Here is a 119,611-nt window from a genome sequence, read left to right as displayed (position 1 = left end):
AGTAACCCCTGAGCATTGCCGGGTGTGACTGAACAAAACAAAACAAAACAATTAAAAAAAAAAAGATTGCAAAAAGCAATACAGGAAAGCCCGCCCAGAGTTTGGTTCCAGCCTCAGCTCAGCTCATGATAAGCAGGTTTTTCCCCACGCGCAGGACGTGTGGGTAGATTTTCTAAGGTGATGAGGCCACGGAGTGATACTTAACTGCGATGGGCTCGAGGGATACTACTAGCATCGTAGGTTTCAAGTCCTTACGCGGAGCATCCCTTTGGCAAGAAAACGGAAAACAAAACACTCCGCACGGTTCCAAAATGCCCAGTAGGGGGCAGCACTTCCCCGCTGAGAAAGACAACTAGCGCGCTCCACCTGCGTTAAGGTTATCGCTGCTTCACAGGTGAGAGTAGGGTGTTGTCATTCAAAGTGCAAAAACAGGCGCGTCAGCTCCATTTAAAAACGAGGAGAGAAGTGCAAAATCAAATTTAATGCAAAATATTTTAAATACCAGAGTTGAAAACTTATTTGTATAAATGAGAATGGGCATTATGTTCTGTTGAATTAAATGATTGATTTTTTTTTTACATAGGTTGGAATCACACAGCAATCATTCATTAGAAATTGACTTGTATTGATTTTCTGATAATTCCATTTGCCATTCCTTTAAGTTCTGTTGGAGCGAGTAATATAAAGTAAATTTGTAATTTACTGCTAAAGGGTCAGGTTGGGGTGCGGAAAATGGACATTGGTGGGAGGAAAGCCGGAACAACTGCATTTTTAGCAACTTTGTAAATCACGATGTTTTATTAAATGCTTTAAATAAAAATGATCCATATAAATTTTTTTAAATGAGGAGTCTGGAGAGATGCCCCAGGCGTTTAGGCTTTCTCTAATGGGAGGCAGACCCTGTGAGACCCGCTAGTCTGTATGTGGTCTTCAGAGCATAGCCAGGGTGTGGCCACTTGACATGCCTGATTTTGCCTCCAATCCCCAAAACAAGACAGAAACAAACAGACAAAAGCTAGGAAAGTGAGCTTTAGTGAGGTGAGGTGGTTTTCCCAAGAGCACACTACAACTATAAACTGTAAACGAACCATAGTTTGTCATGATTTCATTGGGGAACCACCAGGAAACTCTACGCTGCTGTAGCTGTGGCTTGTGACCCGTCCACTTGTCTTGACAAGTGTTATGTTTTGTATTATGGTTTGTTTGGGGGCAACACAGGCTGTGCTTGGGGACCCTTGTGGTCCAAAACATGTGCTCCAGTCCCTTGAGGTATGTCCTCAGCCCCTTGTCTTGACAAATGTAAAAGGAAAATCTTTGCAAAATAAATATGTGTATGTTTTAGAGACCAGTGTTTAAATCTGTGATAAAATGTCCATCACTCTTAATTGCAGGAGCTTTCCAGCCTTGGAGAACATGGACAAATACGATGTGATTAAGGCCATTGGCGAAGGTGCCTTTGGGAAAGCTTACTTGGCCAAACAGAAAGCAGAGAGCGTGCTCTGCGTTATAAAAGAGATCAATTTTGCAAAGGTACAGTGAACGTGTCCCAATATTCCTATTCCTCTTCAGTGGCATCTCACCTGTTAACCCAGTATGAAAACACGTTTGTTTGTTTCTCACCAATCTGATCTCAAAGTCTCGGTTGTCTCTCACTTACTCAAACCTCTAAATCCATTGTCCAGGCAAAGAGAGGAAGGGGAGGGATGGGGGGGAAGTGCAGAGCACACGTGGAGATGCAGGTTCAGCACCCAGCTCCTCAGCCATGCTCACGGGTTCCTCCCAGCAACCCTGAGGGGGTCTCAGGGGACCAGGTGGTGCTGATGGCGTGACCCTAGCATAGCCACCAAGTGTGTGGCACCTGGAGTGTTGCATGAAAACTAGCACACAGAACTCCAGGTGCTTGGGATGTTCATCTCACTAAGGTTAGGTTTGCTTCCGTTGTTGGCTGTCGTCCCCGATCTCTCTCTCCAATGATCAGGGTCACATGCCCTGTCCCCCACTGTCTGTCTCCTTTCCAGTGAACCATGTCACAATCCCAGGCCCTCCCTATCTGCGGGCTATTGCTCCAGAGTCCATGCGTGGATGCCAGGCTGCCTCTCAATGCCCATTGCCCTGTGACCCTTTGCCCCTTTTGTCTTCCCTGATTCTCAGGCCTGATATGTGAGAACCATTGCTTTCCTGCTGCCTCACACCGGGCTGGGCTCAGTGAGGGGCTGCCCTGTGGTTTATTTGGGACGGGGGGAGTTGTTCGGAGGCCACACCCAACTCAGAATTTACTCCTGGCTCTGCACTTAGGAATTACTTATTCCTGGTGGTGCTCAGGCGGTCACATGGGGCGCTGGGAATTGAACCTGCTTAGGCGGAATGCAAGGTAAATGCCCTCCTTCCTGCTGTACCATGGCTCTGGCCCCAGCCCTGAGACTTCTTTCTTTCAAGAAAATGATTTTCTGTCCATCTGCAAGTCTCAACATCTCCCCTCGATCAAGGCTGACCTTTGGGAGAGCTTCCCTCTCTCAGGAATTCTACATCTCTGGTGGAGGGAAGCATTAAACTGGGAAGAAGAGGTGGTGCTGAAAAGTGGTCAAGTGAAACCCTATCAGAAGCGGGACTGTAAACCCCAGTGCAATATCTATCTGTCTGTCTGTCTCTCTGTCTGTCTATCATTTGAGCCTCTCATTAAGCAGACTGGTGGTAGGCAAATGGGGTAAATGCATTGGTGGAGGAAGTGGACACTGGTGAAGGGACCAGTGTTGTAAAATTGTATGTCTGAAACATAATCCTGAGTGGCTTTGTAATTTCATGATGAAATTTCAAAAAAATTATTAAACAAAACAAACAAACTCCCATAGCCTAGGAGAAGCTAAAAAGGTTCTCCTGAGAATATGAAGGGACCATCAAGAATCCAAGGTTTTTCATGGATTGACTTTTGTGTATGCAGAGAAAGAACTCCAGGCTGGGACAGTTTGGAGAAATTGGATATAACCTTCTCCCCAAAGCCATTATTTACTCCCTCCCCCTGCACACACACACACACACACACACACACACACTCACACACACACACACATACACACTCTGGAGAAGCCCAGTTCTCTCTTGAACATGTATGTCTCTCTTTCTCTCCCCTCACACTTCTCCAAGTAATTTTTTTCCAATAACGTTATTTTCCTTCGCAAACACACAAACAAATTAAATTTCCATAGCCTTTTAGAAAATTGTAGTTGAGAGAACATGGAATATTCGTGTTTTGGGTTTACAGTTAATTGTGATATTTGTGTTTTGAGTTTACAGTTAATTGCTCCTCCACTACCAACAAAGTACCCAAAACTTTTCACCATAGTCCTGGCGTCCCAATTCCCACCAGACCTATAGCTTTCATTTTTTAAAAAATTTTACTGAATCACCGTGAGATACAGTTATAAGCTTTCATGTTTGAGTTACAATCACACAATGATCAAACACGCATCCCTCCTCCAGTGCACATTCCCCACCACCAATATCCCCAGTATACCTCCCCCCTTTCCCATCCTCCCACTGCCTCCATGGCTGACAATATCTCCCATACTCTCTCTCTACTTTTGGGCATTATGGTTTGTAATACAGATACTGAGATGCTATCATGTTTGGTCCTTTATCTACTTTCAGCACACATCTCCCATCCCAGATGATCCCTCCAACCATCACTGACTTAGTGATCCCTTCTGTATCCCAGCTGCCTTCCCTGCCCCTCCCACCCAGGCAGGCTTCCAACTATGGAGCAATCTTCCTGGCCCTTGTGTCTACTGTCCTTGGGTGTCAGTCTCATGTTGTTATTTTATAGTTCACAAATGAGTGCAGTCCTTCTATATCTGTCCCTCTCCCTCTGACTCATTTCACTTAGCATGATATTCTCCATGACTGTCCACTTATAAGCAAATTTCATGACTTCATCTTTCCTAACAGCTGCATAATATTCCATTGTGTAGATGTACCAAAGTTTCCTTAACCAGTCATCTGTTCTCGAGCACTTGGGTTGTTTCCAGATTCTGGCTATTGTGAACAGTACTGTAATGAACATATAGGTGCAGATGTCATTTCTACTGTGCTTTTTTGCACCCTTGGGATATATTCCCAGAAGTGGTATTGTAGGATCATATGGAAGCTCAATTTCTAGTTTTTGAGTGAATGTCCTTATTGTTTCCCAGAAAGGCTGGACCAGTGGGCATTCCTATCAACGATGAAAGAGCATCCCTTTTCCGCCACATCGACGCCAGCACTGGTTGCTTTTTTCTTTTGAATGTGTGCCGGTCTCTACCCATAGCTTTTATGGGCAGAGCTACTCTGGGGACTGATTGCTTTTAACATTGCTTTAGCTGGTGTGTGCGTGCATGCGTGTGTGTGTGTGTGTGTGTGTGTGTGTGTGTGTGTGTGTCTTCTGCCCCCTTATTAAATTTGTATGTTCTGTGCAAGAAGAATTTCTGTCTCATTTTATCTTGGTCAGTTCCATGTAACATCTAATAATCCCTTTGACCAGTAGTTATTCAACAAATTCTTCTTGGGCAAGTGATTCAATAGATATGTACTTTCAAACCTTCTAATTGGTTCAGTGGATATAGACTTTCAAACTCTATTGTTAACTGCTACACCTTAGGAATCATAAAATCATTTTAATTCAATGTATAGGGAAAACACTTGAAGGTTGACTCCTTTATAGAAATTTATTAAAAGGGAAAACACTTGAAGGTTGACTCCTTTATAGAAATTTATTAAAACATCATTGCACCTTTTCTATTTTTAATATAAATAATGAAAAATTGCCTTTTTCTATGGAAGCACTGATTTCTATTCCTCTTTTCACTCCTGAGTTACCTGAGTAACATACTGTACCAGGCCTCATTGTTTGCTTTCCTGTGCTTATCTTTCTCTGGGGGAGCATATTTTCAGAGTGACCACTGCATCTCAGTATCAATATTGATTATTTCTCTCTTCCTTTTGATGCTAATGCACTTTTTTATTACTTCTTTTTTATTTTTTATTTTTATTAGTGAAACACCATGAGGTACAGTTGTAGACTTACAAATTTTTGTGCTTGGGTTTCAGTTATACAATGATCAAGTACCCATCCCTCCACTATGGCCATTTTCCACCACCACGGGTCCCAGTATCCCTCCCAGCCCCCGTCCTCCCCATCCCACCCTGCCTCTCTGGCAGGCCATTCCCTTTTGTTCTCTCTCCTTTTGGGTGTTGTGGTTTGCAAAAGAGGCATTGAGTGGCAATCATGTTTGGTCTATAGTTTACTTTCACCATGCTTCTCCCATCCTGGGAGGATCATCTCTCTACTGTCCCTCTGATTGGTAAACTCTGCATTGCAGAACTTAAACTGCTTGTTTTCCAACAGGTGTGAGACGAAGAGTATTTCCTCTCATCATCTTACTACATCATCTTACTACATCTTACTACTATATGCTTTTATTTAGGGGTTGGGAAGTTCAGGGCCCCACTGGGGCCTGCGGTTTAATGCAAGGGTCCGAAGCTGAGGTGCCGCTTGGGCCCTGTAGGGTCACTCTAGTGGTGCTTGGGGGATGCCAGGCTGCACATGGTAGTGTTTGGGGGTGGGCATGTGGTGTCAGGGACTGAACCAGGGACATCTGCATCAGAGTCTGCACCTTAACAGCCCTCAAATAAAATCCTTGGTCAGTGTAGTTATATAGCTCAGTGGTAGAGTACTCCTCTCGATTTGATCCCAGCACCACAATAATATTAAAATGGAAAAAAAATGATCTGGGGTCAAAGTATGGCTTATGTGGTAGAGCTCATGTCTAGCATGTATAAGGCCCTGAATTCAATCCTTGACCCCCTCATGGCCCCTGTAGAATAGAAATAAAAATTAAAGTGTTCACTGTAGAAATGTTGACAATAACCAAAGGAGAAAACAAGACTGTTGAAAAGAAAATAAAATTGCTTATAAGCCCTCTCTAAATTCCATTAACATTTAAAAAAATTTCTCTCCAGGGTATTATTTATTCCATTTTGGGGGTGAGTAGTGCTGGAGTGTTGGCCCAATGTGTTCAGGGGTCCCACCAGTGGTGCCCGTCTGAGGGCACACACAGTGCCCAGGGTCACTCCAGGCTCCAGCAGGCAGACGTGCACTCCAGTCCTGTGCAGTCATCCCGGTCCACTGTTTTCTTTTTTGCATAGTGCTGAGAATCAAGCCACGGTCTCCATAAATGTGTGACAAGTGCCCTACAGTTAGCTGAGCTATGTCCCAGCCAAAAATATTCATCTTCTTGATTGTGACTGCCACTGACAAACCATTGATTAGATGTAGGACTCTGCTAATTCTAGAAGTCATTTCTTGCTTTTAAGAGATCAGTCTCAGAAGTGACTCTAAAAATCAGTGAACTTCTGGAGGATTTCAGATGAGAGGGAAAATGCAGATTTTCTGAGGTCATCTTTACAGATATTCTGTCTTTTAATGTAATCTAGATGCCCATCCAAGAAAAAGAAGCTTCAAAGAAAGAAGTGATTCTCCTGGCAAAGATGAAACATCCAAACATTGTAACCTTCTTCAGTTCCTTTCAAGGTTTGACTTTCAAGTATTTTTAAATCTTCTTAATAGTGTCAAGGCATGTAGATTTCTGTACAAGAAATGTTTCTGAGAACTATGTTCATTAAATTTTGTAAGTGGACTCATTTTCCAACTTTCTTAAATTTTAATTTTGGACATTGTATTTATTTCTCTCATGAGGGCTTTTTTTGGGTGGGGGGGTTCATAGCTGGCAGTGCCCAGGAGTTACTCTTTGCTCAAGAATCACTTCTGGCAGGTGTGGGAGACCATATGGGATGCTGGGGGTCAAATCTGGGTGGGCCGTGTACAAGGCAAATGACATACTCGCTGTATCATCACTCCAGAGCCCTCTAATGAGTTTAGTTATAGACAGCTTTTCTAGTTCTTAAAAATTTCCCCATCTGTTCTTAATGTTGTTTTGGAGGGGACGGGGTGGGGTACACACAGCACTGCTCAGGGCTTACTCCTGGCTCTGCACTCAGGGATCGCTCCTGGCAGTGCTTGGGGAACTCTGCAGAGCACTGGGGATCGAACTCAAGTTGACCTCACCCACTATGCTATCTCTTTGGTCTCAACATCTCTTTGATTCTCACTGCCTTAAATAACGAACCATGGGCATATTGGCTTTGCTGTAGGGGCAACCCCCAACCTTCAGAGGTCTGCAGTGGGGCGCCTCTCTGCTTCACCTTTCATGTCGGCTGGGCTGTTGAGAGATCAGTCTCAGAAGTGACACTGATAACTAAAGTTTGGGGTCCAGGCTGAAGGAACAGTCCCAGTCCGGTGTGCACTATTCCCATGGGTGAGAGAGAAGAGCAAGACACTTGCTCAGAGCCCTGCTAGGATGGGGGAAGGTTCTCATGTTCCCCCCAGTACTTAACTCTTGCAGCCAGCGTGGACTTGTGGCGGACTCTGATGGTGGTGTGGTGTGGCAGGAGTCAGGCCACAGGGCCTGGAACAGGTGGTCTTCTCTTCCAGAGAGGTAGCAGGCATCCTGGCCCCAAGGTCATGTGTCCTTGGGCAAATGTATCTTCTGCCTCCATCTCTGGGAAGAGAAGCATGCAAGTAGCACTCTAGTCAGAGATGGCTCATTCACTTCACAAATATTTATTGCATGCTGATGATATGCCAGGCATTGACCTAGGTGCCAGGAATAGAGCAGTGAGAAAATAGATCCCCCTGCTCCCCCCCGCCACCGCCCAAATCCCTTATTCTCTGGCTCTTCCATTCATGAGGAAGAGACAGACTCTATAGACTATCTCTCCTACTTTAGGTTTTCTGTGTCATTCAGTATGATTTGGTAGTTTTTTGTTTTGTTTTGATTTGGGGGGACCACACTGGGCAGTGCTCAGGGCTTACTCCTGACTCTGTGCTCAGGCATCAGTCCTGGAGAACCTTACTCGGTGCTGGGGATTGAACCCAGGTCAGCTGTGTGCAAGGGAAGTGCTTTTCCTGCTGGACTATCTCTGGTCCAGGTAGGTTATTTTGGAAAATATCCTAGGGAAGAGGCAACTTCATGAGAGGGAAGCTTTGGGCTTGGGGGCCACATCTGGCAGTGCTCACGCCACTCCCAGTTTGTTGGCCCAGGAGCTATGTGGTGCTGGGACTAGTCTGGCCTTCCACATACAGAAATGTCACCAACCCTTGTATTAATTCCTCGACCCACACTGAAATTTTTTCCTCTGTAAATTCACGATGATTTCTTCTTCACTTGGACAATTTGGCCTTAAGAAGAATCCTAATAGGATCATTAGTCTCACAGACTGTATGTGCTGACAGTTTTCCACGGGCATTTCCCATGCCTGTGCCTGGTACCGTGGGTGCTTGAATTCACAGGCACGGATGGTTAAGGAGCTGGTTAAGGAGATGGTTAAGTGTAACCAGCTTTCCTTAAACACCACGGGGATAAAATCAGTAACTTAATAAAGTGGTGTGTGTGTGTGTGTGTGTGTGTGTGTGTTTGTGTGTTTGTGTGTGTGTGTAACTTCCAAATGGTGTGGGACAGTTTCTCAGTAATCAGAACCTGTGAACTCAGTTACTCTTGGTGCATGGCCCTTTAAGGCCTGGGTGCTAGAGACCCTCAGGGATCCTCTAAGACTGCAGTGGGGCTGAGCAGCTCACCTGGGCAGGCAATCTGTGGGACTGCCTGTAAAAGGCGGCCACCGAATTAGCTGTTACATTCCTGTTCATTGATTCTAACACCACCACTGGGGGATTATCTTTCTTCTGCTCCTCAGTTTATCACTTATGATGGTGGTTATCAGACTCTATCTGGCTAACTCAGGCTGAGGGCTTCTCTGAGCTCAAACTCAGGTTATAGCTGCTGGGCTCGAAGAGGGCTCAAAGGGCTAGAGCAGAGGCTTTGTATGCAGGACGTCTGGGTTTGCTCCCCCAAGACACATGGACCCCCAGTACCAATCAGGGAGTAGCCCCAGCATTGCCTGTTGGGTGTGAAAATAAGCTAACTGAACCAAACAGTCAGATTATGACTGTCTTGACTGATCTTGAATAGTGCTTTTTTTTTTGGCAGGGTGGGGAGAGGTTTGGTTTGGGGGTCACACCATTGGTATTCAGGGCTCACTCTTAGCTTTCTGCTCAGGGATGACTCCATGGTGCAGGGATTAAACAAGGAGCCAGTTGCGTGCAAGGCAAGTGCTTCAATACCTGTACATCTCTCAGCACGGTACTTTTTTTAAAATTTCTTTTTTTTTTTTTGCTTTTTGGGTCACACCCAGCGATGCCCAGGGGTTACTCCTGGCTCAGCACTCAGGAATCACCCATGGCGGTGCTCAGGGGACCATATGGGATGCTGGGAATCGAACCTGGGTCGGCCGCGTGCATGGCAAACGCCCTACCCGCTGTGCTATTGCTCCAGCCCCGGCACGGTACTTTTATATTGGTATGTGTGTCTATGTAATAGGCAAGTATGAATTAGTTCAGTAGTCTCCTATTTATTTTATTCGTTCATTTCTTTGGTTCTAGAGATACAATGGTGGTGTTGGGTGGTGGTGTTGGTCCTGCTAGCTCTGTGCTTGGCAGCTGCTCTTTTCAGTGCTGTGGGGACCGTGCAGTGCAGGGATCATGGTGGGGTCAGTTGCATGGAAGTATATTCCTTAACCCCTGTGCTGTCTCTCCAGCCCTGCCTCCCCTTTAGGTAGTGCATTTAATGACTTCTTTTGTTCACCTCTTGATCGTCAACGTTTCGCACATACTAGGTACTGAATATATTTTTGCTGAATAAATACATGAATTAGACAACTTTTAAAAGACTGGTATGTGTTCTGGTTTTCTTGCTTTGGGAACCATTCCCAGCAGTGCTCAAAGGCTAACTCCTGGCTCTGCACTCAGGAATCACTCCTGGTGGACCAAGGAACTTAGGATAGAACCTGGGTGGGCTATGTGCAAGGCAAGCTCCCTACCCACTGTACTGTCTCTCCATCCCTGGAGTGTGCTCTTATTCCATGAAAAATGGATAGTCTTTGGATAGCTCATGTGGATACTCTTTAAAAAATTAGAGAGAGAGAGAGCCCCACCCCTCCACCCCATCCCCAAGGGGGGGTGCATGCTTTGCATGCAGGAGGTTCAGTGTTGATCCCTAACTGGGAGTGACTCTAGAGCACCAAGCTGGTGTGGCCCCCAAACAGAACAACAAAATCAGAGGTCACTTTGACATCATAAGTAACCACCCTAAGTTTGTTTATATTGTAAGCTTAATTTTCCTTATGACAGTTTTTTTTTTTTTAAGTAGAGGATCTTTGTTTAGGAAAACCAGTTCATCGTGATGTCTTTGTTTGTTTGGCAGATTGTTGGCACTTGACAAGTTAAGCTTATAAAAGCCTGCACCACCTGGCTGCTGAGAGGGTCGATAAAGCCGTTGTTTGCACTCAAACAGCTTCTCTCTGAACCTTGGCTCTAGCTCAGGGAACGCGTCTGCAGGAAGCAAGATGTGTTATCAGTTTGACCCAACCTGTGACAAATACGAAGATGGAGTGAGCCCTTCCTACGACTCCAACCATTCCCTCCAATTTCTTACAGTCAGATTTCTCAAGTGCCTACTGATCCAAGCAGGTTTCAACCCAGCCCAGTGACTGGTACAGGCACATGTCCCTACCCTGCCCAGATTTGTTTTCTGTGACTGCATAACAGATGACCTCAAAGTGAGGTGCTGCAATGAACATTGATTTGCCACTTATCAATTTCTCTAGGTCAGAAGTCTTGGCTTGATTTAACTAGATTTTCTCCTCTGAATCTCACTAGACATGTCTAAATAGATTCATCTTTATGTACTCAGGAAGGCTTCAGCCTGCAGAGTCAAAGCAACGGTGCCACCGGCTTTTGAGAGTTTTACTGCAGGGGAAATGAATACCAAAAGGGGAGGCTAGCTTCAAATTCTTTCCCAGATCTTGGGGGCCAAGGATTATTGGGGGTGGGGTGGGGAGTGCAAGGGGTAGGAGAGAAGGCAGATAAGGGAAGAGGTTGGTTTGGATCAAGATGATTAGTGGGTTCTGCGTTTAGTCCGTATAAGGTAAATTTGTTTTCCCTCTCTTGCAGAATCTCTCTTTACAGGATATGCTTTGGATGGTGCATCCGCAAACGGATGCATTTTGATTCACCTGGTGCCCAGTCATTTGCAGGCCAGGTTTCAGCCTCTTGCACACACCTGGGTTCTGAGTCTGAAAAACAGCTTAATCTACTGTTAGCTGAAGTGCTGGCTGCGGGAAGTCAGAAGCCCAGCAGGTCCCCTTCCTCGGTCTTGTTTGTTGGGTTCCAGTAGTTCTCTTCCTTGGCTTTTCAGGTCCTTGGCAGAGCCTTAGGATGGTGAGAGGGAGGTTTCTAATTTCTTTTCTCTTTTTTTGCCATTTTTTAATTTAATTTTTAAAAAAATTTTTATTAGTGAGACACCATGAGGTACAGTTGTAGACTTACACATTTTGTGCTTGGGTTTCAATTTGGAATGGGGAGTATGGGGGGTGGGAGGGATACTGGGATCCGTGGTGGTGGGAAATGGGCACTGGTGGAGGGATGGGTTTCTGATTTCTTGCTGGCTTCCACAAAGCAACCCTCTTCTCTGCCCATAGCCTCTGCCCAGACGCTCAAGCGGGGCCTCTCTCACTTCCTCATCCCAGATTAAATGCTCCTGTGATGAAGTCAGGCCCATTTCAATCTCCTGCTCTATGAACTCAAAAACAGCTGATTAGCAACTTCATTTTTGTCTGCAGAATTCCCTTAGCTATGGAAGTGATTCAGTTCTACTTCAGGCTCTGTTCTTCAAGGGGAGGGGATGGGGGGGTCCTGGGTGCACTCAGGCCAACTTCAGACTTTGTTTATGCAACAGTGAAGTGCGAATTTCAGGGGCCGAGGATGGGAGAGGCAGGTACAGATACAGGTCTGATCAATTCGTCCACGATCTTGTCCATGGAAGGTGAAGGGGCAGTGGGGAAAATAAGGCCGGCTGTTCTACAGAGTGGCATATCTCGGTAGCTTGCCGGGCTCTTCGAGAGGGGCAGTGGAATCAAACCTGGGTCGGCCGCGTGCAAGGCAAACACCCTACCTGCTCCTGGCTGGAGCCATAGCACAGCAGGTAGGGCATTTGCCTTGCATGTGGCCAACACGGCCGACCCAAGTTCGATTCCTCCACCCCTCTCAGAGAGCCTGGCAAGCTACTGAGAGTATCTCGCCCACACGGCAAAGCCTGGAAAGTTCCCCGTGACGTATTCGATATGCCAAACACAGTAACAACAAGTCTCACCATTGAGACGGTACTGGGCCCGCTTGAGCAAATCGATGAACAATGGGAGGACAGTGACAGTTGTTACAACGTGGTTGGGCCGGGCTTCAGTGTGAATGAGCACAGACTTGGAGGGTTTTGTTACTATTTGGGTTGAGAAAACACTGTAAAAGGAGGAGGCAGGAACAGGCACGAAGTGGTGAAGGGCTGGCGAGGAGGCAGACAGGGCAGCGTGCCAAGCATCCTGCACTTTCTTGTTGGAAGGACCAAGGCCAGAATCGCACACTCCCTTCTAGCCGGGTGATTTCTCTGCTCTCCATGGGTAGCTGCCACTTCGAACATGTGCCATGTTGCCCCACTGACAGGGAACAGACCTGTTTTCTGCTGAGGATCAAACAGAGCCCCTCTGGGCAGCTGCAGGCAGGGGCTCTCTCCTGTAAGGCTCACCTCAACAAGGCTCCATGGCCACAGAAATGCAGGCAGGCACACGAGTTCTGCTCACTGCTGTGGCCAGGAGGAATCCAGGCCTTTCTGCTTAGCCCAGTAGGCCCAGCCATGTGACCAACTTCTATGAGATAGCCACTGGTCTGGCAGTGGGGTCAGAGCTGAGACTTGCTGCCAAACTCTGATAGAATTCAGTGTGGGAGATACAGTGAGCATGGGGAGAGTAGTATCACTGTCACTGTCATTGTCCTCCCGTTATTCATCAATTTGCTCGAGGGGGCCCAGTAACGTCTCCATTGTGACACTTGTTACTGTGTTTGGCATATCGAATATGTCAGGGGGAGCTTGCCAGGCTTTGTGCGGGCTGTATACCCTTGGTAGCTTGCTGGGCTCTCCCAGAAGGGTGGAGGAATTGACCTGGGTCAGCTGCGTGCAAGGCAAATGCCCTACCACTGTGCTATCACTCCAGTCTAATATATATATATATGTATATATATATATATATATATATATATATATATATATTGCTGACACTGTAGCACTGTCCTCCTGTTGTTCATCGATTTGCTCAATCGGGCCCAGTAATGTCTCCATTGTGAGGCTTGTTGTTACTGTGTTTGGCATATCGAATACATCACGGGGAGCTTGCCAGGCTTTGCTGAACGAGCTGGATATTCGGATATTCTCGGTAGCTTGCCAGGCTCTCTGAGAGGGGTGGAGGAATTGAACTTGGGTTGGCCAGTACATCTGCATGCAAGGCATATGCCCTATCCACTGTGCTATCACTCCACTCTACAGACTGTATATCTCAATTCTATTTCTAGCACTAAAATTCTTTTATTTTATGGAGTAATGATGGTAGTGAATGAACCCTCATTTCTTCAGTTCTAGATGCTACAGGTTGCAAAGTGCACCATGATGTGCTAATTGGGGGTCAGGGAGCTCCGCAGTGATGCTGAGGGCTGGACCCAGCAATGCTCGGGAGGCCATGTGGGGCCAGAGACCAAACCTGGGGGCCTGTCCATGTCAGCCTCTCAGTCTGCAATGAGACAAGCAAGTGCAGATGGTGTCAGCTCACTGACAATCCACTTTACAGTTGGTGTAACTGTCTGAGCGGAAGGAGCAGGTGACAGACACCGGATAGGAGACTCTGGCTCTTAGTGTAGATGCAGAAACACAGGGGAAGAGAACAGAAGGATCACCTCTTGCTTGTCTGTGTGATTGTTTTGTGTTCCGTAGGGCTTTTTCTTTCTTTCTTTCTTTCTTTCTTTTTTTTATTTTTGTGAAACCACTCAGCGAACTTTTGTTAAGCCACTTCCATGATGCAGTGCCAGGTGCAGGGAACACAGAAGAGCAAGTTTGGGCAGTGTTATGTGGACAGGGAATCTACAGACTGGTGATAAAGACAAATCCATTAGTAGACCCTTCCCTTTCCTCTCCTTCCTTCCCTCCCCTCCCCTTTCCTCCCCTCATTCCCTTCCCTTCCCTTCCTTCCCCTTTCCTCCCATTTCCACCCCCCTCCCTTCCCTCTGCATTCTTACCTGTACTCTCTCTTGGGCCCTCAAGCTGCTTTTCCTTTATCTGGCAGTTAGTCACTGTTACTGTCACTGTCCTCCCGTTGTTCATCGATTTGCTGCAGCGGGCCCAGTAACGTCTCCATTGTGAGACTTGTTGTTATTGTGTTTGGCATATTGAATACGACACAGGGAGGTTGTCAGGCTTTGCCATGTGGGTGAGATACTCTCAGTTGCTCGCCGGGCTCTCCGAGAGGGGTGGAGGAATCGAACCCAGGTCGGCGGGGTCAGTCGTGTGCAAGGCAGATGCCCTACGTGCTGTGCTATTGCTCCAGAGCACCAGTTAGTCAGATAAAGGAAAAACCTGGTGAAACAGGATATAATACACGTATATTTGAATTTATAATGCACAATCACTTGCCGAGCTTTTGAGATATACGCAAGGTCTCATCTTTGATTTTGAGTCTTCTGATTGACCTTCTAAATATCCTTTCTTACATAGACTTTGCCTCTCATTTATAATTTTATTTCTTTGGAATGGAATAGAAATTTACAGATACTCTCTGTTACAATTCTTTCAAATATTTTCCATTTGTCCTATTCAACATCTAGAACAATTTCAGATATATATATATGTATATATATCACGACCACCCTGTTGTTCTTCTATTGCCTCGAGCAGGTTCCAGTAACATCTTCTTCATCCTAGCCCTGAGATTTTTTTTTTAAAAGTGCCATATTCAAGGCTTTTTCAGGGTTAGGAGAATGAGACCCATCATTGTTACTGGCATTTGGCATATTGGGTATACCACGGGGAGTTTGCCAGACTCTGCCGTGTGGGCAGGTTACATTCGGTAGCCTGCCAGTTTGTCCAAAGTAGGAATGAGATGATAAGATGTCGCGCGGCCGCTTCCGGGACCTGAGTGTGATAATCTCTGGATCCTAGCCGTTGTTGGAGTTACACGGCAGTTGGTGGGTGTAACTGTCTAGTTACTGGCAGGTCCAGTCCCAAACCGTGCAGGCTTGGAGATCTCAGCCCCGGGTCCCACACACCTGGGTTCCTCTGCCAGTTCTTTTATGTGTGAGGCTCATCCAAGTGTGTGGAGAGTGGTCCCAGCATGGCCTTGGCTGGGCCCCGGAGGTCTTCAGCTGTTGGGCCCTGGTGGAGACAGTCAGGCACAGGGTAGGAGACTTTATATACATATTTTAAAAAGCTACATAATATAAATCATTCAATGCAGTTTTTTTCTTTTTGGTAGAACTAACTCTATTTTGAGGTGGGGGGGAGGTCACACCCGGTGATGCTCAGGGGTTACTCCTGGTTTTGCACAGGAATTACTCCTGGCGGTGCTCAGGGGACCATATGGGATGCTGGGGATCGAACCCGGGTTGGCCTCATGCAAGGCAAACGCCCTACCCACTGTGCAATCTCTCCAGCCTCGAACTAACTCTATTTTTAAAAAATATCTTATCAATGTATATAGTTGGTTAAATAACAGGTATAATTAGCATAAACTATTTGGTACTTTTGTTTTGTGTTTGGGCCATGCCTGGCAGTGCTCAGGAACTACTCCAAGCCTGGTGAGTTACTCCTGATGGTGCCCAAGGGACCATTAGTTTCCAGGGATGCTGGTGCCCAAGGGACCATTAGTTTTCAGGGATGGAACCCAGGTCCGCTGTGCAGCCCTTTGAGCGATCTCCCCAGCTCTGGCATGAATTTATTTGGGAATGAACACCATGATCTTGATTTGACTCAGTGAGAGCAGGCAGGAGCTGAAAGCCCCACTGAGCATATGCCAGTTAGGAGAATGTGGGGGTTGGAGGGACTTTAGAGCAGCTAAGGTGCTTGCTGTGCACGCTACCAACCTGGGTTCAGTTCCCGATACCACATATGGTTTTCTGAGCACCACCAGGAGTGATCCCTGAGGACAGAGCCCTAGCACTGCCGGGTATGGCCCACAAAGAAAGAAGTGTGTCAGCTGTATTCAACAATATTGTTGACTAAATACCTGATTTAAAAAAAAACAAGTTTAGGACTAGAGCGATAGCGCAGTGGATAGGGTGTTTGCCTTGCCCGCGGCCGACCCGGGTTTGAATCCCAGCATCCCATATGGTCCCCTGAGCACTACCAGGAGTAATTCCTGAGCTCAGAGCCAGGAGTAACCCCTGTGCATTGCCGGGTGTGACCCAAAAAGCAAAAAAGAAAAAATTAAAAAATATAATAAAAAAAACAAGCTTATATATAAATTTAAGAGGGCTCTAAAAATTCTCCCAGAAGTTTTGGTGAAGACAAAGCTGTTAATTTACAGCAGATTTCTCATCTTTTTTTTTCAGGAATATTAAGATAATAATAAATTCTTATTGTGTACAAACATTATTCTAAGCATCTGACTTGAGCCAACTCATTTAACTTTTATATTTTGGGGGTTGGGAGGATGTCATCTCCTCGAGCTGTGCTCAGGGGGACCAGGGACCTCTCTGGCCATACTTGACCAGCCTGGACCTGAGGAAGTTGGGAACCACAATGGCCACCCCAGGAGTGGCCATGGGTCTTCAGAGCTATATTCAGGGATACTTGGGTTGGGGCTGTGGGGGGATTCAATGCCAGGGATTGAACCAGGGTCAAGTGCAGACATGGTATGAGCCTTAACCCCTGGGTTATCTCCCTGTCCCTAATCCTTAGAGCAGTCCTAAGAGGGCTTTCAATATTACTATCTACAGATGAGGTAATGTAACAGAGAGAAACAAAAATATTTTACCCAGAGTCACAGAGCACGGAAGAGTATGTACTGCAATAATAAAATCCCAGTCCCACTCAATTCTACAGCCAGAGTTTTTGCTGCTTTATACTGCTATTCTGTTATATTCTTTCCCCCCTAGAAGCTGAAATGTAGGTGTGTAGGCACTCTCTAAAATCCTTGTCAGCCCTGAGTGGTGCACTTTTTCTTACAGAGAACAACAGTCTGTTCATTGTGATGGAGTACTGTGATGGAGGAGATCTCATGAAGAGGATCAGTAAGCAACGAGGAGTGTTATTCAGTGAAGACCAGGTAAAAACACTTTTCATTTGCCTTTTCATTCACACCAGGCAGGTAAGGTTAAAACGCCATGAACAGTGAACCATGTTTCTATGAGATCTGATTTCTAGTAAAGAAACTCAAACTGTAAAAGAATTGATCAATGTTCTTGATAGATTTAGTTTGTGATACAACTTAAATTGAATCTGTTTTTAAGCAAGACATTTTCCTGAGATAAGATAGTATCTCAGATACTATCACAGCAGAGCCTGGCAAGCTACCCATGGCTTATTTGATATGCCAAAAGCAGTAACGGTAACAGGTCTCATTCCCCTGACCCTGAAAGACCCTCTAATATGGCAGTGTTGGGAAGGACAAGTAAGGAGAGACTGCTAAAATCTCAGGGCTCTGATGGATGGAGACGTTACTGACACCCACTCGAGTAAATCGATGAACAATGTGATGACAGTGAACAGTGAAGATTGTATCTTGTTTTAGACAATTTTGTGTAGAATGTCTGTTAGGTAAATCTTCATGACTTAAAAAAATTAAAATGTAAGGGACTGGAGAGGTAGTAGGTAAGAGGTTTTGCCCTCAATACACCTGGCACCCGATCTGTCTCCCGAGCTCTGCCAGTAGTGACCCCTGCGGAGCCAGGACTAAGTCCTGAGCACTAACAGGTGTGGCCATCAAACAAAAAACAAATTTGAAAAATCTGAATATAGGTGCTGGATCGATAGCACAGCTGGTAGGGCATTTGCCTTGCACGCAGCCGACCTGGGTTCGATTCCCAGCATCCCATATGGTCCCTTGAGCACCGCCAAGACTAATTCCTCAGTGCAGAGCCAGGAGTAACCCCTGTGCATCTCCGGGTGTGACCCAAAAAGCAAAAAAAAAAAAAAACCCTGAATATAGATGTTCCTGAATCTTTTAAAATATGGTCTCTTTATTGCTTTACTCTTCCTTTCACCATCTCATTTTTTGCTGTTAATCAGTCCTGCACTTGTTGAGGGAGAATGGAGAATCTTCTTAGCAATAGCTATTCAGTTTCATTGGCTATTAAGAGAGAGGCGAGAAAACGTGAAGGATAATGACCCCTATTCCCATTTTCTCTTGGCAAAAAAACATTTTTCTTCTGTGCACCGAGCTTCCTTAGCTCCTTCCTCCTGGGAGCAGTGCTCACAGACAAGACAGGTGTGAGTGGAGAGGAGTGGAATCGGGCATCTGACTGATGAGGCCTCAAACATGCCACGGAAACGTTCCCACCTTCCTGTAGGCCATTGTTCCTTCAGCCTGTTTTTCATTAAAATGCATCATGCCTATGCAACGTCCTTCTAAAAAAAATGGAGCATTTAAAAATATGTACCTCATGGTGTTTCACTAATAAAAAAAGGAAAAAAAAACAAAAAACAAAAACAAAAATAAAAATAAAAATATATAACTATATAGCACAGCGGGTAGGGCATTCGCCTTGCATGCAGCCGACACGACCGACCCAAGTTTGATTCCTCTGGTCTCTTGGAGAGCCTGGCAAGCTACCGAGAGTATCCTGCCCGCACAGCAGAGCCTAGCAAGCTCACCGTGGCATATTTGATATGCCAAAAACAGTAGTAACAAGTCTCACAATGGAGACATTGCTGGTGCCCGCTCGAGCAAATCGATGAACAACAGGAGGACAGTGCTACAGTGTGAATGCACAAATGACCAAGGAAGCAATATTCTTAACCTCTCTAAACTTAATCAAATATTTTTATATGTTAATTTATATTATATATTCAATTCTATATTTATAGAATTACTCCTTTCTTCCTTGATAGTCCTAAATTTGCTGCATTTAATGAAAAAAATCTTATCTTTACAAAACGTTGAATTATATTTCCTTTTGTTTGGAAAGAACTAAAACTATAACTAGATTTTAGTATCTGGATTATCTCTTTTTCCCTATTTTTTTCTTCTTTTTGCATAATGCAGTGGGTAAAAAGAATCCATGACACTCTAGAAGAGTTTAAATAAATTTCATAGAACACATTTAACAAAAAGGCAGATGACCAGCTAAAAGAAAATAAAATAATGATTTAAAAAATTAAGCTTTAAAAAGTTTTAAGAATTTATAGGCAAGCTTCATGACTTCATTTTTCCTAATAGCGGCATAGTATTTAATTGTGTAGATATACCATATTTTCTTTATCTAGTCATCTGTTCTTGGGTACTCAGGTTGTTTCCAGATTCTGGCTGTTGTGAATAGTGCTGTAATGAATATAAAAGTGCAGTTGGTGTTTCTGTTGTGTGTTTTTGGGCCCCCCTGACTGGAGAGAGGGAGAGGGAGGAAAGTGTGTGTGTGTGTGTGTGTGTGTGTGTGTGAGAGAGAGAGAGAGAGAGAGAGAGAGAGAGAGAGAGAGAGAGAGAGAGAGAGAGAGAGAGAAGTGGAGAGGAATGCCTGCTAAAGAGGCAGTCTAGGAGGAGGGTGGAAGGAAGTTTTGGGGTGGTAGGAGAGAAACTGGGGACATTGGTGCTGGGAAACTTACATTGGTAGAGAGATGGAGCACTGTATGAACAGCTTACATTGGAGCACTGTATGAACAGCTTTGAATAGCTTTGTAATGGTCTATCTCATGGTGTGGGCTAGAGAGATAGCACAGCGGTAGGGCGTTTGCCTTGCACGCAGCCAGTCTGGCCGAGCCAGGTTCAATTCCTCTGCCCCTCTCAGAGAGCTCAGCAAACTACTGAGAGTATCTCGCCCACACAGCAAAACCTGGCAAGCAACCCATGACATATTCAATATGCCAAACACAGTAACGACAAATATCATGATGGAGACGTTACTGGGCTCGCTTGAGCAAATCTATGAACAACGAAAGGACCATGACCGTGATCTCATGGTGATTAAATTAAAATTTTTTTAAGTTTTAAGAATTTCTGTTATCTGGTGGAGGGATGGGTATTGGAACATTGTATGCCCGAAACCCAATCATAAATAACTTTGTGAGGTCTATTTCACAGTGATTCAATTTTCAAAAAAGAATGTATATATAATGGATGATTATTACAAATTTTAATACCCTCAAAGATTCTCTTTTTTATGTAGGAGTATTGTTATTTATTTAGCCATTGATTAGGTTGATTGAATTGGGCATGAACTCTAACTCTACCTTACTTCCCCCCCCCCTTTTTTATGATTTTATTTGTTGAATCACCATGAGAGCAGTGACAAAGCTTTCGGGTTTAACTCTCGGTCATACAATGAAACACCCGTCCCTTCACCAGTGCCTATTTTCCACCACCAAAAACCCCAATATACTCCCCCCCCAATCTTATACCTTCCCCCTACCTATGGGGCAGATGATTTCCACATTATTCTCTCTCTACTTTGATTACATTCAATATTTTGACACCAGACCCACCATTATTATTTGGGATTTTACCCCCATACTGGGGCTGGAGCGATAGCACAGTGGTAGGGCATTTAACACAGCCAACCTGGCCGATCCGAGTTCCATTCCTCTGCCCCTCTCGGAGAGCCCGGCAAGCTACCGAGAGTATCTCGCCCTCACGGCAGAGCCTGGCAAGCTACCCATGATGTATTCAATATGCCAAACACAGTAACAACAAGTCTCACAATGGAGATGTTACTGGGCCCGCTCGAGCAAATCGATGAACAATGGGAGGACAGTGACAGTTACCCCATACTCAGATCTGCCAAAAAGGCAACAGTAGACAATTTGTTTTCTATTGCTGGTTATGAACAACATATGATGTCACGCAAACAACTTTACCCCAAGTTGTTGGGGTCTGGCCAAAGGCACAGCAGAAATTTTGGGGTATCTGGAAGTCTGAAGGCACCATCAGGCTGCTGATGCACTCACCTCACAGGTACAGATTGACCTTCTGGCGGTACTATGCCTCCAAAGATTCTCAACTTTTTCCTCTCTCTCTTTCTCTGACCTTGCCACTCTTTACATTAAAAAGGAAAAAAGCTAGAGGGTCTGGAGAGATAATGCAGTGGGTAAGGTGCTTGCCTTTCATGTGGCCAACCCCGGTGGTATCACTGGCATCCCATATTGTCCCCCAAAAGCACCAGGAGTGATCACTGATCGCAGAACCAGGAGTACGTCCTGAGCACAGCTGGATGTGGTTCCCAAAATAAAAGGAACAAAAACCTATAATTAGACACCAGTATTGTCTAATATTTTGATACAGTTAGCAACCTAGTGCTAAAAAGATAAAAAAAAAAATAGGGGCTGGAGTGATAGCACAGCGGGTAGGGCGTTTGCCTTGCATGCAGCCGACCCGAGTTCGATTCCCAGCATCTCATATGGTCCCCCAAGCACGGCCAGGAGTAACCCCTGTGCATCCCTGGGTGTGACCCAAAAAAGCAAAAAAAAAAAAGATAAACAAATATAATTAACTATCTTCCTTTTGGTTTCTTCTGTTCATCTTTTTCTGGTATGTTATAGGGGACTTTCTTTTGATACCAATACAACCGGCACCTTTCTGTATCTTTATTTTTCTGGTTGTAAAATGAAAATAATATGATAAGATGATACATTTACTTGCTTCATTCATAAGCATATATGCACACAAATATAGTATAATTGGTCTCTTTTTTGTATGTTATCGTCAAGACATTTCATGGCTAAATTGCTGACTTAGTTTCTTTTTACGTCCCCTCTTCAGATTCTGAATTGGTTTGTTCAGATTTCTCTAGGACTAAAACATATTCATGACAGGAAGATTTTACACAGGGACATCAAAGCACAGGTAACAGCTCGGGGAGAAGACTAGATAGAACTTATCTCTGTTTTCTTAAAAATTAGCTATTGATGTACCATTCTTTCCATTTATAGAACATATTTCTTAGCAAGAGTGGAAGTGTTGCAAAGCTTGGGGACTTTGGTATAGCAAAAGTCTTAAACAAGTAAGTACTTATAATCATTTTTCAGGGGCTGGAGCGATAGCACAGTGGGTAGGGTGTTTGCCTTGCATGTGGCCGACGCGGATTCAATTCCCGGCATCCCATATGGTCCCCTGAGCACCACCAGGGATAATTCCTGAGTGCAGAGCCAGGAGTAACCCCTGTGCATCGCCAGGTGTGACCCAAAAAGAAAAAAAAACAAAAAATCATTTTTCATTCTGTTATAACAGCCCAAATATGTATTTTTAGGTTTAATGAATTATGGCATTTTTAACATGGCTTTCAAATGACTGAAGATAACTATTCATATAAGCCTTGGCAGATTAGGGCAATGGTGGTAATATGTGGTATGATATACTTGATTGAATGAGATGTGACTTTAACATGCTTGAAACTAGTGAGTGTTTAGTGCAACAGACAAGTTCACCATTACTGTTAGGAAATATATTGGTGGAAATGTTTTCATAGACAATTTGGTAGTAATAAATATCAAGCAATTTAACATATTTTATTTCTGGGAATTTGTTCCAAGAGAGTAATTTGAGAAGTAGAATAATTGAAATTATTACTAGCACATGCAAGATGGTGAAATTTAATAAAAACTTGGGCAGTGGGGCCAGAAACACAGTTCAACAGGTAAGGAGTTTGTCTGGCACATAGTTGACCTGGGCTCAGTCCCTGGCACCTTTACAGCCTCCCAAAACCCAGCCAGGAGTAAGCCCTGAGCACCTCTGGGTGTCACCCTCAACCAAATAAACAAACAGAAAATCATTTGGCACAGTCATGAAGTAGAATATTAACATTCACAAACTTGAAGAGTTTTTGATATTGTGAGAAAATTGTTGTTAAATCAAAGTGAAAGTGGAATTCTGAATTTTAAATTCACTGTAATTATAGCAATGTGAAAAATATGCATCTAAAAAGTACAAGATGGGGCTGGAACAATTGTACAGAGGATAAGGTGTTTGCTTTGCACACAGCTGACCTGGGTTTGATCCGGTCCTCTGAGCACCACCAGGAGTAATTATTGAGCACAGAGCCAGGAGTAAGCCCTGAGCACTGCTGGGTGTGCCACCTCCCTCAAATAAAAAAAAGAAAAAGAACAATAAGGAACTATATCAGAAATTTAATAATAGGTGTTTAAGGGCTAGTAAAATTATGGGTACTTTTTTTCCTTTTCATATTTTCCACATTTTTAAATAATAAGATTCTGTTCCTATGATAGTTGAAAGAGAAAAACTTTTCTAATGGAGCTTTGTAATATAACAATGATACTTCTTTGTTTTTGTTTTTTGAGTTAGCAAGGATTAAACTCAAGGCCTCACACATGTGAATATGGTGTTCTAGATCTAAGACACAGCCCCCAGCCATTGTGGGGTCTTTAATTTATAACGTTTTTAAAAGGTTTATAAGACAATGTAGTTTTACAGTTGTTTGATTGAAAAAAAGCAGCTGGTTTTATTATTCTAGTATAAATATACAATGTTTTGCTTTATTTTAATGCCCACATTTTGTGATGTTTATTTACGCCTGTTCTTGGATGTCCATGTCTTAATGACCTCTTCTTACTCCAGTTATAAACTGTGCTATTTTATTATTTGTTTAATATCCCAGTTCCATGGAGCTTGCTAGAACATGTGTTGGAACACCTTACTACCTGTCCCCAGAGATATGTCAGAATAAACCCTACAACAACAAAACGTGAGTGATTAACTATCCATTTGAAAGTCTTAGTAAAATCAGATGTGCTATCTCTTGTACTGCCTTTGTTTTGTTTTCTTCATCTGTGAAATTGGGATTTTAACAGGGGTCTTCTATACTATTTCCCTATGCCCTGAAGCTTTTGAACTTTTGGAAGAAAGACTCTTCTCATTTAAAATAAACCAAGGAATAAATAGAAGGCAGAACACAGATGGAAGATTTACAAAGGGAATAACCAATGTTCCTCTGCAGTGTTAAAGAACAGGCTTTAAAAAAAAACATGCTCTTCCTTCTCTCTTGCTTCTCACTCCCCACAAGCATCCTTCCTCAGCTCCCACCCCAAATCCCTTGAGTTCTTTGTTGTCGTTGTTCTTGTTTTGCAGTGGAGGCTAATTTTAACTGGAGTTTGGGGTCCGGAGACATCTCTGCGGTGTGTTGTTCATGTTACTCTCTTCTAAGAGATTTATTTGTGAGTCTCTGGATCATTCCCAGTTAATGAGCTTATGTGGCGCCAGATGCAGTTCATGGGCATGACTGCCAGGCCTCCAGAAGAACAGGGAGATGGGTGGAGGTCACCCATTCTCGACTCTGCGAGCCTGGAGATTTTGCTCACAAAACCTACATACCTGGGTTTTTCAGCCGATTTACTCATGGATGAGTCTCTTCCAGGCCTGTGGAGATCAGTTGTGAGCCTGGCGGTGATTGAAGTCTGGAGTTCTTCTGCTGCTGGAGCTCTGTTGGGGTGGGTGGAGGCATCCCCCCACCCCACCCAAGGTTTCCCCAGATGAAATAGCCTGGTGCAGTGTCCGGAGGCATCTCTGTGGTGTGGTGCTCTTGCCTGCCTTGGGTTTTGACCCCCTCAATCCTTGGGATTTGACCTCCCCACCCCCACCACAACCATTGGGATTTGACTTCTCCAGGAGCAGGAATGCAGCCAGGAAAACCTTTGTAGAAGGGTGGGTGAGGGCTGGTGGGGGCTGGTGGCCACTCAGGCTGCAGTGAGCTGCGAGCTTGGGCTTTGCAGTCCTGTCACTTCTTAGAAATTGAGCCAACACTTAATTACTCTGATTTGGCCTATCCTTAGCTGGCAGCCACTGCCCCATGGAGACCAGGAAACCAGAACCAGCCTCGGCTTCTCCACTGTCCTCAGCATGGTTCCCTCCCTGCACTTCATTTCTTAAGCACTTCTGTAAACTGGAGAGTTCACCCACTGGCTACAGAACACAGTTGGAGACAGAGGAGGAGTTTGGGCCAAGAGAAAACCCCCAAAGACTAAATTTTATGTGAACGGAAGTGAACAGGGAGTTTCTAGAAGCTCTAGAAACCTATTTGGTGTTCTGTTTCACCCCTCATTGTCTCTCTCTACTCCCCTCCACACGCAAAGGAAGTCTTGGACCCCCGTTACCACACCTTACTGATTCCTTCTCGTTTGATGCTTATACTATCTTCTTGCTTCTTTCACTTAACTTTATTTTCCCTGTGACCTTTTAGGCATAATTATGGATTTTGTTCTGAAAGAAAACTCCTTACTAAACATCTTCCATAAAACTGAGTACTGAGGCTGGAGCAATAGCACAGTGGGTAGGGCGTTTGCCTTGCATGTGACTGACCCGGGTTTGATTCCCAACATCCCATATGGTCCCCCAAGCACCGCCAAGAGTAATTCCTGAGTGCAGAGCCAGGAGTAACCCCTGAGCATCGCCGGGTGTGACCCCCCCAAAAAAGCAAAGGAAAAAAAAAGCAAACAAACAAAAAAACTGAGTACTAAGGATTTGGTCTAGAATCTTATGTTACACTTTTCAAATGTTTATTGAGTGCTGGAGACTGTGCTCATGACAGAGTCTAACTGGGTCTGTGAAGAGCATGTGCAGAAATATATTACCTCCCCATATCAACCGGATTCTAGCAAAACAAATTTCCTCACATATGAAGGCAGTGTTCCATGGACAAGTCACATCTTAGTTCACTGCCCACACTTCCTTTGAGAACATGAAGTTGAAGTAAATATTGAGTCATCTACTTTAGCCGTTAACTAGTTACAACTGTCAACAAATTCAAAAATTACTAACAGAATATGTAATAAAGAGCCAAGCCAAGGCCTAGGCAGGGAATGAAGACCCACAGGAAGAGATTCTGCTTTATTGCTTCTCCAGTAACCTCTTCTGTTCCTACAGGTAGGCTGATTGCAATAGAAAAAAATATTTCATTAAGGCAACACAAGCAAGTATTTGTTTGGGCAACCATATGGTGATTTTCTAATATCCTGGCGAATAGGAAATGTGTACTTGAACTCATCTCAGGAGGGAGATGCATGCTGTGAAGTCTGGGTTGATAGCTCTGTGGCAGATGTCATCTCTCAGTAGGGAAATGCAAGGGCCAGGAGATAAAATCTGTCATGAAAAATGTTTATTGTGGGCACAGGGGCGGGGGTTTCTGGGAGCTGGGATGGTGGTGGGAGCAATTGGCAGGGGGCTTCACAACTAACCTTTCTTACAGGAATGAATATCTAATGACTCACTGAAAATCTTTGTGGTTTATTTGATCTATGGGTAGTTTTATAAAGGTCCTTCCATGTAACACAGTTTGTATACTTCTTCTCTGCTGGGATTTGGGCAAACTAAATATTGTTTTCATTTATGTTTTGTCTTGATGAGAATGAGAATTGATTATGCATCTAAAAGCATTTGTGAAAAGTGGTTGACCTACTTAAGATTTTAAAATAACACAAATAGAAGGTTCTAAGGGTAAATGCTCTCATTGAGTATTAGGAATATTTGCTTGTTATGTAAACTGTTATCTTCCTCAGGGATATTTGGTCTCTTGGCTGTGTCTTATATGAACTCTGCACGCTCAGACATCCCGTAAGTATGTTTGTCATCAGACTAACATTTAATCAGTGAAACTGTGTGAGTGAAATCAACTTCTGAGTGAAAAAATGTTAGTTTTATTTGAGCACTAAAAATTATATGGACACTCTTTGGTGGAGGATGGTTAATCTTTCCTGTATTGTTATGGAAAGATGTTTATTCTATATTAGGAAGTGAAGCATCCAAGTTGGGGCTAGGGCAAGCTCAAAGGCAAGTGCCCCTGCCTGTAAGCTGGAAGCTGTGGCTTTGATGTCGGTTGTACCCCCATGTGCAGAGGATGGTACCAGAATCCCTGCTGTCTGGGACTGCTGGGCCTCAGCAGTGTGCGTCCTCCTGCACCCCCACCCCCAGCTAGGGTGCAGAGAGTGAGCAGGACCCCAGAGAGCAGCACAGCCACACACGCAGATGCCACATCCAAGCCGTATTGTATAGAAAAGGGAAGGGAAGGAGGAAAATCCAAGCTGGAGGATAGACTATTTAGCACATTGCCATGAAGAAATCAAGTGTTTGGGGCCAGAGTGATAGTCTGGGGAGTAAGTGTGTATCTGAATGTGCTTGACCCTGATTCCATGCCTGGCACCATAAGGTAGCCAAAATAGGGTTAGCACAGAGCCAGGAAAAGCCCCTGAGCACTGTTGGGGGTGGCCTCCAAGCAAAAAACAAAATATAAAAGTAAAAATAATATATTTATGAATGTATGTTACACATACACATACTGAATGTAACCTGCCCACATGGCGAAGTCTGGCAAACTCCCCGTGGCATACTCAATATGCCAAATACCAGTAACAATGAAGGGTCTCATTCTCCTAACTCTGAAAGAGCCTTGAATATGGCACTTTTTAAAATCTCAGGACACAGATGAAGGAGATGTTACTGGTGCCTGCTCGAGGTGATCAACGAACAACAGGATGATCGTGATCATGATCGTTACACACACACACACACACACACACACACACATATACATATATAAGCAAAGGGAAAATGTGCATGGGATGAAGTATGTTGTACAAATTTCCATGAGTTCTTGTCCATGAAGCCCCACCTGATGACTACATACCCCTAGACATAAGCCGTGACAACACATGCGTCATGCTATCAGCTGAGAAAGCTCATTAGTGACCCTGTGTCAGGGTTTAGTTGGGGACTAGTCAGGGAGACACCCTTTACCCTTTACATGTCAAGCTGCCAAACTCCTGGGAAGGGAACAAAGTACTCTGCCACCAATGCTGTTTTCATAGTTTAGGCAGAAAAGTGTCACTCTGAACCTTTAGGAAGGGGTGGAAACACTCCTAAAATTTAAGTTCCCAGGGGTCACTAAGGGCTAGTTGTAAGCAGGCCTCTTGATGGGCAGCAGCATTCAGCCTACTGTGTTAACTCGTCCATGCTGCCATCTTCATCAGTACCACCATCACGATCATCATTGTTTTTAATCATTATCAAGGGTCTGACCAGATCTGCCAACTCTCCTCAAAGGTCGGTTCCACTGCCACTCAAGGGCTTACAGGTCAATCCAGACACCAAAGGACAGGTAGAGAAAGATCCAACAACAAGCCAGCAGGCTGGAAGATGTGGACCCATGTCCTCAAAATAACTGTCTTGCCTGTGTGGTCAGTGGATGTAGAACACAAGAGAATCAGTTTTCAGTAAGGGCAGGTTTCACAGAACAGTGGGCACTGCAGCCACTTCAGTAACTTTCGTGGTGGGCAATATCCTGAGTCTGCAAGTCTAAACACATATTTCTGGCTAATCTGGCTAATTTCCAGCACATCCCATCCTGTAGAATGGGTTTTGGGGAGAAGAACTAGACACAGGAAACTTTTTCTACCATATCAGCTGACCCTTCCCAGAAGAGTTTGCTGGTTTTTAATTTTGAGAGTTTGCTGCCTTTTAATTTTGAATTCATCACCTAATTATTTTGGACTGGTTTAAGCACACCATGCAGCTGAACATATCGTTGTATCTTCACACTGAACTGTGAGTCATGGTGGCTAAGACTCACCAGGAGACCCAGGGTCCCCAGAGCACTATATGGGAACCCCCATCCCAGTTTTCTATAAAAAAGTATAAGGAATAAAAAAGTTATAAATAGCCAGGAAAAATACAAATAAATCCATCACCCAAAGGGGCAGAACCTGCTAATCTTTTTATTTTCATTCATTTTTACTCGGTGGGGGGAGATATATCAGTGCTCAGGACTTACTCCTGGCTCTGCTCAGGGATCACTCCTGGAGGGGTTCAGGGGACTGTAAGGGGTGCTTGGGGTCAAACCCACTTCAGCCATATGCGCCCTACTCACTGTACTATATAGCCTGCTTTTAGTTTTTTAAAAAACAATTTTTATCAAAATTATAATAAATAGAGAGTTTTGGGCTTGTTATTGTCACTCAGTAATAGATGCATGCTTGTCTATGAAGGGTGCTGGTCTTAATCCACAATAACACACAATTTATGTCTATTATTTTATTTTATGCTAATACTCTAAAAGATGATGTTGTACTCTTTGCTGACATAGCATCATTATTCCTTGTCCTTTCAGTTTGAGGGGAGCAGCTTACACCATCTGGTTCTGAAGATTTGTCAAGCACATTTCACCCCCATATCTCCAAAGTTTTCCCCTGACCTGAGGGCCTTGATATCTCAGCTTTTCAAGGTCTCTCCTAGAGCCCGACCATCTGTCAACTCCATTTTGAGAAAACCTTTTCTAGAGAAACTTATTGCCAAACACTTGACTCCTGAGGTAAATTTTGAGGTGATTCTGTCTGGAGTTTGCCAGAGCTTCGGGTTAGTGAGGTCTTGACATGTATATTTGGTTTCAGGCCATTCAGGAAGAATTCAAGCACAATCTCAAAAACAGATCAAAACCATCAGTTTCCCGACCTGCTGGGAAGGCAGTTCATGGTAAGAGTGAACAGAACCAACTTTAACTTTTGTGCAGGATAGGGGTAGAGAATAAGAAGAGGTTCGTAGACAGTTCATAGATATGCAGACCTAAAACATTCATGACAACTGTTCACGCAGAGAGATATAATATGGGGCTGATCATATCGGTAAGAATGAGCCATCTAGGGCCAGAGCGATAGTACAATGGGTGAAGCACTTGCTTTGCACATGGCTGACCCAGGTTCAACCCCCAGCATCTCATTTGGTCCCCCTGAGCAGTACCAGGACTGGTTTCCAAGTGCAGAGTCAGGAGTAAGCCCTGAGCATTGCCACGTGTGGTCCCAAAACAAAACAAAATGAAAAAATATGAGCCATCTAAGCTCAGAGAAAGAAATCATCTTGTTCAACAGTGACTGGTGAATGTGCCCAAGAACTTATCTAAAACTCAACTGTGACCTGGAGGACTCATCTCTTTTCTCCTCATTAGTCAGAAAAATTCCATGAAGCAGTAATTTACTAATAAAGAGATCACTGAAGAGTTAGAACCAGCCTTTTGTGCAGGAAAGGGCTACCCCTGAATAAGAGGAGGTTCGTAGACAGACACAGATGATGAGATGAAGCTTTACCTATTTTGAAATGCAGAGAATGGACGCTTATAAATTCTTCCCATTACTGCCCCCTCCTTCCCTCCTGCCTGCTTTCCTTCCTTTCTTCTCTTTCCTTTCCCTTCCTTTGTTCTCTTGCAAAAGCCCATGTGAGTATCTTGGACGTAATTGGTTTAACAGACTGGGAAGCATTACTATGTAATACTCAAAGAAATCAGAGCATGCTTTATAGCTATGATAAAAAGGGAAATAATTCTAGTGCTGGGAATTAGATGGTGGGGTTCTCTCTCTCCCTCCCCCTCTCTCTCTGTTTCTCTCTTTATCTCTCTTTCTGTGTACGGGTGTGTGTTTAAGACAGAGAAAAATTAAAGAAGGAAAATTATTGAGTCTGTAATAGAAGAGAAACAGATACTGGTTATGATTTAGCTATAACCAGTATCTGAACTGAAAGGATGAGGAAGAGTTGAAAAATCTCTCCAAGGAACTGGTACTGCATGATAAACTAAAATGAAGGAAAATAGGAAAAAAGGTAAATGAGCTTCTTTGTCATGCTCAGTTTGGTTTGATATTGTGTTACATATTGGTCTATGTTGAGAATATTTAGAAGCGGTTAAGAGGAGGTAGGGAGAAAGAGCGTTGTATGTGTTTCAAAATAGAAAAACAAGAACAAATTTTGATGTCAACAAAGATACTTCAGAAGACATTAGAGACCTAGTCATATTTCAAACAATAATGCAATGTGATTATCCTAGCTCTGATAATTCCATTTATTTATCCTAATAATATCATTTCTGTAAAAGTTATCATTAATTTCTATTTTTAAAAAAGCTTGTATTCTTCATTACTTAAAATATGCAAATAAATCCTGGGGAAAATGATTTTCTTCCATTCAGAGAAAATACATAATAATAATGTCCCATCAGCACTGCTCCTGCTGGGCATAAGTGTTTCTGTATGGGTCAAGGATGTGGCTCACATGATAGAGAACGTGCCTGGAATATTTGAGGCCCTGGGTTCCATCCCAACATTCATGGTCCTCTGAGTAGCCCTGGTGGTCCCTGAGCATCTCTCTGTTTAACCAAAAAGAAAAAGGAAAAAGTCACTGGCTTAAGTAAATTTACTGTGGTGTGAAATCTCAAATGTTTATATTTTTGCAAGCATCAATACTAAAGGTGTGGATATCATACAGATTGAAGTTGTTCTCCTTTGGTTGATTTAGAGTCTAAGATACAGAAAGTGAGATTCCAGGGAATGTGCTTGCCAAGAGCCAGGGTATCAGTGCCCACCAGGAAGACTGTGTTACCCAGAGACCGATGGAGACCGCCAGCTGCGTCCGAGAAGCCCCTGCCTGTAAGTGGAACTAAGTCCTTCCTTTGGTTTTTAAGTCGGTGACAAATATATACAGACCTATTCACACATGTTCATGGGGAGAGAATTGTGATTTTGAAGTCTACAGGTTTTTTTCGTTGTTTCTTTTTTTTTTTTTTTTGCTTATAGTACTATTTTGTATGAAAATTAACATGGAACTTTATTGAACAGCAGCTACTTTTTTTAAAATCTATCTACCTACCTACTTATCTTCTTTGGTTTGGAGGCCATACCTGGTAGTGCGATAGCACAGCGGGTAGGGCGTTCGCCTTACAAGCGGCCAACATGGCCGACCCGAGTTCGATTCCTCCGCCCCTCTCGGAGAGCCCGGCAAGCTACCGAGAGTATTCGATATGCCAGACACAGTAACAACAAAGTCTCCAATGGAGACGTTACTGGGTCTGCTCGAGCAAATCGACGATCAACGGGAGGGCCTTTACCTTTTTACCTTTACCTGGTGGTGCTCAGGGCTTGCTCCTGTTTCTGTGCTCAATGATTACTCCAGTGGTGCTGGGGGGAGGGGTGCCATAAAAGTGCTGGATTGGATGCATGCAAGGCAAGCTCCTTGCTGCACATGTACTATTTCTGTTTTCAGCTAGTGGCAGAAAAGATGCAATTTACACTTTTAATTGCAGGCGGCCTACCTGGGTTCAATTCTTCCTTCCCTCTCAGAGAGCCCAGCAAGCTACCGAGAGTATCCTGCCCACTCGGCAGAGCCTGGCAAGCTCCTCGTGGCGTATTCGATATGCCAAAAGCAGTAACAACAAGTCTCACCAAGGGGATATTACTGGTGCCTGCTCAAGCAAACTGATGAACAACGGATGACAGTGCTAGTGCTAGGGCTAATTCTGACATGGTATCTGTAATTGGATAATTCTATTATATAACCATTGATTATTGCCCCCCCCCACCCAGAGGTTCTTTCTGTTTCAGTTATTTAAATTCACTTCATCTGTGTTAAATCTTTTTTAGTCTATACTAGTGAATAATTGGCATATAAATGCTAAAATTTGTATCGTTTTTAAAGTGAAGAGTTGTAAATTGGGGGCCAGAAAGTCAATACTTGCAGATGCATGTGGTAAGCAGGTAAGGTGTACAGCCTTGAATAGGGCCGACCTACTTTCATTCCATAGCAATACACACTGGCCCTCAAATACTGCTAGGAAGGATCTCTGATGACAGAACCAGGAGTAAGCCCTAAGCAGTTGGGTGTGGCCCAAACCTCCCTCCCCCTAAAAGGAGTTATTTCTATTTTCAGCTTTCTTTGGTGGGGGGGTGGTGTTAGGCCATACCTGGCTCAATCAAAGTGGACTATGAGGTGCTGGGCATTGAACCAATGGCTCCTGCATGTGAAGCATGTGCTCCAGCTCTGTTATTTCCCCAGCCCAAGAATTGTATTCTGTGCGCTGCCACAGAGGAAGGGTAGGATGGGGGGGGGGGGGGGGGGGGAAGGTGGATGGGAGGGATACTGGGATCAGTGGTGGTGGAAAATGGGCACTGGTGGAGGGATGGGTATTCGAACATTGTATAATTGAAACCCAAGCACAAAAATTTGTAAGTCTACAACTGTGTCTCATGGTGTTTCACTAATAAAAATTAAAAAAAAAAAGAATTGCATTCTGTTACTGTTGTTGCTAGGGCCACACCAGGCGGGTACTCAGGGGCCACTCTTGGCACAGTGCTTGAGGGACCACTGGGTTCAGGGAGCTTAAACCATGGCCTCCTGCATGCAAAGCATATGCTCCAGTTATTGAGCCATTTTAAAATTTATAATTGCATATTAGTTTGGTTTTTGTTTTTCTAAGCCAGCAGAATTGGTGGTACTCATAGCTTACTTCTGACTGCAGGCTCAGGCATCACCCGAGTACTATATGTAGTGCTAGGGATCAAAACCAGGTATGCCACATGCAAGGCTAGGAGCTTTACCCACGGTGTTATCTTTTTGGCTCTCTAAGAACTATATTTTTAAAGAAGTTGCATGGATTCTTTAAAATAGAGGAAATGAGTCAGAAGGAGAGAGGCAGACATAGAATGGTTTAATCCATCTGTGGGATGTAAAAAAAGATAACATGAGACTAGTACCCACAGACAATAAAAACAAGGGATAGGAGAATTGGTCCATGAATGGAAGCTTGCCACCAGTGGGATGGTGAGGGGAGGGCAGTTAGGACAGACAAGGGACCACTATGACAACAATAGTTGGAAATGATCACTCTGGACAAGAACTGAGTGCTGATAGTAGGTAAAGGGATACAAATGATAATTTCTCAGTACCTATATTACAAAATATATTGCCCAGAAGGAGAGAGAGAGAGAGAGAGAGAGAGAGAGAGAGAGAGAGAGAGAGAGAGACAGAGACAGAGACAGAGACAGAGACAGAGAAAAGTGTCTGCCATAGAAGCAGGCGGGGCAGGGTAGTGGGGAGCAAGGTGGGGAAGGTGATGGAAGAGAAACTGGGGACATTGGTGGTGGGAATATACACTGGTGAAGGGATGGGTGTTTGAAATGACTGAAACCCTTTCATGAGTAACCCTGTGACAGTGTTGGTCATACAGTGATGAAATACCTGACCCTTCACAGTGATTCAATTTAGAAAGAAAGGAAGGAAGAAAGAAAGACTATTAACTTTTTTTAAATAGAGGACTAATTGGAAGTATTTATTTCATGTAAAGACTTGTTATAAAATGCATTGGTAAGTAGTTAGATTGCTTTTATGATCCAACGTGGACAATGGGTTGGCACTAGCTTTGCCCACAGCCATCTTGCATTTAATCCCCAGACCTCATATGGTGGCTGGAGCGATAGCACAGTGGGTAGGGCGTCTGCCTTGCACGCAGCCAACATGGACGACCCGAGTTTGATTCCTCCGCCCCTCTCGGAGAGCCCGGCAAGCTACCGAGAGTATCTCGCCCGCACGGCAGAGCCTGGCAAGCTACCCGTGACGTATTCGATATGCCAGACACAGTAACAACAAAGTCTCCAATGGAGACGTCACTGGGCCCGCTCAAGCAAATCGACGATCAACAGGAGGGCCTTTACTTTACTTTACTTACCTCATATGGTCCAAGTCCTGCCAGGAGTGATCCCTGAGGGTAGAGCCAGGAGTAAGCCCTGAGCACCACAAGGCGTGGCCCAAAAAACCCAAACCAAACCAACAAAAATAACTGTGAGGCCTTGTCTCACACTTCACTCTGACTTAGGCTTGTCACATGGGCCAAGTGACCGGGGTGATCCCCCTTGGGAATCCCAAAGTACAAATCTACTTTATTATCCATATTTTAAAGAACTCCTCTGTCTGAATCCCTCAGACAAGGATGGTGGAGAGGCCCAGACTTGCTGCAGTGGAAAGACGCTACGACTACTATTACGCCCAACTTGAGTTGCTGAGGAGAGCCCACGCGCCAGAGGGCTGTCACCATGCTCCTGGAAGAGAAATGGCAGGGGAGGGTCACCGCCTGTCCCCAGAACCATGGTAATGTCACACTCTAACTTAGACTTGGTCCTCTGAAAACATCTTCTTACATTAATATTTATTCTGAAAGCCTTCCAGTTCATCCTGAAATGAATAAACCAAAAAGATTCTTCATTTTAATACCTAATACCTCATACTCTTAATTCGTTCATAATTTGCTTTCCCTTTTATTTGAGGGGGCACATCTTCCAAGGGGTGCTCAAAGGCCCTGGGGTTTCTCGTGATCTGGCTGTGGCACGGGGCTCACTCACTCTCAGCCATGCCAGGGAGTCGTTTTGTTTGTTTGTTTTTAATTGAAACACGGTGAGAGCAGTTACACAGTTTTCACATTTAAGTCTTGGTCATACAATGATGAAATACCTGACCCTTCACCAGTGCACATTTTCTACCACCAAAACCCCCAATATATCCCCCATCCTACACCCTCCCCCTACCAGTGTGGCAGATGATTTCCACGTCACTCTCTCTGTACTTTGTTTACATTCAATATTGCTACACCAAACCCATCATTATTATTTAGGATTTTACCCCAACACTCAGATCTGCTGAAAAGGCAACATTAGACAATTTGTTTTCTTTTTTTTTTTTTTTTTTTTTTTTTTTTTTTTTTTTAATTTATTTATTTATTGAATCACTGTGGGAAAAGTTACAGAGCTTTCGGGTTTAGGTCTCAGTCATGTAGATACCGAACACATTTCCCTTTACCAATACTCATTTTTAACCCCGAACCCCAATAGACCCCCACCTCCCACCCCTCCCAATTCTTATGAGGCAGATGAGTTCTAGTTAATACTCTATCTACTTTGACTAGATAGATTATTTCGATAGAAGATGCACAATTATTGTTTAGAGTTTACGACCCACCCCCCCCCCAATCAGACATGCTGAAACAGCGTTGTGAAATGATTTGCTTTCTAGAACTTGGTTTAAGAATAAAATGATGTCGCGCGGCCGCGATAGCGGCCGCGCGGTTTTGAATTTCTGCTATTTTACTTATTGACCCTGGAAGAATTTCTATTAAAAGTTAGCTAGTTAAGAGATTGATTTCTGTGCCCTGGAGTCGTGGCCGTGCCGGAGAGCCGCTCGTGGGGGGCAGCCGGCGACCTCGGTGGGGCGTGGGGGACGGCCCACAAAGCCCCCCTTCCCATGAGGTCCCCGCCGCTTCCCCGAGCCCGGCTCAAACCCGCTTTCCACAAGGCTCCCGTGCGGCCGCCATCTTTCTTTCCAGAGAGGAGCGGGCGGGCCGGTCAACGCCCTTCCCCCTCCGGGCAGGCTTGGTGGCGCGCATCAACACAAGTCCATTTGCTTTTCTGCTCCAAGCGGCTGGTTCTCTGTGCTAAGTCCTTGTGCCTCCGGGGCCGTGGCCGTGCCGGAGAGCCGCTCGTGGGGGGCAGCCGGCGACCTCGGTGGGGCGTGGGGGACGGCCCACAAAGCCCCCCTTCCCATGAGGTCCCCGCCGCTTCCCCGAGCCCGGCTCAAACCCGCTTTCCACAAGGCTCCCGTGCGGCCGCCATCTTTCTTTCCAGAGAGGAGCGGGCGGGCCGGTCAACGCCCTTCCCCCTCCGGGCAGGCTTGGTGGCGCGCATCAACACAAGTCCATTTGCTTTTCTGCTCCAAGCGGCTGGTTCTCTGTGCTAAGTCCTTGTGCCTCCGGGGCCGTGGCCGTGCCGGAGAGCCGCTCGTGGGGGGCAGCCGGCGACCTCGGTGGGGCGTGGGGGACGGCCCACAAAGCCCCCCTTCCCATGAGGTCCCCGCCGCTTCCCCGAGCCCGGCTCAAACCCGCTTTCCACAAGGCTCCCGTGCGGCCGCCATCTTTCTTTCCAGAGAGGAGCGGGCGGGCCGGTCAACGCCCTTCCCCCTCCGGGCAGGCTTGGTGGCGCGCATCAACACAAGTCCATTTGCTTTTCTGCTCCAAGCGGCTGGTTCTCTGTGCTAAGTCCTTGTGCCTCCGGGGCCGTGGCCGTGCCGGAGAGCCGCTCGTGGGGGGCAGCCGGCGACCTCGGTGGGGCGTGGGGGACGGCCCACAAAGCCCCCCTTCCCATGAGGTCCCCGCCGCTTCCCCGAGCCCGGCTCAAACCCGCTTTCCACAAGGCTCCCGTGCGGCCGCCATCTTTCTTTCCAGAGACGACAATTTGTTTTCTATTGCTGATTATGAATTGCATATGATGACACATGGCCGCGATTGCAGCTGCGTGATTTTGGAATTCTGAAGTTTTAATAATTAAATCTGGACACACTTCTGCCAGAAGCCACTGGGTTCCGAGCTTTGTTTCTGAGTCTCTGGGATCATGGCTGATAAGTAGCTTGATCAGTAGCCAAACGGTTCATTCGTGGGTGGCAACTCTCAGTCTTGTATGGGAGGAGGGCCGGCTCTGCCCCCATTCCATGAGGCCCTGCATTCATCATCATTGCGGGCCCTCCTTGGCTGTCCCTAGGCCTCCAGAAGATGGTGGTGGCGACCGAGCGGTCAGGGGAAACAGGCCAAGACACAAAACCCACCTGGGGTGGTCCGGTTCTGGGAACCTAATGCATAGTCTGGACGTATTTCTGCCAAAAGCTGCTGGGTTCTGAGCTTTGTTTCTGAGTCTCTGGGATCATGGCCAATAAGCCGCTTGATCAGCAGCCAGAGGGCTCATTCATGGGCGGCAACTCTCGGTCTTGTGGGGGGGGGTGGCTCCACCCACATCCCATGTGGCTCCCCATTCCTCCTCATTCCGGGCCTTCCCTGGCTGTCCCTAGGCCTCTGGAAGATGAAGATGGCGACCAAGCAGTCAGGGGAAACAGGCCAAGGCGCGAAACCCATTCCCACCTGGGGTGGTCCGGTGCTGAAAACCTAATGCGTAGTCCAGACGCATTTCTGCCAAACGCTGCTGGGTTCTGAGCTTTGTTTCTGAGTCTCTGGGATCATGACCAATAAGCAGCTTGATCAGCAGCCAGAGGGCTCCTTCCTGGCGTGCCAGGGAATCTTACCTGGGCAGCAGGTGCGCTGGCCCCATGGGCTGTGCTGCAGCCCTGGGAAGATTTTCTTCTCCAAATGTACACATGCTTCTGTCCCTTTGGACCAACAACTCCTTGCACCTCAAACCACCGATGAGTTTTCAATCTCCTGGCTTAATTGAAAAATTCGCTGGTCTGAGGGGGCTCAGGCGCGGCTCTGCGGCGGAGGCCTTGCGGGCGGGAGAAGTCTGGGTGACATCCCACAGCCCTGCCCTGCGGGGTCCCTGAGGCTCCCCGGCTGCGCCCTGCTCTCCCTCCTGGCTCAGCCGGCGGTGGAGCCCCAGTGTGCACCTGTGGTGCACCTGTGCGGGGAGGCGAGGCCGGGCCAGGCTCGCAGTCTCACCCTGCGCGCTCTACCTCCCCGCAGCGCCGCGTATCTGCAGAGGAGACGTGAGGCTCAACAGTACAAGCTGAAAGCCGAACAGCAGCTGGTGAGTGGCCGCAAGAACTGTCCAGCCGCCCCCCCCCCCCCCGCCCCCCCCCCCACCCCCCCCCCCCCCCCCCCCCCCCCCCCCCCCGGCGCCGAGCTCTTGTTGAATCTGCGCACCAAGACGCGCATGTGCGCAGCTGCACCTGATTTTAGTGTTTGGGGGTACCTCCCAAGCAACGCCCAGGGTAGTCGGCACCCCCAGTGATCCTCGGTCACCGGGCTGGACTGCTCAGTGTGCAGCTGGGCAGTGCGGAGCTGCTGAGTCCCCGGGGTGGCGTGGTGGTGCTTGAGGGACCATAAGATACCGGGGATCCAACTTGGGTTCAAACCTGACTGCTGAGCTATCTCCTGGCCCCGGGTTGCTAATCTGGAATCTAACAGAGAGAATCCAGAGTGCAGCGGGTAGGGCTATCGCCTTGCATGTGTCAGATCCGGGTTCAATCTCTGGCATCTATATGGTCCTCTGAGCTCCGCCAGGAATGATTCCTGAGCACCATCACCAGGTGTAGCCCCCAAACAAACCAAACCAAAACAAGAAATCCTAGAAATAGGCTTGAGGCAGGCCAGGGAAGCCCAGTTTCTTTGCAGGCTGTAGCACTGTGTGGCCTTAGGCAGGTCCTGTACCAGCTCTGAGTCTGTTTTTTTTTCTTTCTTTTTTTGAGAAGCAAGCAGGCAAGCTTCAGAGTCCTGCCCCCCCCCCCCCCCACCCCTCTCAGGAGCTACAGTTCTGGGCAGGAGCGATAGCACAGCGGGTAGGGCATTTGTCTTGCATGTGGCTGACTGGGTTCGATTCCCAGCATCCCATATGATCCCCTGAACACTGCCAGGAGTAATTTCTGAGTGCAGAGCCAGGAGTAATGCCTGTGCATTGCCAGGTGTGACCCAAATAGAAAAAAAAAAGAGCTACAGATCTTTGATTCCATTTTATCGAATTCTCCACATTTAAAAAATTGGCAATTGCACTTAATTTGAAATGAAAGCTATCCTTTATCCTTCAGCAGAGTCCAAATTTGGGGCCTGGGGAATCTGGATTTGAGCCTAAATGTCTACACTCTTTAGCCTCTTGTCTGAGCAGCTCCAAAGCTTTAATTCTAGTCCCTTTCCTAATTCCAGGCTGCTAAACTATCCCAGAATTTTTAATTTTACAGTTATGATTGACCAGGTCAGAAAATGAGGACGATCTTAGCTGGTAGTGGATACTATTGATTGCTTAGGACAAACAACACACATGGTTTTACTCATTTTCTTTACTTTGATAGTTCATGCCTTTTCGTGGTTTGTTTTGGGCCACACCTGGCAGTGCTCCAGGGGTACTCCTGATTCTGCACTCAGGGATTACTCCTGGCAGTGCTCAAGGGATCATATGGGGTGCCGGGGATCAAACCCAGATCAGCTTCCTGCAAGGTGAATGACCCACCTGCTGTACTATCTCTTCAGCCCCAACAGTCCATAGTTTTTATAAGTATGCTGTTAGAAATACCACGTTTCGCAGGTGTTGTACTTCTTTCTTTAAAGGACTAGGTCAAAGCAGATGTTGTCAAAATGTAAATATGTGTGGCAAATGATTTTATTCAACTAATAGGGTCTTCGTCCATCTTCTGCTGAGTGCAGACATCACTGGAGACCAGAGCCCAGATGTGCTGGAGAAGATCCTCGGTCCCAGGAGCCGCAGCCCAGGACAAAGGAAGTAAAGGAACAGGTGGGAAACAGTCTGGTCCTGTGACTTCCTCACTGTCTTTTGCATGTGATGAGGTGTGATGTTTAATTTCTGCAGACAGTCAGCTGTACTGCTAATTTTGGACACACTCATAGGAGCGCCATTGTGGTCCCCCACTCCCACCCCATTGGCAAGCATATAGCAAAATTTGTTTTGGTATATGTGATAGCACAGCGGTAGGGCGTTTGCCTTACAAGCGGCCAACACGGCCGACCCAAGTTCGATTCCTCCGCCCCTCTCAGAGAGCCCCGCAAGCTACCGAGAGTATCTCGCCCGCACGGGAGAGCCTGGCAAGCTACCCATGATGTTTTCGATATGCCAAACACAGTAACAACAGGTCTCGTGATGGAGATGTTACAGGGCCCACTCGAGCAAATCGATGAACAACGGGAGGACCGTGACCGTGAGGACCGTGCTGACAAAATATGTATATGAATACCACAACTGTTAATACCTCTATAACCATTTTACCACAGTTATAATAAAATGACAGAAAAAGAGAATACACATTTCATTAGTATATTCAGCATGCTTTTCTATTTAGGAGACATTAACTGATAGCTCACAGAATCTTCAAGAGCTAACTTTAGGTCAGTTATTCTAAAAAGACATTTTTGTTTATACAGTGCAGTTTCCCTATGGACTCTTTCTTTTGTTTTCCTTAAATTTTTATTACTGAACACCATGAGGTACAGTTGTAGACTTACAAATTTTTGTGCTTGGGTTTCAGTTATACAATGATCAAATACCCGTCCCTCCACCAGTGCCCATTTTCCACCACCACGGGTCCCAGTATCCCTCCCACCCCCCAACCCCCCACCCCCAATCTCACCTACCTCTGTGGCAGGGCATTTCCTTTTGTTATCTCTCTCCTTTTGAGAAGCATATAGCACATTTATTTTATATTACGTGGTCCAAAAACCTTAAAGGAAAGCAAATAGAATCATTAGAAAATAAATCACTAAAAGTCAATTTGTCATGGTTAATTGCTATCTGTTTTTAACTTTTCTTAATATAGTAGAGAATAACCATATGTACCATTAGTGAAAGCCACACTCAATACCACAAGGTGGGAAGTTTCTCCTGTCCTTTCAAGGATCCTTTCTAACCCTTCTGACAAAACTGGTGTCAAGGCTATGAATTGCCTATCCATAAAGCTCTGTATCATTCCTTTAAATCTGAATGATAATCTATCTAGAGCTCTTAAGGGACACAGAGACAGGCATCTCACTTTCTCAGAGAATACAGCACCAGGGCCTTGACAGACATCAACAAAGCTTCCACTGTTATGATTTGAGACATTTTTATTAATTTTCAAGGGCTGCCTTCCAGTCGACCACATTGGTGGCTTAAAACAACAGACTTATCCCTTTCTTTCTGAATGAATTCAGAAGGGAAGGGCCTGGCATCCCTTCAGGAGAGAGATGGGTACGCTGGTGAGGGGTGAGATGTTGGAATCTGGTGCATGAGAAACCAATATGAGTAATGTTGTAAACCACAAAATCTCACTGTCACACTGTCACTGTTTTCCCGTTGTTCATCAGTTTGCTCGAGCGGGTCCAGTAACATCTCCATTTTAAGACTTGTTGTTACTGTGTTTAACATATTGAATATGTCACAGGTAGCTTGCCAGGCTTTGCCGTGCGGGCAAGATACTCTCGGTAGCTTGCCGGGCTCTCTGAGAGGGGCGGAGGAATCAAACCCGGCTCGGCCGGGCTGGCTGTACACAAGGCAAACACCCTACCCGCAAATCTCATTCAGTGAAAGAAACAAAACCCAGAGATGTATTGCTTCATAGTCTGGAAGCTGAAGTCCAAAATCCAGGAAGAGCAGGGTTATGATCCATTTGAAATGGGCAGGGGAAAGAATATTCCTTTGCCTTTCCCTGGAACCTAGGGGTTTGTCGCATTCTGATTTCCAGGCTGGCCACTGTCTCTGCTGCATCACTGTCCCATCCAGTGGCATTAGCCTGGTCACAGATCTCTCCTGCATGTCCATCTTTTTAAAGAAAACCAGTTGTATTGAACTCCAGTGGGGGATTTTTTTTCTTTTTGTCTTTGGGTTAGAGCTGGTGATTCTTGGGGTTACTCCTAACTTGGTGCTCAGGGGTGACCATTGGTGCTCTGGGAAACCATGCAGTGCTAGGGATCTAACTCAGGGCTCGTGTGAGAAGCATATCTGCTCTAGCCATTTGAGTCTGGCCCATAGGGAGACCTCACCTCAACCAATTTCATCAGATATGACAGTGTTTGAATTTGTTTCTGTTCTTGAGTTCTAGGGAATGAAGACTCCATTGTATCTTAAAATTTAACTCATAACTGGATTATTTATTAAAGTGGAAAAAGAAAGTCATTGTATGTCATTAGCATACATAAAACTTGAGTTTTACACATAAGTGAGATTCCCTGTGAGCTACTATGACATTCATGGGGAATTAGTATCACAAGCAAAACATGAGGCCAATTATCATCGTCAGGAGTAATAGCTTTCCTAATTCTTCCTGTATAATTACATGTTTTTAAGATCATAAGCTGTAGAGAGATTTTAAGTTGCCTGAAGTAGCTCACAATAATTAAAACATTTTGGTTAAGTTATTCACAGTCATTAAAAAAATTGGATTGGGATTCTTTTTCAGGAATATTGGAAGCAATTAGAAGAAATCCGCCAACAGTACCACAGTGACATGAAGGAAATTAGAAAGAGGATGGGCAGTGGACTGGAGGTAAATGAATTCATTCTCCTAAAGGAAACACTGTTCTATTGATTTAGTGTTAACTAACTAAGAAGGTATTAAAAGTAATGAACTAGGAGCCAGAGAAACAGTACAGGGATTAAGGCACTTGCTTACTTAGGCCAACTCTGGTTTGATCAGGGGAAAAACGTATTCCTGATTGACAGAGAATATCTGGGAAGGGTCCTCAGACTTTCTAACCACCACTTGGGAGATTGCCCCCCAAATAAATAAAAATAAAAGTAATGATCTTCTCCTATAAAGACAAAATTTTATCACACAAACTGTTTTTTAGTAGAAAACCATCAGCTCTCAAAGGAGCTTCCCCTTATTGTGGTTTACTTAAGATGGCACAAGATAATGACGTCTGAGATTCCCCGTTAGCAATAGTTATTGTTAAATATGCACGTTGAGGAAAAGGACTCTTCTTCTTGGATCAGTAATAAGTATTGACAGAACAGCTGCTTCACTCCAGAACTAAATTTGATGCAGAAAGTAAGTGTGTGTCCATAGGGTACAAAGAAAGACTAGCATGTATTGAATGCCATTGTACCGGAATCATCTCATATGCAAGGATAAAATTCTAAAGTCTGTGTATGAACTAGCTAGCCTAGATTTGGGGACCAGATTATATGAAAAACACAGATATTTAGTTTCTTTTTGGGGTATGGCTGGGAATACACTGAATGATGCCCAAGGGACCATGTGGTAGTAGATATTACAACAGGGCCTCCTACATGCAAAATGTGTGCTTTAGCCCATTGAACTAACTCTCTGCCTCAACGTACAGATATTTAAACTCTAGAAGCCCACTCGGTGGCCTAGAAAGTATAACCTGTGAGAGGCCTGTGGACACGGAGACCAGCCCAGCACACAGCTGACCTCCCAACTGTGTCACCTGTATACTCATTGACCAGAACTACTCAGACCCTGAAACGAATCTCTCTTTCTCTGCATTTACCCCAATTTCAAGCACATGCAGAGGAATATATAGATGAATTAGTATAGGAGAAATAAACATAAAATTCAATGGTGCTTGTCAGGGTCTAAAGAGATTTCACATACTTTATCTCCTTTACTACCCACAACAAAACAGTTAAGTAGCTACCCCAATTCACTTAGCTATTACAAGACAGACTAAATAAATATCTGATTGTAGAAGCTCTATTATTTCTAAGTAAATGAGTTTCTAGGAGTTGAAAAAATGAGGCACACATGTGTGTAATCATGGTAGAAAAAGACTTCAGGCTAAGCTTGGGAAGGCAGGGAAAAGAATGTTAGGAGGAGGAGTAAGAGGACCCTCTTTTGATCATAGATGGTTGTGGTCCACTGGGTAGTGTTTGAGGGACTATGGAGTGCCAAGAATCCAACCCTGGGGCTCCTACATATAAAGCATCAGATTCAGCCCTTGAGCCACAGCCCTGATCCAGGAGGAGGTGTTTTTTGTGTTTTGTGTTTTGGACACTTTCAAATCTAGTCTCAGGGATGACTCCTGGCAGGACTTGGGGTACAATATACAGGGTTGGGGATTGAACTAGGGTTGCAACCAAAGGGCTCATGTGTGAGTCAAGTCCTTAACCCCAGTACTTTCTCTCTAGCCCATGGAGGAGGGTGTTTGTGGAACAACGGGGTGGGGGGCGAGGGGTTAACCAGAGTCTGAGAAGAAGAAAAGTAGGAGAGCAGCAATCAGGAGGGGCTCTGGAGGAAGTAGACACAGCTCTAGACAGAGGGTAGGAGGTGCTGGGAGGGGCAGCATCCTGAGTAGCAGGAGGAACCTGCATCCTGAGCGTCTTATTTTTAAGGCAGGTCTGTGATGGGAAGGGCCGAGGACACAGTTGCAGGGAGGGGGACTCTGAAAGAAGCAGGGAGTGGGATGGGGGTGGCACACCCAGACAGCCAAAGGAGGAAGAGCCACACAGACTCCAGAGCTGTTGTCCCAAAGCGTTTCTTCCCTAGATCCCATTCAGCCCTAGCAGGGGCTTTGGAAACACCCCTCACAACTGACGCACAGTTTGTTGACTGTGTTTTGTGTTCAAGGAGGACTCAAGAATAACTCACAGAACCTACTTGGTGAAGAAGAGTGACCTGCCCATCAGCCCAGAAGCAGGAGAAGAGGAAGGCCTGGCACAGGTGATGTTGACTCCACTCTGGTTCCTGTTTCTCAGCCCTCACTGCATGCAGACTCCTGGGGGGAACCTTAACAAACTCAGATGCCCAGGCTTTGCCCACGCAGTCTGGGCCTCAACCTGGGTGCTGTGTGCCCAGAAGCTGGTCAGAACTGCTTTCTGGCCTGGGAAGTTCTTGTCTTAGCCAGGGCCTCAGACATGTGGGGCAGGAACTGGGCCTCAGCCTCACTTCTCTTCCCTGTCATGATGACATTGTTGGTGGGAAAAGGGAACTGGGCAGACGAATGAACAAGTTGGTCTTTTTTTTTTTTTCTTTTTGGGTCACAGCTGGCTATGCACAGGGGTTACTCCTGGCTCTGCACTCAGGAATTATTCCTGGCGGTACTTGGGGGACCATATGGGATGCTGGGAATTGAGCCTGGGTCGGCCACGTGCAAGGCAAATGCCCTACCCACTGTGCTATCGCTCCAGCTCTTGAACAAGTTGGTCTTGAAGAGAGTTTCAAATTTTCCTTCTGGGAGATCCTTCATAGTCTCCTAACCCAACCCCCGTTCCTCCACCTCTGCCTCCTCCCCCTACTCTTTTCTCTCTCTCTCTCTCTCTCTCTCTCTCTCTCTCTCTCTCTCCCCCTCATCTGGGGAAAAGTAGGAAGGAGGGAGACTGAGGTAGATGGTGTGCCGTGAAATTCCTGGGGCCTTCTAGGAGCTCTGTAGCCTGAGAGTAGGTAGAAGGTTTTCTTTTTGTTTTTGTATTGTTTTTAAGGCGGACATACCTGGTAATGCTTAGGCTAACTCCTGGCTCTGAACTGAGGGTTTAATCCTGGTGGTGCTCAAGGGGACTGTATATGGGTGCCAGGAATCAAACCTGGGTCAGCCAAGGCAATGCAAGTGACACTCACCCCCTCTTTGGTCAGATGTACATAAGGCACAGTCCTGTTGCAGAATTCCTAATACTGCAGGAGAGAAGACCATTCTCCAGGCTGCAGGGCCGAGAGCTAACAATGATTCCCAGGCAGGTGCTGCTGTGAAGCCCACACAGAGGTGATGGGACCTCACTGCATGCAGACTCCTGGGGGGAACCTTAACAAACTCAGATGCCCAGGATTTGCCCACGCAGTCTGGGCCTCAACCTGGGTGCTGTGTGCCCAGAAGCTGGTCAGAACTGCTTTCTGGCCTGGGAAGTTCTTGTTTTAGCCAGGGCCTCAGACATGTGGGGCAGGAACTGGGTCTCAGTCTCACTTCTCTTCCCTGTCATGATGACATTGTTGGTGGGAAAAGGGAACTGGGCAGACGAATGAACAAGTTGGTCCTTTTTTTTTCTTTTTGGGTCACAGCTGGCTATGCACAGGGGTTACTCCTGGCTCTGCACTCAGGAATTACTGAGGGTGGTGACTGATTCTAAGGGAGAAGGGCTAGTGCCCTGATGGGAAAGGATGGACAGAGAGCTTTAGAATTTGTATCAAAACTGTATTTCTTTGTCTCATCTATCTAGATCCAGACAGATTTCCCCAGATATCTGAAAGTCAAGTGTTCCTATAGGCTGTAATTTAGTACTATTTGGGGGCGTGCAAGTGTCTCATTACTGTAAATTTATATGGAATAGTTTCTGTGCATTCCAAACAATATCCCCCCCACCCAAGGCAGACTACTGCCGCATCCCAAATTGGCATACTGGCCTTTTGGGACATGGGAAATCTTAATTCTCTATCTTTATCTTTACCTATCAAGGAGACTCTGGAGCGATAGCACAGCGGTAGGGTGTTTGCCTTGCACGCAGCCAACATGACCGACCCGAGTTCGATTCCTCCGCCCCTCTCAGAGAGCCCGGCAAGCTACCAAGAGTATCTCGCCCGCACAGCAAAGCCTGGCAAGCTCCCCGTGACGTATTCGATATGCCAAACACAGTAACAACAAGTCTCATGATGGAGACATTACTGGGCCTGCTCGAGCAAATCGATGAACAACGAGAGGGCCTTCACTTTACTTTACTTTACTATCACGGAGACTCAGGTTCTGTCTTGAAAGGAGGCATGGTCCCTTTTTTTAGTTCCTGGGCCTCATCAAGCCATTCTGGGAGGGTTCTCCTGGCTTGAAACTCAGGGGACCATATGCTGCCAGGGATGGAACCCAGGCCTGCCACCTGCCAGGGCCGAGCCTCAGCCCGTTGAGTCATTTTCGTGGCCACCCAGAGCCCTTTATGAAGAGTGGGAAGGGGCCACGTGTCATGGGAACAGTAAGGGAGTCCAAACAGATCTGTGAGCTGCAGCCCTGCTCCCAGTGGGGCCTTATCCCTCTGCAAGGAACCTACTTGCCAGGCCCTCCGCTCTGTGATGTCGCGTGAGCCTGCCTGTGTCATACGCCCTCGGCTCATGTGTTCTGCTCTTCCCTGTTTTGTTTCCTTTGAAACACTCCATACTTCTCTGCCATCAGATGACTCACCTGTGATCTGTCTGCCTGGCACACGTGAGACCCAGGCTAGCAGGGACCTTTCTCTGTACTGTGGCACGCCGTGTAGGAGGGTGTCTGGCGTGTGGGGCTCTGCTTGGTATGAACTGTGCACCGTGAAAATGGGGCTAGGGGGTTCTGGAGCAACAGCACTGTATGTAGGTAGAGCGTTTGCCTTGCATGCGGCCAACCCAGGTTCAATGCCCAGCATCCCGTATGGTCCCCTGGGCACAGGCAGGAGTAATTTCTGAGTGCGAAGTCAGGAGTAACCCCTGTGCATAGCCGGGTGTAACCCAAAAAGACAAAAAAAAAAAAAAAAGAAAATGGGGCTAGGAAGACAGTTCTATTCGCCGCGAGTCTGAAGTTCAGAGGGAAGAACAGATGAAGCTTGAAGATGCGAATTCCCTTCCCCTCCCCTCCATTTCCTTCCCTTCTGTTTTTGCAGTGACCTGGGGCTGCATCGTGTTAGTGCTGTTGTTTCCCCCCTGAGACCACACACCCCGCTGTGGGCAGTAGTGGCCGGGCAGTGCTGGACTTGAGCTGGGACATGACTGTGAGGCAGGTGCTCTACCATTGAGCTGTCCCCAGCCTCTGAAGATGCATTTTTGTCCCTTTTTTGGATCACAGCCACCCATGCTTGGGGGGGGGGGTTGTCCATAAGATGTTAAGGACTGAACTTGGGGCTCCCACATGCACTCCAGACCATGGAGCCACTTCCCTAGCCCTGGAGAGACATTCTGAGGAGTTTTGCATAAAGATGGCAATTAAATTCAGAGCATGAATGAGTCCCCATTTGCTGAGGAAGGCAGAGAGGACAGTACTAAACCTGAAAAAATCTCATCATTTAAACTGTGTCTTTGGAGCTGGAGCGATAGTACTGCAGGTAGGGCGTTTGCCTTGCACGTAGCCAACCCGGGTTCGATCCCTGCCATCCCCTGTGCATCACTGGGTGTGACCCAAAAAGCAGAAAATAAACTGTGTCCTGCGTCTTACCACTGTTTCTTTGATTTTATTGCTATTTAATCTCTCTTCTCTCTCTCTCTCTCTCTCTCTCTCTCTCTCTCTCTCTCTCTCTCTCTTCTCTCTAATCAATGCTTTATCTTTCGGTGTTATTTTGTTTTGGGGCCACACTCACTTGGTGCTCAGGAGCTATTCCTGGCTCAGTGCTCAGGGGATTATGTGGTGGCTGAGGACTGAGCCTGGGGCTCCAGCATGCAGAGCACACCCTCAACCCTTTGAACCATCTCCCTGTCCCTCAAAGTTGGTCTTTCCCCTTTCCCTTCCCTCTGTGCTGTTGTGACAACATGGTTAAACATGGCCATGGTGGTTGTCAGGGGCTATGCATTTGGTTGCAATGCTTGTATCCTTGGTCTCTTGTGGGGGTTACCGTTTGTGGTGCTCGTACATATTCCTATTCCAGTGCTCATGGGGGCCTTTGCGCTGCTGACACAGAGGTATGACAGTCCCAGCCGCAGTGCTCACAGACCCTTTTAGTCATGGTGCTTGCTGGAGATAGGACTGGAGTGATAGCACAGCGGGTAGGGCATTTGCCTTGCACACAGCCAACCTGGGCAACCCGGGTTCTATTCCTCCCCCCCTCTTAGAAAACCTGGCAAGAGTGTCTTGCCTGCATGGCAAAGCCTGTAGCAAAGACTGGCAAGCTACCCATGATGTATTCGATATGCCAGACACAGTAACAACAAGTCTCACGATGGAGACATTACTTGGCCCGCTGCTCAAGCAAATAGATGAACAATGGGAGGACAGTGCTACAGTGTTACAGTACTTGCTGGAGATGACTCTTTAGCTTCGGTGCTTCTGTATATCTGACTGTGCTCCAGAGGGTTTTGCTTTTTATTGAGGTTCCACAGGTCCCAGAGAGCAGAGTGATTGGCACAAGTGGCTGCACTGGGGACTGAACTGATTACCACACACTTTCAAGGCAGGCATTTTTAGCTTCTGAGACTCCCCCTACCCTTTATGTCATCTGACTTTACAGTCCTCTCCCATTGGAAAATTTCCATCAACTTTCAGAGCTGTCTCCTTCCTTTATATTCTTGTGAGCTGTGTACTTTCTTGTTTTCCTGATTAAGATCATAGACCTCATACTTGGACTAGAAATAGCCTATTGTTAAATAATAAGATTAGGTTGTGTTGGACTTAGTGAGCATCGTCACATTATGGAATTTTATCCATTGTGATGTGAATGTTAAATGTATCCTAAATATATTCATATTTCCTGTTATTAACAGACCACTGTGTCCAGTTTCCAGTGAACTAGTAAATATCCTTTAGAAAGTAGTTTTTTTAGGGTCAGAGAAATAGTACAGTGGGTAAGGCGTTTGCCTTGCATATAGATGACCCAGGTTTGATGCCTGACACCCCAGATGGTCCCCTGTGCACTGCCAGGAGTGATTCCTGAGTGCAGAACCAGGAGTAACCCCTGAGCACTGCAAGGTGTTGTTTTTTGCCTCATCCGTCAATACTCAGGACCTGTTCCTGACATGTTGCCTGGGGGCACTCCTAGAGGTAATCAGGCGACCTTTCAGTTCCTGGAAATCGAATTCAGGCATCCCACATGCAAGCATGCACTCAGCTCTGTGAGCTGCTTCTGCAGCGCCGTAACTATCCTTTCTAAAGGCAGACCTTTATTCTCAAGTCAGTCATCAGATCAATACAGAAAGCAAATAACATAAACATACTAAGCTATGAATCCGGGGGTTTCATTGTATAATTGTTCAATCAGTATTAAATGATAGGTTTTAATTTCTCTCTAAACCTTCAGGATATTGAAAGAGACCTGAAGCAAATTACAATGCAGAATGTAAAAGAAAGTAAAAATCCACAGCAGAAACATAAGGATAAGGTAATAAGCATTTTTATGTTTGGGTTTCATATTAAAAAGCTCCCACTACTATATTATAAAGTTACCTTATTTTTTGAAGTTATTGTAATGGTTTCACTTCCTAAAATGTTAAATAGGGGATTGCTATTTTAGGTTTTAATTGGATTGCTAAATTTTTTTTCTTGCTTTCTTCTAGAAAGGGGTAAAGTTTGAAATTAATTTAGACAGCTGTGTTTCGGATGAAAACACATTCCAAGAGTCAGAGGTATGCCATTAATTATATTTCTCTTAGTAAGCATGGAAAATGAGTATTCATGAATTTATGACATTTTCCCGCAGAATTATTAGGGAAAATTTTCATTAGGGTTCCTAATAGAGTGTCTGGTGCTCAACCAAGTCTTCTTTGTTCTCCTGTTATTTTTAAGATTGAGACTATTACCATAGATGGGCTATTTTATAATATTAATTTTTAATAGATGAACTAGTATCCTCATAATATTAAATTTTTATCATTGCCAAATTAAAATATAAGATGTCAGCAACTAAAATACTAACACCCCACAAAAAAAAAATAACCCAAACAACTAAGCAGGTACTTGAAGTCATATCCATTTAAATTTTGTTGATTATTGATATGTTTGTATAAGTCTTTCATAAATATGAATTATTTTTCTGGGTTTCATGACACATTAATAGTGCTTAATACATTAAGCACAAACCTAATTTTTTGTCTCTTGAGTGCACCTTCTTTTTTTTGCTTTTTGGGTCACACCCAGCTATGCACTCAGGAAGTACTCTTGGCGGTGCTCGGGGGACCATATGAGATGCTGGGAATCAACTGGGGCCTGCCACGTGTAAGGCAAATGCCCTACCTGTTGTGCTATTGCTCCAGCACCGAGTGTATCATCTTAATTCCCTTTCAATCAGACTTTCTACCAAAGATAAACTTTTGATTTTGTGTTTCTGTTTTACTTTCTCTAAGTGACTAAAAATTAAGTGTGTATATATCACTGTATCACTGTCATCCAGGCACCATTCATCCCAGCCCTGAGATTTTAGCAGCCTTTCCTTACTCATTTTTCCCAATGCTGCCGTATTGGAGACTCTTTCAGGGTCAGGGGAATGAGATCTGTTATTGTTACTGTTTTTGGCATATCAGATATGCTACGGGTAGCTTGCCAGGCTCTACCATGCAGGCTGGATACTCTCGGTAGCTTGCTAGGTTCTTATAAGTATATATATATATATATATATATATATATATATATATATATGTACATATATATATTTCTATGATTTGTTGCCTACTGTCTGAACCCATCAAATATGGTTTGGTAATTATGGGAAATGGGTAGGGAATGTCTTATGATGTGTTCAGGAATATGTTCACTCATATGTGAGGCTCGGCCCGAGCGTGTAGAAAGTGGCCTGGAGTGTGGTGGCAGTTGGGTAGTGGAGGTCGAATGCCATGGGTTGGGTCCCTTGGGGTGGGGAGGGCTCTCAACCACCCCCCTCCAGGGTCCCCGACTGAAAACAGCCTGGTGTGGATATATAAATTCTGATAGTAATTACATATGCTATATAATATTTGATATTCAGTTTATTTCATGTTCGTTATTGGCATAATTTTTTTTTTTTTTCTTTTTGGGTCACACCCGGCAATGCACAAGGGTTACTCCTGGCTCTTCACTCAGGAATTACTCCTGGCGGTGCTCGGGGAATAGAACCCAGGTCGGTCACATGCAAGGCAAACGTCCTACCTATTGTGCTATCACTCCAGCCCCTGGCATAAATATTTTTTAAAATACTCTTTTTTATTTTATTTTGGTTTATGTGAAGGCCTGGTGTGGGACTTTTGTTTTTTATTTTGGGATCACACCTGGCAATGCTCAAGACTAATTCCTGGTTCTGCACTCAGGAATTACTCCTGGTTGTGCTTGGGGGACCATACAGGATACAAGGAATTGAGACTGGGTCAGCTGCCTACGAGGCAAATGCCCTTCCCACTGTGCTATTGCTCCAGCCCTAGTGTGTTCTTTTTTTGTAAAATAGACTTTGTTTTGGAGAAATTTTGGTATCATGACAAAAATGAGCAGAAGGTTCAGAGATGTCTCACATCTGCTCTTGCCTATATGCATAGCCACCATCAATGTCTCACACCAGAGTGGAACTTTTGTGACAGTTGATGAACCCCCACTAATAGATCATCTCCCTCCTGAAGTCCATAGTTCCCCTGAGTGCTCACTCTGGTGTTGTCTGTTCCTTCTGTGGATTCTGATACAAAGCCATCATTATAGTAACATATAGATGACCCCTACCCTAAAAATCCTCTGCACCCCACCTATATTTCAGAGTTTCACTAGCACTTTCAAAAGCTTCTGCATTAGAGAGTAGTGTGAGGGCATGCACTTCTGTGTCACCATTAGGACCACGAGATCCTGGGGAACCATTTCTGGTTAGCCCCTGAGGTTTGGGGCAGCCCACATTCTGAAAGTAAGGTGCTTTTGCTTCTAAGAAGTTCTTTGAATAACTTCTAAGTTCTTTGAAGGACTTACTTCTTCTTCTAAGAACTTCTAAGAACTTCTAAGTTCTTCGAAAAACTTCTAAGAAGTTCTTCTAGAAAAAAAAAATAGTCATGTACAGTGTTATCTTCCAGAGCATTCATCCTTTGCTGTTCTGGGATTTGATATGCTTGAAACAGAGTGGTACTGGGCTGGAGAGATAGTACAGGGGTTAGGGCACATGTCTTTCATGAGGCTTACCCAAGTCTGATCCCCAGCCATTATTCCTGCCAGCGGAGGTCCCCAAGCAGTGCTGGTCAGCCCCTGGCACCGTGGGACCCAAGCAGCACTGCATCCTCAGAACCTTGCATTGGCCCACTGGTCCAGCTGGGAGGGTCCCCTGAGCCTGCTATTCAATGCTTGGGTCCCATACCCCCAACTCCACTGCCATACGGAACAATAACAAAAAAACTCAGAGTGGCGCTTTTTCAGTATTAGAACAGTTTTAAAGACCCAATTAGAAGAACTGTACATTTAAAACAGGGATTGATGAGAGGTCCTGAGAGTTCTGTGGATAGGGTGGGAGTACTATAATATTCCAAGCAGAAAGTCGGTACAATGTCTGTTGATGAGCTTCAGACGTATACTGGATATTACCATATATCTTGGTCATTGTTATTACTGAGAACCCAACTATCTAATGTAGTATTTATCTTCAAAGAATGGATTTTTTTCATGAAAAACTGTGAATTTACTCTAGACAATGGATATACTAAACACAACCTTGGCCTTTGAAGACAGCAAGGAGCTTCAGGAGTGTCTATGTGTGGAGGAGCATGGAGACTATACAGACAAAGCCTACCAGCAGCTCTGCTGTCCGGACGCTGGTATGTGGGTCATCAAAGCTGTAGGTGAATTTCATGACTTCATCTTTTCTAACAGCTACATAGTACTCCATTGTGTAAATGTGCCAAAGTTTTTTTAACCAGTCATCTGTTCTCAGGCACTCAGGTTTTTTCCAGACAAGTGGTACTACATGGAAAGTATGTTAAGTGAAATGAGTCAGAAAGAGAGGGATAGACATAAAAAGATTGCATTCATCTGGGGGACATAAAGTAACAAAATAGGAGATTAATACCCAAGAATAGCCGAGATCAGTACCAGGAGGATTACTCCATGGCTTAGAGGCCAGCCGGGCATTCTAGGGGAAAGGGCAGCTCAGATAGAGAAGGGAGCACCAAATAAAAGATGTTGGGAGGATCCTCCCAGGATGGGAGAAGCATGCTGAAAGTAGACTATAGACCAAACATGATTGCCACTCAATGCCTCTTTTGCAAATCACAGCACCCAAAAGGAGAGAACAAAAGGGAATGCCCTGCCACAGAGGCAGGATGGGATGGGATGGGTATGGGGGTGGGAGGGATACTGGGATCTGTGGTGGTGGGAAATGGACACTGATGGAGGGATGGGTACTTGATCATTGTATAATTGAAACCCAAGCACAAAAATTTGTAAGTCTACAGCTGTACCTCATGGTGTCTCACTAATAAAAATTTAAAAAAAAATAGCTGTAGGTGGAAAGGAAACGTTCACTGGGACCGTCTCAGCTCTCTTCTCTCCCATGGCGCCACTGTCATCATCTCACTTTCTCTGCTCCCCCTGAGCTGGGCATGGGCCAGGCTTCTCTGTCACATGGACCCCAGAGTCTCTAATACCCAGCCTACTTCTTTTGTTTGTTGATGGGGTTATACCCATTGGTGCTCAGGGCTTTCTCCTGATCATGCTCAGGGAACTACATAGGATGTTGGGGACTGAAGCCAGGTCAGACACACTCACGTGCCAGGCCAATGCCCTACCCGCTGTACTCTTGCCTAACCCCATTTCTGAATCTTGTTACTCGGTGTAGTCTTGCCTCAGCTTCTCGTGGCCACAATTTCTGCAGATCTGTGACTGCTCTGTGCATATAAGCCCTGTTGGCAGCTCAGCATGTGTCTGGTCCAGCCTTGAACTCCTCCTTCTTCGGGGTCCTTGAGTATGGGAAAGCCAGCCCCAGGCCGACCATTCCTGCTGCTCACCCAGGTTGGGGGCTTTTACTCTGAGATATCTCTGCTTCCCCCACCCCCTCTCACCAACTGGAGACTTGCCTCTCTCCCGAGTGTGGACTGGTGGGAAGAACAGTGCTTGGGGTGCAGGTGAATCTGAAGCCTGACTGCTGCGGCCAGTTTCTGACCACGAGCTCTTTCATAGGGAGCCAAATGCTCCAAATCTGTTTCCTCTAAACACAGGAGATCACAGGCTTGCCAAACAAGCTCACTGTCAGGTTGGAAGTGAAACTTGGTGTGCAAAGAACAGGCCCCGTAGTCGGTGCTCTAAAGGCCGTTTCTTTCTTCCCCTTTCCCTTTCCGAGTTGCCTCTTCTCCCGCACGGCTGTTTCCCTCCAGTTATTTCTGCTTGGTCCGTCTAAATGGTCACTTGCATTTACTGGCGTGCTGTTCTGTCAGCCTCCTGACTATGTTGGATAGAGCCTCCAGGGTTCGTTCCATTCCAGAGGGCATCGCCTAACACCGGGTGACCAGGTCCTGCGAGCACCCCCCAATCTCCTGCTCCATATCTTCTCTGCTGCCACTGATGGTGGCATCACCCCCCGGCCTGGTTGTGACCCCATCTTCTCTGACAGATCTGTAAACATTTACACATACAGGCTCCCCTCGATTTCCCCTTTCTGGAAGAACTCACTTTGCCTCCTTTCCACCTGGGGAACTCTCCTGTTTAACTCAGCAGCCATCTAGCGATGGCCTCAGGTGTCAGATTCTGCACAATGGTTGGGATGTCAGAGATGAAAGAGACCCGAGTGGGCTTTCATTGCCATGGATGGGTCAGCAGCCCCCCCAAAAGGGAAACACGGTACACATTTTCTGAGTCCAGAATGCCAATCACTGTCTGCATAGAAGCTGGCAGGAGCCTTGGAGAGTTCCTTTCCCACTTGACCTAGTGTGCCCCGGGGGCTGCATCCGCTGCAGACTGTTCCTCCCCAGGATGGAAGCCATGTCTGTGATGGAGGAAGCTGACTGGTTGCAGGGGGTGGGGGCTGGGGCAGAGGTCAGCTTCCAGGTCTCCAGTAGTAGAGAACAGTTGGGAGGGAGAGGACAGGTGCCAAGGCCAGGGAACAGAGCCCATGCTGGGTATGTCGGGGTCCAGGCTGGGGTGGGGCCAGTGGGGGGGGTGGAATTGTAAACTTCAGATAACCCAAGCTGTCACACCCGGTCATATACACCCCATAAAGGGTGGTCAGTAGAGAGAATGTGATGATCTAAATTTGGAACAGGATTTACATCTTCATGAATGTAAGCTGAAGATATTAGAAGGCTCTTCAGGTGGAAGACCAGATCCTGGGTCAAATCCAGCTTCCTAGTAGGTGCCTGGTCATTAAACCTTGGTGGTATCCAAGACGACTTGGGCAGGAGACAGACGGAAAAGGGACAGGAGCTCAAGGCAGACCCTAGTAATATTCACACTAGTTTTGAGAGAATCAAGACAAAGACAAAGAGAAAGGATGATTTTTTACGGGGTGGGGTGGGGCACATCCATCAGTGCTCTGGGGCTACTCCTGCTTCTCTGCTCAGGAGCGACTACCATTGGGGCTCAGGGTCCATGTGATACCAGGGATCGGACCTTGCCCTCCTGCACGCAAGCTCTCTGCTCAGCCTGCTGAACTCTCTTTACTCTAGCTCTGACTTTGGCAATAGTATCAAAACCACAAAAGGATCTTTCTTTTTCTGGTGTGAGGAGATTTTAACAGTGAGGAAAGTCTTGGAGATTCTGTTTTTCTGTTTGTTTTTGTTGTTGTTTTTTTTTTTTTTTTGCTTTTTTGGTCATACCAGGGATGCACAGGGGTCATTCCTGGCTCTACACTCAAGAATCACTCCTGCCGGTACTCAGGGGACCATATAAGATGCTGGGAATCGAACCCAGGTCGGCTGCATGCAAGGCAAATGCCCTACCCACTGTGCTATCGCTCCAGCCCTGAGTCTTGGAGATTCTTAACTTGCCAAAAAAGAAGAGCAGTGAAGGGTACTTTCCTTTCAAATAGCAAAAAAAATATCTATTTTATCCATTGAAAGAATATGTTGCTAACACTGGAGCAGAGGAAACAGTGAAAAAAGCTTAGAAATGAACCTTAGCATGTACCATAACTTAGTGCATTCAAAAAATCAGATCATAAGTCAGTGGGGGAAAGGATTACTTAAATAAATGCTGTTGGGCCAATGTGTCAGTAATTTGAGAAAAATCATGAAATCAGACCTTATTCAATGATACAAAGCAAAAATTCCAAAGTGTATATGTAAACCATATTAGAAAAACAAGTCAATTGGTATCTTTTTGCTTATTTATTACTTTTTTTTTTCAGAGTGAAGAGACAGTTTTTCAAAATACATAAAAAATGTGAAAAATGGGGCTGGAGCAATAGCACAGCGGGTAGGGCGTTTGCCTTGCACGTGGACAACCCGAGTTATTTCCCAGCATCCCATATGGTCCCCGGAGCACCTCCAGGAGTAATTCCTGAGTGCAGAGCCAGGACTAAGCCCTGAGCATCGCCGGGTGTGACCCAAAAAGCAAAAAAAAAAAAAAAAAAAAAAAGTGAAAAACAAAATAATACATAAGACCCAGGAAACAAAAAACTAAGCCAAATGACCCGAGGGAGGAGAAGTAGCTCTGTGGCAGAGCACATGCCTCGTATGTTTGAGTCCTGGGTTCAATTACAGGGACAGCCAAAATAAAATTTATGTATTATGCACATGTGTGGTCATAGGGGAAGCCTGGGGAGATAGATTAAAGGGCTGGACCACATGCTTTGCACACAGGAAGCCTGCGTTGATCCCTGAAATGGCATGGTCCCCCAAGCACTGCCAGGGGAAACCCCCCCAGCACTGAAACTGGAATAGCCCCTGAACAATGGTACGCATGTGACCCAAAAACGAAAAGGAAAAAAAAAACATAGAATAGATTCAACTTTAACAATGAAAAATTTTGGTAAAGCAAGTAATAGGAGCTTCATCTAACTGCCACGTTCAATAGTTTATCGAAGGTAAATAATCAAACGTTCATAACATTTAGCTGTGAATAGACAATTTGAAAAAATGATCCAGCTGAAAAGGAACCAAGTTAAATATTTTAAAGAAAATACAATGTTTGCTTTGGTCTGGAACAATAATTAATAACCTGGGTGCAGCATTGTTCACTGAAAAAGCAAGTTCTGAAAGGGTGTGTAGCTCGTGACCCATTTTTTACATCTAAAACAAAGCAAGAATTATACTCTGAGGGAAAGCTTGGAATTTTTTTTTTTTGGCTTTTGGGTCACACCTGGCGATGCACAGGGGTTACTCCTGGCTCTGCACTCAGGATTTACTCCTGGTGGTGCTCAGGGGACCATATGGGATGCTGGGAATCGAACCCGGGTTGGCCGCGTGGAAGGCAAACGCCCTACCCACTGTGCTATCTCTCCAGCCCCAAAGCTTGGAAATTTTAACAGTCTCTGGATGTCAGGGTTATGAGCAATGTAAATTTTCTCCTACTTAACTGATTTTTGAATGTCCTGTATTAAAATGTTAACTGGACAATTGCATGACAATAATAAGCATGAAAAAATTTAGCCCCATTATGATTTCCATCTTATAGGATACTAACTTTGTCTTGATCTGTCCTGGCACCCCTAATGGAACTTACAACTTACAACTTTAGTTCCCATGTTTCCAGAGACTGTGATGTCTGAGATATTAGAGTCAAAGGTCTAGGTGTCAGGTCAGGGCTCCAGCCTGTCCTTTGCTGTGTCCTCACATAGATGAAGGGATGGGGGGGGGGCGTTCTGGGATCTCTTTCTTTCTTTTTAAATTTTTATTAGTGAAACACCATGAGGTACAGTTGTAGACTTACAAATTTTTGTGCCTGGGTTCCAGTTATACAATGATCGAGTATCCATCCCTCCACCAGTGCCCATTCTCCATCATTTACATTTTTTAAAAATTTTTGTTAAACACCATGAGGTACAGTTGTAGATTTACAAATTTTTTGTACTTGGGTTTCAATTGTACAATGATCAAACACCCTATCCCTCCACCAGTGCCCATTATCCACCACACGGATCCCAGTATCCCTCCCACCCCCCATACCCCCCTCCCAACCTGTCTCTGTGGCAGGGTATTCCCTTTTGTTCTCTCTCTCTCCTTTTCACAGGAGCACTAAATCCCATTCATGAGGGTTTCACCCTCATGACCAACCGCCCCCAGGCAGCCGCCTTCCAGATACCATCTCCCTGCAGTCTGCAACGTGGAAATTGGGGTGTGCTGCCTGCACAAACCCAGACCACACCACGTGTGCTGGAGTGGTGGCAGTGGCCTCATGACCCTTTGGTTCACCTGCTGCGGGGCTGTCTTGGGGCTCCTAAGAAGTCCTTGGGCCACTTTGGAACTAACGCCTGGTCTCCTTCCCCCAGACCCGGTTGCTCAGCGCGCAGCTGCAGGAGAGAGGCGGCGGCAGTGGGCGGCCCAAGCCCCCCAGACACTGCTGCAGATGATGGCAGCCACTGACGTCACCTCCACATGCTCTGCCGTGCCCCAGGGTGAGTTGAGATTAGCTGGCCCAAGGCCACCAGGCTACTGCAGCTGCACATCCGTGTGCGGTCAGTGCCCTGTTTCCCCCACCCCCAGTTCCCTACCCCCCACCTTGCAGGGCTTGCTTTTCAGAACAGGGCCTGGAGTGTGCTATCAAATGAGGTTGAGGCTAAATGATCACGGTCGAGATCATCCTGTTGTTGGTTGATTGCCTCGAGCAGGCACCCGTAATGTCTCCTTCGTCCTAGCCCTGAGATTCTAAAAAGTGCCACATTCAAGGCTCTTTCAGGGTTAGGAGAATGGGACCCATCATTGTTACTGGTATTTGGCATATTGGATATGCCACGGGGAGTTTTCCAGACTCTGCTGTGTGGGCAGGTTATATTCGGTAGCCTGCCAGGTTGTTCAAAGCAAGAATGAGATAATAAGATGTCGCGCGGCCGCAAATGCGGCTGCACACTTCCGGGAGCTGGGTTTTATAGTCTCTGGGTCTTGGCTGTTAATGGGATTACTGGGGGGGGGGGCGGGGTGGCAGTTGGTGGGTGTGACCCCTGCCTACTGGAAGATGGAGGATCTGGGTAGAGGTTAAATAATATGTATAATATCATGTCATAGGGCTGGAGCGATAGCACAGCGGGTAGGGCGTTCGCCTTACAAGCGGCCAACATGGCCGACCCGAGTTCGATTCCTCCGCCCCTCTCGGAGAGCCCGGCAAGCTACTGAGAGTATTTGATATGCCAGACACAGTAACAACAAAGTCTCCAATGGAGACGTTACTGGGCCCGCACGAGCAAATCGACGATCAACGGGAGGGCCTTTACCTTTATCATGTCATAGGAACATATAACACTGGGTTGTACTATAGCGTGGAAGGCGCTTACCTTGCATATGGCTGACCTGGGTTTCATCCCCAGCACCACAAGGTAGGGTTAGGCCTGAGCAGGAGCACCATGGCATCCTCCAGCCCTGGCACTGATCTGCAAACCTGGTGCTTTCTCCCTCCCTCCCCGCCCCCCCCCCCACCCCCAGTATTTCTTGGGAGGCCAGCCCCCTCCCTCACCCTGCAGAAATTACTGTTTTAAATTCTTTTCTACTTCCAGGGCACTTTAGTTGCAAATTCTTGTTTGCTTGTTTGGGTTTTGGGTGCCACCTGAAGGTGCTGGGGGCCAGTCCTGGCTCTGTGCTCCTGGCGGTGCTGGGAATTGTCTGCATGCAAGGCAGACTCCTCAGCCCTTGAAGTGACTTTTCTCCAGCCCTGTTGGTTTGTTTGAGGGCAACTGCCCACAATGCTGATAGATCATTTGGATGTAGTTGCCGCCCTGACTAGCCCCAAAACGCACGCACTTGCAGTTTCTTGAAGAGTCAGTTTCTTAAAAAAAGAAAAAGTGTCAGTTATTTTCAGTAAAATTGGAATGACAGTAATAGCTACCCCCACAAGATTTAAGAGAAAGGACAAAGGTACATATTCAACTGCTATTTCAATGATGGGGGTGTAAAAGTAGAATGACGTTTTTAACCTTAAGTCCCTTCATTTGTATTTGACCCAGTCTTTAGAGGAGGCTCCAAGGACAGCTTGCAGGAGATCTTTACAGGTGAAGATTTGCATCATTTTCCCTTGGTTCACTTTCTCCCTATGTTCCTCTTGGTAACACAGAGTAAAGGGAAAGTTACATTTTATTATTATTATTATTTTATTTATTTTTCTTTTTTGCTTTTTGGGTCACACCCGGCGATGCACAGTGGTTACTCCTGGCTCATACACTCAGGAATCGCTCCTGGTGGTGCTCGGTGGACCATATGGGATGCTGGGAATCGAACTTGGGTTGGCCGCGTGCAAGGCAAATGCCCTACCTGCTATGCTATTGCTCCAGCCCCAAGAGCTACATTTTTTTACCAGTGTTCTAAGTAGAATTATTTAAGCATATTGCAAATTACATAAGTAGTACATGAGTTCATTTTTTTGTGCAAATTGACATATTTATACTATTTCAAAAGGCTGAGGTCATCAAATTTGCGAGGAAGCACTTGCAAAAGGATGCAATTTAATTTATCCTAAGCCAGTGACTGAATAAGGAAAAAACTAATTAAAAAAATAAGCAAATAGAAGAGAAATATTAACATACCCCCAAAACCAGTTCATAAGGCAAAAACAAAACAAAACAAAAACCCAAAACACTCTCCTACCATCAGTTATTTGATAATCAGTCACTAAAGTTATAAATAAAATGAGGAGGGGTCAAGTGCTGAGGCACTGACCTTGCATGCAGTCAGTCCTGGTTTGATCCCCAATACCACAATTGTCCCCTGAGCAGTCCCAAGACAACATTAAAAAAATGAGAAGTAGGATTAAGTTGCCTTAGAGGCTCTAACATTCTGTGATTTTTATTTTAAAAATCAGATGAAGAGAACAGAGAGGTAGCGTAATGTCAGAGCACATGCCTAGTATCCTTGAGGCCCCGAGTTTAATGTCTCAATGACTGTAGAACCTGAGCCCTGCCAAGTGTGGTCGCAATAAGAAAATCCCAAACAAAGAGGCATTTTTTCTCTTCATGACACATTCTTCTCTTCAGATGGCCAAGTGCTAGTGCTGGGAGATGCCCCAGAGCACCGGAAGCAGTGGCGGCAGGAAGCACCAGGAACCTTGTTGAGTGTTTGGGCAGCTGCGCATCTAAGGAGTGACTCATTTTCAGCCAAGGAAGGAGAATGTGGTACGTTGTTTATTCTCTAAGAACATAACCACCCCCCTGTGGGGCTTTGTGAAAGATTGGTAAATGCAGAAAGAGGTTAAAAACATCATCTGCGGGCCGGAGTGATAGTACAGTGGGTAGGGCATTTGCCTTGCACATGACTGACTAGGGTTTGATCCGCGGCATCCCATATGGTTCCCTGAATACCACCAGGAGTAATTGTCCGGTGTGAACAAAAAGCCTAAAAAAAAATCAAAAAAACATTATCCTGTCAGAGAGAGCATTAGGAAGGTACCTTTTCCCAGCTTGCTTTGCCCAAACCCTTTCTAAATGCCATTAACCAAAGACAATGAATGGCCAGGGTAGAGGGTGTGGGGGGAGTAAATTATTTTTTTAATGTGATCAGTTGAAAGTTCATGATGAGTAAGTAGGACTAGCGGCTTTGTAGAACTCATGTTGTTTTTCTCTACCTGACTGTTTTCGATCTGTATTTGCTTTAGTGTTTTATTTTTGTTTGGGCACTATATCTGATGGTTCTCAGGGGCTACTCGAGAATCCTTCTGTAGGAGTCATTTCTAAGCAGTGCTCGGGAGCTATATGTGGTACTGGGGATCAAACCTGGCCCTCCTGCAGGAAGCACACGTTCCGGCTTATTCAGCTATCTCTCTGGGCACTTTTAGATACGTTGGTTCCTATATCTGGCTTTCTATTTTTTTTTTTAGCAAGATTGTGTTTGTGGGCACTCTAATAGAAACCAGCTGCCACTCTCTGAAGTTTGAGGTACTGTCTGTTGCAGTCCCCACAGAGAGACTGTCGCGTACGTGTGTGTGAGGATGCGATAAGTGAAGCCATCAAGGAGCCCCTGTGCAGGTGGGAAGTTTGAGATCTGGCGCTGCCATGACGGGGAGCCTGAGGGGACCACGAGGCTCCTCCAGGGGTGGTGCTCCTGGGTCACTCTGAGCATGCTGGGTGGGGTGTGCGGTGCTGGGAATAGAATCGGGGGCTCCCGCATGCCAAGCGCACACTCCAGGGTTGAGCCGTCGCCCCTGTTTCCGCTTCTGTTCTTGATCTTCTCTCCATCCCTGAAATGTGAAAATTAACTTCATTTTCTGGGAAGGGGTGTGGGAGAGAATCTGAGAATATTAGGGGAGGGAAATGGACACTGGTGTTGGGATTGGTGCTGCAGTATAGTATGTCTAAAACTCAACTATGAATAACTTTGTAAGTCACAGTACTTTAATTAAAATATCACTGTCACTGTCCTCCCGTTGGTCATCAATTTGCTCAAGCGGGCCCAGTAACGTCTCCATCGTGAGACTTGTTGTTCTGTGTTTGGCATATTGAATACGTCACAGGTAGCTTGCCAGGCTTTGCTGTGCGGGCGAGATACTCTCGGTAGCTTGCCAGGCTCTCCAAGAGGGGCGGATATATAATTTTAAAAATTAAATGGGCCTGGGGCTGGAGCGATAGCACAGCGGGTAGGGCGTTTGCCTTGCTCACGGCCGACCCAGGTTTGATTCCCAGCATCCTATGTGGTCCCCCGACCACTGCCAGGAGTAATTCCTGAGTGCATGAGCCAGGAGTAACCCCAGTGCATCGCCATGTGTGACCCAAAAAGCAAAAAATAAAAAAAAAAATTAAATGGGCCAAAGAGATAGTATAGTGGGTAGTGCATTTGCCTTGTAAGCCACTGACCCAGGTTCAATCCCCAGGCTTCCCCTATGGAATGAAATGAGCACTGCCAGGAATAATTTCTGAGTGCAGAGCCAGGAGTAACCCTTGAGCCAGGTGTGGTTCCCAAACAAAACAAAACAAAACAAAATTTAGAAAAAAGAATGAAAGGTTTTGCAAACAGTAAAAAAGAACTCCATTTATTTTATAATATGCTTTAAAAATCACATGCTTATAATTTTGAGTGAAGCATGCGTAAAATAGGTAAGTGTTAGATTGCAATGTGGTGAAATTTGTACAGATAGGCACATCTGTGAAGAATCAGGTCATCACATGAAGAAAAAGCTACTCATTTGCTTTTAATCCCATCTTTGGTGGAAAGTTTCTATTCTAGTCGTACCTGATAAATAAATTTCTCATATATACCTTTCTAGTCAGTCACTCTATGTGGCAATATAGTAAATTCATTAACCTAACTCATTTGTAATGATGGAAAAATAGAACATATGCAACCAAAATAATACATAAACTGGAAGCTAGAATATGTTTTCTCTAGGCAGCAAAAAGTTAGGGACCAGGAATATAACTCAGTGGCGTCGCTCTTGTCATGCGTGTGCGAGGGCCTGAGTTCAGTTCCCAGCACTGCAAAAGAAGAGTTGGGGGAAAAAAATCTCTAACTTTCTCATACTGTTCCCTTCTGTCTGGTATGGCTACTCTGGAAAAGGCCTTGGATAATCATGGGCCAATTTCCTTTTTGTTCTTTAATTTTTCCCTGAATGCTTTCCATATTCTAGAAGTGCACTAGTAGAGTTTTCATTTTAAACACTTTAATTCATGTATCTTGGTGTGTCTGGTTTTTATTGGGGACAGGGGTTGTTGAATCTCTTAAGTGTCCTGTATTTGAATAGTTCTTCCCTTTCCTAATTAAGGAAGTTCTCGACTATGATTTCTTCAAAGAGGGATTTTACTCCCCTCTCTTTCCTCTTCCTGGGACTCACAGTAGCTATTGTTACTCTTCAAACTCTGATGCATCAACACCTCTGTGCTTGCTCTTCCTTTTTCTCTTCTGCTTGTATGTATTCCACAACCAGCCTTTGCAGCTCACTGGCTCTATCTGTGGATAGTTTCTGCTGCTTGACTCTTTTTGTCTTGCTTTTTGGGTCACACCTGGCAATGCTTAGAGATTACTACTGACTTCTGCACTCAGGAGATACTCCTGACAGTACTTGGAGAACCATCGGGAATGCTAGGGATTGAACCCAGGTCGCCAGCACGTGAGACAAATGCCCTCCCTGCTAGACTCCGGTCCCTCTGCTGCTTGACTTTATTTTTTTATTGACTTTATTTTTTTCTTTCTTGGGTCACACCTGGCAAAACACAGGGGTTATTCCTGGCTCATGCACTCAGGAATTACTCCTATAATTGGCAGTGCTCAGGGGACCATATGGGATGCTGGGAATCGAACCCAGGTTGGCCGCATGCAAAGCAAATGCCCTACCTGCTGTGCTATCACTCCAGCCCCTCCACTGCTTGACTCTTAAGTTCATCTATTATAGCCTATAGCTTGACTATTGTGCTTTTAAATCTATTGCTTCTGTTTGAAGTTATTTTTAATAGTTTCTCATTCTTTCATAACTGTCATCTTGTTTGTGTGTTGTTTTCACCGCTCACTCCATATTGCCACGAATCATGTTGTATTGAGCCGTTCTCCAGGCATCCCACTCAGTGCCACTGCCCTTGCAGTTCCTCTGGGGTTGGGTGTGCACGCCCTACGTGGCCAAGTGCTGGGTCTTCTCCCTCGGTTCATGCTGGGATAGTAACTGCTGTGTGCTAAGTGAGCTGTATTCCTGTGACTTTCAGGGAGGCCTCTTATGAGACTTTATGTGTGGGCTGGAGCGATAGCACAGCAGGTAGGGCGTTTGCCTTGTATGTGGTTCACATGGCCGACCTGAGTTCGATTCCTCCGCCTCTCTTTGAGAGCCCAGCAAGCTACTGAGAGTATTGCGCCCGCACGGCAAAGCCTGGCAAGCTCCCCGTGACATATTCGATATGCCAGACACAGTAACAATGAGTCTCACGATGGAGACGTTACTGGGCCCGCTCGAGCAAATTGTTGAACAACAGGAGGACAGTGCTACAGTGCCCAGCCTGTGTGGTGCTGGGGTTTTATAGACTGAGCTCCGGCACCTACTCAGCTGATAGGAGGTCTGCTGCCAACACAGCATAGAAACTGAGACTGGACTGAGTACGTGGCTCTGTGACTTGGTGCAGTTGAAGGACACCAGACTCCAGGGTTCCTGAGAGGCTGCTGTGGTCTGAGCTGAGGAGGGCAGGATTTGTAGCCCCCGTCCCTCCCTTCTGCAGTCTGAGTCCTCCTAACTGCTTCAGGTTAGTGGAGCTTCAAGGTCTGGCATCTCAACTGCTGCTTGAGAGACCGATCAATTGGAAGACAAGGTATGGCGATGACATTAAAAAAATCAATAAATCAAAAAGCAAAATGAGATGTTCACGATTCAGAAAGTAATTCACAATGTAATCAATGTAGAGAAGAGTTAAGTAGAAATCATCTGCCTCACAGGCATTGGGAGGGGTGGGAGGGGAGTATATTGGGGTACTTGGTGGTGAAAAATGATTCCCTTACTGTTGAAGGGAAAGGTGTTTGATCATTGTATGACCGAGACAAACCTGAAAGCTTAGTAACTTTTCCCATAGTGATTCAATAAATAAATATAAGAAGGGAAAAAAATAAACAAAATTATGAAAAAATGTAATTCACAATTTTTTGGTTGTCTTATGGATTTAGGAGGATTTTAAAAATAATTTTATTATTATCTGGGAGCCCCACCCTGCTTAGTGCTTACGAATTACTCCCTGCAACTCTCAGGGGAACACACTATGCTGGGGGTAGATTTGGGCTCCCTGTATGCAAAGTGTGTGCTCCAGCCCCTGAACTGTCTCTCCTGCCCTCACGAATTGCTGTATTATGGTCTCCTCTTTGAATCAGGATTCCAAAAATTTCATATCTAGTGGAAATTAACTCAGAAGATTAAAACTTGAAATGATAGAAATTTCAGGTATTCCTTGTTAATTGATCTCACCTATATTTTTCTTTTTATAAATATAGTTCTAGGAGATTTAAAATGTATACTTAAATAAGACAAAAGAAGTTCTTTTTAAAATTTTTTGTTATTTTTTAATTTATTTTAATAAGGTTGTTCACAATAATTTATTACATTCAATATTCCAACACCAATCCCACCACCATTACACCATACCCACCAACATTACTTTGAATTTTTCCCAACCATCACCCAAGCCTGCCCCAATAGCAAGCCCTAAATAATTTATTTTGTATTGATTGTTATGAATAATTCTCTAAAAATGATCAAAAAAGGTATCTTTTTATTATATTTTTATTAGTGAGACACCATGAGGTACAGTTGTAGATTTACAAATTTTGTGCTTGGGTTTCAGTTGTACAATGATCAAGTACCCATCCCTCCACCAGTGCCCATTTCCTACCACCACGGATCCCAGTATCCCTCCCACCCCCCCCACCCCCCATCCCACCCTGCCTCTGTGACAGGGCGTTCCCCTCTGTTCTATCTCTCCTATTGGGTGCTGTGGTTTGCAAAAGCGGCATTGAGTGGCAATCATATTCTGTCTATAGTCTACTTTCAGCATGCTTCTCCCATCCTGGGAGGAAAGTTTGTGAAGACTGTTGTATCTCACCCTGGAACCATGGAACCCTTGAATAAGAGATTACTGACATGTTGCTACAGGTTGAACCTTGTATGCTAATATTTTTGAATTGAGATTCGTTGCCTTCTACCTTGCATCCTATTCAATGTGTGCTACTCCTGGTACATCAGTAGTATAGAATATAAGATGTTCTGCAGCCATGAATGCTCCAGGAATTCTAAAATTTTAAATAAGGTGATATAGCTTGAGTTAAATTTTTTTAACTGAATGGTGACTTTGGGGTCTGAGGCATTTCTGCAGCTTGTTGATCTCTTCTGAATTTTGTGAGTCTCTGGATCATGCCCAGTTGATGAACTTATATGGTGTCAGAGGCATTTCATGGGTGTGACTGCCAGACTCCCGGAAGAACAGGGGGTGAGGGTCACCCATTCCCAACTCCATGAGAGCTTGGAGATTTTGGTCACCTAACCCACATACCTGAGTTTTTCAACAGATTTACTCATGGATAAGACTTGTCTGAGCCTAAAAAAGTTCTTGAAATTTATAAAATATATTCCAAAGTTCCAAGCACTAAGAAAACATTGAGTCATTTTATTGGAGATATTTTCTTTGCCATTGGTATATAAAATAAAAGTGTATCTTATAATCCGTGCAGCGGGTAGGGTGTTCGCCTTCCAAGCGGCCAACATGGCCGACCCGAGTTCGATTCCTCCGCCCCTCTCGGAGAGCCCGGCAAGCTACCGAGAGTATTTGATATGCCAGACACAGTAACAACAAAGTCTCCAATGGAGACGTTACTGGGCCCGCTCGAGCAAATCGACGATCAACGGGAGGGCCTTTACCTTTACCTTTACCTTATAATCCGTGGAATCTCAGCATCATTGAGAATTACTTTTCACTATCCTCGCAATTACTTTCATTTATTCTTCTCTTACCTTCTGTTTTTGGTTTAGGGGCCATACTCAAGCAGTTCTTGGGGGATCACTTATGGCTGGGTTCTGGGCGAGGGCCATTATTTCCTCTGGTGGGGGAAAAAGGAGGTTAAACCCAGACCTCCCACGTGTAAATGATGTGCTTCAGTACCTTAAGCCAGATTTCTGTCCACAATTACTTTTTTTTTTTTTTTTTTTTTGCTTTTTGGGTCACACCCGGTGATGCTTAGGGATTACTCCTGGTTCATGCACTCAGGAACTACTCCTGGCCGTGCTCAGGGGACCATATGGGATGCTGGGGATTGAACCAGGGTCAGGCCACGTGCAAGGCAAACTCTCCAGCCCCCCACAATTACTTTTAATTAATGAATTAATAAGTTGATGATGTTGTGGTTTGAGGGGGTACCCAGCCATGCTTCTCCCCCTCCCATTGCTCAGGAGTTGTTTCCAGCAGGGCACAGGGGACCTTGTGGTGTTGGGGATTAAACCTGGGCCTGCCACATGGCAAAAGTTGTGTTCCAGTCCTTTGAGCCATCTCTTGGGTCCTCTGTGTGTGTGTGTGTGTGTGTGTGTGTGTGTGTGTGTGTGTGTATGTGCGTGAGCGCCACATCAGAAAGTGCTCAGAACTTACTCTTTGCTCTCCACTCAGGTGTTACTTCTTGCATGGCTCAGGGGGTTCATCTGGGGTGCCAGGGGTCAAACCCAGTTTGGCCACATACACAGCAAACAATCTACCTGCTATGCTATTCTGTACTATTGCTCCGGCCTCTCTCTGGTCCCCTTAAACAGAGAACCTGAGAATATGCATCAGAAGAGGGTTGAACATAGGTGCAGCACACATTCAGAATAGGTGGAAGGTCTTGGCTGAGATCTGGACTAGCTTTTCTGGAGGGCACATGAGGCCAGACTTCCAACCTGACCCATGGATGACATGTGCTAAGGCAGGGGTGGTGTCTAAGTGGCTGATAAATTAGGCTGACGGTACTTAGAGCTCATAAGTAACACAGTCACAGGATCTTATCTGGCAGATTTTCTGCTTCAGTTATTTGGGATCTTGCCATGGGGTCTTCCTTTAGGATTCTAATTTCTCGGAAGTAGAAACATTTCCTGAAATATACCCGAGAGAAAGCAAGCTCTGGTCTGTAGGAGGGATGGAGTGAGAAGGAGGGTGGAGTGAAGGAGGTCCTGATTATAGATCTGAACTGGGTCTTCTTCACGCCGCAGTTCAAGGCAATAGCCAGTACTGTGGTGCTGTCCTTGGTAGCCAACTTTGACAAGGACCATTGAGAACCACTCCTCGGTCTTTCTGACCACCTGTCAGATAACTTGTTTAGAGCAGAATGGTCTGTGATGTCTTTGTGCTGAAATCCAGGGCCTCCTTCCTACTAAAGCATAACAGGCCTTTTCTTACTGGACAAAGCAAGAGGAACGGACCCTTGGAAAGAAGTTTGCCTGACTTTTCTGAAGTTCTAGCTGTATAACTGTAAAGAGCTATGAAGTTCTCCACTCAGGAAATCCAGCCAGGCTCCGGTCAATGCCGCTTCCTTTTCTCCTAGCTGCAAGAAGGGATTGCGTGGGACAGGGATAGGAACAAGACAAGGAGTAGTACCTGTTCAGAAGGGTCTCTTTGTCAATTTTCTAGTTCCGACTCTTCCAGCAGGCCCCTAGAAACCCCCCACCCTCCTTTTTGAGCCATCTCCTTCCCATGGCTTGACTGTGAATCTCCCTCAAACACAGGAACAGAAGCCGCTTCAGAAATTTTAGCTCAGGGGGCTGGAGCTATAGCACAGCGGGCAGGGCATTTGCTTTGCATGCGACCGACCCAGATTCAATTCCCAACATCCCATATGGTCCCCCAAGCACCGCCAGGAGTGATTCCTGAATGCAGGAGCCAGGAGTAACTCCTGAGCATCGCTGGGTGTGACCCAAAAAGGGGAAAAAAAGAAAGAAAAGAAAAGAAATTTCAGCTCAGCTCATCCTCCCTGTAGGGTTTAGACATTTAATGACCCATTTTGGAGCTGAGAATCACATTTTATGGCCCTAACCCTTGACCCATCTCAGTCATTTTGGTGCGGACCAAGTAGTACCACTGTCCACTGGTGGGCAGAGCCAGCAGAGTGAGGGTGGGAGAGAAGTGTGGAGAACTTCAACAGGTCTACACTCTACCTCCAGGGGAGAACGTTGAATGTTCTCCAGCATTCAGGGTCTCCAACTCTCAGCTGCCTCCAAATCCTTCCCTCACAGACTCCATCTGGAGAAAATGTTTCCTCCAGAGCATCAAGGCCCTGGATTGGGCATGCAATTAGAGAGCTGCCCTCCCTGAGAATGGCCACAGCGATTGTTTCTGTCTTATCCACTGACACCAGCTTTGGACTCTTGCCAGTTTGCCTAGGTGTGACACTCTCTTCATCTCCTGAAGAGAAAAGTCTGGAGCTGTTGAGACTGAAGGACATCCTCTCTCTGATTAAGAACTTTCTGGACCGGGAGCATTCTGAGGCCCCTGCACTGGGATTTGACCTTGGCCAATACCAAAGCTGTGTCTGCAAATGGAACACACGCCAATCAGCGCCGAGAGGGCCCCATTGTACAGGGCAGTGCTGCGGATAGAGCCGAAACTACCTGGCTTGGCCCTAGCCCCTGCCCATGCAGAGAAGCAGACACATTAGAGTCCTGATCTCATGGGGTTCTGGAACCCTGATGCCCCCAGCCACTTTATCCTCCTTAGGGTGGGACCTGACTGAATGCTAAAGATCTGGGGAGTCAGTAGTCATCTGTCTTGTAAGAGTTTTCTCTTTTGGGGGTGAGGCGGGGGCTGCCCTGGCTGTACTCAGACCTTACTCCCAGCTCTGTGCTGTGGAGTCCTGGTGGAGCTCAAGGAACCATATTTGGTACCAGGGATAGATCCAGGGCTGTCGTATGCAAAGTAAGCACCCTACCTTCTGCACTGTCTCTACAGTCCATAGTTAGAGGGGTTTTGTTATTGTTGTTGCTGTTGTTGTTATTCAGATGTTCAGGGCTTACTCCTGCCTCTGCACTCAGGGGACCATATGGAATGCTGGGGTTCAAAACCGGGGTGACTGCATGCAAGGCAAGTGCCTTACCCAGTATCCTGTCACTCTGGCCCCATGACAGTTTTCATGGAAATAACTCAGAGACTTGGCATTATGGCTGAAGCACTCCCGGAGTAGTGTTTTGGTATCCATCTCTCTCTAGGAGTCTAGGCTTTAAGCTGGGTGTTGGTAATCTCTTTCACAGTGGGTACACTAAAACAGTCGCTTCCTGAAGAAGATGAAGGAGAGGCGGAAATGGCTGTGGGCATTGAGTTTGATGAAGTACGACTAGGACCAAGATCAGATGATGAAGATACGTAAGTAATAATCTGTCAGTACTTCCGTGATGTAGGATGATGATATGTAAGATAGTCAGATGGCTACATGAAGAATCAATAGAAAATTAAAATGCTGTTGTTGTGGTTCTTGGGAGAGGGAGGGAGGTATGCTGGTGTAGTGTTGGAATTACATGCATGAGAAACCATTACTAATGGTATTAAAAAAAATAGTATTGCAAACCACAGAATCTCAGTCAACTAAAGAAGTAAAATGGTGTTGTTGAGACAGATAGATCACGGCAGAGGTAAGGCTACAGGCTCTGTGCCTGGACTGGATTCTGGGCTCTCTGTCCCATGTCTTATGTGTTTTGTTTCAGTTGCATCAGTGAGAGTCTGATGACTCCTGTCATTCCCTCCCACAGTTGGTAGGGCTAGCTCCGCTCCTCTGTCTGTTCTCCACACATTCCCCCTTAAATTATCTTGGCTCTTGTGGCCTTTTATTCAACACATGTATCTCTTGTAAAGTGTTACAAAAATCTTTGTTGGGATCTTGCTTAGAATGACATTACATTTGTTCATTCATTTATGGTAGTTATAAATCCTTGTGAATCTTATAAATCTAAACAACTCTGAGTATAATAGCTCACATATATGCATAGGTTTTATAGTTTACCTCACTTTATATGTGCCACCTAATATTGTTGGTATTGTTGTTACTACTTTTTTGTGGTGCTGAGGATCGAACCCTCATCTCGAATGTCATGCCTGCAGAACAACACTTAACTGCTGAGTCACATGTGAAGCCCTGTCCTGGCCTTTATTAACTGGGTAATTTTTCTTCTACAGTGAGGTCAACTATTCTATCAACATTGTATCCTGTAGTTTCTTTAAACTCTCCTATTAGTTCTAAAATTTGTAGAATTTTGAATTTTTAAAGACTATATTATATTTTTAACAAGTAACAGATATTCCTCCCCCCCCCCCCCCCCCCAAATTTTTTTTCTTTTGGCCTCACCAGACATTCCTTCTTTGTTTTGTGGCTTTGTGCCTCTTCCTGAGGTTTACTGCCAAGGGGCCCATACCAGTTTCCAAGTCAAAAGGAATAGGCCCCTATGTCCTCACCTCAGACACACACAACTCCCTAATCCAGCATCGATCTCATCTATTTTCTGTGCAAACTCCTGAGAAATTCCACTAAAACGTAAGCAAATGTCTCTCTTACATACACTGCGCTCTGTTTGCTGTTAAGGAAATTGTTTTGTATGTTCTCACTATCCCGACTCTTGCTTTTTTTCACTGAACAGTGTAGACTGACTCTTTGTCATCATGTAGAGATGATGGGGGTGGGGTGGGGTGCAGGGGATTTGGGGAGCCCGAGACTGGTAAAAGGAGTCAGCCCTGATCTGCGGGCTTCAGGCTCTCATCTTTCCACTGTAGAAGAGATTTTTCAGAATTTCCAGAGATGATAGATAAAACTACCGAAGGGAGCTTTATTTAGGAAATATGAGAGAGGAGAACCCTTAAAGTAAGAGGAAAGAGGGAATTCCTCTGTGAGAAGTTGACTGAGAAGTTGATTGTATTGATTTCTCCCTGCCTCCCTTCCTCACCCTGGCTTGGATCTTTGCAAGGGGGGGTGGGGGGGCAGGGTCAAGGAGAAGGACTTTAGTCTTTTTTTTTTTAATTTAATTTTTATTAGTGACAAACCATGAGGTACAGTTGTAGACTTACAAATTTTTGTGCTTGGGTTTTGATTATACAATGATCAAGTACCCATCCCTCCACCAGTGCCCATTTCCCACCACCACGGATCCCAGTATCCCTCCCACCCCCATTCCCCCATCCCACCCTGCCTCTGTGGCAGGGCATTCCCTGTTAGGACTTTAGTCTTATGGGTTTCTTTGTTCTCCTCAGTTTTATTAGGTCATAGCTCCCGGCCCTCTGGCTCTCTGCAGAGGTTCTGGGTTTCTCCTGTGCAGGCAACAGGGCACCCCTTAGACTATATCTTGTCTCACCAGATGTTTCCTGGTGCTAAGAATTTTTTTTCTTTTGTCTCACCAGGCATTCCTTGTTTGTTTTATGGCTTTGTGTCTCTTCCTGGTGTTTACCAAAGGGTCCATACCTGTCTGCCTGCCTCATAAACAGAGGATTTGTCAAAAATGTTCGCTTATAACGGCATGCCATGCCATTGGATTGTCTGGATGGGAGTGACACCCCTCAGGCTCATGCCACAGAGTATTGGCTGTGCCTGTCTCTCCCTGAAGTTTCTTGCTCAGTGTACTGGACATTTACAGGGCATCACAGAACCTCTGGGTTAAAAAATGAGGGTTCAGGGCATGGGGCTGAATGACACTTCTGTGTTTCAGATTAGTTTTATTTATGATTTAGTGGTCTCTGGGATGCGGGGTTTCTGGTTCTGGAAGTGCTCGGGTTAGACTCCATGCTCACCCCTAGCCCTATGCCAGACAAGTGGCTTCACCCGAACTAGCTCTCCCAGCCCCTTGGGTTAGTTTTCATTTATTTGATTTTTAAACCTTCTTTCAGTGTCTCCTTCTTCTTTGAAATAGAAATGTAAGTACACTCTTTTTCTCAGACTTAACTCAGAGGACCAACACAGCCTATTATTTTCTGAACTTGCCATGTTTTACCTCTGATTTCACTCTTGTTGACGGATAATAATTTTTAATAATAATTTCAGGCAGGCCTGCAGAGGTTGTGGGGTGTGATGGGATGGGTTGGGCAGACGGGTTGTGAATGGGACGCTCTCTTATCTGCAAATCCAAATTTTTTTTTTTGTATGGCCTCTTCCTGGAAGTTCTCTACACCCTTGATTTCCATGATAAACACTTTCAAGGATTGCACCAGCTGTTTTTTGTCTCTGTTTTTCATTGAAATATTACTGATCATTAGAGAAATGGTTTTCTTGGTCTCCTGCATCTTTTCCTCCTAAAAAATGTTAGTGACATTTAGACACAATTCCAAAGTTTACTGATTAGTTACTCTGAGACCTTGGGCTCTTTTTAAAAAACCTCTTGAGCTTCAGCTGTTTATATATTGATGATGACAATGTTTACCTTAAAGTGTTCTAGTACAGTGTATAAAGTGCTTGAGGGCAGTGACTGGCCTATTGTAAAGGCTCAATAGCATCCAAAGAGCTGATACAGAGGCTAAGGTGTTTGCCTTCCATGTAACAGACCCCAGTTTGACTCTCAGCACCTCAGGACTGACCTGAGCAAAATCCAGGAGTTAGCCCCAAGGCTTCCATGTGTGGCCCCAAAACAAAACTAAATATTAAAGAAGCTGTTTTATTTTTTTTATTCTTTTCTATCTCCTTTTCTTTTAGACAGAAGAGTTAAATGGCTACTAATACATACATAAAAGTTGTTAGACTTAAGTCCAACTAAACAGAATACTGATTCTTTCAACATTTGCTTGTTTATTATCCACAGGGGGGAAAAAGACAGGTTGATATCATAAATAATTTGTTACATGAATAAATATGTAATTTTCATATTACTCAAATGGTGACAGGGAATAAGAAGGAAACTATCATATATATTCTTTAGAGTTTTGGTATCATAAATTTTTGCTGTTTACTTTTTTAGAAATTTTGAAGAATCAGAAGATGAGTTGAGAAATGAAGTAGTTGAATCTCTCGAAAAACTCACTACTTCCAAAGAGGAAGAAGAAAGAGAAGAGGCTTCCAGTTCCTCTGAGGATGTGGGACAGTTAGGAGAAAGAGAGGGACTAAGCGTTCAGGAAATTGCAGAAGTAAACAAAGGCTTGAAGATTATTTCTATCTCCTCTAATGACATGGTTTGTACTGTTGATGAAGACCAAGAAACAGCAACCACCAGTGAAAACATCCAAGTGTGATTCTCGCATTTCCCTTCAAGTAGTAAATGAGCCTCTCTCACGCTGCAGTACCTCTTTGGATCCACTGTCCACTGTCCTCCTGCTGTTCATGGATTTGCTCAAGCAGGCACCAGTAACATCTCACAACAAATAATGAGACTTGTTACTTTTTTTGGCATATCTTTGGATATAAGACATAAATGTTAATTTATTGAATGGGTTACCCCCCTCCCCGGGATGTGTTTGAACTTAGACAACTGAGCAAAATGTTGAAGATGAAAATTAGTGTTTTGGGCCAGGTAGGACAGTGAGTAGGACACTTGCCTTTTACACGGCAGACCCAGGTTTGATCCCCAATACCGTATGGTCTCATGAGCTTGGCCAGGAGTGATCCTGAGCACAGCTAGGTGTAGCCCAACCTCTTCCCTGCCCCCCCCATTAATATTTTTACTTTACAATTTCTCTAAGAAATCTCCCAGAAACATACGCCGTCAGCAGAGTCCTGGGTCTCCTCTTCCCGCACACCATAAAATGGGTGTTTCATGGCAGAGGGGTTTAAAGCTACTAGTGACAGTAGGGAGGCTTCCTGGATTACCCAGATGGATTCAGTATCATAAAAGAGTCCTTAAGAACACAAGAAGGGGTGGTGGTGGTGTGAGCAGAACAGAGAACCAGAGGAATGGTGGCAGGAGAGAGACGTGCTGCAGATGTTGGACAGGCTCAAGCAGACCTGGACACTGGGGCCTTGGGAACTGGGAAGGGCAAGAACCAGATTCTCCTAAACCCTGGAGGAACACAGCACTGCTGATAGAGTTTAGTTTAATGAAGTTTAATTTTAGTTTAATGAAATCCACGTTGCTTGCAATGAAGTGACAGAACTCTAAGGTGTTACATTTGTGAGATAGAAAACAAAAGATAGTATTTTAATTTTTAATATATGACTACCATTTAAAATAGTGATTCTCAGTCTACAATGTTCCATTTATCACTGAAACTCAATCATGAACAACTTTGTAACTATGTATCTCATGGAGATTTAATAATAAAAATTTAAAAAATAAAAGTGATTCTGCCATTTTCTAAATCTTGTAACTAAATCTTGTAACTAATTTCTAAATCTCTTGTAACTTCTTAAATTTTGTACACCTTCTTGAAACTGATATTGATATAGGAATAACATATGAACAAGGAAAGGAAAAGGGGTGTCATATTAATTAGGCACTAAATAATTATTTAATTGAATTATTTTTAATCATTTCAAATCTGTAGATTATAATTTTTTGAAAGGACTATATTTGATTTATAGTCCTTACTTATATCAAATATCACCACCTTACTGCAAACATTTTAAGTGAAATAAAGTCTGGTGGTGATGGGATTATATTCTTGTATTTTAGGAAAGAATGCAAGATGGTTACATCATAAGGTGGAGATATTAAAAAGTTTCTCACCACTGTATTAATTTCTTAGTAACACATGGTCCTGAGGGATTGAAGTGTTACTAATTTTACTATTTTAGTTTTTGTTTAGGGGCCATACCTGATAATGCTCAGGGACCATCTAGTGCTGGGAATTGAATCTTAGTTTCCTGTATGCAAAGCAAGTGTTCCAGTCCTTTGAGCCATCTCCCAGCCCTTACTCATAAACTTTTTAAAAATCACCAGTATATACATGTTTACTTTCATGGCATTATCTGTTTCAGATATACATGATAAATCTGCCAGTGTCTTCATGTGTCCTCACACTGAACAATCCTGAAAACACAAGAAATGAAACACAGTTCCTGAATCTCTAATGCTCTAAGGACCAAGTCAAAAAAAAAAAAAAAGGCAAATGGCCTGGTTCTATCCTTGGCAACACATACGGCCCCTAGGTTCCATCACTCATGAGCACAGAGTCAGGAGTAAGCTCTGAGCACTGCTGGGTGTGCTCCCCACCCATCACCCCCACCACCAAAGAAGAGAAAGGAATGTGTAAATAAATTCAGAATTTAAAGATTAGCATGTTAGGTTTGCTCCAGTACAAGATGCTTGGCCAGATTTCCTTAGAAATCCCTAGCCTTGAGATTAGTACCAGGAATTTTGCTCCATGACTTGGAGGCCAGCCACACGTGCTAGGGAAAAAGGCAGCTCAGATAGAGAAGGGAGCACCAAATAAAGTGTGTTGTGAGGATCCTCCCAGGGTGGGAGAAGCATGCTGAAAGTAGACTGTAGACCAAACGTGATTGCCACTCGATGCCTCTCTTGCAAACCACAGGACCCAAAAGGAGAGAGAGAGAACAAGGGGGAATGCCCTGCCACAGAGGCAGGGTGGGAAGGGGGGGGTGGGGGATGGGAGGGATGCTGGGACCCGTGGTGGTGGAGGATGGGCTCTGGTGGAGGGATGGGTACTTGATCATTGTGTGACTGAAACCCAAGCACAAAAATTTGTAAGTCTATAACTGTACTTCATGGTGTTTCACTAAAAAAATTTAAAAAAAAAAGAAATCCATAGCCTTACCATTTATTTTAGGATTTTTAATTCTTTCAACCTGCTTCAACTCCTAAATCAACACACCCATCTTGTATACATTATTGTGTCCACTGGTGTTTTTAAGCCTTTTTTATAAAACATTTTATTTTTATAAAGTTGTTCACAATAATTTATTACATTCAATATTCCAACACCAATCCCACCACCATGACACCATCCTACCACCATTACTTTGAATTTTCCCACTGCCACCCAAGCCTGACCCAAAGGCCTATCCTAAATAATTTATTTTGTATTGCTTGTTATGAATAATCTGAAAAAATGACCCAAAAAGATTTTCTCAGAGCAAAGTGTGTGAAAATGATTGTAGTTCACCTTGGAGCCATTAAGCCCCTGTATAAGAGAACACTAACATGTTATTACAGGTTAAGCCTTGTGTGCTAATATCTATTTATTTTTATCAAGATCAGTTTCCTTCTACTTTACATCCCATCAAATATGGTATGCTACTTTTGGAACATCAGTGGCACAAAGTATGAGATGTCCAATAATTCTGAAATTTTTAATCAGGTAATAAAGCTTATTATGTAATCCCATCAGCGGCCAAGACTCAGAGACTATAAAATCCAGATCCCGGACGAGAAAAGTGCAGTCTCTGCCCCCACGCCTGGGTGTTCCTTCCCGGAGTCCCTTGGAGGGGAGCGGGTTGAGCTTTCCTCCCCGCCCCGACCAGGGCTACGGCAGCCGAAGACCTCCAGGACCAGCCACCACCATGCTGAGACCACTCTCCGCACACCTGAAGGTACTGGCAGAGGGACAAAGCCACGCGGGTTCCGGGGCCGAGACCTCAAAGCCTACTCGATTTGGAGTCGAGCATCTTCCACCCAGATCCTCCAAATTCCAGTAGGCGGGGGTCACACCCACCACCTGGCCCCCTGGCGCCGTGTAATCCCATCAGCGGCCAAGACTCAGAGACTATAAAATCCAGATCCCGGAACCGCGCGGCCGCATTTGCGGCCGCGCGACATCTTATTATCTCATTCCTACTTTGGACAAACTTGCAGGCTATCGAATGTAGCCTGCCCACAGGGCAGAGTCTGGCAAACTCCCCGTGGCCTACCAAATATGCCAAATACCACTAACAATGATGGGTCTCATTCTCCTAAAGAGCCGTGAATATAATCTCAGGGCTAGGATGAAAGAGACGTTTACTGGGGCCTGCTCGAGGCAATCGACGATTAACAGGATGATGAAAATGAAATGAAAAAAATAAAGCTTATTATTCTGAAACATTTATTTGAAATAAAAGTCTATTAGACTTGACAATGGATTCTTCTTTGGGTACCAGAGTAGAGACTGTTTTGTTTTGCCCATTTTTTTTTTTTTGCTTTTTGGGTCACACCCGGCGATGCTCAGGGGTTACTCCTGGCTCATGCACTCAGGAATCACTCCTGGCGGTGCTCGGGGGACCATATGGGATGCTGGGAATCGAACCTGTATTGGCCATGTTGGCTACGTGCAAGGCAAACGCCCTACCCACTGTGCTATTGCTCCAGCCCCGCCTATCAGATTCCAACAAAACAATTAATTGGAGAAAAAATATCATTTATGCTGGAGCGATAGCACAGCGGGTAGGGCGTTTGCCTTACAAGCGGCCAACATGGCCGACCCGAGTTCTATTCCTCCGCCCCTCTCGGAGAGCCCGGCAAGCTACCGAGAGTATTCGATATGCCAGACACAGTAACAACAAAATCTCCAATGGAGACGTTACTGGGTCCGCTCGAGCAAATCGACGATCAATGGGAGGGCCTTTACCTTTACCTTTACCTATGCTGACAGTGGGTAAAATCTGTACTGATGATACTGAGTTATGAAACCATTACATACTACATGTGATTATGTCAAAGAATATATCACAAAAAAGAAGTATAATTGTTTCTTGAAATAACTTCTAAAACTTAGAGAAAGAACAAACTGAAATTTTCCCAATGCTCTGAACCTTCCCACATATTAAGCCAGAGATGCAGGACTCAGTGGACTATCTCTCAGATATTTGAAGGTTTTCATGTGAAAAATAAATTAGATGGTGCTACAGCGATAGCACAGCAGGTAGGGCATTTGCCTTGCACACAGTTTACCCGGGTTCGATTCCTCCGTCCCTCTCAGAGAGCCCAACAAGCTACCAAGAGTATCCCGCCCACACAGCAGAGCCTGGTAAGCTCCCTGTGATATATTCAATATGCCAAAAACTGAAATCTCACAATGGAGACATTATTGGTGCCTGCTCGAGCAAATCGATGAACAACGGGAGGACAGTGCTACTGTGCAGTGCTATTAAAAAAACAAACAAAAAAAAACAAAAACTTTATCACTGTATCACTGTCATCCCATTAATCATTGAATTACTTGAGTGGGCGCCAGTAACGTCTCTGTTCCTCCCAGCTCTGAGATTTTAGCAGCCTCTTCCTACTCGTCTTTCCCCAACTATTGGAGGTTCTTTCAGGGTCAGAGGAATGAGACCTATTGTTGTTACTGTATTTGGCATATCAAATACTCCACGGGGAGCTTGCCAGGCTCTGCCCGTGCGGGCGGGATACTCTCGGTAGCTTGCCGGGCTCTCCGAGAGGCATAAATGGGTAGGAAGTGTCTTATAATGTGTCTGGAAATCAGCCTGGATCGTGGCAGTGGTTGGGCAGTGGAGGTCAGCTGCCGGGTCCCTTGGGGTGGGGAGGGCCGTCACCTGCCTCACAGCCTGGTGTGGAGTCCTTTTTTGAATGTCAAAAAAGCAAAAATACAAAAAAACCTCTGGCTGATGGAGCTTTGAAATATTAGTAAAGATAATAAGTAATTCAGAATTATTTGAAGGAGGATCCTTGAGGATATAAAACACATCATAGTAGAAAAGTATCTAAGATAATTAAAATCATTTCTTTAAATCACATTTATTTATTTTTTTCTCAATATATATTTTTTATTATTTATTTATTTATTTCGAATACCCATCCCTCCACCAGTGCCCATTTCCCACCACCACGGATCCCAGTATCCCTTCTACCCCCCTTCCCCCCAACCCACCCTGCCTCTGTGGCAGGGCATTCCCCTCTGTTCTCTCTCTCCTTTTGGGTGTTGTGGTTTGCAAAAGAGTTAAGTCTGATTTTCAGGGAGAAAGGTTGGATGATTTACTTTCCATGGATCACTTTGGTTTAAACAGGACATTGTTTAAATCACATTTAGATATAAAAGGTGTTTGTATTTATTTAGTCCAAATTGATATTCAGATAAATTGCTATTACAAAGAACATGTGACATGAACTTGATTATGTACAACCAGAAATAAGATTGTGAATCACCATAGCTGCGGGTCTAAAACAGCGTCTGGAGCACTAAAAGACAAAGTCTTGCAGGAATTTATAGTTCAGACAAATAGGACCTGACATATTGTTCTGACATTTTTTATAGTACCAGTCACTTAGTAACAAACGTGTAATTCCACATTAGGAACTACAAGAGTGAAAATATATACACATGCTGTTTTCTAATTCTAGGCTGTGATAAATGACAATCATTTTGAAGAAACCACCTTAGAAAACATTATATGAAATTTCAGGATCTTTTCTTCCTTTACTCTGTTCTCTACTTTGTTTTTCTATCTCAATTTTCTAGTTTTTGTTCCACAATTTTCTCTGGGAAGTTGGACAGGCTAAGTGGACAATGGCCTGAATCTTACCTCAAAAATCTAGCTAAAGAAAAATTCGACATAACCCCAATCTTGTCATTAAACATTAGCTTTGTTAGACTGGGAAAGTCTTAAGTTATTTATATTGTTATGATAAAGGTGAAAGTAAGATAAAATTTGGGGGGTTTCTTCTCAGGCTGGTGTCCACCCGTCTTTCTTCTGTGAGTTGAACAATCTCTAGCACAAAGCTATGATGGTGTCAGGATTCTGCCCACTCTAGTTGCTCTCTGATTTGAGGACAGAGGTGGGTCAAGCACATGAGTCAACACTATAACAGGGAGTAGATGATGAGACTGGCTAGAAGGATAAATGAATGAGAAGTGGTTAGGTTTGAATAATAGGCCTCTCATAGTAATTTAACACAAAGATGTGCCAGACTTGAAAGAAGGTCATTGCACCGAAATAAAATGAACTAGGTATGTATGAAGAAAAGGCCAAAAGTTGAATATCTCTGTAGCCGTATCTGTGAACACCTTATTCATGTTTTCATGAATAATTGTTCAGGAGAGAAAGCCAATTAACAACACATTGATTCCATACTTGGCTTAGTTCCAAGACTATCATCATAATGCACTGAAGAAGATAGGGTTATAGAAGACATTCGCTATATATTGATACCTCTCCTTGTTACTCTCACAAGTCTAAAAGGCAATGAGGACTGGTATTACCATGTCCAGATTATAAATGATTGAGAAGCTGAGCCTAACAATCTGAGAATCAGAAACAACTTTAGTATCACAAGGTCCTATGCTTGTACAAGAGAGAACTGAGGCCAAGGCTAGTTTCTGCTAGTCCAATGCTCATTTTAATATACCACAGCACCATTTTACAATACTGTGATGCTGTTAACACAGTATGTGGATGGAGATGTATGCTATATCATCACGGTCAGAAAAACAATATGCTGGGGATGTGCTCGTGTACCTCTTGAACCAGTGTTCTTCAATCATTTTACACCTGTGGACCAGCTGTTTGCATCCTGACAGAGACAGGAAGTTCCAACCAAGGCAGTCTATAGCTCTCCTCGCCAATGCACCCCTGCAGATCCATGGTTGGAGATCACTGTCTTAAATGACTTAAAGCATAAACGTGGCTCATGGCATGTGGAAAATGCTAAAGTTCACTTATTTGTAGGGAGGTGTGGATAAGGGTGTAGAGACAAAGGAACTCTGGAACACTGTTATTGGGAATGTAAAAGGGTGTAGCCTCGACGGGAAAGAAGATGGAGCATCCTTAGAAAAAGCTAAAATCACAGCCTGGGGTGCAGATCAGTGGTAGATAGCTTGTCTTGACAGTGTAAGACCTGAGTTTGGTCCTAGACACTGCAAAAAATAAATAAAAATCCGTAAGAACCAAAATGGGAGTGAGGAAGATGATTCAATGGAGCACAAACTTTGCATATGGGAGCCTGGTCCAAACCCTAGCACATGATCCCCCAAGTACTGCTGGAAGCAATTTCTAAGCACCTTTCGGTATGAGTCTGTACCACCCCTCCACCAAACAAACAAAAATCCCAAAAGCCTCACAAATGTACTCCTTTGCTCTAGAAATTCCATTCACAATATTTAAAACACGAAACTGAGCAAGATGACTATGATGGGTGACTTGACCAGGAAGTTGGTGTAACAGATTTTTTTAAAAAATTTTATTTATTTTATGTATTTATGTATATCAAATCACCATGAGCTACAGATACAAAGCTTTCATGTTTGAGTTTCAGTCATACAATGATTGAACACCCATCCCTCCATCAGTGTGTATTTTCCACCACCAATGTTCCCAATATCCCTCCTGCCTCTCCCATCCCACCCCTCCCCCTGCTTCTGTGGAAGACAATTTCCTCCTTACTCTCTATTTTGGTGCATTATGATTTGCAATACAGATACTGAGAGGCCATCACATTTGGTCCTTTATCTAATTTCAGCACACATCTCCCATCCTGAGCGATCCCACCAATTATCACTGACTTAGTGACCCCTTCTCTATGGTGTAACAGATTTTAATGGAATGTTTGGCTGCTGAAAAAGATGAAATCATCTGCACCTTTTTGCAACCATGTGAATGGAATATGAAGTGATAGTGCTAGATGAAATAATCAGGAAGTGAAAGACATTTATGGGAAGCTTTCTCTTCTTTGGAATATAAACAAACAAAGCAAACAAACTGGCAAAAGGCAACAAAAATGACTCAGTGAAAACTCTGGTGGTTCCCAGAGAGCACGGGTGATGAGAAGCATGAATAGAAGGCCACTGTGCTGGTGTGATGGCCCTGGAACACTGGAAGGGCATGGGGGGGGGGGGCGTGTAGGAGACACATGTATAGAAGGGGTGCAACTGCACGCCTGAAATTTTACAATATAATAAACAAGGAGTAAATCAATAGAACTTGATTCATACAAAACCAAAAGTGATGTCTAGCCTCAAAATTGAGGCAATATAAAGGACTCAGAAAGGCAGGGATGGATGTACTGATAGCGCCAAGCACTATTCAACTATTCTCACAAGCCCTTCAGTATAAAAGGGATTTCCGGCGGTACCTTGGCTCTCCATACACTGCTACCGCAAATACAGTTAGTCTGTGGCTAGTGAACAAGATTAAGCCTACCTAAAATTTCTTTTCTCTCTCTCTGTTTTTCATTTTTGGAATACATCTGGTGATGCTCAGCGGTTTCTCCTCGCGGTGCTCGGGGGACCATATGATATGCCAGGGATTGAATCCAGGTCAGTCACGTGCAAGGCAATGCCCTACCCATTCTACTACCTCTCTGGTCCCAAGTCTTCTGTTCCATAATGTTAGTACAATTCTAAAGGTCTAATCAATTACCAATGATCAGTTTTCTTTCAACATTTCCTTTTTCTAAAAAGAAATAATTTTTTTTTTTGGTTTTTAAAGTAAAACAATTTCATACATAGCATTTGGTATGTATGAATTATGCAACATTAAATCATTCACTTTTCCTTTTTAGACTCATAACTTTCAGAATTTTGAGACCAAATACTAACCTATTAAGATAACCTTTGCCCATTAAGTAATTTTTCCCTTTTTCATGAAAATAAATACTTTGCTTTTAATACATGTTGCTGAAAGCATTGCTTCGGTTGACTTTATTACAGTAGGGCATGACTTAAGAAAAATATTAACATATGAAGGCATTTGATCGTTTATATTAAATGCTTTAGTTTGTATGGACATGGCAATCTTTAAACAACTTTTCCACAGATGCTAAGAATGTCACTTCAAACTCCTGATCGGAGAATCTGCTTATCGATGCGCGGGCATTGCTTCTGATTTGAAGTCTCTGTTCCGCAGACATGGAAAGAATATGAGCCATCGTCTCAGCATATCCTTCTTCACTTTCGGCCAGAAAGCCAGTTATATTCCCTTCATGAGGAACCACAATGTCAAGCTTTGGACCCCCTGAATTGTGGGCAAGTATAATCGTGCCAGCTGCCATGCACTCAACAAGTCCTGAGAAAACACAATCATATTAGCTTTTAAGTTTCCGTGGTCATGAAAACACAGATGAACAAAACTCTTTCAATTTTTTGTTGTTTTTTTTTTGAAATTTTTAAGAGATTCGTGAGATGTCATTAAATATCTATATGCTCACAAATTTGATCATTTAACTTTCATGATGTAAAGAATTTTTAGGTTTTTTTTTGTTTGTTTGTTTCTTTTTTTTTAACAGTTGTAGATTTACAATTTTTTGTGCTTGGGTTTCGATTATACAATGATCAGATACCCATCCCTCCACCAGTGCCCATTTTCCACCACCATGGATAATATCCCCCCACCCCCATCCCCCATCCCCCCCTGCCTCTGTGGCAGGGCAATCCCCTGTGTTCTCTCTCTCCTTTTGGGTGTTGTGGTCTGCAAAAGAGGCACTGAGTGGCAAACATGTTCAGTCCATAGTCTACTTTCGACATGCATCTCCCCTCCTGGGAGGATCCTCCAAACACCCTTTATTTGGTGCTCCCTTCTCTATCTGAACTGCCCTTTCCTCTAGGATACCCGGCTGGCCTCTAAGTTATGGAGTAATCCTCCTGGTGCTGATCTCAGCTAGAATTTTTAGTTTTTTATCTTCCAAAACATCACAATAATATTGCTTGGTTCTTAATGAAAACTGACAGGTTATGGAGGAATAGTCTAGAAAACACTGTGGATAATGAAGCCTGATGCCTGCCAGAAGGTAGATAATTAATGGACTGGAAGAGAAAAGGAGTAAAAAGATTATCAAAAGTCAAATTTTAAGAGATCAGATGGCAGCATTAGAAGAAAAAAAGGAAAGGCCAGTCACCTTAGTGTAGGACACTAGTGCTGGTATTTACTTGTTTGGAATTCTGGCAAATCTGAGATGACTGTGTACAATTAAATGAGTTCAAAGAGTGTGGTGCGAGGGATGTGAGCGTTCAGTGGCTGAGAACTGTTCCCCTTGGCCCATGGCGATGGATGGACAGATGGACAAAGGTTGGGGCAATGGGGGAATGGAGGAATAGGGCCCCAGGCTGGTTGGTAATCAGGGACTGTTTATTCCATTCTCATCTTCATCCCTACTGCTTCATTCTCCTCAGCATAGTTGTTTCTTCCCCCGTGTAGTTATTTTCTTCTACAGCGTCCTTATTTCTCCTTTGCTCCTATCACAGTGTCATTATTCCCCAGCATAGTTAAGATCTCTCCCCTTCCTTCCTTACAGCATAGTTATACAGAAACCATGAAGAGTGGAGGTACACATAGGTGGGGATGAACATTATCATAACAATAAACAGATGTAGAGCCCCTCCTTCAGGGGAAGTTCTGGGAGATTAACTCAAGGAGTTAATCTAATCTGAGGGTTCAGCACTCTATCTAGATTACTAGGAGATTCACTCAAAGGTGGGATTCCATATAGGATGTATTGCTTTCTCCTTTCCTCAGCTAGTAATCCAGTTAAACAATTATAGTAAATTTACTTCTTTCTAGTCGCTTTGTAGGGCATTTGCCTTGCGCACAGCCAATCCGGCCGAGCCAGATTCTACCCTCTTGGAGAGCCCGGCAAGCTACCGAGAGTATCTTGCCCACACAGCAGAGCCTGGCAAGCTACCCATGACATATTTGATATGCCAAACACAACAAGTCTCAAAATGTAGATGTTACTGGGCCCGCTCGAGCAAATTGATGAACAACGGGAGGACAGTGTTTGTTTTGTTTGTTTTGTATAAACACAATGAGAGATATATTATGCTAAAGGTTGGCACCTCCTGGGGACATCTCACTACATATCTCAGTCTGCAGTCCACAGGCAAGGTTAGTCTTTCCTAACCCCAGCAGGGTCCTTCTTAAGTTACTTTCTTTTGGGTCATGACAGAGTTTGTTTATGACTGTGCTCTTAACTTATTATGTTTCTTATGGCACTTAGCTTGTCCCTTTTTGATGCCAGGGTAGTTTACAGCTTGTCCTGGGTCCATCCTTGTCCCTCATTGGGACTCTCTTTTGGGGGGTGTTAGGAAGTAAGGGCAACTGAGGCTAAAGTCAGGTAAATATGATGGATGCCCTGGAGTAAATATTATTTCAGAGCAAATTAACTCCCATGTTACAAAAGCACAGCATTAACTGTCTTCCTGTGTCTAAAAGGGCATTACTAAACCATGCAAAGGACATAAAGAAAAGCAAAAAGCAATATAGGATATTAGTGCCTGATGGAATTGAGTATGCCTCAGGAGCACTGTTGTGGGAGCTGCTCAATAAACCTAAGCTCCCTGCAGGAGGAGCAAGGATAAACCAATGTTATCTAAGAAACTGCAAGGCTGAGCTCTATGAAAGTTTTGGTTGTTTCTCTCAAATGATGTAGATGAGTGTAAATGACCTGGCCAGTATCTTTGCCATGTAGCACTATAGCACCATCCTCCCGTTGTTCATCGATTTGCTCGAGCGGGCACCAGTAACATCTTATAACAAATTGTGAGACTTCTTGTTACTGTTTTATGCATATCAAATACGTCACAGGTAGCTTGCCAGGCTTTGCCATGCAGGCGAGCTACTCTCGGTAGCTTGCTGGGCTCTCCGAGAGGGGCGGAGGAATCGAACTCGGGTAGGCCATGTTTGCCGCTTGCAAAGCCAACGCCCTACCGCTGTGCTATCGCTCCATATTGCTATGCTCCAAACGCCCTATCACCGTGCTATCGCTCCAACCCCAAAATCAAGCCCTCTTGCAAGGCAAACGCTCTACCCTAATTAAAACTCATAAAATCAAAATAGAAACAAGCCAACATTCTCCCCCCCCCCTTTCCCTCTCTCTTCCCTTCTCACCCTCTCTCTGCTCTCTCTTTCTTACTCCTCTCCATTCACAAATCCTCTTCTAGCTATGGTCTAGCTATGGTCTCTCCTTTCATTTCCCTTTCAGATACACCAAGGGGAAGTATGGTTTGCACGCACTAACTCTACTTGCTCACCTCCTCTTTAAACAATCATAGTCATTTAAAGTATTTACTCAACTTGCTGGGCTGGAACAATAGCACAACAGGTAGGGCATTTGCCTTGTGTGCAGCCAGCCCGGCCGAGCCGGGTTCAATTCCTCCACCCCTCTCGGAGAGCCCAGCAAGCTACCGAGAGTAGCTCGCCTGCACGGCAAAGCCTGGCAAGCAACCTGGGACGTATTCAATACGCCAAAACACAGTAACAACAAGTCTCAAAACAGAGACGTTACTGGGTCCGCTCAAGCAAATCGATGAACAACGGGAGGACAGTGACAATGACTCAACTTGCCACCACTGGCCTCTTTCTCCCTCTCCTCCAAGGACACTGCTGTAGCCAGTCTCTGGCAGTTGTCACCCACGACCTGGGCAGCCCGGGACTCTGCTGTCCTTCCCTGTCTTCCCAGCTCTCCAGGACAGCGGGCCCATCGGCTTTCCACCTGTTCCCCATCTCTTGACCTTTCTCAGTGTTTTGCACAATGGGTCTCGCCTCATGCCCCTTCCCCAGCCAATCCTATTCACCTCCACGGAGGCTGCAGCCCTGTTTCTCAATTAGGTCCCTTTCCTGTACTTCTGAATCTCACCACAATACATGTGCCTGCCCCAAACCTGGCTCATCAACTGCTTCTCCTCTTGGATTCCTTTGCTACGTGAAGTCTACATGGTTCCTGGTGACCCAAACCAGGGCACTGGGCAGCTGTACCTGACTCCTTTCTTCTTTCCTTGACACTGTCCTGTCCGGGGCTGGAGCAATAGCACAGTGGGTAGGACATTTGCCTTGCATGCGGCCAACTCGGGTTCGATTCCCAGCATCCCATATGGTCCCCTAAGCACCGTCAGGGATAATTCGTGAGTGCAGAGGCAGGAGTAACCACTGTGCATTGCCGGGTGTGACCCAAAAAAGCCAAAAAAAACCACAAAAAAACAAAAAACCCACTGTCCTGTTCAACATGACTCCATAGTCCCCCTCAAGCATGTTCCCGTGGCCAGCTCAGAGGATTCACAGCAGCCTGGCATGGCTCCTCGCCAACCCAGCTCCTCACGTGACAGCAAAGTAAACATCAAGACACAGGAAGCTTTTCAACTGAGACTTGAAATTCTTCCATCTTTTCCCACAGGCTGATGTGGCCTCGGAGCACCTCTCCAGGGTCTGTCCAGCTGTTCATGCCAGTCCCAGAAGAGGCCTCTAATGCTCTTCTGTCATGACTGATACTCTGTCCTCCGCAGGGCTAACTCCTGATCCCGGTTCACACCATTTTCTGGTGCAACTGTTTCACGAGTCCACACCTCTATGGCAGGTGATGCTTTTGGGTCCTTTCCCTAGCAGGGCACTCTGCACTGCACAGATGACTGTCCCATCACCAGAGCGGGAAGCCTCCAACAGCTCCCATGGCGCAGCAATAGCCCTGGCACCCACTAAGGGCTGGGTACTGGAAATATTTGTTCTGAACCAGGGAAATGAAGCACAGGAAATGCTGAGGGTTTGGGTCCACTAGCAAGGGTCCACATGTAAGACTGGGCTGAGTCTCCCGCTACTAAGTAGGCATAGAAGAGAGTATGAGTGAAATTGGAGTACAGATACTTCACTTTTATGTTTTCCTATTTTCCTTTAACTTATGGCAGTCTGAGGCACCTGAGAAATACATGTTGAATAAAATTAGCTACACAATAGTACTTGTCTCAGATAGCAAACAGTGCCGAAATGTGTGCATAATCCATAATCAAAGTAGATTCCACCTGTTCCCTCTCCTGTTTTCCTGGGATAAACCAAAAGGCTAAATTAAAGGCAAGGCAGTTTAAACAAAACAGATAGTATTTGTAAAGATCTTAAAAAGTGACTCCATAGAGTGTGATAAAAAAAAAGTGAGTGTGATAAAAATTAGCTATTATTATAGAACATGTATTTTTATGTCTTACGAAACCTCAAAAGACTTAGTGAATGAGGGAAAGAGGATTAGTGTTAATGAAAACTTCCAGAGTATCATCATTTGATCAAGTTAATCTAAAATGTGTATTTAATGGTACTAAACAAAAAATTTAAAAGAACAAACTCACCAATTCCAAAATGTTCATTCCACATGGTATGCAGACCTATTGTTGCTTCAGTTAAGTAATCCTTTAATTCATCAAATGGGATGTTTACTTTAAATTCCACATCATCTTGAATGCCGAGATCCTTACACAGTCTTCTTAGTTGATTTACCCTAAGTTCATCATCTTGGTTGCGACAACCTCCAATGAGGACAAGTTTCGGGGAAGGAAAGGACTCAGCCACCTTCTTCTTCAGCAATTGAGCAAAGGCTCTGATCTGCAAAGGGTGATTCTTTTCTGGCCTGAATTGACCAACAGAAACCAATAAATGTCCTGGGTTTGTCTTTTTCTCATGCAAAGGGATGTCCAGAAATGTTTGCACATCACAAGGCGGATAAACAATGTTAGTGCGATTTCCAGCCTTCCAGAGTGAGAGAATATGGTTTAGAGTCCAAGAAGAATTGACCATGACTACATCACTGCAAGAACCAACAAGCCCATAAATACAAGCAAATAAGTAATAATAGATGAGCTTCAGTTTGCTGAGAAAAGGATTCCGAGTAATGAAAGCTGCATTATTAAAACCCACATTTTGATTCCTCACTACGGAGAGCATATCTGTGCTGATAGTGGGATAATGAACATAGCTTCCAACTTGACAACCACCTAAATACTTAAACAGAGGAAGAGTGAAAGCATATCCCATCGAATCGATATAAACATCAGGAACACACTGCGTCAGAGCTTCCCAGCCAAGAAAAATGGAGCCTAGACTTTGGCCCAGTAAGGTGAAGTGAGGATAGAGCGAATCCTCCACAAGGTAGCGTTTCTTCAGGAAAACAAACTTCACTGGGTGAGTTAATCTGATGTTAAATCTTTGAACAGCTCCTTCTAGTATCTGCTGACCAGTGACATTAGCATCACCAGTATAAACAACATAAGTTGCTTTAGGATACCTAGAATGGAACACAACAGAGTTTCATTTGTTTAGGTTCAAATCAGGCAAAAAGTTGTAAATAATTATTTTTTCATGGTCATAAAGAATCTTATCTTGGGGTTACTGATCCTATTCTCTCCTGCATTTTCTACTATCTTTCAACTAAAATGTTTTTCTTCCAAATGAGATGCTTAGTTCTTTGTGAATTCCTATACTAAGTGTTTCATAGAGAATGGGAATCAACAAAAACTGCCGATAAGAATAAGATTTTTTAGGGGCTGATGAGCTAGTGGGCTGGAGCGATAGCACAGTGGTAGGGCGTTTGCCTTGCATGCAGCTGACCGGGTTCCATTCCTCCATCCCTCTCGGAGAGCCCGGAAAGCTACCGAGAGTAACCCAGCTGCACAGCAGAGTCTGGCAAGCTCCCTGTGGCGTGTTCGATATGCCAAAAACAGTAACAAGTCTCACAATGGAGACGTTACTGGTGCCCGCTTGAACAACTCGATGAACAATGGGAGGACAGTGCTACAGTGCAGTGCAGATGAACTAGTAGAGAGGTGAAGGTGCTTGCTTTGCACAGAGCTGACCCCTGTCCCACCTATGTCAACCTATATAGTCACCTGAGTACTGCCAGGAATCATCCCCGAGCATAGTCAGGAGTAAACCCTGAGAACTGCTGGGTATGACTCATAACCAAAACTACAAGATGTTTTAATTTTATTAAAACATTAAATTTTTTATTATAACAATTTTCTCAGTATAAAAATAATAGAGAAATGTTTAAAAATATAATAGTTAAAATTCACTAAGCCATTTGTTAGATAGGATACATTAAAACTTTAGTCAGTTCACTTAGCATGCTACTTTCCATGTAGTACCACTTGTATGTAAATTTCATGACTTCATCTTTTCTAACAGCTGTATAGTACTCCATTGTGTAGATGTACCAAAGTTTCTTTAGCCAGTCATCTGTTTGTGGGCACTCGGGTTTTTTCCATATTTTGGCTATTGTGAATAGAGAAGCAATGAACATAGAAGTGCAAATGTCATTTTGACTGTACTTTTTTGCCTCTCTGGGATAAATTCCCAGGAGTGGTATACCTGGGTCAAATGAGAGCTCAATTTCTAATTTTTTTGAGAATCGTCCTTATTGTTTTCAAAAAGGGCTGAACCAGTCAGCATTACCACCAGGAGTGAAGGGGAGTCCCGAAAGAAAGGGACAGGCATAGAAAGACTGCATTCATCTGGGGAATATAAAGTAACAAAATAGGAGACTAACACCCAAGAATAGCTGAGATAAGTACCAGGAGGTTCACTCCATAGCTTGGAGGCCAGTTGCACGTGCTAGGGGAAAAGGCAGCTCAGATAGAGAAGGGAGCACCAAATAAAGGTGTTGGGAGGATACTCCCAGGATGGGAGATACATACTGAAAGTAGATTATAGACCAAACATGACTGCCACTCAATGCCTCTTTTGCAAACCACAGCACCCAAAATGAGAGAGTTAACAAAAGGGAATGCCCTGCCACAAGGGTGGGGTGGGATGGGGAGATGGGGAGGTGGGAGGGACTCTGGGAGCATTGGTGGTGGTGAATGGACACTGGTGGAGGGATGGGTACTCAATCATTGTATAACTGAAACCCAAGCATAAAAATTTGTAAGTCTACAACTGTACCTCATGGTGTTTCACTAATAAAACTTTCAATTAAAAAAAAAAACTTTAGTCAGTGTTTTTTATCTAAGAAATGCAAACTATTTTGATTTTTCTGATTTGGGGCCACACCTAGCAGTGCTTTGCACTCAGGGATCACTCCTGGCAGTGTTCACAGGACCATACAGGATGCTGGGACGCTGGGGATCAAATCTGATCAGCCATGTGCAAGGTGAGTACCTTACCTATGTATTATCTCTCTAGCCCCCCAATACTAAAAGTTTTAAGGTAGATCTTGTACCTGCATCATAATTAGATAAGGTAAAATTACATGAATGAAGTATGTAAGACTGTCAGTGTTTTCCTCTTTCCTGAGACCCCAGTAGCCAGAACAGTTTTTTCCAAAGTATAAAAAGCAGAAGATTGCGTGGCTGCTTTTATGGCCGTGTGACATTATGTGTTTCTCATACCAGCTATAGAAAACAAAGTATTTCACAATGCCTTTTCAGCAATTCTGATTGTTGGAGGGGATATTCTAAACAATAATGGTGCATCTTCTGTCGAAATAATGAATGCAATCAAAGTAGATAGAGAGTTAAGTAGAAATCATCTGCTTCACAGGCATTGGGAGGGTTGGGAGGGTGGTATAACGGGGTTCTTGGTGGTGAAAAATGAGTACTGGTGAAGGGAAAGGTGTTTGATCATTGTATGATCGAGACTTAAACCTGAAAGTTTTGTAACTTTTCCCACAGTGATTCAATAAATAAATATAAGAAGAAAAAAATGAATAAATAAAATTATGAAAAAAAAAGTAAGGTAGAGTTCATGTCCAATTCAATCAGCTAATCAGTGGCTGAATAAATAGCAGTACTCCTACATAAAAAAAAAAGCAGAAGAAAATTTAGACTGGAAGTATCCTAACACTGGACTTGGCAATAATTTTTTTGGAAATGATACCAAAATCACAGCCAACAAAAGCAAAAAATAGGTAAAATAACATCAAACAAGAAAACTTCTGAATGGCAAATAAAATCAACAAAATGAAGAGGTAATCTCTACAGTGGGAGAAAATATTTGCAATCATAGAAAAGGGCAATATTCAAAACACAGAAAGAAATCATGTAACTCAAAAGTGAAGACAACAGCACCCAAAACCTCAAAAAAAAAAAAAACTCAACTCCCCCAACCCCCAAATTCTGGTTAAAAAGTGGGCAAAAGGTATGAACTTTTTTTTTTTTTTTTTTTTTTTTGCTTTTGGGCCAATGGTACTCAGAGGTTATTCCTGGCTCTGCACTCAGGGATCACACCTGGCAATGCTCAGGGGATCATATCGGGTGGTAGGGATGGAACCTGGGTCAGCAGCATGCAAGGCAAGGCATGCAAGGCAATACCTTACCCACTGTACTATCTCTCTGGCCCCAAGAAGCTATGAATATTTTATCAAATAAAAAAAAAAAAAACAGATGACTGGGGCTGGAGCAATAGCATAGCGGGTAGAGCGTTTGCCTTGCATGCGGCCGACCCGGGTTCAATTCCCAGCATCCCATATGGTCCCCTGAGCACCGCCAGGGGTAATTCCTGAGTGGCCAAGAGTAACCCCTGTGCATTGCCGGGTGTGACCCCCCCAAAAAAAAGGATGACTAATAAGTTTATGAAAAAATGTTCAGCTTCACCAAACATTGAGGAATTGCAAATCAAAACCACAATAAGATATCACCTCATATCTTTGCAAGACAAGAAATAAAATAGTCAGTGGGATTTGGAAAAAGGGACTTCTTGAACTTGGTAGGAAAATACATTGGTGTTGTCACTATGATTTCAAAAAATGCATTTCCTCATAAAATTAAAAATAAAAATACCATAGAACAGCAATTCCACTACTGGTTTTTTTGTTTAAGAAAAGGAAAACACTAACTTGGAAAAATTTGGTACCCTGTGTTCACTCCACCATTACAATTGCCAAGATACAGAAACAACTTGAACAATCTGAATGTCACTGATAGACGAATAAAGAAAATGTGGTGTATATATAGTTATGTGTTGCTTAATAACAGGGATATGCTCTAAGAAATATGCCATTAGATGTTTCACTGTATGCCAATGTTATAGAATATAACACCAAACACCTAGACTGTATAACCTTCTGCACACCAACACCATTTAGTATAGAGTATGTAAAATACTCAGTGTATACAGTATATTGGGACCATTGTCATATATAGTAACTGAAATGCCAGTGAGGAGTGACTATATAAACAATGGAATATTATTTGGTTATCAAAAAAGTGCAAGGAATTCAGAATGCATAAGCCTCCAGTTTAGCATGCTAGAGTAATGTATATGTGACAGAATGGAGGATGAGGGGAAAAAAATGCATCAGGAGCAAGATGAAAAAGCATCTTCCATGGCATATAATATCTGGATTTTTCCCTTGATTTAGCAGCATGTAAGGTTTGCTGGGGAGTATGTGTACAGATACAATCAGATCTTAGTACTGAGCTCCAAACCTACATAATCCATTTAAAGAGGCAGTGGTATTGGACGGAGTTATGAGACAAGAACGGTATGGATTAGAGAAGGGAAACCTTTGAGAAGGTGGAAATTAAGCTCAGACTTAAGACAATTCTCTGTATTGAGAGAATTTGGAGTTACCAAATATAGTGGAAGAAATCCTGGGGTAGTGACTGGAAGTCAGGATGGGAAGAGAATACAGAAAAGTTGAGCTAAGGGAGCTATGTTGTGAAGGCTATGGAATTGAGTGAAGGTTCGTGGTAGCGAGTTGGGTACCAAAGAGAGGTAAGTTCTCCACATATGATAAAATAATAATGAAGCTGGAATCTTACTACACTTCTCTTCCCTACACATTTCCTGCAAAGTGCAGGGAACAGCCTCTGAGCATCCTGGAGAATGAATGAAAACCAAAAAAATGTTAAGGAACAAATAGTATTAATTATTATGCTTTTCTTTTTTAAAAGGAAATCATAAATACTTTGGGGTGGAGAGGAGGAAGCTTAAAACATTCGATGATGTGTAAAACTCTATTCCCTTTAATGCCATAATTTAAGACTATTAAAATGACAGTGATATCATAAAGGCACTTTCGGAGACATACTCCCTGCAAGCCACCACTGATTTAAGAAGTGCTTCACAGTATTTATATATATTTCTGTTTTTTATTTAACCTCTTCAAACACTCTACCACAGTGACTAAATTATGTCACAACGGGGTATTGCCCAAAGATAATTTCCATTTCTTGACATTAAAACTCAATGGGATTATAAAGGCAAGATGGCATATGAGAGAAATATTTTCTTACTGAAGACTATACAAGAAATCCCTGGCTATGAAGAAGGTACTCAAAGAGATGCACTGTAGGTACAGATTGTTAAAATATGGTAACAATAGAGCAAATAAGCTTAAAAAAGATGCATACCTACTTTTTTTGCAGGGCTCTTAAAGCACACCATAACACTCTTTCTCCTCCTCCACCAGCATTACAGTAAGGATGAAAAAATGCAATCACCATTTGATCTTTCTCATTTTTGCTGGTTGACGCCAACTTTTTCTTTCTCTGTAGCAGTAGTCTAATTCCCCAAAGACAAATGGCCAACCACACACATAAAATTCCACACACTATTAGCCCAGGGAACAATAATGAATAAAAAAACCTGAAACAAGAGGACAAAGGGGAAAATCAATAGAATGTTCATAAAAAAAAAAAACTACAAATTCTACTTTTACATATTCACTTTACACATTAGCATCTAAGAGGGGAAATTTTTATACCTTGGGAATTCTAATAAAACATTTTACTTTTCAAGTCTAATTGTTACTAAATATTCAATATTGAAAGTGCAAGTCCCTTTTATTTCCAACCTCTATAGCATATAAGCAATTTAATATTCTTTTTATTCTTAAACAACAATAAAAACCTTTCTCTGCAGTGGATGTATTAGGGAATTAAAAAGAAGTTTATTAAGCTAAACAAGCCATGATGTAGAATGGCATCTCGCCCCCAAATGACAACATGAAACCAAAGAAAAATGTCCCAGGGGTATGGTGCTGCCAACAGGTCAACCTGTACGCATGGGGCGAGTGCATGAGCTGCCTGATGGTGCCTTCAGGCTTCCTGATACCTCAAAATTGCCGCTGTGCCTTTGGCCAGTCCCCAACAACTTGGGAACAAGTTTACCAAGAAATTAAATGACCAAAAGTTAGGTATGTGGGAGCCATGCCCACAAACCACCTCCAGCTCAGCTATAAAAGCCCATTTACTGGCCTTATTTTAGAGTCCCATAGACAAATCTCAAAAGAGATCAAAAGCCACAGGTAATCTCGGACCCACACATGGCTGAACAGACTGGTGTAAATTGGAGGGGGATGGGTTAGCCCGGTGGCCCACCCAAGCCAAGCCCCCTGCAGCCATTTGCTTCCACAATCCAAAATTGCTGCCATATTCCCAGCTTGACTACACTGTCTCAGAACGGACCTCACCAACATATAACCTGTTGTTGAAAATTCTGGTATGCAGGTGTTGTGACTGAAATCTCCAAGCTTTCTTGGAGTTGGGATGGGCTACCTCCCCCCATTTCACAATAAGCACTGACAGTCACCCCCACGAAACAACTCCAGTGCCACTCGGTAAGCTCTACTATCGGCCTTGCTTCACAGACCAGACCCATAAATAAATCTCGAAAGAGATCATAAAGCCGTAGTTAAGCTTGGTTCTACACATGGCTGAACACACTGGGGTAAATTGGCGGATGGGGGGGGTGGGGGGGTTTGGCCTGTGCCCACCCAAGTAGAGCTCCCAGCAGCTGCTTGCTTTCACAATCCAAAATCACTGGCAAGGGGTGGGGGGTGGAGGGGGAGAGATAACTCCACTGTCTCAGGACAGACCTCACCAAGATGTAATCTGCTGAAAATGTTGGTATGTGGGTTTTGTTACTGAAATCTCCAGGCTTTCTTGGGGTCGGGATGGGCTGCCTTCCTCCACCTCCCTGTATTTCCAGAGGTCTTGGCAGTCACATCCACAACCCAAAGTGCCCACCCAATTGAAAAGCTATTCCAGCCTTACCATCCCGACAAAAACACCGAATGCCCTGAACAAACACCATGACCTCTTAGCACCTATATTGCAAGCCATAATGCATAAAAGAAATAGGAGAGAGAGCAAGAAGGAAAGAGTCTCCCATAGAGGGAGGTGGGGTGGGGGACAGGGGGTTGGGGGATGTGGTGGGGAAACAGGGGTACATTTTTAGTGGGAAATGTACACTGGTGGAAGGATGGGTGCTGGATCACTGTATGACTGAAACCCAGTTATGACAGCTTTGTAATGGTCTATCTCATGGATGCCCAATTAAAAAATATTTTTTAATGTGGAGTTCATGCCCAATTCAATCAGCTTAATAAATGGCTAAATAAATAGCAGTACTCCTACATTAAAAAAGAAAAATGACCCATGAATGAGTCAGTATTTATTCTCTTTCTTCATTTCCAGTTTATCTATTTCTGGGATAAGAGAAATGAAATTTAGATTTCCCAGTTCTATTAAAAGTTATACATTTGATATGGCGACATGACTCTAAAACCACTGCTTTCTTTCATGTAGCTCTTTAGTTGCCAAAAAATTCACGAATGGGTTAAAAGGTCCAGTCCCCACGGCATAGCTGAAAGCTTTTCTTAGCAGTGAGGTCGGCTTGAAACTGAGCAAAAAGACCAAGCTCGTGCATCAGCTATGTCAAGCCTCACACAGGCATCCGATAAACATTTGCTGACCGAATGGAAAACTTCCAAACTTCCTAAGATGTCTCTTGATTTAGATGGTTATTTTTACACCAATCACGACGGGGTCGATTGTCAAGAAGCAGAGGAGTCTCCACAAACAGTATGTGTGACATATGTCAACAATGACAGTTTTGTTGAATGAAAAGGGGGAAGGAAACAAAGGAGAGAGATCTGCTTCGCTTTTGTTTTTAAACCCAAAGAGGGCGTGATTAAAAAAGATAATTCGGGATTCAATTGTAAAAGTGAAAAGTGAATATGAATAACTTATGATAGGTTAAATTAACGTACGGAAAAGAGGGGGAAAAAAACGTGGAGCAGAGACAGAAACTCGATCCCTGGAATCCCTGGACCAGTCGAGGGGCTGCCGGAGCAAACGCAGATCATATGATCTGTCTTTAGCCTGTCTGATCTAATATACTTAGAAGACCCCAGAGGCAATGGAAGAACACATTGAGAAAATAGCCTAGTTTCGTGAAATGAAGAGCTCTTTCTCTCAAACTCCGGTTACAGAAAGTGACTAGAAGCACCGCTAAACAGAAAAAACCCTGCGATCCCACGTCGAAGGCTTCTCACCTTAATAGTCCGCAGAGGCACCAAACCCCTTCGGCGGCCGCCATCTTCGCCGACCCCCGAACTCAGGAAGCGCTTCGCTGTCTCGCTTCTCTATTGGCTCTTGAGGCTCTGCCCCCGCCCCACAGGGCATATATGTATTTTTATTGGTTTCTGCCAGTAGCTTCCCACGGCCCTTTAGCCAATAGGCTCTCCGGGGGAGGGGACAATTTTTTTTTTCGGCGTGGCGGGCCCTGGTACCACCTATAGGGGCGGAGCCTTGGTGAGAGGTGTGGCGGGAGGCGTGGCCTGTGATTGACAGCCTTACACGCCCACCCTGGGGGGGTCCCCTTTCCCACTGGAAGCCCCCACGCCAACGCTCCCGCCCCCCAGCCGCCCGTTGGAGGCCAATAGGAGTTCCCAGCGCCTCCCATCGATCTCTGATCGATCGTCCTAAAGCGGCGTCCCCTCGCGCTCAAGCTGCGGCGCCCCGGGAGCCGGGAGCCGAGAGTGAGGGGCTTTGCCCAGAGCCGCGGCAGTGAGCGAACTGCATCCCCCGCCGAGGTCCGCGCAGCTCTGCCCGCTCTCCGAGCACTCGCCGGAGCCCGAGGACCCCGTCCGAAGCGCACCGGCCCCAGGCGGCGGAGACCCGCTAGGGGAGCCCGGCTCGGCCGAGGTGTGGATCAGGGTCCGAGTTTCACCCTCTCCCCTCTCAGGCTCACCTCTGCCGCCCCCTCTGAGCCGCCAAGGGCAGGGGCTGGATGCCGAGCCGTCGGGCTCAGGGTCGCGGCTTCCCGGAGGCGCGGTCAGGGGCGCACCGAGAGATGCTGCCCGCACATGGTCCGTTGCTCGCTAGGCCCTGACACCCCGGCTCCTGCGCTGACCTGCATGCTCGGGGCCGCGTCGCCGCCGGCTGTGCATCTTCGGGGTCGAGATGATGCCTGAGCGGGAGAGACGGATCCCAGCTCGAGCTGGGCAGAGTCGGAGCGTAAGTTCGGTGGTCCTTCCCCCCACCCGCCGCCTGTCCCTCCCGAGCCGCGTGCTCGCACCCACCTGGGGGAGGTCACGCAGCCACCGGCTCGTTGCAAGAGCCTCCAGGGGGAGTCGTGGTTTGGGGATCCAGCACCTTCGCAGAAGGCGCGAGCGAGCCCGTCGCTAGTTTGCAAGGGACGGTGAAAGTCCAGCGCTCCTTTCCCTTTTAGGAGCTGATACTGCAGCCACCGGGTGGGGTTGGAGTTCGGGGAGCAGAGTCCTGTTTGCCCAAGAGGGTTCAAGGGTTGGTGCTTGGACCCCCTCGATGTTATTACCCAGCCGTTATTTTATTATTATTATTATTATTATTTTAAAATATTTTATTAGTAAGACACCATGAGGTACAGTTATAAACTGTACAAATTCTGTGCTTGGGTTTCAATTATACAATGATCAAATACCCATCCCTTTTATTATTATTTTTTTAAAGAATCAATTGGAATCCATCTCAGGGCCATTTCTTAAATGTGCAAACAGTCTGGAATTAAAAGCAGGTCTAATTTTCAGTTTTTAATTCATGTACACAACTCTTTATTTTTTTATTAAAAACTTATGCGTTTGTGAGGCAGTGTTGGAGAGCTGAGAATGAATAGAACAGGGTACCAAGGTACCTCCAGAGTGACGTTTAGGGTTTTCTATGTGTGTCTTTCAAGTTTTTGTTTCACACAAACGAGATCACATGCTGTGTGATCTTGAGGGGGTTTTGTTGTTGTTTGTTTTGTTTTGTTTTGTTTTGTTGTTTTCTGCTATTGTGTGTGATCTTGAGGGGGTTTTGTTGTTGTTGTTCATTTGTTTTGTTTTGTTGTTTTCTGCTATTGGGCCACTTGGCCCTGCTCAGGGATCACTCTGGGTGGGGTTCGAGGACCTTATGTGGTGCCCAGGATCGAGCCTGAGTAAGCGACATGGAAGACAGGCGCCCCATCGGCTCTACTATCTTTCTAGCCCGGTTTTCTCGAAACTTTGTGCCTCGTTAACAACATTATTTGGAGTCTGCCTGACTAGTATAGAAGCGACTGTCTCATTTTTGTGTTGGGATGGGGGTATACTGAGGTTGCTCAGGGTAGCTTGTGTTCAGGGGCCCTTGTGGTATGTGTGGGACTGCAGCGGGTCCCCTCATGCCAAGTGGCAACTGAAGTCCTGTAGCCATGTCACAGGCCTAATGTCCCATGTTTTTAGTTTGACTTCTGCACTTTATAAATGCACGTTAGTGTACTGTTTATTGTTTCTGTGGTGATATTCTTGCTGCATTTTGATACCCCATTCCTCCCAAAACATGCTTAGTGGCTATCCTTGCGTGTAATTCCTGCTCCCCACCCTCCCCCTGGGTTGTGATGCTGGAAATCAAACCTGAGACTTGGGGATGTTTTACTGGTGGGCCGCACCCCATCCCCGACTGTGCTTTTTTAATGCTGATGGATGGCCCTTGAGTTCCCTGCCGCCCCCTCCCCCATTCCCAGAGTTAACGTTGGGGTGAGGGGAGGGGAAGGGGGTTTTGTTGTTGTTGTTGTTTGTTTTGTTGTTTTCTGCTATTGGGCCACCATGAACACCATGACTGTTCATGGTGCTTGAGTCACATTCTTTTTGTGGTTTCTCAAGTTCTGGATGTAATGCTCCCTTAGTTCGGTGGCCTCCAAGGGTCACACGCTTTCGTTGTCCTTGCACACAACTGGCTGTTTGCTAGAGCTTGCACAGTCTGTTATGGGACCACCAGGGATCCTGATCTGCAGAGCTGGCAATGTAGTTGGCGCCAGGTGGATTCCTCAGTCGTGCAGGACCACAAATAATCCCCCTCCACCCACTCCCTCCCCACCCCACCCCACCCCTGGGTATTGAGTATTTTGGCTAAATAGCTTAGACATGGATTGTTCCTTGGAAGAGGAGATTATGTCTTTTCTATAGGGTTCTGAGAGTAAATCAGTAGCATTGTTGAGTGTCCCTTTGTGATGAATTTTGTTTAAGTTTCGGTGGGATAGAAGGGAAAGTGGGTTAATGGTTTTGGGAGAGAGGCCGGTCCACAGAAGAGTCTTAGTGTAAGGTTTGCATTTCTCTCTGTCTCTCTGTCTCTGTCTCTCTCTCTCTTTCACTGTGTATGTGTGCGTGGGGGGGGGGAGAGGGTTGGCTGGTACAAAGGAGACTTTTCTTTTTTTAAAAAATTTTTATTAGTGAAACACCATGAGGTACAGTTGTAGATTTATAAACTTTTGTGCTTGCATTTTGAGCCAGTACCCATCCCTCCACTAGTGCCCATTCTCCATCATTTACATTTTTTTAAAAATTTTTGTTAGTGAAACACCATGAGGTACAGTTGTAGATTTACAAATTTTTGTGCTTGGGTTTCAATTGTACAATGATCAAACACCCATCTCTCCAGCAGTGCCCATTTTCACCACCAAGGTCCCAGTATCCCTCCCACTCCCCATCCCCCCATCGCACCCTGCCACAGAGGCAGGGTATTCCCAAAGGAGACTTTTCTAACCCTCTGTAATTGCCCCCACATATGTCCATGTCAGGAAACCCTTATCCTTCTTGACCAAGCTGAAGCCCAAGACCTGCCTCTTAGAAACGCTCTGTAACTGCCTCTGTCCTTGTTGGCCACACCCTCTTCTGGATTTCCTGATAGCAATGTTAGCCAAACCACTGAGCTTACTGTGTGCTTGACGCTGGATTTGTACTTTATGTCCGTCCATGTGCCCGCTCTCAAGGAGAAAGTCCAGTGTATGTGGTGCCAGGTATCACAAAACACTTTGATATATATCTACACATATCTCTATCTATGTCCGACCCGAGTTCGATTCCTCCGCCCCTCTCGGAGAGCCCGGCAAGCTACCCAGAGTATTCGATATGCCAGACACAGTAACAACAAAGTCTCCAATGGAGACGTTACTGGGCCCGCTCGAGCAAATCGATCTCTATCTATCTATCTATCTATCTATCTATCTATCTATCTATCTTCTGGTTATCACCACTTGCTTAACAAATCGTTTTAGTTACCTACTAGTTCTAGGGGATCTAGCAAGACCAAGACTCTTCCTGTGGATAATTTATATTCTAGTTGAAAGTAGGGGATAGGGGACAGAGGGTTAGCAAATAGTGTGTTTCATAGAATGATCGATGCTCTGGAGTCAATAAGGGACAGCAGCTAGAGGCAGGTGGGAGGGTGACTGCAAGCCGAGCTCTGCCTTTCTCAGATATGAAGTTTCTTCCAAACTTGACACTTACTTTAAACTCCTGCAGATAACTTTCCCTAGCAGTTGTTTCCTGAAAGTGGGGATCAGGTTTGTATCATTTAAAAAAAAATACTTATTATACGATGGGTAGGGCACTTGCCTTGCTTTAGGCCAGCTGGGATTCAATCCTTGGTACTCCATATGGTCCCCAGATCATTATCAGGAGTGATCCCTGTGTGTAGAGCCAGGAGTAAGCCCTGAGCAGTGCCATGTGTGGTCTCAAAATGAAATGTGTGTCTTTATATATATATAATGTTTATATTAGTATATGTGCTCTGTAGCACTTGGTTTTTATATATTCCACTTGTTTTTACTTCAGGGGTGTCTCTGTGGGTTGCAGGGAACCTACAGGGGGGAGCGGTCTGTCTTCTGGGTTTCCAGTCCCCAAGCATTGCAGAACAGATTTTGTCTAGTGGTGATCTCGCAGGGGAGGCTGAGATGCACCAAGGCTCCCTCCTGTGCTCCTGGAGCTCCTGGTCAGGGTATCCACAGGTGAGGCGAGAGGAACCTGTCTTTTCTGGGGGATGGGATTATAAAAACCAAGAGGAGGTGGGGCACATCGCTGGGGGGGCAGGGTGGTGGTGTCATGCCAGCACAGACAAGGGGCAAGGGTTCACATGGCAGAGCCCAGCATGAGCTCCAGAGGGGGAGTTACAAGTAGCTTGGCAAGGCCTGAGCAGTGACTGGGGAAAGCTCAGCTTCTCAGGCTAACCTTGCCCGTTATCCGACACATAAGCTAATTTGAATATGGGAAATCAGGTGTGGTGATGTCTTCTCAAAGAAGAGGGGAGCCTGGGAATGGCTGCTGGAGACTTGCAGTGGTTACCAGTGGTGACCAAGCCCACCCAGACCCCAGCCTGATACTAACAGAAAAGGCTGAAAAAGAGCCGGAGATTGGGTCCATCCTGTCCCGTTTCCTACAGAGTTGCCTGTTCAGTAGAAACTATGACTGAACTCCTAGGTGAGAAATGTAAGAAGCCAATAATAGAGACCAGAGTTGGTTCACGGGTCACTTGATAATAATCTGTGTGTGTGTGTGTGGGGGGGGGGGAAGCTGGACTGTAAATGCTTTATTTATTTAATTTTTTGTTTTAGTTTTGTTCTGGGAGACACAAACCTGATTCTGTATTAAGGGATCATTCAGTCATCTGAGTTCTGAAGTACCGTATGTGGTGCCAGGTATCAAGTATGCAAGGAAAGTGCCCTATCTGTTGTATTCTCTCTCTGATCCCTGTAAATGCATCTTTCTTGATATTTGTCTTATGGTCCATTGAAGAAGGGATGAAGATGACTGCTGATAATGTAACATTGGTAACAAGGAAGTATTGGATTGACTCTGTGTGTGTGCGTGTGTGTGTGTGTGTGTGCATGTGTGTGATTTTTATCTATAGAACATCTGTAGGGCTGGAATCATTGATGAGAGACACTTTGGGATGTCTATTACATTTTTGTTGATATTTAGACTGTGTTAAAGGAGAAAGTCCAAGCAGACCAAAGTATGACATAAAGTACAGACAAATTAGAGAATGACTTTTTGTATAACAAACAGGGTTGAAAAACATCAGTGGTTGTGAAATCTGTGTTTGCTTGCAGAGTGCTGTAGTTTTGTTGGAGAGACAGTTCCTCTAGATACTAGAAATCATTCTGCACTGGACATTAGGTACTTTTAAAGTTTAAGCCATTATATTTGTGTAGAAGTAATTTAATTTTATAACAAAAGTGGAAAATAAGGACAGAGGGGAAATTTTACTTGTGTTACTCTCACCCTTGGATGACTGCTAGCAAATTTGTCAACTCTTGATGATTTTTGCTATATCTAGTTTTAGAAATAAAAAACACATTATTGTTACATTATTGTAATTTGAACATCTTAGGCACATCTTACTCCAGTTTCTTTTTTCTGCCTACCCCACCACTCCATTCCCTCCACCCAAACATATTGGTACTCATACTATAGAAGGACACGAACAACTCTGAAAGCTGTTCATCACTGAGTCCATCATTATTACTGTCATTGGTACCCTCTCCCTTCTCCACATCCTCCTTCTCATCATTAAATCTGTGACCTTCTTGCCAGGACACAGAGGGTGGGTTCACAGATGGTTCTTTCATACCCCCGATTCATGAAACCTCCGTGTCACTGCCAGAAACAGCCTGATTTGCTCCTACACCAGTGACAGAATTGCTCTAGAATTTCAAGGAAGCACATTGTTGGTGCTACTAGCAGTTTACAATTTCAGTTGTGGGTCCAGAGAGACAGCACAGTGGATAAGGGGCTTGCCTTGCATGCATCAGACCCTGGTTTGAGTCCCTGGTGTTGATGGTTCCCTGAGCATTGCCAGGAATGACTCTTGAGCACAGAAGCATGAATAGCACTTGAACACCACTGAGCGTAACCTCAAAACTAAAAACAAACAAAAATTGCGGTTGTGCCTGTTTATGCTTTTCACTAATTCCGTTAAAGCCTTTTTCATTCATAGTGAGCTCTCCTTCTGTCTCTGCCTAAAGGTAAAGGTAAAGGTAAAGACCCTCCCATTGATCGTCGATTTGCTCGAGCAGGCCCAGTAACGTCTCCATTGGAGACTTTGTTGTTACTGTGTTTGGCATATCTAATACTCTCGGTAGCTTGCCAGGCTCTCCGATAGGGGCGGAGGATTCGAACTCGGGTCGGCCATGTTGGCCGCTTGTAAGGCGAATGCCCTACCGCTGTGCTATGTCTCTGCCTATCCTTCTCAAATGGTGTCTCAGTACTTAACTTACTTTGAGATCGTGGGCACTGCAGAGAATCAACTCCAGCTTTCTCTTGTCAAAAACCAAAACGAGTGTCCCAAAGGGCCTCAGGGACCACGCTCAGCATTACAGAGTACAGTCCTGGTGGTCCCTGCCCTCTGCCAGGCCCCAGCAGCACTGTGGGACTGTGGGGTTACTCTGAATGGTCAGATCTATATGACTTAGCTGAATGTGGCTGGCTGTGGCCCCTGGGCTCTGGCTCTGCTGGGGACACCCCTATCAAAATCCATCAAGTAAACCTAGAGGACTAACAGCCTTGATAATTATTCCTGATAGTGCCAGTAGTCCTTCTAGAAAGTAAGAAGACTTAGCAAGATGTACAAAATTTAAGATTTTTGTAGTCAGAAAAGGGGGACAGGTTATTGACAAAGCAAAGATAATTACAGACCAAACAACCTTTCCTCAGAGGAAAGTGCAGGTCTTTTTTTTTTTAAATATTTATTTTATTGAATCACCGTGAGATATAGTTACAAGCTTTCATGTTTGAGTTACAATCACACAATGATCAAACACCCATCCCTCCACTAGTGCACAATCCCCACCACCAGTATCTCCAGTATACCCCCACCTTTCCCACCCTCCCACTGCCTCCATGGCAGACATGATTCCCCATACTCTCTACTTTTGGGCATTATGGTTTGCAATACAGATACTGAGAGATTATCATGCTTGCTCCTTTACCTTCAGCACACATCTCCCATACCAACCGGCTCCTCCAACCCTCATTTTCTTAGTGATCCCTTTTCTAGTCCAGCTGCCTTCTCCCCTCTGCTCATGAGGCAGGCTTCCAACTATGGAGCAATCTCCCTGGCCCTTATGTCTACTGTACTTGGGTGTCAGTCTCATGTTATGTTATTTTATACTCCACAAATGAGTGCAGTCCTTCTATGACTGTCCCTCTCTTTCTGACTCGTTTCACTTAGCATGATACTCTCCGTGTCTATCCACTTATTAGCAAATTTCATGACTTTATTTCTCCTAACAGCTGCATAGTATTCCATTGCGTAGATGTACCAAAGTTTCTTTAACCAGTCGTCTGTTCTTGGACACTTGGGTTGTTTCCAGATTTTGCCTATTGTGAATAGTGCTGTAATGAACACTTAGGTACAGATGTCATTTTTACTGTGGAAAGTATGGGTCTTAATGAGGACCACCGCGAGCCTGTTGCTTGGTGCAGCTTGAAACCCATCACTGTCATCCTGGATTTGCAGCAAGGGAAGCACTTTATTGTAGTCTGGAGTGCAAAGAAGATTGGAGTAAATTCAGATTTGCCTCCCGGCCCCTTTGTTTCAGAGTATGTTTAGAGGGGTAGAAAGAAAGGCTGGAAATCTGACTCTTCTATTTATTAAAAACAGGAGATGGATTTGGGGACAAATGGGATGGAGGTCTTTTAGCAAAACAGGAGGTTTTCTTGGAGCAAGCAGGAGGTGGTCCTGAGTCACGAGATTGTCTTGCTTCCTGGATGGCAATGTGTTCTCTGCGTGTTTCTAAAACATAGCTTGTTTGTAATGGGTCTTATGATCTGCTGGCATTTTTGAAGGTGAAGGCAAACAAAACAAAGGGGAAGGAGTGTGGGAATGAGTTTCTGGTGTTCTTTTTTATTTTATATTATTTTATTCTGTTTCATTTTATTGGCTAGGGAAAGGAAGCTTGTACCAGGTGGTGCTGGGGTTGCGGTGGGGATGGAGGGAGGGGACATGCCATACAGTGCCAGGGATAAGACCTGGGACTTCTGCTTGCAAAGTTTGTTCTCCCACTGTTTGAGTCACCTCCCTGGCCCACTCATTGTTGTACCTTCCTGCAAAACAGTTGTAAAATATTTACTACTTCTGCGAATTAACTTCTGCATAAGTGAGTATGAGAGCATTACTAGCTGATGTCTAAATCAGCTTTTGAGTCAGATAGTCTCATCCCTTTGGGACCATGTTATGTAACCCCATTTCTTTAAAGCCACAGTTTCATTACCAGGCAGGTTGCCTCACTGGTTCTGATCTACAGCGATAGGTTTCAATTTCTACTCTTCTCACTACAGTTCACTTAAGTATTAAGTTTTGGTTATGTTTGGTGTGAAAGACTTCATTTGGGGCCTAAAATTTTTTTTAGGGGGCCAGAATGATAGTAGAGCAGGTAGGGCCTTTGCCTTGCATGCAGACAACTGGGGCTTGTTCCCCGGCATCCCATATGCTTCCCCGAGTACCACCAGAACTGATTCCTCAGCACAGAGCCAGGAGTAATCCCTGAGGAGCACCAGATGTGATACCCAACCCAAAAACAGAAACAAGGAATTTTTTTTTTTAGATTTTTATTAGTGAAACACCATGAGGTACAGTTGTAGATTTACAAATTTTTGTGCTTGGGTTTCAGTGATCGAATACCCATCCCTCCACCAGTGCCCATTCTCCACCACCACTGATCCCAGTATCCCTCCCACCCCCTTTCCCCCCCATCCCACCCTGCCTCTGTGGCAGGGCATTCCCCTTTGTTCTCTCTCTCCTGAAACAAGGGATTTCTTTCTGCACGCCTCTTAAAGCACTGTAGCACTGTCCTCCCATTGTTCATCGATTTTCTCGAGCAGGCACCAGTAACGTCTCCATTGTGAGAGTTGTTATTACTGTTTTTGGTATATCAAATATGTCACAGGTAGCTTGCCAGGCTATGCCATGCAGACGGGATACTCTCAATAGCTTGCCAGGCTCTCTGAGAGGGGCAGAGGAATCGAATCTGGGTCGATCGCATGCAAGGCAAACACCCTACCCGTTGTGCTATCACTCCAGCCTACGCCTCTTTTTTTTTTTTTATTAGTGAAACACCATGAGGTACAGTTGTAGACGTACAAATTTTTGTGCTTGGGTCTTAGTTATACAATGATCAAGTACCCATCCCTTCACCAGTGCCCATTTCCCACCACCACGGGTCCCAGTATCCCTCCCACCCCCCATCCTCCCCACTCCACCCTGCCTCTGTGGCAGGACATTCCCTTTTGTTCTCTCTCTCCTTTTGCAGCCCACGCCTCTTAAAATTTTATTTAAATTTATAACCTATCACCACTTACTTATTTCTAGTTTCAGGACAATCCTGCCTTCTTTCAAGATTATTACTTCTATCCTTGACCCCTAACCTTTCTGTTCTACCTGTTTTGGAACTTTACCATTTCTTGTCTCTTCTCCCTTGTCTGCTGTCTTTTCCCCTTTCTTTACCTCTGTCTGTCTGTCTGTCTGTCTCTGACTCTCTCTCTCTCTCTCCTCATTTGTCCTCATTTCTTCTCTTTTCCTTGGCAACTATGACAACTATAGCATCTCAGTTGCCTTGAAAATCTCTCCTCTTGCCTTTGTTGCCCATTGCTATCACACTCTTTATATTCTCTGCCCCCTTCTTCAGTCTCAGAAAGTATTCCAGAGAGGATTGTCAGAGTTTTCTTATTTTATCTTTGCAGGATTTTGCCTTCATTATTGCAATGATGTATTGGAGAGAAAATAACCAAAAGCTGGCATATACCTAGTATCGACTTAATTTTAAAGTTTGGAGATGACACGCCTGCAAACCACCACTGACCCAAAATAGTGTCATTATTCTGTCATCCACCCAGCTCCAACTGCCTTGTTTTCTTGCATCTTCCTTAAGTACCCAATGTAGAGGCAGCCTCAGTTTCATGTTTGTTGGAACCCAGGTCTTTTTTTATTACATTTAAATGAATGCATGAGCAAAACAGTCCTGCTTGTTTCCAGAGCTTTCTACATGGTATCATAGTCTTCTGAAAATAGCTTTTCTCACTGGACAGTGCATTGCTCAGACCCCTGGACGTGTAGGTGTGCTGTAGTGGGGACATATTGAAGAATACTCCGGGTGATCTTCCGGGTTTTGCACTTATGGGTAGGGTCTTGCAACAAACTCCTTCTTCCTGCTTGTATTAAGTTTAGTTTGCTTTTTCTAGGGCTTTAAAGCAGTAGGTTAAGGTTATTGTTTTGAGATTCTTTCTTAGTCAAGGCATTCACAGCTCTAAATTTCTCTCTAAACTCTGCTTTAGCTACATCTCACAAATTTTTATATCCTGTGTCTAGTTTCATTCACCCCAAAGTATTTTCTAATTTCCCTTTCTATGTCTTGGATCCATAGATTACTTATGGGTGTGTTTTCGAATTTTCACAAATTTATGAATGTGCCAGATTTCTTTTTGTTACTGATTTAGGATTCCACTATGATCAGAGAACACAAAACAGGAACATTCATTCATTGTTTTTCTTTTCGTGCGCCCCTTTGTTGTATGACGAAGAATCGTGCACACACTTAGTTGTAGTGCTCCACTGGCCTGTAGTTGTGGTGCTTCCACATTCTACTAGTGGTCGTCAAGAGATGTTATGAAACTCATACAAATATTGCCAGGGCTTGCACTCCCCGGTCGTACTTGCACACTTTTTTGAGTTGCAGTGCTGGTCAGAGGTGGTAACCCACTTTTTCAGTTGCAGTGCTCACATCTGGCTGGGGTGTAGTTGATATTGCATGAGGCACCGAGCATTCGGAGTAGCAGAGTTACCGGGCTCCAAAAGCGGATCCATTGAAACTGTGCTCAGCAGCCGCCGGGGTCGGACTTGCAGCCTGAGCCTTCATAGCAAGAGCTGTCCATCTCCAGGGCCCTCATTTAAATGAATGATGTTTCATGATCTAGACTCTGGGATTTCTTTTTTTTTATTATTATTATTTTTAATTTTAAATGTTAGTTCACAATATTTGATTACATTTAATATTCAAACACCAATTCCACCACCATTATATCTTCACACCACCAAATTTGGGATGTTTCCATCCCAAGCCCCAATCCCTGTCCCAAAACACAACCGAAAGAATGTATTTTGTATTTTCTGCTATGAAGAACTGCTGAACATGCTTACAAAAAAGTGTTCATATAGGAAACAGCGTGAAAATTGTTCTATTTTGTCAGGAGCCATTAAAACATTCTATAGGATATCACTAACATGTTGTTTAAGGTTGGGTGATGTGAGCTTTGGTATATATGTCTGAAAACATGTATATATGCATATATATATTTTCCTCGATGATTTGTTATCTACTGTGTGAACCCCATCAAATGTGTTGTGGTAATTATGGAGAATGGGTAGGGAGTATCTTATGATGTGTCGCACAGTGTCCAGGAATATGTCCACTCATATGTGAGGCTTGGCCTGAGTGTGTTGGGAGTGGCCTGGAGCATGGCGGCAGTTGGGTTGTGGAGGTGGGCTGCAGGAGCTGGGTCCCTTGGGGCGGGGAAGGCTCTTACTCACCCCCCTCTGGGGGACCCCGAGTGAAAACAGCCTGGCGTGGAGTCTGGTGGCATGGCTTTGGGGGTCTCATTTTATGCTCCCTTCCGGGAGAAGCAGCCATGATCTGGAGGGTGACTGATGATGAGATTATCTGGTTCGGACAGGAGGTGGTTATGGGAGTGACCCCTGGGTCACTGGAGACTGGGGGAAATGGGTAGAGGATCTCAGCTTCTGGGTTGCGTTGAGCCCAGAGACTCTGGGATTTCTTCGAAAATGTTCCATGGGCATTTGGAAGACTGTCTAGCCTGGGGCTAGAGAGACAACTCAAACCTAACACAGGGGAGGCCCTGAGTTTGCTCTCTGGCACTGTATTGAGTGTCCCCTTGCCCAGCTCTGCAGAGGGGTCACCCTTTGCACTGCCCTGGGTCTGGGCGCTGTAGCACCGCTGTAGGCACCTAACTGAACTCTGAGGCCTGCACTGCTGGGTTGAGTATGGTAGACGAGTGGCCCTTCTTAGAGCAAAAATGATTGCTGCCATGGTGTCAACTTTCTCTAGATGTCAGTTATGTTCAGAGTCAGTTTTTTTCTTTTTATATAGTGGCCTTTGTGCTTTTTATTTTGCCATTCTGCAGCCAGATCTCCGTGCCAAGGAAGTCTCTGGCACCCAGAGGTTAAGGGCTCTGTTGGACAAGACTTCCACCCTCTCTTTACATGTCATATTCCAGTCACAGGTTATAGATTGTCACCTCTGTGAACAAGGTAGATGGGAAGATCCAGTAACCACCCATCTCCACCGCCTTCCAATTAAATTGATTTGCAAGAGTGGGCCACAGAACCCAGAGAAAAAGTCTCCTTATTAAATTAGCAGTCAATGAAGTTAGGAGCTTCCAGATGGATGGGATGCAGGGGGCGAGGTTTGGGGAAACAAGGCAACTTCTCTGGGTGCTGGGGTCTCCCAGCCATGTGTGTGCTCATCTGCCTGAGTGCTTCTCAGACACATCCTTTGGAATATTTTTTATAGAGACTCTATACATTGGAACTCAGTTGCTACCCCAGCATTTTTAAGTATTAATGGCCACTTAGAGGGCAACCAGATAGCCACAGGGTCTAGTATGTCCTTGAGAGTTCTGTTGTGGTCTCGAACCCTCTCAATCCGCCTTTCAGTGTGGTGGGTTTCTAGTTAATTAATGAACCGAGTAAATTTTGGGCAATAACACACAGGGAGAGTACTCAGACTTTGAAGAGTAGGTAGTAAAGAAGAGGTATTGGAGACTGGTTCTCGATGAAAAGATTGGAGATCTCTCAAGACTCGCGTGTTTGAGGGCACTGAGGCATGCTTTAAATGAGAGAAACTCTGTGCAGGAGCAGGAAGGTGAGAAAGAGAACAGACTGTAATACCTGCAGAGTTCAGGTCTCAAAAGGTAGTTCTTGAATCTGCAAGAGATTCCCAGGAGAGGTCAAGAATGACAGTAAATATTCATAGAACATTTTAAAAAATATTTTCTCGTGGCTAAGATCTAGTCCAGGGCCTAATCCATGCAAAGCATTTAACATATCTAAATCACAATGACAGCCCTATTATATCTTTGCAGGCTGCTGTAGGGCCTGCTGTGTGTATGTATGCATGTGTGTGTATATATAGTTTTTGTTTATGCTAACTTTATTCAAATGAGATGTAGAAATATAACTCCTATGTAGCTTTTTATCCTTTTCCCCACTTTTTTTGTGGTATTATGGTTATGTAGATTACATATTTTAGTATTAGAAACCCAATGATGTAGTGTTAAAATAGTTGTTTATTTTTATGCCTTTTGAAAAAGCAGAGCAAAAGAATAGTATAGCAAGTATATTATGGAGTTTGATTTATTAACTTTATAACTTCTGAATCTCTTCATTTGTTTTTAAGGATTAGAATTACCATCTGTAATAATTTCCTTAGCCCCATACAACTCTGCTTCTCCCCACCTCCTTTTTACTGTTGTTTGCATGTATATTGCATTTCTTTATGAGTCAAATATAGTTGCTTTTAAAATGAGTTAAGAGAAGAAAGAAAAAAAATTATGTTATTTTTGGAGGCTGGAGTGATAGTACTGTGAGTAGGGCATTTGCCTTGCACGCAACTGACCTGGGTTTGATCTCCGGCATCCCATATGGTTCCCCCGAGTACCGCCGGGAGTAATTCCTGAGTGCAGAGTTGGGACTAACCCATGAGCATCGCCGGGTGTGACCCAAGAAAGCAAAAAAAAACCAATATATTATTTTTTTATAAATATACTATTTATTTATAAGGAACTTACTATTGATATATTTTTTAAAAAATTTAATGAATCACCATGAGAAAGTTACAGATTTACAAACTTTTGTGATTATATTTCAGTCATAAGATAATCAAATATCCATCCCTCCACCAGTGCCCATTTTCCACCTCCCATCACCCCTCCCCCAACCCCTCCCCAGACTGTGGCAGGCACATTCCCTTTTACTCTCTCTCTCCTTTTTGGAGTTGTATGGTTCGAAGTATGGGTACCTATTGGCATCATGTTCCATCCATAGCCTACTTTCAGCACACATCTCCCATCCTGAGCAAGCCCTCCAAGCATCATTTACTTGGTGGTCCCTTCTCTATCTCAGCTGTCTTTTCCCCCAGCATGTGAGGCCGGCTTTATTGGTATTTTTTTTAATGTGAATTTGAATTACTGTCGGGAATTACCTATGTTAACACACTGACACTCTCTCTTCAATTTATGTTAAACTCCACCCAAGTGTAAGCCACCTACGGTAAGCACAAGGTGTTAAACTTGAATAACTTCCTTTAATATTTTTAATTTTATTTATTTATTTGTGGTTTGGGGACCCTGCCAGGTGGTGCACAAGGATGACTTTTGTCTCTGCACTTAGGAATCACTCTATGGGGTCCTACCAGGTCTGGCTTAGGGGACTGTATGTGGTGCTGGGCATCAAACCAGGTTTAGAGGCTTGCAAGGTGAGCATCTGACCCCTGTACTATCTTTCCACACAGCCCCCACTAGTATTTTTTGTAAGGTGAACCTAATAGCAACAGATTTTCTGTTTGTTTATGTAATTCTGAAATTATAGCTCCACTACCTCCACTCCCCAGCCGCCACGCTCCAAGATGCTTTCCGGACCGCGTGGCCACAAAGCGGCCATGCGACACATTATAAGACACTAAATACCCATCTTCTAGAATTGCCGTACCATATTTGATAGGGTTCAAATATGATTTGAACCATGGGAACACCTACAAGAGCAATTAGAAGCCGCCCCAAAAGTCTCTATCCCTCTTGGAGAGCCTGGCAAGCTACCGAGAGTATTCCGCCCGCACTGTAGAGCCTGGCGAGCTATCCGTTGTGTATTCGATATGCCAAAACCAGTAATTACAATGGGTCTCATTCCCCTGACCCTGAGGGCGTCACCAATATGGCAGCGAAGATACCCTTATTTCACCTTAATTTTATTGAGAGGTGGGTTTCCTGCATATAAGATTTTTGGTTGACAGTTTTCCTTCAGCATTTTAATGACAATATGGCTCTATCTGAATTTATCTTACTTGAAGTTTATCATGTTGCATTTATTTTCTAAAAAATATTTGATAAATTTCAATCTGTATTTCTTGAAGTACTTTCTTCTTCCCAGGCCTCATTTGCCTAGAAGTTGGCCTCAGAATCAGGCAGCTGGGAACAATGAACAATGCTGATGCCCTTCCTGTACTGGGCAGAAAGGTCCGAGACGGACAGGTCTGGGGGAGTCTGTGTTCTAGGCAGCTCATCCTGAAGGAGAGAGTCCTCCTGGCTGCGTCTGGGAGAGGGGAGAGAGTGAGTCCCTATTACAACACCACAGACCTCTCTGTTCTTAAAATTTTAGTTGATTTTCTAGCAGGAAGTTTCCTTCATTGGATATACCTCATTGGGACCGTTTCCAGAGACTTTGCACAAAAGATTTTTTTTTCACCAGATTCACTCAGCAGAGCTCCTCCTCTGGTCTAGCTGGTAGTTCCTGTCCCTCCACTGCCCTTGACACTGGTGTCAATCAGAATTACACGAGAGTTTCTGGGAATGACAGGGAACCCCAATACCAGTGCTTGTCATGAAGTCTACAGGCATGACATGAGATTTGTCCGAGACCCAGCCTTCTCCTTTTCTGCTCTGCCAAGCTAGCTGCAACCCCTCTTCCTCATAGAGGCCTCTTGTCCTTAAAATAGCTCTAATTGGGTCAGAGAGAGAGAGAGTACTTAGGGTGTACTCTCTACGTAGTATGTAGTGCGTAGGGCGTTTGCCTTGCACTTTGCTGATCCAGGTTCAATCCCCAGCACCCTCATATGGTCACTCAAGCACTACTAGGAGTGATCCCTGTGTGCACAGTCAAGAGTAACTCCTGGGAACTGCCAAGGGTGGCCCCCAAGCCCTCCCAAGGAGAAAGCAAAAAATAACAAATAGAAACTGTCTCTTTCAAGGAGACTGCTTAGTATCTCCAAACCTTTTCCTTTTATTTTATTGGTTAGAACTTTGCATCTTTGTTCATTGAACATTTTGAATTTTGGGAGCAATAATACAGAGGATAGCGGGGTTGCCTTGCACACCGTGGACCTGGGGTTCAATTCCCAGCTTCCAATATGGCCCTCTAACTCTGCCAAGAGTACAGAACCAGGAGTAACTCTTGTGTATCCATAGGTGTGCCCCAAAACAAAAAAAAAATTTTTTTTTTTTGGATAGAACTTCAACTACTTACTTCTCTTGGGACTTTCCCTGGGTCCCTGGTCATTTAACAAGATTTTGCAGGAGCCAAGGAGGGAGACGCTGCCTCTTTTGGGCTGCCAGACTATGCTCATCTATGTCAGTGCTTGGTCTTATTTGGTTTTATCTGAGGTTAGACTCATGGCTTAGAGGCATAAGAAAGGGCCAAGTGATGGAGGCGAGACTAGCTTTGACTGGGCACCCTCTGAATATTCACTGTGTGAACATCTAGAGTCTGTGTTTTATAAAGCAAGCAAGTGTGTAAGTTGATTTTATTTGGTATTGTGATGTTCATGTGACATCTTATTATCTCATTCTTACTTTGGACAACCTGGCAGGCTACCGAATGTAACCTGTCCACATGACAGAGTCTGGCAAACTCCCCGTGGTGTACCCAATATGCCAGATACCAGTAACAATGATGGGTCTCATTCTCCTAACCCTGAAAGAGCCTTGAATATGGCACTTTAAAATCTCAGGGCTAGGACAAAGGAGACGTTACTGGTGCCTGCTCGAGGCAATCGACGAACAACAGGATGACCGTGATCGTGATCGGTGTTCATGAATCAAATATTTACTGAGAAACTTTCATGGTTCCAGTGCTAGGAAGACAGCAGTGATCAAAGAAAGCAGAGACAGGGTTCCTGCACTTGTGAAACTTAATGTCCTACTTGGAGATTAAGTGAGCAAACAAATAAGGAAAATACACTTCACTGTGTCAGGTAGCAGTTGGACACTCTGGAGGAAAATAAGCAGGAAAGATTTCTTAAATGCCATTAGAACTGACAGGTGTGACCAGGGCAACAGTATAGCAGATAGGGCACTTGCCTTGCATGCAGCCAAGCAGGCTTCTATTCTAGCATTGCATATGGTCCCCCAGCGCCTCAGGAGTGACCCCGGAGTACAAAGGCAGGAATATGTCCTGAGTACCACCAGGTGTGGTCCAAAAACGAAAACAAAACAAAACAAAAACTTGAGAGATGCAATATATGTGGGTGGTGCCAGGTGGACACCCAATGAGGTGGGCTTCCGAGAAAGTTAGGGTGCCTTTAATGACTGTGGAACATTGATGTTTGCTCTTCGATCATCTCACTGTTTCTTTTTTTCTGATGCTAGATCATTTAGTGTTTAGATGCTCTATCATTTTTTTTCCTTTGCTCTGGTCTCTCCTGCTCACTGCCATGAGGGTTTTGTTCGGGGGAGTGGATCTGTAAATAATTGTTCATAAGCTACTCTGAAAGTCACTTCAGGCTCACTGTTCCAGTCTCGGCAATCACCTGCGTGGCCAGGTGGCAGGGTGAGGAGCCGAGGTCACGCCTCACCCTTTGACCCGGAAGCCCCTCGGACAGGAAGAAGCTTTGTGTGCGAGAACACTTTCTATTAGGTCCTCACTTGCTAGTGAGCTCACCAGGGTAGGAAGTTGTCTCCTGCTCCTGCTCCCCCACATTCTGTGCCGAACTTCTTAGGCACAAAATGATCCTCGCCTCTCACCATTGCATCCCCTTGGCCAAGAGTAGGCTGGTGGGCCTGGAACTTGGGGGGTCAGTGGCTGGGGGTGCTCCTCTCTCTGCCTGGGAACCTTCAGGGCCACCACTTCCCAGCAGGCAGCTTAGTGTCAAGTTCCCCTTGCTGTCCTGTCACTGGATCTGGGCTCCTCTTCCACAGAGTCACCCCCGCCCAGCCCAGCGTGGTGAGGGAACCTCCGTCCCTCCCCCACTTAGAGGCCTCTGTGGAGGAGGCCCTGGAAACCTGACCTGCCCATCTGCCTTGGGGCTCAGGCGTCTCAGGTTCCACAGCTTTGCTCAGGACACCTCAGGTTTTTATTTTTTCACGGAAAGCCACCGGGACTGGAAAGGTGGGTCAGAGATAACCAAGGTGGATTCTAGTTTGCACATGTGGGGATTAGCAACAGCAGCTGCTCGAAGATCTGTTTTATAAAGAATGGGTTGGAGACTAGTGGAGTTTGCCCTGGCATTGTGAGACGGCCCCCTCCCCCCCAAAAAATGAGCCGCAAAACAATAAATTGCTCAGTGGAAAGCACATTCTTGGGTCTGTCTGTTAGTTCAGCTCAGCAGTGTTTACTTAACATTTGGTCTTTGTTCATCCCTTGTTAGTGTTAGGTCTGTGGACAGATAAGAGGTAGGAACCGAGTCTTCCTGGAGCCCGCAGCCCTCCCGACCCTGGGAGAAGCACTGTGGAAGGACCTTGCGTGGCTGGCCCGAGTGCTGTTTGTGATTGATGTGTGCCACATTATCTGTGGTCTGGGCAGGAGTGAAATCTGGAATTCAGATAAGGCAGCGCCTAGCTGAAGGGATAGAGGAGACTTAAAGGATAAAGAGGATTAGATGGGGGTGGGGGACACCCAGGGGTCAGGTGTGAGGGACAGGAAGGAGCCGGGAAGAGGGGTTTGGCCTTGGTGCTCTGGGCTGCTTGGCAGGTCCCTTCGATTCCGTGTGAATGAAGAGGGAGCTGCCACTCCACTCACGCCTGTCCCCCCCACCATTGTGCCTGTCTCTTTCTAACTAGAAAAGGCTCCGACCTTCTCTGGGGCTCCCTCTTTGTGAGCCCTGAAGGGCCCTCTCATTTGTTTAATCCTTCCCTGGGGATTGATTTCCTTTGCTCCTTGTGATGCCATTACCCCCACCGTGGTGTGGCGTCTTGATTCTCATCCCGCCCCATCTGTATTTCTCAATCACAGGCAAAGTGCTCTAGATTTTCACAGTTCAGAGTGCTAGCAGGGGAAACTTTTCAAAAGCAGGCATCCTCCTCTCACGATTCCAACACACTTTCCTTAATTAATTACTGGGAGCAGTGCACAAAAGCGGCATTTTGTATATAAATGCTCCTTCCTCAAGGTTGAAATAGGATGATAACTCATTTTGAAAGGCAGCAGAAAGAGCAGAAAGAGAAATGAGACCTTTATCTGAAATGGCTCACTGTCACTGTCATTGTCCTCCCCTGGTTCATCGATTTGCTCGAGCGGGCCCAGTAACATCTCCATTGTGACAATTGTTACTGTGTTTGGCATATAGAATACGTCACGGGGAGCTTGTCATGGGGGAACTTGCCAGGCTTTTCCGTGCGGGCGAAATACTCCCGGTAGCTTGTTGGGCTCTCTGAGAGGGGCAGAGGAATCGAACCTGGGTCGGCCATGTTGACCGCTTGCAAGGCAAACGCCCTACCCGCTGTGCTATCGCTCCAGCCCCTGAAATGGCTTAAAAAAAAAAAAAAAATCAAAACCATCAATTGCTTAAAGGGCAAAGTCTCTGCAAACCCTGATTACAATGACCTGTAAAAGGATCAGTGGACATATGT

The 119,611-nt window shown here is 44.8% G+C and overlaps 2 protein-coding genes across 2 annotated transcripts; one reads left to right on the top strand and one right to left on the bottom strand.

The window, feature by feature from the left end:
- The first annotated feature begins 1,413 nt into the window (after positions 1-1,413).
- Positions 1,414-75,650, top strand: NEK5 (NIMA related kinase 5). The gene is given in 23 exon segments (XM_056126269.1): positions 1,414-1,530; positions 6,466-6,562; positions 17,183-17,280; positions 21,922-22,005; positions 22,092-22,162; positions 23,774-23,860; positions 26,667-26,721; positions 29,270-29,470; positions 29,550-29,631; positions 31,438-31,568; positions 34,895-35,058; positions 37,502-37,510; positions 38,423-38,486; positions 40,068-40,184; positions 42,838-42,924; positions 44,971-45,063; positions 50,289-50,369; positions 50,545-50,613; positions 53,610-53,760; positions 59,361-59,465; positions 62,028-62,165; positions 71,705-71,816; positions 75,380-75,650. Coding segments are annotated over 23 exon segments (2,484 nt in total).
- A 9,268-nt stretch (positions 75,651-84,918) lies between these two features.
- On the bottom strand, positions 84,919-99,391 carry ALG11 (ALG11 alpha-1,2-mannosyltransferase). Its single transcript, XM_056126095.1, has 4 exons — positions 99,266-99,391; positions 96,343-96,573; positions 90,342-91,273; positions 84,919-85,305 (listed from the first exon to the last, which is right to left on the bottom strand). Exons 1-4 carry the CDS (start codon positions 99,307-99,309, stop codon positions 85,013-85,015), a joined length of 1,500 nt encoding a protein of 499 aa, XP_055982070.1. The 5' UTR covers positions 99,310-99,391; the 3' UTR covers positions 84,919-85,012.
- Positions 99,392-119,611: the final 20,220 nt, after the last annotated feature.

This window comes from Sorex fumeus, unplaced genomic scaffold (genome assembly GCF_029834395.1).
Source record: "Sorex fumeus unplaced genomic scaffold, SorFum_2.1 ptg000061l, whole genome shotgun sequence".
Taxonomy (NCBI): Eukaryota; Metazoa; Chordata; class Mammalia; order Eulipotyphla; family Soricidae; genus Sorex; species Sorex fumeus.
The sequence above is the reverse complement of the archived record's forward strand: the minus strand, read 5'-3'. Positions and strand labels throughout refer to the sequence as shown.

Coding starts and splice junctions, on each gene's coding strand:
- ALG11 (XM_056126095.1), bottom strand. CDS start 99,309: ATGGCGGCCGCCGAAGGGGTTTGGTGCCTCTGCGGACTATTAAG. Junction 96,574..99,265: donor TGCCTCTGCGGACTATTAAG/GTGAGAAGCCTT, acceptor CTCTTGTTTCAG/GTTTTTTTATTCATTATTGT. Junction 91,274..96,342: donor TTAAGAGCCCTGCAAAAAAA/GTAGGTATGCAT, acceptor GTTCCATTCTAG/GTATCCTAAAGCAACTTATG.